We start from the raw sequence: 144,179 nt of genomic DNA on the forward strand, positions 1-144,179 counted from the left end.
GAGTTAAGTATCTGGCTTTGGACTCAGCGGTTGAGAGTTCAGCTCCCAACTTTGCATCCTAGAAGAGCCACCTGTGTGGCCTTGGGCAAGCTGCATAGCCCCAAGGTGCCTACAGAAGAAGGGAATAGTAGACCACTTCTGAGTATTGTCTACCTAGAAATCCTTGAAAGGGACACCACAAGTCAGAATTAACTTGACAGCACACAGTTATTATTATTAACTGATCATAGGAAGCTAGCTCAGTAGTCTCTCTCTGAGACTGGCTCTAGGTGTTTGAGGTAGTGGGCTTTCACATTGCCTATTATTTAGTGCCAAAGCAGATGCAACTGTTTATGGTATATGTTTTTGTCATTTGCATTTAACATGCAGGTTTTTTAATGCAGATTGCATCACCTGGGGGAGAGGAGAAGCCATAATAATTTGCAAGCATGAAAGGGTCTTTTCCTTCATTACTTCTCATCCTTAGGTTCTCTCATCTGAAGTTGGTCTTTGTTTTGTGTGTGTGTATGTCCCCATTAGCTCCAGTACAGAGATTTCCTGCATATGCAAATTGGGTTAAATTTGTCTCAATGCCTGCTGTATTCACAATAAGTATGCCTCATCATCTGACTTTATTTGCTTTTTAAAATTGTTATTGTTTAGTCGTTAAGTCGTATTCGACTCTTCGTGACCCCATGGACCAGAGCACACCAAGCCCTCTTGTTTTGCACTACCTCCCAGAGTTTATGGTCCAGCTCTCACTTCCATACATCGTTGCTGGAAAAACCATAGCTTTGACTATGCGGACCTTTGTCGGCAAGGTGATGTCTCTGCTTTTTAAGATGCTGTCTAGTTTTTCATTGCTTTCCTCCCAAGAAGCAGGCATCTTTTAATTTCGTGGCTGCTGTCACCATCTGCAGTGATCATGGAGCCCAAGAAAATAATATCTGTCACTGTCTCCATATCTTCCCCTTCGATTTGCCAGGAGGTGATGGGACCAGTGGCCATAATGTGTGTGGGTTTTTTATGTTGAGCTTCAGACCATTTTTTGCACTCTCCTCTTTCACCCTCATTAAGATTAATTCCCCCTCACTTTCTGCCATCAGAGTGGTATCATCTGCATATCTGAGGTTGTTGATATTTCTTCTGGCAATCTTAATTCCGTTTTGGGATTCCTCCAGTCCAGGCTTTTGCATGATGTATTCTGCATATAAGTTAAATAAGCAGAGAGACAATATACAGCCTTGTCATACTCCTTTCCCAATTTGGAACCCATCAGTTGGTTGCTTCCTATGCCACGTATAGATTTCTCAGGAGGTAGACAAGGTGGTCAGACACTCCCATTTCTTTAAGAACTTGCCATAGTTAGCTGTAGTCAAAGGCTTTTTTTAAATATAAAGTTCAAACACATATTTAATGGTGCTGTTAATTTGACCTAAAACTCATTTAACAAGGAGGATTACAGCACAGAAATTGAGCTGAATTCCTACATTTGAGTTGTGAGCCATCACAGAAGGCACTGTTTGAAGGGGAAACCCACACTTGTTTGTGTCCCAGAAAGCTGATGGAAACCGCCTCCTGTTCCGAGGTCACAAGAGATGACCACTCTGAACCATCTGCTGGGAACTGAGTCCCACCAGAAGGTTCAGAGTGCAGCTCATGCTGCCTTGGTATCTCAAGGAACTGAAGACCAAACTCCTTAACAGCCTCCATCATGGACATCAATCAACCCATCTAGTTTCCATAGAGAGTACAGGTTGATGTCCTCTGAAGATGCCGGCCACAGACTGGCAAAACGTCAGGAAGAACAACCTTCAGAACACGGCCAAAGAGCCCAAAAAAGCCCACAACAACCATTTCCATAGATTCTTTCCCTTTCTTCTTTTAATAATCTGTGTAACAGTGGGCAACATTTGCACCTCTGGTCCAGGAAATGAGAAACAATTTGTAAAATTTTTCAAATTATAAATTGATCAGCAGGAAATGCCTCTAGCATCTGTCTCTTATCTGTAAAATGGGGATAATATAGACAGGGTTTCTGGTTAGCGAGAACAAGATAAACATTGTAGAGCCTTTTGCAGATGAAATAGCACCGATACTTGTCCTCTCTTCGAGTGTGTCCGTGACACATTCTCCATGTCCTTCCTTTATGAAGCTCATCTTGCAATTACCTGCGGGCATGTACTAATAAATGTAATACAGGCCGCGGTGCATAATATATATAGCCAATTGAAAACAATGGCTAAAGCGAGGCATCTTCATTTATAACTGCAGTTTCAACAAGCAGTGCTGTAATCAAAGTGATCTGAGGGTGACTCATTAATTAATTGTTCTTTTTATTATTATGATGTGCTATCCAAGTTAATGAGTAATTTGTGCTGGGGAACTCTCTGAACACATTGATTAGATGAGATCTTTTCTGGGAGCTTTCATCCCTGTGACATACTGAAGAGACGGGAAGACTGTAAGCATTATTTTTGTAGCCTCCTTAGCTGTAAATCCAGGAGAGCAAGCTCATTTAGAGGGCATTTAGAACACATCTAAGCTATATGGCTCATGGCACAGAGATACACATCGGTTTTCCATTGCTTTCCCTTGGGCAAACACAATCTTTGCCTCATCAAGGTGCAGGACCATTTTCCTCCACCGACCATTCGTGGCTCCAGGCCCTGAGAGAAAAGTGCAACGTCATTGTTATGAAAAACAAAGACTCAGCTAATCTCTGGGACCTTTCTTCCCCCCTAGCTTGCTTGAAGAAACCTCTGTCCAGGAGACAGGGGTTTGTTGATTGATTGACTGACATTTGATTGATTGACTGCATTTATATGCCACCTTTCTCCTGACACAAGGCATCTCACAAACAATTAAAAGGACAAGAATTTGTCTATTAGATTTTATTACTTTCATGCACTGCTTGGAGAAACTGCTGGACAGAGTTCCTGATTCAAAGGGGGTAATGAGGCAAGCATAGTTCACTGTTATTTCCATTGCAGAGTAGGTATGGGCATGAGTGAACTAGCAGGAAATTGGTCTAAGCTTTGCACCACTGTTGTTCCAGTGATCATGCATGCTGTGTCATTGCTTGAAGAGTCTCATCACAGCAAAGGGACACTTGGGTACTAATTAGGAGGAGAAGGTGAGTAGGAACAAAGCTGTGTCTTTAGCCTAGAGGCTGATCTGAACAGTGTTGCCTTCTTAACTCAATTGAAGAGTCTTTGAAGATTGATTGGCAAGTAGCGGGATCAACTGATTGACGAACCGTTGAAGGTTGATCAAGAGCCTCCCAGTCCCTCCAACAATCAGTGGAGATTTCAGACTCTACTAGATAATCATGGAACCAACAGTGAGAGAAAATGCCAGACTCATCCTCACCAAATCTAAACAGAAAACCAAATTGCCACATTTGGGTCTTGAGTGAGAGCTTCCCAGTGTATATGGTCAAAGTTACATTCCTTCAATGTTGTCTTTTGTGTATCCTTAATATTGCTTCTTTTGTCCATCATACAATCCACCACCTGCAATAAACTGTCCATAAAAATAGGTAAATACTGACAGTTAACCAATTGTACAGGCAAAGATCCAATGCAAAATGCAATGTCATGGTCTTACTGGTAGAGTCCTGTTCCAAAGCTCTTACTTCCAGGATGATGAACAATCCAAACCCTGAAGCTGAGCTCCTTTTCTCAGGGAAAGCAGCTTTTGCAACTCAAGGTGGGTGCCCAGCAACTCAGAAACATAAACCTCAGCTTTGGGAGTAGAGGCCTCTACTGAATTCCAGATCGTACACACAATGTCTTTATATCTTGACTGTCCCACCTTTTGTGTGATTTTGGGCTGGTTTGACTTTGCCTCTTGGCATTTACCTGCCTATTTGCTCTACTGACTGAAGTGGCTTGCAAGTGTCTTTGGATCCCTCTTGCCTGGTTTACGGACTCATTGGTAGGATGTTGTTGACCTCTGTCTCTTCTGCTTCTGGACTCCACCTGTTCTTTTTATTTGTTGTACATCTCCTACTTAGTAGTGACCTCAGACTGCTCAGACTTTGCCATTGGGACTGTGGTGCTAGAGAACAGGACCAAAAAGTTAGCTTAGGTGATGCAGAGCAATCTATAATATTGGAAATACCAGCTTTTGATCTGTCTCCTACCATTTGCAAGTACCTCATACTGCCTAAGGGTAGACATTAGGGCAAATGCTCTTCCTTAGGGTTGGAAAAACCGTAACTGTCAATGGATCTCTGACACTGGTCAGTTTGAGTTGCCTAGGTATAAACACTGAAATCCAACAACAACAACAAAAAATCTGGAAGACTTCTATCCACCCGACAGTTGTCAGATTCAGCCATTTTGTATATTTTTTGTATAAAAGGGAATCACTAGTTTAGTTCTTCACAATATGTCATAAACTCTTTACGAAACTGGAAGAGCCAAAAGATTTCATTGCCACATATTTGAGATAAGCTCTGAATTCTTATCAGGCCTTAATGTTTGATGTAGCCAGAGTTAACTCCTTGATTGCCACTGGGAAGAAGGAAATGGATTTCCAGTGGGAATGTTAAGAATCTTCTGTATTAATTATATGTGCATATTTACAAATTGGCCTCTCCCAGTTTGATGAGACCCTTGTGCAGCAGGCTGAGGCAAAGAGGTGGACCCAAAACCAGCAAAATCAGGGAGCTGGACAGGGGACAGATTGTATTTGTCTCCAGTGTGGAAGGGATTGTCACTCTCGAATTGGCCTTCTTAGCAACAGTAGACGCTGTTCCAAGTCCTCCATACAGACCACATTACTATAGTCTCTTGAGACTGAAGGATGCCTAATCTAAATATTTAGTATGTGTGGGTATTTAAATGATGATCCTTGCATATGATTGTGGGCTAGAGAAGCACAGTCTCAGGGATTCTTCTGTGCAAGACTTCATTGAAGTGCACTGTAGCACATTAGTAGATTTTCCTTATGATGTAAACAATTTAGTCAACAAAGGATGAAGTGCTTTTTGATCCCACAGAATCCTCCAGCAAGGATGAGTTGGAATTCCTCAATGCTAAGTTGGTAAAACAAAACAAAACAAAAAAAGCTAATGGAATCTGCAGGTCCTTGACCCTTGAAGGTCCAGGATGCTCAACTCCCAGATGGAACTAGTTGGGTATCGGAGGTGAAAAAGGAGGTTGAATGCCTTCCTTGGTCATGGAAATGCTACAGACTGAAGACACAGCCTTAGTCAGATAATCCCAGGCAAAGCACCTGGCTGTAAGAGAAGACTGCCCTAGAGATTATGCTTTCTCAAGAGTAGAGCCTCCTTAAGGCAAAGCTGCTTTTCTCAGGCTGGTAGGGCATATTGGCCCAACAGAGCACCCTCACAATGTAGGACGCTAGAGCAGATAGGAGGCACTGAAGGAATAACATTTCTGTTCAATTTATGGTCATGATCCTTAGAGGAACAGAATGTGCTTCTATAGTAAAGGGGAGCCTGGCCCATAAGGTGTTAAAGTTATGCTTTATTAAAACCACGTATGCAATCAGGCTAGGGCTTAGGAAGATTTTTAAAAATTGAATCACAATTGGGCAGATAGGCAGGCTTCAACAAAATGTATCAATTTACATCCTGCAATTATACTCTGACCTTTTGCTGTTGATCAGATTTATTCTAGATGCAATACAAATTGCCTGTTGCTGATAAAATTAAGTGCTTTTATATAAGAAGGAACAAAGCAAAACAAGATTAAAAGTATTGTCGCACCTCAAAGACTAACAGGTTTATTCCATGCGTGTATGTGGATTACCACCCACTTTCTCATACACAATAAAATACAATATTTAAACCACAGATGTATATACCTGTTTACATGGTGGTGGAATTAGGTCCATGAGGTGAGATTCAGACTTAGGTAATGCGATGAATTAGTAAATTGGCCATTGCACACGTAGTGGATTTTTAAAGTGTTGGTTACAATTAATAGGCTAATCTCCCGTTACCCAGCAGAGTAAGCTACAACTAGAGAAGACCATTGAATCAATGGAACTTGGAACAACTTGCCCCCTGAGATTCGCGCGGCTCCCTCGCTGGGCATTTTTAAGAAACAACTAAAAACATTGATGTATAGGCAGGCCTTCCCAACAGAAAACCCTTGACGATCTTTCTCTTATTCTGTTCTTTATTTTCATTTACGCTTCTGCTGTAAAGTTTTAAAATTATATTGTTGTTTTTTACTGTAAGCTGCCTAGAGTGGTCTAATATGATCAGATAGGCGGGATAGAAATAAATTAAATAAATAAATAAATAAATAAATAAATAAATAAATAAATAAACTTGTAGAAGAATTGACAATCCAATGGGCATACTCTAGTTGCGACTTGCTATGCTAAGCAACAGAAATCCAACTTAAGTGACAGAATACCTTTTGGACGTAAAAGTAGAAGTGTGATAGCTTCCCTCATAGTTTCTCCTTGAGTAATTTTATTTATTGATATTGGCTTTTTAAGAATTAAGAACATTGAGAAAGGTATCTTCCAGAAGTGATGTGTCCATTGGGGGAGGCCACCTTTAAATATCTGTGCATACTGACTTGCCTTTTTGTTCTTGATAAAGGGACTTAGTTTATTGCTTTGTTTGGTAGAGGCTCCAGTTCAGTACCCCTGATCTCTCTAAATATGGCCGGGAAAGACTCAAGATCAGCTGCCAATCATTACACATCAGAAATTCTCATATTTTTCTTCCTCCCTCTGGACCACTTGAAAAGTGCCCGAGGGTCTCAATGGACTGCTAACAACTTGGGTTTTTTTTTTGTTGTTGTTGTATAGATCAAAGCATATACATAACTCATGCATTCATATGGTTCCTCCCCCTCTCCCTTCACTTCTGGCATCTTAATCAATACTGGCACTTTATTATGAAAATCATGAACCCAAGGCCAGGCTGCTGAGAAAAAACTGAATTGAAAAAAAAAGTTAAAAGAAAAAATTAGTATACTGCGGCAACATTGTGAAAATGCTGTGTCTTCAGCAAATTCTGATGGTCTGGGGGATATTACCATCCTCCCATTGGTGAACCATATTCCCCAAACTGGGGGGGGGGGGGGAAATGACTTAAAATGGAAGGTGGTGGCCTCAGAAACTTTCAGGGACAGAGTTGTTAGCCTGTTTGACAATCTGGGCCTGTTTACAATGGCCTGAGTTTCTACCCATGGAAAGCAATGAAATAAGATGCAAGAACAAAGAGATATTTGAGTTTGCAGCTGGTTTACAACCTTTCAAAATATCACATGAATGGAGTTTGTGGGCCAGCAACAGTCAATGGGTACAGAATGCTGTGATAGACAATCCTGTGAGAGACTCTTGTGGTCAGTGATTTCGGTGAGTTCTAGAGCAGATGATAAATTAGTGTTTCAGCAAAACAAAGAAGAATCTTGAGATTTGCTTAAAAGCTAATGTGCTTTCTTAGGCATAAGCAACAATTGTGCCTGTAGGAGCAGTAGATTTGTTAGGGTGAACTGCTCAAGAAGTCTGGATCCAACTGTTTCCCCAAATCTTTCAGTGGATTTAGATATTGATGTGAACAAACAGATCATAATTGAGATGGTTGATCTTACAACGCGGATTTTTACTTAAGATTCAGTTTCTCTCTGCTTTAGAGTAGGCACTTGCTCTGGTATACTGGTGGGCTGGGAACAAAGAAGCAGGAAGATAAGAGACTGGAATGTAACACTAAATGAATATTACCTATAGCTCACCTGAAGTATTAATTACACTAAAGGCAATGATGGGAGAACCTCTCATTCAACCGCAGTTGTTTGCAGAGGGCCATCAAATGTATCTGGCAGCAAATGGATTACCTTAATGCCTCAATACAGGCCATATAAAAATGAATGCATGTGCAAATTCTTGTGTATATATTTGCAAGGTATTTGATGAATGAAAATAGCCCACCTTCAGCTTGACCATGGATAGCTATTTTTGCCTGTTCTAAGCTGGAGGTGCCACAAGGTCTCTTCCTTTGCTGCTAATAGATTGGGTGAAGTCACACAGTCACAGTTGATTTTTTAAAAAAAAAATCTGTTTTTTTTAAAGAACCAAAAAAATTGTGTACGTGTTGCAGCAAGTGGATTTTGAGGGATCACTAGTATTTCCTTGAAAGAGGCAAGCACATCAAGATAGTCAAAAATGTGGAACATGACTGAGAACTCGTATGAGTCATTCCTTAAGTCTCCGATCATGGCAATTAATGTACTGTTTCCCTGGATCTTCAAGCAGAAACACTGGCCCTGAACATAGTTCCAGGCTAGAGCTGACTCCTTACAGTCAATACTGCTTGGTGTCCAGGTGTCCGACCTCTTTCCTTACTAAAAGCACAGGTGAGTTTGGTGATGAAATGGGAGAGGGCCTTCTCTGTTTCTGCTCCTAGACTTTGGAACACCCTCCTACAGGAGGGCAGACTGGCCCCATCTTTGCTCTCCTTCCATAACCAGGCAAAGACTTTGCTCTTCTGGGAAGCTTTCCCTCAGTGACTGCCTGCCTGAGTGGTACAGTGGTGCCTCGCAAGACGAACACCTCGCGGGATGAAAAACCTGCAAGACGAATGGTTTTTGCAATCGCTGTGGTGCCTCACAAGATGGCTTCTTCTATGGTCGTGCTTCGCAAGACGATTGTTTTTCCCCAAGACTGCTTTTCACAAGACGAAAATTTTGCAAGACAGCACTACGCACTGAACGAATTACTTTCGTCTTGCGAGGCACCACTGTATTTTGTAATGGATTGTTATGCCTCAATGCTTTGAATGTGTTTTTAGTATTGTTTTTGTTTACCATTTCTCAGGGTGGTATTTGATCCTTTTTAGTATCTCTATAATTAGAGCTTTTAGCTTTAAATATTATCTTTTAATGATGTAAACTATCTTGTGTCCTTTTTAAGGAGAAGGTGGAGTAATTTTTTTTTTAAAAAAAGAAGTCAAAAGCAAATGCCTGACTCGTTACCTCAGGCCTTTAAAGAGGGGTGTCTTTTTACTTTGTAATTTTTTTAAAAAATTGGTAGCTGTAAATTAATGGCTTTATGCTATGGTAAAATCTTTTTACTTGCTTGTCTTTCAAATATTTTGTATTTTGTGAGGCACTTGACTGGGGAGCAAGGAAGAATGTAAATAAAATGGAAAAAAGCCAGAAAGAAAACCTGTCAAGAGATGAATGCAGACGATGCATTCATGAATAAAAGGCTCATTTCTTGTACAGACCAGGAGAAACAAAACTCACTGACCGGCCTATAAGAGGCTCTGTTGAGCCACGTACAAGTTACATTTTAGGGTTTATGGCTACCAGCCATCGTCTTTATGTCGCCTAAGACCGTAATTTCTGCTCTGGAGTATACAGTATTTGTTATTGTATGCTCAACTATTACATATAACATTTATCTTCTTGTTTAACTTTCCCTCTGTTTCAGCATTACAGTGGTGCCTCGCTAGACAGTTACCTCGCATGAGTTTTTTTTTGCTAGACATTGACTTTTTGTGATTGCTATAGCGATTCGCAAAACAGTGATTCCTATGGGGGAATTTCACTGACTGGACAATGTTTGGTCCCTGCTTCGCAAACCAATTTTCGCTAGATAACTATTTTGACAGCTCCCTCTGCGCTCGCACAACGGGTGTTTTTGGGACCTAAGCTTCGCAAGACAGCTATTTAAACAGCTGATCGGCGGTTTGCAAAGCGGCTTTCCTATGGCCGATCTTCGCTAGACAACGACGATTCTTCCCCATTGGAACACATTAAACAGGTTTCAATGCATTCCAATAGGGAAATGCTTTTCGCTAGACGATGATTTTGCTAAACAGTGATTTCAGTGGAATGGATTATCATTGTCTAGTGAGGCACCACTGTAATGTATTCTACTTGACCTATCTCCTCACAATGTTCCCAAGAATCATTTTCCTGGTAGGACAAGGTGGACATATATGTGGCAAAAGGATAAACCACTGGAGAGTGTAGATACCCTCACTTTCTGGATAGTAGCTGAGATGCAGAGTATAAAACCTGAGTCAAATATCTGATGCTTCTAGCAACAAGAGGTGAGAGAAGGTGACTCCTCTATGAAGTACTTCAGAGTTACTTGCTAATTAAAAGCAGTTCAAAATGTTTTCCTGAAATAAGACAGCATAGATATAAAGACCACAAATCTGGCTAAAAAGTATGCATCACTTAGCCAGATAGAGATGGAAGCGCAAAATCTGGTCTGCCAGCTCAGCCAAAGCAGAACGGGTGAGGGTGGCTGGCTTTTCTCTTTATGCTGGTGGTTGTGAGCTTACTGGGCTACTTGAAAAAATGACTGGATAGCTCAGTGATTTAGGTATTGGCCGCAGTTCAATTCCCCACTGTGCCTCCTGCAAGAAGAGCCAGCCTGTGTGGCCTTCGGCAAGCTGTGCAGTCCCAGGACGCCCCCAGAAGCAGGGAATGGTAAGCCACCTCTAAGTTATTCTCTAACTAGAAAACCTTGAAAAGGGTCTCCGTAAGTCAGAACTGACTTGACGGGACATGATTCTTTTTCTTAAAAATTGACTGCCTACAGAAAGGTGGTGCAGATCTGAGAAGCAATAGCTTGAGATGTTGCCATCCAATCCTTAAATTTTATTTATTTGAAGACTGCCCCACCCCAACAACTTGGAATGGATAACAATAAATTAAGAAACAAACAAATTACAATAGCCAGTTAAGTTTTGATCCAACACATCTACAAAAGTTAACAGACTCCGAAGCCTCAGCGTTCTGTGGGAGTTAAGTAAATTCCCAATTTCCACAACAGCAGCTGAAATGAAAAGGCCGGGACAATGCTTCTGAAAAATTATGCACTGTGCCGTAAGTCTCCAGCATGAAAGAGTTCCACAGTTGTGGAGAAGCCGTAAGATATGTCTCCCTCAAGGACCAAATTGTCTCAAGATGGTATACAGATGGTCACCTCAAGAGGGCATCCTTGGTCAATGTTAGGGACAGGGATGACCATAAGGAAGGAGCCAATCTCCTATGCAGGCTGGACCCAGAGCAGATCAAGTTTAGGAAAGACACTGATTTCTTTAAAATAACATTTCTGTACAAGAGCAGAAATCACTATGCTACATTAAAATAACTTCAGGAATATATATATACATATAAAAGTTTTTACATGACACCCAAAGGCACTGAGTTGCATTGGGGCTCAGCTCCTCATTCCCAGTCATTATCGGAAACAAGCAAATATATCTTTTCTTTTCCTGTGGGGGAAGTATAACAGAGCACAATAGCCCCCTCAATAATTAAATGTCTGCTCCATGACTGCCCATAAAGTTGAAAACAGCAACACCAAATTTGGTAGCAAGACAGGGAAGTACTTTCCCAACAAAATGTGTGAAATAAAATAGCAGGATCGTTCCTTGAAAAGAAAAGACAAAAAAAGCAGCAGCAGCAGCAGGAAGAGGCTGGAATTCTGCTGAAAAGACTCTGAACCTCAGCAACTTTAGTTCTGAGCTCATGCTAGAATTATAATCCAGTCAAACGTTAAGCACTTCTAAATCCCATCAATTTCAATGGGAGAGTTAAATATATATCCTCCACAAGTCAATGGAACTAAATCCTTAACTTTGGCTAGTTCGTACTCAACATTTTGAATCAAATAGTTCAAGTGTCGACAGCATTTTTCAAGGCTCTTAAAATGGAGAATAATGCATGGGACTGGCTCTTAAAATTCTCTCTCTCTCTTTTTTTTCTCTCTCTCTTTTTTGCTCTTTTTTGTTTTTACTAGAAAGATACAGCTCTTTCAAAATAGCTGATACAAGAAAGCATAAATATACAATAAAGTTTGGACACCGATTGTACTAAATGCAACAATACAAATAAGCAAACGTGAACACAAATGGTAACACAATAAAACTGTATTACATTTGTGCTTCAAATATTACAATACATTATATACATTAGTCCAAAATAAGCATCTCATGCCAAATGACACAAAAAGAAAAGGGGGGAAAAAAACCCAAAACCAACAGCAAGCCAAAATAAAATAAAATAAAATAAAAATCCCCTTTCAGCAGTATATACATTATCTTTTAATAAACATTCAGCTGTGAACTGGTGCAATTTTCATTACATATATCTGCAGTTTGCCTTTTATTCCACATGACCATCCTGTCTCCCTATAACTACACTATTCAGTAGGTTCCACCATCATTTCTTATATACAGGATGAACAAAAAACAGAGGAACAGAAAAGATAAAAATGTAGTGCTTCAATATTCTTAGCAGGGAGGCATCAGATCAGCGAACTTGGGGCGCATAACCTTCTTTCATTAAACCCTCCTCATAGTCCGTCTGGCACAGAATCATGTTGTTCTTTAGGAAAAATTTGTCTCCCACGCAAAATCTGGAAACAGAAAGAGGAAGAATGTAAATGGAAAAAACAGTGGATTCAACTTCTCCCACAGACACCCTTAAATTATGGGCTGGACCATCATTTTCAAAACAGTACATCATTTTTTATATATGAAGTCAACATGTAGCATAGAAGGCTTGTACCAGGATGGGTGGTTGGGTGCTCCACCCTTAATTTTTGGGGTGATGAATCTTCACCAAATTTGATCATAAGCTGATACTGATGTACCTTTCTAAGAGAATACCCCATGTGATGTAATGCAGTGGTTCTTAACGTGGGCAATAATGCCCCCCAGGGGGCGATTTTATTTTTCAGGGGGGCGGTGGAACGAAAAGGGGCGGTGTGGGGGCGCTGGAGCAGAAGGGGGGCGGTAGGAGGGCGCTGGAGCAAGCCAAACCTGTGAAGATGGTTGCAGCCTTTTTACAGTGTGCATGAATATATATTTTCCTCCAATTTTAATTTAGTTTCAGACTTTTTGTCTTGAAATTTTTAGTTCCTGCATTTGTTTTTATGGCCTTTTTATATTTCTTTTTGCGTCCTAAAATTCACTTGCAACTAAATCATTAAATGTTACTTTTTGGGGGGCATTTCATTTTCTTGGAATTAAATTTTGTTTTCAGGGGTCATTGGATTTAAGTGTCTTAAATAAATAAATAAATAAATAAATAAATAAATAAATAAATAAATCAATCAATCAATCAATCAATCAATCAATCAATCATCACTGCGGGGAGGGGGGGCAATGATAACTTCCTCAATGGCTCAAGGGGGCGTTTCTTTCAAAAAGGTTAAGAACCACTGATGTAATGGATAGAGTATCAGACTAGGAATCAGGAAAGCTGGGTTGAAATTCCCACTTGGCCATGGAAATTCACAGGGGGTGGCAATAGCAGACTCCTCCATGAACTTCTCATATGCCTCAAAAGCCTTATTATGGTTGCTCTAAGTTGGACGCAGCTTGATGACACGCAACATATACATCTTTCTAAAAATACTGTTCATGGACTCTTACACATGTGTCACAAAAGAAAAGAAAACCATCACCTTCACCTGGCAAATCACACACAGTTACCCAATGATCCTATACAAAATGAACATATCTTACATTTTGCACATTCTGAAATGCCCAACATGTACGGTCCTGTTGGAACCCACATAACCTCTTTAGACAGATGCACCAAGTAAGTACCAAGGAAAGATCAGGTTAAATGGGTTGCTGTTGATCTTGGCGAAATTCACTGATGTTTCTCTATTGGTTGGTCTTTGTCAATGAAAAGATGGAATGAAGGAATGCATCCTGTTCAACTAAGCTTCCTAAAGGGCTTCATATATCTATGCAGAGTCTTAACATTCCCTCCTCTCTTTCCTGCTTGACCTCTGCAGAGTTCTTTCTCACTGACACTGGCTAATGTAGCTCAGTGAATTAGAGCACCTGGTTGGGAATCTGAATCGCCACTGTGCCTTCTGACAAGAAGGGCCAACCAAAATCAGCTGGAGCATGTGTAGCTTATAGATGGAGCTGCCCTATCATGTGTGTGGCCTTTGGCAAGCTATACAATCCCAAAGCTCCTGCAGAAGAAAGGACTGATAAATCATCTCTGAATACCTACAGACAAAAATACCTACAGATCACCATAAGTTGGAACTGACTTTAGAACCTAAAATTATATTAATTGACAATGACACCAGCACTGGAAGTGTACCTTACCACTGCACTGTGAACCCTTCTCTAATTGAGGGTGTACAGTCGTGCCCCGCTGGACGATTACCCCGCTTTACGACGAATCCGCTTTACGTTGACATTTTTGTAATCGCAAAATGATGTTTTAAATGGGTTTTTTTCGCTGTGCGATCATCGGTTCCCTGCTTCGGGAACCGATTTTCGCTTTACAACGATCAGCAAACAGCTGATCGTCTGGTTTCAAAATGGCCGCTGGCTGAAGAAAGTGCCCCCCCGCTGTTTTCTAGGATGGATTCCTCGCTTTACAGGCACCGAAAATGGCCGCCGTTTGGAGGATCTTCGCTGGACGAGCAGGTATTCAGCCCATTGGAATGCACTGAACGGTTTTCAATGAGTTTCATTTTTAAAAAATTCATTTGACGTTTTTGCTCTACAGCGATTTCGCTGGAACGAATTAACGTAGTTAAGCGAGGCACCACTGTACTTATTTAGTGGCAAAGCAGTGTGCCACATAGTCCCACTGTGATCCCTGAGGTTACTCTGTATGTGTAAGCTATAAAGATTATTTTGGGCACCATGCCTTTAATGTTACCAGGGGAATAATGTGAATTAGTGTGTGGCTCCATCCTTTCGTCTTTCCTACCCATCTATCACCTCTCCAGGGCAGGCGGTGGTGATGCTTTTTTTTTTTTTTTTTGGCTCATGGAGGTGTCCCACCAAGCTTGAAACACTGCTTTTCTGAGATTCAGAATTGCACAGGAAGCCTCAGCTACCAATGGGTTTCAGTTGAAGCAGCTCACCCTCCTAGCCAGTTTGGAAAGCACAACGCATTTCCAGAGAACAGAAGGGGGTAAATGAAGGACATGTATGATATAGGTACCTGATTATAATTAGAGTCTGGCAACAGGGGCTTTGACCCAGGGCATCCAAATTTAGAAAGTGCAAAAATGTTGGCCGTTGGAAGGGCTCAGGTCAATCCTCCCCAAGTGCATATAGTACTTACAGCTGCTCCTCTTTTGGTGTATGCCAATCCTACATGGGATGAGCTCAACCGATGAAGCCTCAAGCACCCAAATTGCTAGTGATGAAGCTGGTGACATATACTGTATGTAATTACTTATCTAAATAGTTCCCTGTGTGAGGTACAGATTGCATCCAATTTGGAAGTCCTCCTAGACATTTTAGCAGGCAGACCAAGAGCAGATGATTTACACCCCAATACCACCACAAAAGCTTTGTTTGACTGCTTTACCACACAAACTCTCAAGCCATGTTCTTGGCCTGAAAGGGGTCGTGTGAATCATCTTTCATACACAGCCAAACTAATTTCACATGAAGTGTGTGGTGTGAATACATATTCTATAATGCCTTTTTTTTTCTTTTAAAAGAAGAGAGTTCTCTATAAATGAAGCCAAGAGAAAGAGGGAAATGCTGCCCCCCCCCATACACACCAAGGGGTCCTTTGGAAAGCGGAAGAGTTTCACTAATGAATGATTTTGCACGGGGGGGGAAGTGTTCAGATTCTGTTTGTGGTGAATGCTCCCTTCTATAAAAACATTTGGGGCGGAGCCGGAGGGAGCATTCCAATTAAACCAAAGAGAGTAACCCAAATGAACTTCTTAGCAATGATGCAGATAGATGAAAACTAGTCCCTCTCTGCTAATTGCCTGCTTTAGCTGAGAAAGTATTGTTTAATTTGGTAATGGAGTACAATGTTCTTTTTTGTCGCATAACGTTCCAAACCGTGACATCTTGGACACAATTAGAAACAGAAATAAATGTGTGTGTTGTTTACGGTAGGTTTAACAACAGAGTAGCTATGGGAATAGGCTGTATATGTACTTAAATTGTAACAATTTAACCTTCAAATAGCAGTGTCTGATGCAGCTGACCCAGTAAAAGTACATATAATTACACACGATGACCTCCCCAACCCTTGATAGCAGCCCCCCCCTTTTATCAGCCAGTCAGTTTCTAATGATGTTTGAAGCCGAAATTGGAGGGAATTGTCACAGAGTAAATTGTGTATTGAAAAGAGGCCTTTAATGTTTTGTGAAGTTGTGAGGTTTTAAATGGAGCAGCAGTTGGACTGATTTACATTTGTAAAGATTGGAATGCTAGACAAACAGCAAACCCATTTATTTTCCAACAGGGTAGCTTTGGAAATTTATCCTTATGCTCACTAAATAGAGTGAGGGAAAAATAGTGTAATAAAAATGTGGATTGAAAAGAATTAGCTTGGCTCCTAAAGGAAAATTGGGCTGTTTATTTGTGGACTGTCCTTCCCTCACCAAACCCGGCTTCCTTTTTCTTTCTCCCTCGCCCATCTTTGGATTAATGCCCACACACTACAATATTTGACTGAAAACGGAGATTATTCAATGTGCCTGAGAATGTTTTTAAGTTATTTATGGTCAAATCCATTTCACAGGAAACACACACACTCCCAAAGGTGGATCCCTCGCAGTCCCCCTTTTTTTTAAAAAAAATTCACTTGTATATTTTTGCTTATTCTATTAAAACATGTTTGCTGAGTACCTCAGTGGTTCAGGAATCTTGTGGTGGAGTCAAAGTTTAGGAGTTTGATTCCCCAATGTGTCTCCCTGTGGGAAGAACTCCTGTGTGGTCTTGGGCAAACTGCACACTCCCAGAAGCTGAACACAGAAGTATGTTTCCCTGAGGTAATACTGCTTTGTCTGGGTGGTCTCTCCAGGTGAGCCCAAAACCTGATTTTATGGGGAACTTTTGGGTTATGTGGAAAGTCTATATAGATATGGCAGCCTCTCCCTTTTCAGACAGGTCCATTTCCATACTCAGTATGACAATGGAGGGGAAGAGCTAGTATGTGCCCATTAATGTGCATAAGCACCACAAATTTCCTTAAAAGCTACACTAGGCTTTGGGTCCTTTTAAGGAGAAAGGTGGGGTATAATTTTTTCAAAAACAAACAAACCAATACATTTATGGGCCTCAGGACTAAACAATTCTGAGCCCAGAGGTTTGTTCTGAGTTCCAGATCTGAACAGAGTTTACAGACTTGTTACATTATTTGAAGGAAAAGGAAAAACTCTTCAGGCTACATGATCTTTTTTCGCTTCTGTGTTAAAATGCAGTGGCAGTGGACTTCACAACAGTCACACATCTTTTTCTTCTCTCCTCTTCATCCTGTTTTCCCTACAAAGCCACTGACATGGTCAACCTGAAGTCAATATTAAAGGCAACATAACCTTTCAGATATGATGGGGAAATTGGGTCAAAACAGAGGAAAATGCAACTTCTTTCCATTCCAATAAGAGCTGTTGAATGGATGGGAAATTTTGGGGGTGGAAAAAGGGGCGTCCAAATGATGAGGTAGATGCTTTGGCTTCAAGCTGTTCCAGATTATCAGGGCTCTTCCCGCAAGGTGCCTAAACCTACTGTATTTGATAAGAGTTATCCAACCTTTCATGTAAGATGGTATGAAGGATGGAAAGGTTCATATGGAAGGGAGGGAGAAAACCATGTTTTCTTATTGTTATCTGAATTTGTACATTGCTTTGAATTTAGAAAAAAAACCATAAGGAAGACATTTTCAAAAACTGGCCTTCAGTGAAAATGTTAAAATGTGCAGAACGAAATGCTGGCCTACATGTGAAGCAAACCCTTTGTTATCCTGTGATCTCTGAGAGTGGCCTATACAGTTTTTAACAGAGATTTCTGAAATTCTGGCAACCATCAACTTAATGTAACATTTAATTTTCCCTCAGAAGCCATATTAACATCATAGACAATTACATTGCTTGCAAATGCTCTAGCATTATGGGCTGGTATATAAGTCACAACAACAACATATTTGTAAATATTTAGATTACCACACTTCTCCTTTCAACAAGATGGGGTGGGGGGTGGGGAGCCAGATTCTCCTGTGGTACAAAATCCATGTGCAATTCTTGTGCCCCCTCAAAAATGCAAAGCACAGTTTATTGAGAGAGAGAGAGAGAGAGATTTCTCTCTATTGAGGTTCTCCTCCATAGTGTTGATGATAGAGATGGGCATGGATTCCTGGTTGAGTGGTTCGTGCCAGTCTTACCAATGGGTGTTTAGTTGTTCTTCAGTGTGGCACCTTGCACCCTCTGGCGGACACCCACTTAGAGGCCGTGCTCAGGCTTCCCTGTCCTGCCTCCTCTGGGTGCTGCCTCTGAGTGGGCATCTGCTGGAGGGGACAGGGTGTCGAACCATGGGATAGCTGTGTGACCATCAGCCGAATCGGCATGGCTGAACTGGCGGTTTGTGCTCATCTCTGGTTGACAAATCGTTCCATATAGCACCATGCGTAATGAGCCTTAAGGTCCTTACAACCTTCTGATCTAGACTGAATTAAAGAAGTTGTGTTTGTCGGTAAGCAGATCACTACAATGCCTTCAATGCTGAACTCATGCTCCTGGCTCTAGTTAGCCAGGGGCACAGTATTTATAGGATATTTATACAGTATTGCCTCGCTTGACGAGGATAAACCGTTCCAGCGAAATCGCTGTAGAGCTAAGTCCTCATCAAGCGAAATTAAAAAGCCCACTGAAACGCATTGAAAACCACTCAATGCACTCCAGTGGGCTAAATACCTCAGTGTCCAGCAAAGATCCTCCATAGGGCAGCCATTTTCTAATGCCCGTGCAGCAAAAAATCCGTCCTAAAGCGCAGCGAGGAGCCATTTTACACAGTGGGCGGCCATTTTGAAACCCGACATCAGCTGTTTTGATTGTCGTAATGTGAAGCATCTGTTCCCAAAGCAGGGAACCAATCGTCGGGAAGCGAATTTTTGCCCATTAAAACATTGTTTTGTGATCGCAAACGCGATCACAAAAACCTCATCGTCAAGCAGATTCATCGTTTAATGAGGTAATTGTTAAGCGAGGCACCACTGTATATATACACATTTATTTATTTATTAAAATATTTATTTATTGAAAAAAATCTGTGTAGAATCAAAACTGTGCTGCTCAGACTCAAGTAATTCAAGGGAGAAGTATATGTCTAATTCCTGTTTTAGAAAGGAAAGGTGGCTCTAAATTTCTGTTTTGTAAAGGGTTTTTAAAAAGGATTTTAAAAATAAATCCTCATCACTCCCACTTCTCACGTGGAGAAAAAGCCCACTGTTTTTTGCAGTATTGATAGCCAAAATTACCTGTCTTGCTTGACTGATAAAGATTAGCTGACTTCTCACATTAAAGAAGTTTGTCTTCTATGGGATGAAGTGACAAGACAATAACTAAGTGTTAATTGTGCATAGCCAACACTAAAGATATGCAGCCCCATTACAGCATGCAATAAATGAAGCGAACAACAAGAACGTATTAGGTACTTTTAATAATGACAGCAGATCAGTGGTTAGAAGCAATGAGGAAAGGCTTTTGAGTTTCAATTCAAAAGAGTGTTCAATTATTCCTTACTTGAATGGGTTCTACTGGTAAAGACTGACCTTATTTTGAATGCAGGCTCTTTAGTTCTGCACCAAAACAAGGCTGATGTATAGCAACTGTAAATGGCCCTGTAACTTCTAATTGCTTAGCATTATTACATAGTTTAAACAGTGGTTATTACTTGTCTGATATTTTAATTTTCTGCACAACGTGATGAAAAAGGTCAATTTGGCTTTGTTTTAGAATGCAATTGTAGAAAGCTATAATTATAGCAGCTGCACAATTCACACTGCACGAGGGACACTCGAGTATACACTGAAAACTAAGAAGTTACTACAAAGCAATGGAACAACACAGAACAGCAAGGCTGTTTCCTGTTGTTTTTTACCCACTCTAGGGAACAGATCTGTTTGCTTCTAGTGTGAATATTTTAATCCATAATTTTTTAAAAATCCCCTCAGAATATCTACCTATATCTACCTATTCCTTCCCTTCCCTTCCTTCAAAACAGGGCTGGACTTGATCCATAGAGTCCTTTTCAGTTCTAAGATTATGATGATGACATTTTCTCTCTAAATAGTGATTTAATGTGTCTTTTGATGTTTAAACTTCTGAGAACTATGCCATTCAGAGGATTGGTAGAAGTGTGAAATTTGGTGAAGAGACTTAATAGATTTATTCCTGTAAGAGGAAGTGTGACATTTGATATTCATATGAGGTCAAACCATACATAATAGATAGAGGCTATTTAGAAAAGACAATGCTTTAACTGTTGAATTTTTGTGGCATGTTTCATTGTCTCCACATGAAACCTTCACATTTGCTGTGGTTTGCAAATTAGCTTGTTTTGTTTAATGAGTGTTTTGATTGGTCTTTGGATGATAAATGTGGGCTTTGTTTGCAAGTTTGATCATTGAGACATAGAGATTCCTCTGAATCGCATGCCTAATTAATGCTAATGTGATTTTATCTTCTAACAAAGTGCTATCCTTAATGTATAATTTGATCCAAAGGGCAAATTACTCAGTATATTTCTAGGCATGCTGCTGGGCACAGATGAAGAGCAGAAAAAAAATTAGTTGGAAAGAAGTCTAGTTGGAAAGGAAAACTGAGACACAACTGACTCAATCTGGTGACCTCTGTATCATAGCCCAGTAGTTCTCAACTTCTGGTATCTTATGTCTCACAGTTACTCTAATGAACTAGCCCAAGTTCTGTCATGATAGAAAGAAAACTTCTGTGTTTCCCAGGGATGTTTATATATTTACAGACATATTGGTATGTCCCATCAATAGTATTGTATCAGTGAGGTACTGCAACCAAGGTCATTGTCAATAAGTGAAAATATATTTTATACCTCTCAAGAGGCACATAGTGAAAAGAGAAACCTTGGCTTTTTAAAAAAAAAAAGAAGTAAAATTTGGGCTTACTGATCACTTTCGTGGAGACACAGGTGTGTGGATTATTATTTAAACTTTGGTTTGTTCTCCGGCATCTTTGATCATAAGTTCATATAACAAGAGGATAGAGAGTCAGTCTGGAGATACTGCTATTTTATTTCCATGAAGGAAAACCTCTGTCTGGGAAGTGGCTTATGACCAGTGAGTAGGTAATCTTGTGTATCAATCCTACTGGCATATGTTTTTATTTTTTTGCTACCTGCTTGCTTGGGCCCAACCAATGTTTACTGCACTCACTGCTGACCACAGCTTGATGGGTTTGCCTCTCAAATAGTAGCAAAAATATTTCACTTGCTGTGGGGATCAGGACTGACTGCTTGCCATGTGTGTGATTCCTGGGGTTCATGTCCATTACCTTTAGCATCATTTCTGAGTAGAAGAGGCATGGGACACAGACAAAGCAGCAGTTTCTCACACACCTTGTGCTCAATACATTTAGCACCCTTGTCAGTCAAAACCTGTTGTGCCCACAGGATGAGAAGAAAGTGCAGTGCCCGCTCTCCTTCTGATCTAGAGCAACACTGAGTTGGTGCCAGCATACAACAGGGAACCAAGAAATCCTCTTACCTCTGATTACAAAGTTGACATGCAAAACAGTCCAGGTGGTAAACATTGTCCTTGGCTCTCATCACCATCTCAAAAGCAGGGATGAGTTTGCTGCACGCAGCACAGTTTCCCGTTACGCCAAATAACCTGGTGTAGGCAGGAGAGAAGACAGAAAAAGCAGGTTGGTTGTGGGAGGAAAAAAAAACCCTATATGGTACTTAACAGGTACACCTGTGGTGCATTCCTTCTATACGTGGGAAATTATATTTCATTCCATAGTGAGAATGGACACTGGTCAAATACTGAGGAACACTTTTGGGTGGGTGAAGGAAAAGAGACACATCTTCTCATCTGTAATTAGCAGATCAACACTCCATCACAGTAAAGTTCTCTAAAGAAGTATATGGGGAACTATTAATGTATGCCTTGTTGACACAGTGGTTAAATTGCAGTACTGCAGTAAAAACTCTGTTCATTATCTGAGTTCGACCCCAAAAGGTTCAGGTTGCCGGCTCAAGAAGGACTTAGCCTTCTATCCTTCCGAGATCAATAAATTAAGTATCCAGCTTATGGAGGGGGCACAATATAGCATATGCAGGTTATGCTATATAACCTGTATAATCAAATTGTACACTGCTTCAAGTGTTATGGGTTGATATATAAGCAGCACGTTTTGCATTGCTTCTTTCTCTAAATTAGAACATACCTAACTAGCATTCAGCACATAATTCCTGAGCACTCTTCTATTGGGCTTAGGTCTCCTTCTTGTAGTGGAAGTAACAGAAAAGAAAGACGTCTTTTAAAAACCCTAGACTTCTGTATGTTAGTCAATGACATAGATGCGGGGTGGGTTTGTTTGCAAGCACCATGCAAAACTCACTCCTTTGATTTCACCGCAAATATGGGAAAATGCTGTAAAACCTTGGCCTCAAAGCTATTTATTTATAACACACATGCTTTAGCATAAGAGGAAATAATACTTTGGCGCTGGTGAGGAGAAGCTACTATTCAACTCATTTTCGACACCTAGTGCTAAAAGCTTTACCATTATTAAAGAACATTTTATGAAGAAGTCATTTAAAGCGTCAGAAAGCATTAGTGGTTCACACACCTTACAACCCTACACCATGCTTATAGCTATGATTATGTTATTCAAGTAGCCTATTAAAGGAAATGAGGCAGTCAACTATATATAGCCACATTAGGCATGCAGGGATATTATACCGTAGGAACAGTTTCAAATCTCTTCTAAAATGTTTTAACTTTGGTGTTAATTTTCCCCGCTCTTGTCTAAAAAACAGGTGTGCCTAAGCCTCAACATGCACATGTCACAACAATCACACATTGTTCAAGGCATTTCCCCCCTCCCTTTTCTCAATTGGTAGGCTACAAATAATTAAACAATGGCACACAAACACAGACATAATTTTATTTCAAAAAATGGAAGGATTTAAAACTTTGTTTTTCGACTGCACACCCCAGCAATCTTTGAAACCAACTTTAATGTAAAGCTTAATACATGCAAATGGATTTTTTTTTTTTTAAAAAAAAGCAGGGCGCTTCTCTGTGCAAAGCAGTTAATGCCATTTTCAAGTATGATAGAAAATAGATGAAAATGCCACATCTGCCGCTTTCCTTTTTGCTCTTCAACATCAGGCTGACAGTAGAAAAATATAATGGCTCTCAAGGGAAACACCAAATTAAAAGCAGTTCTAAACTAATGAATTCAAAGGTACGACAGTGGAAAACTTGGTTTGGCAACACACAAAAATGAATGAAGCCTTCCCATGTCATAGGCCCGAACCAACTCTGCTAGTTAAGCCCACCGTGCTCTGATACCAGCTCAATATGCACATTTTGTATAATACAATACACGTGGCACACTTCTTTTTAAAGGTCTGAACCACTTCCTACTTGACTGTTTGATGTGTTGAATTTTTCTCCAAGTTCAGATATAAACAATAAAACAAACAAACTGCCAAGACTTAATCAGCAGCACCTCTATGTTCATCTGCTCCTGTAAGATATATTATTTAAGCTCACGACAACTTCATTTTACTAATTGTGAAGACTGGCTGTTTATGTCTACATACAGAGAGACAACTGTGTCTCTAATTCTAAATTTTCTTCCTATGTGATTCCATCACAGTGATTCCCTGGCGGTGCCTAGATCTGGGGCTTCTAACCCAACCAGTTAGCAATAGATTCCAGTGCTTCCGTGGCCTTACATGGGACAGCCAACTGACCTGTCCTCCCTGACAGAGGACAGCAGAACTGGAAGGATGGTTTCACACCCGCTCAAATGACAAAGAGTGATAAGAAGTGAAAGAACGCAGCACCCTGAAGTTACTGAACAGAACACATGACACCTAGTTGCAGTCTTCCCCACTATGTTAGACTCATTGAATATATAGCTAAATTGTAGTAATTATTTCTAGATGTACACCTATACCTGTCAGTCTAATCATCATGGTCTATCAAGTCAAATCTGACTTACAGTAATCCTTCTTCTGAGGGTGTCCTGGGATTGTGCAGCTTGCCCAAGGCCACACGGGCTGGCTATTCTTCCAGGAGGCACAGTGGGGAATTGAACCCCCAACTCCTGGCTCCACAGCCAGATATCTAAGCCACTGAGCTCTCCAGCTACCTCCACATACCCGTCTACCATATACTAATTATGGCCACCTCAGCCTTCTTTTGTCCTTTTTTTGATGGTGCACAAATGGCTGTTCTTCCCTTGTTTTCTTATCCCTGACAGAACACAATACAGTTGTGCTGTAACACCCACAGACTGTATATTCTACTTCACATAGTATCTTACCTCTCTGAGTAGGTGCCAACAGTCGAATGCTTAGAAGCAGCTTCCTGCCTCACTGCCAAAGTTGATTAGGTATGGTTACCTGATGAGAAGGAACCTTAATTAACAAAGCCTGATCCAGAAAACAAGCCCCACGGGCTAACAAAGGCTTAGTCCCAAGTAAGTTGTTTGCTGGTGAGTTTACCACACAGGCACTGACTGTTTAAAGAGGGACTGCTTTATGTCACAAAAAAGGCCCACAAGTCACGATGGTGTTGCTCCACCCCCTCTGCCTTGTTCTAAATGACACAATGGGAGCATCTGCATCTACCAAATGGTTCTCTCTCCCCCCAATTTGATATTCCTTGCCCCTTGCTTTTTGGTGGGTCAATGCTGTAGAAGCACACCACACATTTTCGCAATTGGTCCAAGGAAGGGGAATGGGTAGAGATGAGTGGTCTTTATTTATTATTTATTTTTATTTATTTTATTTATTGTATTTATACCCCGCCTATCTAGTCATTTCAACCACTCTAGGTCTGGCTTTAAGGCCACCTCAGACACTCAACCAGCCAGCCAGCCAGCAAATAAACACAATCATTCTCCTCTTCTAGGGTTGCTTGCTCTGAAAACTGCCTCAATCTGGAAACACAAAAGTAGGTCTCATGTTGTAGGAAGAACAGAATGGGAAAACAGCTGCTTCTTTTAGTAAAGGTTGCAGGTGCTGGAGTTAAGCTTCAGTGCAGTTCTTATTACTGACTTAACACACCTCTACATTTCTCCTTTACCTAAGCTGTAAAAACCTGTAGTATGGGTTGCTGTAAGTATAGAGCAGGGCAGCGATGGAACCAATTGCCCCTGGAGGTGCTGAGTGCTCCAACACTGCAGGCATTCAAGAGAAATTTAGACAACCACCTGGCAGGTATACTTTGATTTGTATTCCTGCACTGAGCAGGGAGTTGGACCCAATGGCCTTGTAGGCCCCTTCCAACTTCATGGTTCTATGACAGGTGTAAAACTAAATGAAAACTGTAAAAAGCCAAATATGTAGAGCAGACTGGAATATGTTATGATATTGTGGCATCTAAGCCACTCTGCATAACAATCCAATGATAGGATTCATATTGAGAGTGCAAGCTGAAGCATGTTAATCTGAACAAAACTAATTCCTAGATAACTGCTTATGAAAACCACACTATAATAATTTCGTTGGTTTTTCAATTTGCTAGCCTTGAATTTTGTGAACTTACAGTGACCCTAACAGGGTTTCCAAGGTGAGATATTTAGGGAGTGGTTTTACCAGTTCCACTCACCCAGCAAGTTTCCATGGCCAACTGTGCATTCAAACCTTGTTTTCCGGATTCTAGTCTGTCACTCTATCCACTATACCACACTGGGATTCCCAGTATTAATCACAGAACCCACTAAAACAATGTAGAAAATTGTTACCCATGCCCCCACTTTTTTTGTTGTTGGGAGGAATGAAAAATTACTGACGTAATCTAGAATCCAGACTATGTTGTCTGTTTAGTTTAATCTGAAATCAATGGGACTCAAGCAGAGACTGAAATTTGCAAAAGTAACTTTTCTGGACCACAACTTGCAGAATCCTTCAAAACGACTATTTTCTTACAAGCAGTTAGACAAGGGGACATGGCATCCAGTCTCTTCAAACTGGAATCAGTCCTCTGAAAAGCCGTCTGGGACTGAGACACACTCTGCACAAGGAATTATGTACAAAGCTTTCGTCAAGATGCTCCAGATGTTTTGGGTTACAGATGTCAGCCTTGTTGACTATTGGTCATGCTGAGTGGGGCCAATGGAAACTGAAGCCCCAAGTATCTGGTGTGCACCAGGTTGGGAAAAGCAACCAAGGCCTTTGTTAATGTCCTCACATGGGAGAAAATATATTGAGGACTGAAATGGTCAGAAACCCATCCCCTTGGGAATCAGTTTCTTCTATCAGTTTGTGGCACACCAGCTACTCTTTGCAATGGCTTAAGGGAAGCGAACATGGCGGATTTGATTTAAACCAAACTGATTTTTAGAAACTCCCTGATTATTCTCCACTCTGGAAGCCAACAAAGATTTGAAGATATGCAGTCTGTACAAAACAGCGGCAACAACCGTCTCAAGGGCTAGATCAAACCAAAATGGTTCATGTGCGCAACTGACTTTATCTATTTATGAAATATATATTTTAGGCCATCCTTTGTACTCAAAGAAGCAGTTAAAAAATCATAAGAATAATTACAATAGTGGCAATGTCAGCTTCAGGATAACTTGGAGTAATAGTCCGTAAAAAAAACAACTTTTCCCAAATCCACATTGATGGCTAATAGTCTCTGATAGATCAATCTCTAAGATATGTTTAATCCTTTAAAAAGTAGACAAGCAGGCTGACCGGCAGATCATTGAGCAGGTAGGTGGCCATACTGAAACCCTTCCTTATCCATTGAAATAGGGAAAGACACAATAAATCTGGGCGAATAAGGAAAAATCCCAGCATTGCCCATTTTCAAAAGTCCATGAAATCTTGCTGCTCAGAAACCTTCACTGTTTCAAAGGTATGCAAAGGATTTTTTGCCGTTATGTTTCCTCCCTGCACACACACACACACACCAGAACTGAGTATCAGCTGATGTTAATTCCGAATACAGCTGTTTGTTTATGCAGAAAGCATAGCTCTGCATTCTACTATTATTTATTATTATTACTACCACTACTATTATTTATTAATATAACTCCACAATGCCATGTTGAAATTCTGGAGCTGGCCCTTCTCTTCTCACCGTCCCCAATTTCAATTGCTTTCTTTCCCTGAGCATTTATCAGCTACCTGATTAGAATTTGTTTCCACACAAACCATTGATCATCAGCCTATTACTAGGCAAATGACAGTTAATTACCCACTACATTAACCACTGGGACCCAAGACCTGATTCTCCTGCCATCAGTCAACATGATAAATGTGGCAAGTTCAGTAATGCATGGCCAGCCCCCGAGCTGACTGCTATAGTGCGAACAACCCTCAATCTCACTTCCAGGCCCAGGAAAATCTATGGCAATCTGCATAATTACAAGCTCTAGGTTAATAACAGACAAATGATTTGTTGCATCTAAACAAAGTCCTTGGAACGGGCTTGGTCTCCTGTGGCTTCCCTGGGCCAGTTGGGCTTTGCCATCAGTGCACTTTCCAGCATAATGTGCATTTTTTTAAAAAAAGCGGGGGGGGGGGGGGGAAGAGAAGAACTGTATCTCTTGATACTATACCTTTCCCAGTTTGTTGCTCTCCAAGTTATGGATTCTACATATGTGATTTTTAATCATTAAAGAATTCTTGGAGCAATATTATCTTAATTATTCTCTGCTGTGACCAGGGAATTAGGCTTCAGATAAAATTTTCTTCTTCTGTGCACTTTCCCTGCCTCGCTGGAGGCTCCATCAGTTTTCATCTGCACCTGGACTCTGAAATCCTAATGATGAATTATTGCCCCTTTTCCTAAGAGGGTGAACCTTACAAGGGAACATTTTACTGAACTGTCAAGCTTGCAGACCAAGCGCGGAGATGCAGAAATCTGATCTAATTTACTGCAGAACGATGTACTTGTTAGACTTTCTCTCTCAGTTTTGCCCCAAAGATCAAGAGATCAATCCGGCGGCTGCCAGTGGAGTGAGCATGGCAGGCTTCTCCTACATTCTCCAGGAGGTTCAAGATAATAGAAGCTAAACTAAAATTTTGTTGGGCAGGGTAGAAATTATAGTTCTACTTAAAGGAAACAACAGTTTCCCCCAAAAGTGTCCAGAGGATTTTGATCAAGAGGGTAAACGGTCTGGAAATCAAGCTTTATGAAGAGGGGTTGAACAGCTGAGTATGTGTATCCTGGGGTAGAGAAAATTGACAGGTGATACAATACCCATCTTTAAATTTCTAAACAGCTCTCAGATGCAAAATGGGACAAGTTTGTTTTCTGCTTCTGTGGATGGTAGAATATGAACCAAGAGTTTCAAGATATGCAAAAGGAGATTTCAGCAAAACACTGAGGAGAAACTTCCTGACAGTAAGAGCTGTTCAACAGTGGACCAGATTACTTCTGAAGATGATGGAGTCTCCTTCTTTGAAGGTTTTTCAACAGATGTTGGATGACTACTTGCCAAGGATGCTTTACCTACAATCTCCTGCTTTGACAGGGGAATGGATTCAGGGACTCTCTAAACTCAATGACCCTTCCAACTCAACAGTTTTTCTCACTGCATGGACTTCAAAACCTGCTGCTACAAGAGACATTCCACTTCATACAACTATCTCTCTCTCTATTTTTCCCCCTACGGTGGAAACCTCTCTTTGCTATCTCTCTTCATCCTGCCTAGAGCTGCCAACTTTTGAGCCTGCAAATAAAAAGACCCTGAGGTAAAGCCAGAATAGAATCTAACTGGTTAGAGGAGAAACCTGCCAGATCATGCATAGGCGACATTACTTGGCAGAAGGAAGACAGATAAAGCAGAAAGAGAAGCACTACTTCCTCTTATGAAACAGGATTTTCTCTGTAGTATCACCTCAACTGTAGGACTCCCTCCCGAGGAAAGGAACATCGCCCCCCCGTCTCTTTTCTTTCCAATAGGTGGCCATGATGGTATTGTTTCATATGCCTTCAGGCTTTTAAAATGGGTTTTAAAATTGGCTCTTGCAATTGTTTTTTAAATCTCTTTGAAAGAAATGCTGTTTATATGAGCTGTCAAACAGTACAGTTTTATTGAATTGCTTCAGCATAGTAAATCACAGTTAGAGTAAGCCTACTGGAATCAATAAATTTATGGAGGAGTTGACTCACTAAATCCCCATTGATTCAAGGGGCCTAAATCTAGTGTGATATGCTATGTTAAGCAACAGGATTTTGACCAATGTCTATGGAGCTTTCCTAACTTAATATGAATTTTGCTTCCAAAAGTTATGCTTTTGGTGCAACAGGATTTCAACCAATACCTTAGCTCCAAAACATACTTGGATTTTTTTACACCCCCATCCCCCAGTGTACCCCGACAAAACAATGAGATTGGGAGTACCAGGCAGAGTTATTGTACAGCAAGAAGAACGCAGGACATCTGGCATCATGGATATACAGTAGGACCCCCATATCTGCAGGGGATTGGCTCCAACCCCCTCTGTGGATCCTGAAAACCATGGATAATAGCAAATGCCCCCCCAGTGTCACCGCCGTCACGAGAGGTGGCCTGAGTCAGCCCTACATACCTCCACTTACCTCCCACAGTGGGCAAAGGGACTGAGCCACCAGGACCGTGGAGGAAAGGGAACTGAAAAAGTTTGGGCATCACTTTGGAAAATGGACAAAAAAAAAAAAATCCAGAAGAGAACAAGAATTCATAGTAGAGTTTCTGGCAGACTGCCTCTACTGGCCAATTTTGGTAAATTGGGCCCTGTTGCTTTTGCTGCACTGAAAGACAAAAGAGAGCTGGGCATAAAACAAACCTAAACAAAAAAGATCTGAGGATCTGAAGCTGGAAGACCTTAAGAGCAGAGAAAGGTAAGAAAGATGGAAGGTAGAGGTCAGCTTGGTTACACCCTGCAAAAAGAGGTAGATGCTCACATGTAGGGCTGTGAATGCACCAGATTTGCATTTGGGTGCACAAATTTTCCTTGTACACCATCTCTGGTTACTAATGAAAGAGAGTTGAGCCAGTGCCAGCTTGTCCATGAACGGGAGTGAGGCCATTGCTTTGGGCAACCACTGGTCTTCAGCATGCATGGCAGGGAGGCAAGGAAGGAATGGTTAGCAATGGCAACATTGGGTTCTTTTGAATATTGCTGATTTCCTTGTTATGTAGTCATTGAACAGCTGGCTCTTAATACAGTAGGATCGCTGTATCTGTGGGACTGGTGCCTGCGGTTTCACTTATCCGCTGCCTGAAAATATCAAATTAAAAGCAATGGTTCATGATTGCGTGCCTGAGGGGAAAGATGTATGGCAAATGTTTTATTCTGAGGAAAAAACTGCAGAAAGATTATGCGGGAAGGTTGCTGGGAAACTCCAAAAACTGACAAAAATAAGACTGACATCCCGCCTAACAATCCAGTTAAAACATGCCACATCTGTGTTTTGTGGAGTTTCCTAATAGGGGGTGGTCTAGAATTTCTCTGAGAAAATTCACTAGCCTCAGTGGAAAGAAGAAAGAAGCTCCAGGGATCTTAAAGACTAACCAATTTGTTATGCTTTGAGCTTTCAGCTAATACTTTTTTTATTTCAACGAAGGTAGGAAGTATTTCCTTTTAATAAAAGCGCTCCTTGTATTCACTTCCCTCATAACTCCCCTTACGTTTTGCCTATTCAAGAAGCTGCATTTACCTCAAAATGGAACATCGGGTAATATTCCGCCACAAATGGCAGTGCCAAAGGCGGCATTGTGTGAAGGTGGGAGGGAAGTATTATTAAATTTAAACACAAATGAAGGTTTTTGGTTTTGCTGAAAACATCAAATAACACAAACAAACAGTATGTGGGAACACAATTTTTCTTAAACACAACCACTATGAAACCCAAGTTGCATATCATATATAGATTCTGGAAGCTTTACTTTACTCTAGTATTCACGGACCACAATATCTGTAACACCTCTGTGGGTGAAGTCAATATAGCTGTTGCATCTAATTTCATGTACCCTTCACATAGGCTTTCTTTCTTTTTTAAACATTACAGACATTATGCCAGATCATGCATATCAATCTATCTGTGTAAAAAGAGGAGCTTCAGGAGCTAAAGACAACCAGTGGCTCCATTCAGAAAATCATATTTCATCAAAATATGCCAAGATATGTGTGAGTCATTCATCGGTAGAATTCAACTTCTATGAAATGGCAAGGAAAATCCCTATTCTTATCTTGGCTTTCACAGCTGATAAATGATCATTCAAACTCAGTTCATGAGTTTTTAAATAAAGCCAGAAGTGAGGTGTGAGTTTTGTGGCTCTGAAATGCAACTCCCAGCTGTGTTTAGAGAGAACTGGGGGAGTACCAGTCCGAAAACAAAACGGCACACCTCCAATTAAAAAAAATATAAGACTGGGGAGCTGGTGGCTCCTTATACGCTGATACAAACAATAACTATTTCAAGTCTAGTCATCCAAACCCCTTTCAAGCTTGGCTGACTCATCACTTTCTTCCACTGTGATTTTATCAGCAGCTGATAGACTGCAGACAGGCTTCTAAACCCAGCTCTTGCCTTAAGTATTAACTGATTTGTTGTTACCTGTTTAAAATAGGTAAACTTTGCTTTCCTTAAAAAAGAGAGAGAGAGAGAGAGAGAGAGAGAGAGAGAGAGAGAACAAAACAAAGATGAGGACACACAGTGCATCCTCAATTTGGAGAATTTCCCCTCACTAATATCCAAATTCCAGGCACGCATATGCTCAAAGCAAGCTGCTTATCCAGCCTTAGCATAAAGGTTTGCCTTGCAAGTTCTATTTTACATGCAACAACTTATCCAGAGCATGATAGGCATCAAATCACTTGAATTTAAGTAAGGTGTTGAGGCCAAATGGAGCAACAGCTGATTCCACTACCCTTATAGTTGCAGTCTTTAACAATCTGGGCATTTCTGAGACACAGCTGTTCAAAGAAAAGTGAAAATTACTTGGCCCATAGATTACATTTGAGGCCTTATCTATTTGTGTGGCCTTCAATTGCTCCCCCCAGAAAAAAATATCTACAAATCTCTCTCCTTGGTGGCTAAACCCCAACTGAAATATAATGCTAGTGTAAGTCTACTGGTGTGAATTTCAGTGGCAAATTGCCATAATGCAAGAAGTCAGTGTGGGCATTTCCTGTCATGGCGAATACTTATGCATTTAATCTCATCTACCTCTCAGGCTTTGGGAAACAATATAATGGTGTGAACTGGAAGAAGAGAACCACATATGCTGCCTTGAGCTGCACAGAGAAAGAGAGTGGGGTCTAAGGGCAATCAGTCATTTTCATCCATAAGGTGAAGATCGAGAGCTAGCAAAGGTGCCAGAGAGACACTGCTGCTTACAGTAGAAACATGCTGAATTTTGTGGTTCCAGCCACAGTCTTCATGGCACAAGAGTGAGGTACCAGACAGAGTATGTTCAAAGAAAGTTCCATTCAATTTCCTACTCATCAGTTCACCTTACTGGCATTGAATCAAGTCTTTTTCAAGTGCAGGTAAACCTACGTCACAGGGTTGCTGTCAGGACAGAAGGGCAGCAGCCTAGTATGTATGATCCACAGAGCTCCTTTCATAAAACACAGGGCCTACATGCAATTGACAAGCAATTGAGAAGCCCTCCTATATACTGCATGAACAGCCTGAACAATGAGGCCTTTAAAAAAAAAATTGTTATCATAAATTTAAGATAAATTACTTACATAATCAGTTCACAGACAAATGGAAAAGCAGCAAGACAATTATACTTCATGTGCCCCCCCACAAACCCTTAAAAGGCATAGGGAGGTACAAGTCAGAGGAGAAACATCTAGAATTGTTATGAAATAAACTGCTATTGAAACAGAGGTAGGTTACATTTTATTTCAAGGAGCCTATGCTCAGTTCCAACCACCAACTGCAAACGATGTTGGTGCTAAATTTCTCTCATTGGTATAATAGGCAGAACAGCCACTAGGCTTTGAAATAAATTATTCCATGCTTTATTAAAGGGTAAACAGCTGTTTCAGCCACAATACAGTACATTCTAATTGAAGAACGCCTTAAGCAGTTCTCTGTTAATAAAGAGCTTTTAAGAGATGGAGATGGGGGGGCTAAGGGGGGAAATGTACTACGTATGAAATTACTTTAACAGATACTGTACTTTGAATTCAAACTCAAATGTCATTCCAGTGAGACATCTGTTCTGAAATACAATTTCTACTGTGTGTGTCTTTAAAGAAAACCCTTTTAATAATTGTAAACAACTTTGTTCAAAACTCACCTTGTCATGAGGGAAGTCTAGAAATCATCATTAAAGCCTTTATTCTTGTTCATTTAGTCTGTCTCAGTTTGGCACCTTAAACAGACCTCTATCCCCCCACCCCCCAGATTTCTTGACAAAGAACATTAGGGCTTTAAAAAAACACAACTCATTAAGGTCTCTATAATTTGCACAAGATAGTGCAAAAGCCCTTCTCCTTAAGAAGCAAAGCACACACAAACACTTTCAACAAGCACAGAATGGCTGAATGTTTAAAAAGATACCAACAACTCATCGGATGCTTCTAATTCTTAAACATCCAGGCAATGAAGCAACAGCCTTTTGCATGATTTGTATTCATGCTGTTTGAGTTATTTGCTCAGTGTTGATTAATTTGTGAAAATAAGAATTACCTTTTATTTTTTCATTCTCTTTTTGAAAGTACCACAAAGTATCACTTCTTCTTGCAGAGTGAGGGGATTTATTTATTTATTTATTTATTTATTTATTTATTTATTTATTTATTTATTTATTTATTTATTTATTTATTTATTTATTTATACATACAGTCGTGGCCCACTTAACGATTACCGCGCATTATGACGAATCCGCTTCATGATGATGTTTTTGCGATCGCAATTGCGATCACAAAACGATGGTCAAAATGGTTTTTTTCCGCTTTGCAAAGATTGCTTCCCTAATTCGGGAACCGATTCTTCGCATTATGATGATCAAAACAGCTGATCGTCAGGTTTTCAAAATGGCCACTGGGTGCTTAAAATGGCTCCCTGCTGTGCTTAGGGATGGATTCCTCGCTATACAGGCACCGAAAATGGCCGCCGTATGGAGGATCTTCGCTGGATGGTGAGTTTTTAGCCCATTGGAATGCATTAACCAGGTTTTAATGCGTTTCAATGGGTTTTTAAATTTTGCTTTACGACGTTTTCGCTCTACAGGGATTTCGCTTGAATGAATTAATGTCATTGAGCAAGGCACCACTGTACGTACGTACGTACATACATACATACATACATATAGTTAAGTGCTTTATATGTTAATACCGGCACTCTGAATTTGGCATGGAAGAACACAGAGAGCGAATGCAGACGTGCCAGAATCGAGGAGACGTGATCATTTCCCATTCTTGCATAAGAAAAGTGAGGAACTACGTATCTAGCAAAAGCACACAAGGAAGAATGAAGGGGAACCTTACTTCCCATCTGGTTCCCAAGAATGGTGGGAAAGACCACATCTATAAGGAAGTAAAGTGCAGATGTGAGACAGCCAAGTGTCAGGCGACACGTTTCCAGTATGTTCAAAGGAAGGTGCCTACTTGATATCCTGCCTGACGAGACCAAATTAAAGAACTGCACACGGAGCAGGCATATGAAAGTCAGCAGAAGCAGACCTAGCAATTCTGGCGTCTGGGGCTTTGCTGCTCTGTTGATTAATCCTTGGTCACATGAGATTGGCATATACAGCGAGAGGAAGGAACAGGGAGGGACACCTGGGACTCAGCCTGTGACAGCCATACTGGTTCTGCAATGAGCCCATCTCTTCTGTGTTACATTCTCCCACAGAATTGTGACTGGAGGCATTAAATGCATTTTGGGAGGGTGGGTTTTGGCTCTTCCCTAAGCAAATACCAACAACTAGATCTGCACTCTTCTAGCGGCAATATTTTTAATCTGCATCCTCCAAATTTGGGCTGCCTGAGGCAAAGCCTTAGTTATTGGCCCTGCAAATGTCATAAAATCACGAAGGTGGGGGGCATTTTCTGATAAAGGAGGGATTCAGTGAAACAGGGGTATTTATATGTAATCATTAAAAAAAGCTCAAGGAGGAGCATTTTTTTCCAACCTCAGGAATGTAATCTACACTTCTTGATCTTACTCTGTCCTCACACCATTAGTATCATTGGCAGCACTAGAGAAAACGGCCAGCAAAGAGTTCAGATTGAATCAAGAATGAAAGGCCGGAAGAGGGGAAAGAAAAAATGTGATTAAACAAACAAATGAACAAGCAAACAACCACTCTGTAATGGGAATGTACATCTTGTTTCTCATTGCAATATCCCTGGTTTCATACTTCTGTTTTAATGTCACTGATTCTATACTTCCATACCAATTATTTTAAAAATTGGCAGAATTAATATGGGAATGGGATGAAAATATTTAGGAATGAACACAAGTGGGACTTCATGTGAACTGAAAGTAGACTTGATTTCTAGTAAGGGCAGCATTAGGGTGAAAAACAAGCAGTCTATTTGCATATGGGAAAATGGACCACAGACTAGAAGGGCTGGGGAAGACAGCATATTATCAAAACAATTCTCAGTAAACATCATTAAAATTGCTGTCATCCCAAACATTGTTTCCTGTAGCCCCAATGGGTGAGGAAACATACACCGGCTTGTGTTGCAAAGCAACATTTGCTAATAGTACAAGATTTGATAGATACTCAATTCTGAAGCAGCAAGATTCTATATTTCTAAAGAAGCTCCCAAAACAAATCCACCCTTTGACATTTTTGGCCCCGAATGCTAATATTTGTCAAAAGACATTCTACAATTCTTGTTAGTTCTCTGCACTGGTTACTTTAATACATAATTGAGAAATGGGAAGTACAGATGGTTCTAGCTACTCACTAAAGGTAAAAGTGTGGAAAGAAATGCAGGAAAATAAAACTTATTAGCTGAAGAACTGGAAGGACAGATCCTGAAGCTGAGGCTCCAATACTTTGGCTATCTCATGAGAAGAGAAGACTCCCTGGAAAAGGCCCTGATGTTGGGATAGTATGAAGGCAAGAGGAGAAGGGGATGACAGAGGATGAGATGGTTGGACAGTGTCGTCGAAGACACCAACATGAATTTGGCCCAACTCTGGGAAGCAGTGGAAGACATGAGGGTCTGGCATGCTCTGGTCCATGGGGTCACCAAGAGTCGGACAGGACTTAACAACTAAACAACAACAAGCTGAAGAAGTTGGATGACTGGTTTGGATGCAACGCAGCATCATTTCTGAAGAGCTCCTACATCCAAAGTCAAAATGGCCACAGTGACACCCAACCCCTGTTAAAAAGAGGAAGGACAAAAAGAATAAGATTAAGGGTTATATTGTCCTGTGTCAGGTTCATTCTGCATGATTTCTCAGCTCCCCCCCAAACACTTTCAGTAGTATCCATCATATGAGTGGCTCTGTGAATCACAGAGATTACATATTACCTGCCATCACTGAGTCACATACCTACCAAAAGTTTCCGTTTGTGTCTTGTGTCCAAAAACAGTGAACACAGAATTTTGATGGCTGTCAAATGGAACTATGTTGAAAGTAGATTAAGTGGATTTTGCATTTATGGCACCCAAGAGCATAACTGAAGAATCGGGAAGGACAGAGAGGATTCTCCGCAGGAATCCTAATATTCATTGTTTCTGTGAAACTTTAAAGGACAATTTTTTGAAATGCCTTGGGAGGGCAGTATCACACAGTAGTGATGGCAAGATGTTTTTCCTGATATTCAGCTTAAACCTGGCTTCTTGTAGCTTGAAACAATTATTATGTCTCCTGCACTCTTGGTTCTCAGTCATCCCAGAGTGCAAGATATGTAATAAAGGTTCAAGTTACATGAAGCCAGATTTAGGCTGAATATCAGGAAAAATTTCTTAATTGTTAGAGCAGTATGACAATGGAACCAATTACCTCAAGAGGTGGTGAGTGCTCCAACGCTGGAGGCATTAAAGAGAAAATTGGACAACCATCTATCGGATCTGCTTTGATTTGGATTCCTTCATTGAGCGGGGGGGGGGGGTGGACTTGAGGATCTTAGAGGCTCTTTCCAACTCAATTATTCTGTGCTTCTAAGATGGTCAAGCTTTTATTAAAAAACACAAACATGTCTGCGCATGTGCACACACAGAGATGTATGGTTTCCCCATCCTTTCTTACTATATCAATTTTTAATTTGTTGTGAGTGATTAAAGCTTGGTCTTGAGGATTAATCATACCTGAGGTCTTTTTCAGAAAATGAAGATACAATCACCACTTGGTCTTCCTTAATGGTACTTGTGATGAGATCCAAAATGGCCACCTGCATCTCCCGTTTCATTTCCTCATGTTTCCATTGACTACAGATTGATAGACTATTTCCAATCTATATAACCCTAATAATAAAATATTATTTCACCAGATATTCTCAAGTGTCCCTCAAGCAATATACTGTGTTACCCCGAGCAACAGCTCTGCCTCTCAGTTTACCTCTCTGTAAATGGGAACACAGAACTGGCAGAGAAACCCATTGAAAGATTAAGCTTTCAACTGAGAAGTCCTTTAGGAGCTCACTGCTTCCACAGGCAGTGTCTGCATATGATGTTTTGTGAGATCCACTTTCAGGAATATAATGCCAAGGATTCAAAATATCTACTACATGAATCCTATTTGCAGAGGTAGAAATAGGGCATTGCTTTGTGTGAAAAGATGTGAGAAACCTTGCATAGAATTAAAAATAGATTTGAGACAGAAGAGACATACATTCGTTACGGCATCCTATAATTACATCCAGCGCTATCTGAAACATCGCTGCTTTATTCATCATAATGAAAAGCGAACAAGATTCTAAACATTTTCTCACAACAGAACAAAAACCCTGGAAAATGCACCAAGTCTCTTTTGATTTCTTGGGGGGGGGGATCTTCTAGGGAATCTATTTTGTAATAATACAACGTGTTCCTTGCACAAGACATGGGTGAAGGCTCTTCCATCTTTGGACGGTGAGCTTATTTATAAAGGGAAGCAATATCTCTTTGTTGTGTCACCTTTAGGACTTGGGTTTGTTTGTTTTTTTAAGTCCTGCATTGAAATGGCGATGCTGCACCAGGTGTGCAGAATTCTAAGCTAAACTTTAAACACTTACAAAAAAAAATCAAAGGATCAGGGTGTATGTCTCTCTCTCTGTATGTGTATTTGGAAGACTTGCACCCACTATACACATATCATACGAGAGGCATACAAATAGATCCTTTCACGCTTGATAAGACTATTGCTACTAAATACCTGTATACCAACATTAACCTTGGAGTACAGCAGTTTGAGGACTGAAAAGAGAAAGTAACATCATTAACAACAAGTTCCAAGATAGAATCTCAAGTGTTATTTTGAAACAGCCATTGAAAAAGTAGAACAGATATGGCTGTCAATATAAAGAATTATTTTAGTGAATCTTGGCACAAGCTAGATATGTATACGTTTTATGTAGAATAACCCTCTGCATATTAAATCAGAAATAAGTTTGAATGAGTTAAGGATTGGAGACAGGCTCATCTAACAAATGGATGTTTATTAATAAACAAGCCTGGAGTTCATTTTTGTGATGAATCCAACCTTAGCTATGCCTATACTGTATTTCATGTCTGACTGAGTTATATGAAAGATAGCTTATTTTTTAAAATACTGATGTAGACTTCATCTTACTTAACAGATTTCTGTTTTTATGACTGAAGGTTTGTGCAAAAAAATGATATATGCCAATCACCAGTTCTTTAACTGAGTGTCAAATATAATTACGAGTTAAAAGCTGCCTTCTTTCTTGATCCAGTAAAACAGTACAGCCACAGTGTCTCACATGCACGATACTGCCTTTTCTCCACAATTTTTGAAAGTCCGTAATGAAACAAAAAGTATATTGTGCAAAGTACAATTAAATTTTGGCCTTCCAAAATCTGGCAACTTTAATGAAACAGCTACACTCAATTTTTCAAGTTTTGTATGCTCATGAAATCTCAGCCGCCTCCTTTCCCTGTTCAGGCACATGCATTAGTAAACATCTCAATTATTACATCCATAAAAGCAGAACCTTAAAATAAATAAATAAATAAAGCAGGTGTCATGTTGACATATATTGCTCATTAAAAAAAGGTGCTATTTGTATATGCGTTGCAATCCTTCACATGTATGAATATTAGTAACACATTGCAGGAAAGAAAAAGCCCTCGAGATTTAGCACTGTTTGAATATTTAATGCCGCAATACTTTGGCTTCCTAACAGGGGAGAAAAGGAAATTTGGGACAACAAGATATACACGCTGCACACCTATCTCGGCTTGTTTGCTTTTTATATTTAATGCTGCTGCTTACAGCTCTCAGCAGCTCCGTTTGTTTGCAAACCTTGGGAATAAATACGCAAGATCGAGCACAAGGAGGCAAATTCTATTTTCTGACCTCCCTCCCCAAGAAATAAAGATATGATGTTATTAATGCCGCATATATAGATGGCGCTTTGGAGTAATGTAAGAAACACGACACAAAATGACAGGTCCTCCCCCCCCACCCCACCCCAACCTTCTAGTTATCTCTTCTTCTATTTAGATGGAAAGAAAGCTGACAGGTGCCAAGGTGATAAGATGCGCAATCTAAAAGGAGATACTGATGCCTTAAGCTTCTTAATGAATGAAACCCATAAAAGGGAGCAACTTGAAAGAAAGTAAGGGGTTATTAGGAAATCTCTCATCTCTTTCTCTTCTTCTCGCCCACCCCCATTCTTTAGACTCTCTCTCTCTCTCTCTCTCTCTCTCTCTCTCTCTCTCTCTCTCTCTCTCTCTCTCACACACACACACACACACACACACACACACACACACACACACACACACACACACACACACAGAGGCGATAAGACACACAGCTTCTGGTGTTACCATTTTCTCACCCTAATGACACGCACACAGAGAGCCCCACAGGGACGGTGTGGAACAAGGCCCGTTACACAAGGCAGGTTGCTAATTGAGAAGCTGATCAGGGCCAGAGAGATCCTTGCTTTACTGCGTTAACCATAGAAATCAAGCATGACTGGATTGACGCCACCAAATTGCTGTCTGGAGGCCACTCCAAGCCAAGAGCAGCAGGGCTTTTCACACCTGATAGGGCCTCACTCTATCTACATCAAGTTGCATTAAGAAAGGAATGGATTACAAAACTGGAGCCCCTACCCGTTCAGAGTATTACTTGGACAGGTTTAATTGCTGCTGCTTTAAGTCCGTTAGAAGTATCAGATCCTACTCATGCGGCAGAAGGGTGCCATTATCTATTCTACTCATTCACCCCCCGCAAGGAGAACTTCACAGTTCAAAGAAGAAACTTGATACAACTAATATATCTGTTTGGGTCTATGTGTCTGTATACATAGTGTGTTCATGTATGGCATATATGTGTATGTTTCACACACAGGCATACGCATAGAGACAGGCAAATTGATTAAAACAATCAGCCACACCTGCCTATCTTTTGGTACCCTTGCCATGGCAGGTAGAGATGATGACTTCAAGATGCTCTCTTTTGCACAAGCAAAAATCCATTCTTTTGTCCTTGTAGGGAGGCAAAAAAAAAGCGTCGCCTTGCTCTGCAAAAGTATTTTGGCGCAATCAACTCAACTGGGCAATTTGTACAGAAATTAGGCAAATTGCCTCCTTTGGTAACATGCACAATTTTTTCACAAACGCAATTGCTGCTGTCTTGTCGGGTGGACTTTTGAGACTCAGAAGCATCAAATGGTGTGCTCCTGCCTTTTTAAACAACCCACCCCCTCTTTTTGCTGTGTTTGCTCTTCTTGTGCCACGTGTGTGTGGGGCTTCTGAAATAGCACTAGATTTACACAGACTGTTTCAGAATCACTGTGCGCAAATTGCAGAACTCTTGACAGAGAAAAGAAGGGCTGTTTCTTGAAGTGAGGAATGTCACTGAGCTTGAACCTGTTTTGTTGAAGAGTCCAAGAGCATCATGATTAGAGATACTCCACAGGTGGAGATAATGAGGGTCTAGCCCTCCAGGGCCAGATTGTCCACTCACCGTTCCACTGCTGCTGTGGGATCTGCGCTCCCTTCCTATCGCTCTGGAGCTCGCGGTGGATTAGCTACTCCTGGCAGGAGGCAGGATGACGAGTCTCTCTGCTGGGTCAAAAGGTGGCTAATCCACCATGAGCTCCAGAGCGATAGGAAAGGATCACGGAGCGCACGGCAGAGGCGGTGAATGGTCGGTCTGGCCCCAAGGGGCTGGACCCTCGTTATCTCCACATGTGGGGGTATATATCTAATCATGGTAGCTGGAACTCATGATAGCCAAAATAAGGGACTTAGAAAGCATCTTTACTCCCTCCTTTTCTCTTAGTACCCCCTCAGCCCTCCTACCCCACCACGTCAGTGGGACCTGTAAGAAAACAAGGCAATGTGGAGTGCTACTTTTAAGGATTATAGCCAGCCAGCTGCACTCTTTCCCCTAGAGCAGTGATTCTCAACCTTGGGTCCTCAGATGTTCTTGGACTAAAACTCCCACAAGCCTTCACCACTAGCTATGCTGATGAGGATTTCTGGAAGTTGTAGTCCAAGAACATCTGGAAAGCCAAGCTTGGGAATCACTGCCCTAAAGGCTCTACTCTGCCTCGTTTTCCACCCTTAGTCAGCCAATCATCCTTCCACATCTGGGAGCACAGTGTGAGAGTGAGCATCCTCCATAAAGTATATGTGATAACACAAGACATGGAGCAAGAATAATAATGCTGTATCGGGGCATAACATTTTTGTTATCATTTCACATACGAAGCAGGAAGGAGTTGTGCCCTGCCCCTCATCCTTGCGGCATTCTGCAACAACACTGAGCAGAACTTCCAGCTCACGTACAGGCAAAAATGTACAGCCAGATATTTCCAGAGCTCTAGCGAAATAGTTAATCAGATGTTGTATATCTTGCTTCAGACATCTATCCAAATGGAGATTTCAGCCAAGAAATCATAAGACGTGTGAGACTAGGAAGGGCAGCAATGAAGGAATAGGAAAAGACTAGAGATAGGGACAAACCAGTTCTTCCCAGTTCATCAAGGATGACCTCCTCAGCCAATCAAGCCAGTTACCAGGGCCGGCTTGCTTGATTTTCCCACCTCCTCAGCTAATCTCTCAGTCAGGAGCAAGAGCACAGGATCTCTCTGCCCCATCCTTTTGTCTGAGTGGGAGATTGAGCCAGAGACGAACTGGGACAAACCCAATTTGTGCCCATCTCTAGAAAAGACCATCAAGTGCAAAGATGTGTCACTGGAGACCAAGACCAAGATCATCCACAGCTTTGTATTTCCAATCACCACATATAGGTGTGAAAGATGACAGGGAAGAAAACTGACAGGACTATCTGAAAGATGAACAAGTGGGCCTGGATCAAATCAAGCTTGAACTATCTCTGCAGCAGAAATGTTGAAACTGAGACCGTCCTACTTTGGGAGCATCATGAGGAGGCAGGATTCTCTAGAAAAGACAATAATGCTGTGATAACACATAGATCTAGTCCCAATCCCTAGGAGGAACAGGATATCTGAGGTTGTTGATATTTCTTCAGGTCTTACGTTTTAGCTCTGTCACAGGTTTTGGAGCCCATTCTCTGGTCCCAGGCTGAAATTTCATGAGATGGGACACTGCCAGTTTGGCAATCCAGATTTAGGGATTTATTCTCATGGTTCTGTATGTTCTGTGCCATCGAGTCAGAACCAACTCATGTTGACCTGTGGGCTAAACCGCAGAAGCCTTTGTGTGCTGCAGAAGACCAGCAGTTATAAGATCGAATCCCGTCAACCTAGCGGTCCGAAAGCATGCAAATGCAAGTAGATAAATAGGGACCACCTCGGTGGGAAGGTAACAGCGTTCCGTGTCTAAGTCGCACTGGCCATGTGACCACGGACGATTGTCTTCGGACAAAACGCTGGCTCTATGGCTTGGAAATGGGGATGAGCACCGCTCCCTAGAGTTGGACATGACTGGACAAAAACTGTCAAGGGGAACCTTTACCTTTACCTATCTCATGGTTCTGTATGTTCTGTGCCATCAAGTTAGAACCAACTCATGTTGACCCTAACTGGGCTTTCAAGGTAAGTGAGCTATTTAAGGAGTGGTTTTACCAGGTCCGCTCTCCCAGTGAATATTCATGGCCAAGTGAGGATGCAAACCCTGTTCTCCACAATCCTAGTCCATCACTTTATCCACTACACCACACCGAGAATCATCTAGGATATGCCATTCAGACAAACCCAGAAACATCATCAACCAACCCCTAAGCAAGGGGAGGGCGCGAAAACGCTGATAGGGGCCATTTCGGGTCATCCGGCAGCTGATCGGCGGCTCCAAAATGGCCGCCGGAGCGAAAACATCGCTGGGGGGGGTTAAGTTTAAACACTTATTGGAACGCATTAAATTAAGTTTAATGCGTTCCAATAGGTTTTCCTGCCCCGCACAGCGATCTTTTCGTATAGCGAAGGTTAATCCGGAACGGATTAACCTCGCTATACGGGGCACCACTGTATTTTTTTCGGCAATCTTAATTCCGGTTTGGATTCATCCAGTCCTGCCTTTCACATGATGTATTCTGCATATAAGTTAAATAAGCAGGGAGACAATATACAGCCTTGTTGTACTCCTTTCCCAATTTTGAACCAATCAGTTGTTCCATAGCCAGTTCTAACTGTTGCTTCCTGTCCCACATATAGGTTTCTCAGAGATAGATAAGGTGGTCAGGCACTCCCATTTCTTTAAGGACTTGCCATAGTTGCTGTGGTCCACACAGTCAAAGGCTTTTGCATAGTCAATGAAGCAGAAATAGATTTTTTTTTAATTCTCTGGCTTTCTCCATAATCCAGCACATGTTAGCAATTTGGTCTCCAGTTCCCCTGCCCCTTCGAAATCCAGCTTGCACTTCTGGGAGTTCTCGGTCCACATACTGCTGAAGCCTACCTTGTAGGATTTTGAGCATAACCTTGCTAGCGTGTGAAATGAGTGCAACTGTACGGTAGTTGAAGCATTCTTTGGCACTTCCCTTCTTTGGGATTGGGATGTAGACTGATCTTTTCCAGTCCTCTGGCCACTGTTGAGTTTTCCAAACTTGCTGGCATATTGAGTGTAGCACCTTCACCGTGTCATCTTTTTGATTGTAAATACAGTGGTGCCCCGCATAGCGACGTTAATCCATTCCAGCATTAACGTTGCTATCCAGATTCGTTGCTATGCGGGGGGGGGGACCCCATAGGAACGCATTAAACTCAGTTTAATGCATTCCTATGGGGGGAAAACTCACCGGTAAGTGAAGATTCCCCCATCCGGCTGCCATTTTTGCTGCCTGGTAAGCAAGGGCAGGGCGCGAAAACACTGTGGGTGGCCATTTTGCTGATCCAGCGGCCATTTTGGAACCGCTGATCAGCTGTTTTTAGAACATCACAATGCGAAGAATGGTAAGTGAAATGCTTACCGATCATTGTAATGTGATTTTCGGCCATTGAGAACATCGCAATGCGATTGTATTAGCGATCGCAAAAAATGTGTCGCTATGCAGATTCGTCGTTAAACGGTGCGCTCGTTAAGCGAGGCACCACTGTAGTTCAACTGGAATGCCATCCCCTCCACTGGCCTTGTTGTTAGCCATGCTTTCTAAGGCCCACTTGACTTCACTCTCTAGAATGTCTTGCTCTTGGACTGCAGTTCCCCAAAGCCCTTCCCAGCACAGCCAGTGGTGAAACCTATGGGAATTGCAGTCCAAAAACATCTGGGGATCCAAGGTACACAACCACTGGCATAGACCTTTGCACGCCGGGAGTATTTGGTCAGTGCAGATGGGTAAAAATTTCATATCAGTTTGTTTTTGTAAAAATTATCAAAATTTGTGAATTACACATTCAGGATGGAAATAATGGGATTAAAAAAATTAAATGGAAGGGAAAGCAGAAAATGGCTGTTTTCCCATCACTAGGAGTAGCTATTTTTTAACCAAGACAATGGCTGCTTTGACCTATTTAAAATCAATGAATATCCTTTGAGACAGGGACAGAAATGATTCATAATCAGAGCTCTGATGATGGTGGAGGTGGTGGGAAGACAGGACAATTTTACAAGCTGTCTTCAATACTTGACAGGTTGATGCCAGCAGATAAACAGGAGAGAAGCTTCACATCCTAGCACTTGCTTTCTATTTCACTGTTTTTTGCCAGTCTGCAAATCCTTCCACCATGCATATTTTCTGCAATGCAACAAATTGATGGCAGAAGTGTGTGTGTGAGTGTATGTTGACACATGCATGTGTGTTTATTGTCCACCTGTCCCATATACAACTCAGTCAGAGATACTTTTATGCCTGACAAAAATCCTAGCTTGCTTTTTCCAAGCCTTTCAATGTTTTTCGCGGTGCTAATTTATTTGTGTCAACCAACCTTTCTCCTCTCTCAAAGCAACTATACAAGCACCGTTCAGATAAATGTTCTTGTAAAAATGGAGACAAATCAAGTATCATGGACCTAATTATTTTCAACTCATGAAATATTTGGGGAGGGGGAGTAGGAAAAGGAATCTATTGAATTTTCCATTTCTCTCAGTCCCCCACATCAACAATTTGGATCTTATTAAAAGCAAAAGCAAAGCATGCTGCTTATATACTGCCCCATAGCGCTTCAAGCAGTCTCTGGGTGGTATACAAGTTAATTATGCAGGCTACACATCACCCCTCCTCCCAGCAAGTTGGGTACTCATTTTACTAACCTTGGAAGGCTAAAAGGCTGAGTCAACCTTGAGCCAGCTACCTGGGATTGAACCCTGGGCCGTGAGCACAGTTTTGGCTGCATTTAACCACTCTGCCAAGGGGACGTGGTGGCGCTGCGGGCTAAACCGCAGAAGCCTTTGTGTGCTGCAGGGTCAGAAGACCAGCAGTACTAAGATCGAATCCACGTGACGAAGTGAGCTCTCGTCACTTTGTCCCAGCTCCTTCCCAACCTAGCAGTTCGAAAGCATGTAAATGTGAGTAGATTAATAGGTACAATCTCAGTGGGAAGGTAAACGGCATTCCGTGTCACGGCTGGCCACGTGACAACGGAAACTGTCTTCGGACAAACGCTGGCTCTACGGCTTGGAAATGGGGATGAGCACCGCCCCCTAGAGTCAAACACAACTGACTAAAATGTCAAGGGGAACCTTTACCTTTACCTTAACCACTCTGCCATAAGGCTCCTGCGATGCAACAAAATGATAGCAGAAGTGTGTGTGTGTATGTCGACATGTATCTGGCTGTTCTGGGTGGGTTTTGCAGCGTGATTTTGGGCTGGATGGTGGGATTATGTTTCTATGCTGTGATGAGTCTTGCAGGGTTTGTTTTTTTGGTCCTCCCCCATTTCCAATGGGTCTTGCAGGATTTGGTTGCTTTTTGGTCCCCCCATTTCCGATGGGTCTTGTGGGGTTTATTTGCTTTTTTTGCATTTCCGAAGGGTCTTGCATGGTTTGTTTGCTTTCTGCTTTGCTTTTTTTTTGCATTTCCAATGGGTCTTGCAGGGTTTTGTTTGCTTTCTGCTTTGCTTTCCCCCATTTCCGATGGGTCTTGCATGGTTTGTTTGCTTTCTGCTTTGCTTTTTTTGCATTTCTAACGGGTCTTGCACAGTTTGTTTGCTTTGCTCCCCCTTCAGCCATAACAGATTAATCACAATTCTGATGAGTCTTGCAGGGTTTTTTTGTTATTTTTTTTCTTCAGCCAGAACACATTAATTGCATTTCAATACATTCCTATGGGAAATGGTGCTTCGATTTAACGACATTTCGAGTTACAACCGGAGTTCCGGAACCAATTAAGTTCGTAAGTTGAGGCACCACTGTATCGTCTTTCAATATTGTAAGCCACCTTGGTCCTTTTTCAAGGAGAAAAGTGGGGTAAAATATTTTAAATATAATAAAAAATATTTTTTCTGTCTGTGTTCTGAAATATTTCAGAACTTTCTATTTTACTGCAAAATACCCTGTAAACAAAAGTTTATAAATGATGTGGTTACTGGTCCACCCATTTTATCCATTCCCACTTTTTCATTGCATGATTCAGAGAGAACACCAGAAGCTCTGTTGTACTTAGAAAGACTTTTAACCCATTAATTCATCTAGACCACCATGGTCAACTCTGGTTGGCAGCTGTTCTCCAATATTTCAGGCAGATTTCTTTTCTAGCCCTGCTTGGACAGGTCTCTTCTCTGCAACTCCAAATCTACTTTGCTTCTAGGAAAAAAAAAACTGTCATTGTATCTGAAATATATGTTTGTGCTTCGCTCTTGGTGCTGCTGTGAGTGATCTTTAAGTCAGTGCGGGCTGTTTTACCTCGTCTTGCTCAAATGTATCAAAAAAGCTCTAGAGAATTATTCATGAATCTATGCCACAACTGATGAAGTTATGCAACTTGGATGAGTATTTTTTTCCCGCAAACAAACCACGTATGTGTTGCTGTAAGGTGCAAAAAGAAAAGGTTTAGCTGAACAGTTTCACTCTGCAGGAAGATCATTCACATTTCCAAATACAGTGACTAGTTAAGAACCCGGGGTAAATCAAACTTAAGATGCAAGTTTCTCCCCCCAAAAAATTAGAGAGAGAGGACAAAAGAGATAGCATGTGGACAGGAGCAGTTTTAGGTTATTATGGTGTAATTTTCTTGGTAAACACTTCTGAATCAACAACTACTAGAAGTGTGCTAGATCACCAGAAAACATGCAATATAAATTTCCTAGCCTTTAAAAGTGAAATCATCCCTAATATTTGCATGGGGAGTCCTGAAGTTATTCAGTGATTTGTGCCTGCTTTAGAAATCATTGGTCGTCCTTTGCTGATTAGAGAAAGCTATGAAGGCATTTCCTAAGCCTAACAACATAAAGGTGGATGTGAGTGATAAAATGGTAAGAATGCATAAACTTTACTGGCTTATTTCGGAAGGCTGCCAACAACCCCTTGGTAAAAGCAGGTTACCACCTAACACTGTGAACACTGGGGAGTAGTTCACACAGGCTTGCCTTCGAGTGTGTCAGCAATACAATCCAACCTGGGGTTTCTGACCTGCCTCTTATGCGGGTTGAGGAGTGCAACGTGATTGCAACATTGCACTTCCCTTGACATAAATCATCAGCAGGTCAGAACTGCCGCTTGGATTACATCGCTAATGCACTGGGAGAAAGCTTGAGTGGCTAGCCTTTGCCATGTCAAGAGGCAACCTTTAATATGGATTGTCAGAAGGATAAGGAGCAGCACCTTTCTGATAGGGTCACAAGGACAAAGAGCCCTGTGGCACCTTAAAAACTAAGTGGTTTATTACAGAATGAGCTTCCGGAGCCAACAGTCTGCTTCAGGAGATCAACAAAGTGGACAAAAAATGTGGCAGTGATTTTTTTTTATTTATACCCCTTACCTTGAACATTACAACATTCCTGTACTACTAAATATTAAAGGCAAAAGGTGCAGTATCTAAAAAGTGAACTACTACAACAGTATAAACAGTGCAACAAAAACAGCATTTATCCCTGTTAACTTGGCCATTTGCAAATTCTAAAACTCAAGCAAGAGATACCAGAATGTGTGATACGTATGCAGATGATGCCAACTTTGCAGGTACATCTAAACAAGGGAATAATTTATACAACATATGTACTTCAATTCTTTCAGACAGAAGAGAAAATCTTTAAATCACCTTTAGAAGAACCTGTACTAAACGTCGAAGAATCTTACTGGCTAACAAATTTATTTGCCATAAGTTTTCAGAGTTTGCACCTGAAACATCTAAGGAAGGCCCAAGAAATCTTATGCCAAACAAGACTTATGTATCTTTAAGGTGCAATTTCTTCTTTTTCTTAAAGCTGAAAACTAACACAACTGATGCCCTGTAAATTGCTATGATAAAGCTTTGTGTTGTTATGATCTAGTTGTGTAAACACAGTACCACAATTGGGTCTGAGGTGGTGCTGCGGGTTAAACCGCAGAAGCCTCTTTGCTGCAAGGTCAGAAGACAAGCTGTTGTAAGATCGAATCCACACGAGGGAGTGAGCTCCCGTTGCTTGTCCCAGCTCCTGCCAACCTACCAGTTCAAAAGCATGTAAAAATGTGAGTAGATAAATAGGTACCACCTCGGTGAGAAGGTAATGGTGTTCTGTGTCTAGTCGCGCTGGCCACGTGACCACGGAAACTGTTTCCGGACAAACGCTGGCACTATGGCTTGGAGACAGGGATGAGCACTGCACCCTAGAGTCGGACACGACTGGACTAAATGTCAAGGGGAACCTTTACCTTTACCTAAAAAGGTAAAATCTAAAGATTTTCTACTTCAGGTGGCACGACAGGAGGAAAGCAAGGGGAATGTTTCTCATACTTTGCAGCAGAGGTTTGGGGGCCTGGGATACGATAATACATGCAAAACCGGGCAGTAGCCTCCTCAAGTGAGAAACTGATTATATCCATGGAGAATTACCAGAGAGTGCTTTACTGCATGAGTAGTGCCTTCCCTGGTAGAGCAATTAAAACTTGATTTGAAATCTGGAATGTGTCAACATACAGTATCACAGAAGAGATTTGATGGGCTTGTTCTGGGGTCAAAGGGCAGATGCAACAACAACATATCAGCCTCGGGGCGCAGTGGTTAAAACACTGTACTGCAGCTAAAACTGTGCTCACGACCTGGGGTTCAAATCCCAGGTAGCCGGCTCAAGGTTGACTCAGCCTTCCATCCTTCCGAGGTCGGTAAAATGAATACCCAGCTTGCTGGGGGGGGGGGCAATGTGTAGCCTGTATAATTAAATTGTAAACTGCCCGGAGAGTGCTTGTAGCGCTATGGGGCGGTATATAAGTCCAATGTGTGTGTTTGCTCTGTGCCATCAAGTTGGAACCAACTTACAGTAACCCCAACAGGGCTTTCAAGGAAAGTGAGATATTTAAGGAGTGGTTTTACCAGTTCTACTCCCCCAGGGAGTTTCCCTGACTGAGTGGGGATTCAGATCCTGTTCTCCAAAGCCCTAGTCCATCACTCTGTCCACTAACCACACTCAGTCATTACATTCTGCCTTGTGGTAGAGCAGACTGAGCTGGAACTATAAAAGGAAGATCCTTGTATGTAATCTCTGGACAAAAAACAAAGCAAAGCAAAGCTTATGCATTGTGCTTGTTGAATTGGTGTAATTCCCTTCTCCTCTGCTCCCATTTTGAGGGTGGTATTTTAAACTCTTCCTGCATCTGTGGCATTTAAAACTGGCTAATGAACTGTTGTTCAGTTTACTGCCTTTTAGATGGTGTACGCTAATCTTATTTGGGGTCTGAAAAGGTAGAGTGGAGACACTCAGGATAAATGACCACATGACCAAAAAGAATTTGTACAAACATTTAATCTATCCCCTACAAGAAATATCTTTACTTCATTTTATGAATAAGTTTGGAATAATTTTAGTTCATCAGTATATTGATACTACAGCTGTTATTTGCTATCAAGTTGCATCTGAGTTATGTCAACCAGCTGAATTAGAGACTTCCAAAAGGTATTCTCATTAACAGCCCTGGTTCGGGGTATTACAAACTGAATAGTTAACTAATCTGAATTTCAGCAATGTTAATCTTCTGTATTTTTTAATCTCTACCTGTGTCTATTTTAATCTTGTTAGCCACCTTGAATCCCGGGTCTAGAGAAAACGCAGGATACAAATCAAATGCATAAATAATTTTGTGCCGTTTGTTTATTTTTTAAAGAGCCATGCTGAGATTACTTGTCACTGGGAAAGGATCATTTAAATAATTTCTTTACAGTGCAGGATAGGGGAAATTGGGATGCAAGCCACTGTATCTAGGCAAGGCTTAGCTGTCATGTTTTTGAAATTGAAATGTATTGTGAGGGGAGAAACAGACAATGGTAATTTAGTTGTTGAATGTGTTAAGACAGACGCTAGCCTATTCTCCATGTTGCACTCATACACAATTTCCAAACATCGTAGCATATGGGCCAACTATTCTGGAGGTGCTGTCCAACTTAAGGAAATTCTTGCTAATGACCAAACAAGGAAAAATAATCACTTTGGGAGGCTGTAAAGATACCTGTCATAACACAACCATTCTTTACCAGGGACTGTAATGATGGTTTCGTACACAAGATAACCACTGATGATGATTATTGCTAATTGGGGCTCCTGCCATGATTGGTTGAAAAGACTTGGAAAACACAGAGTGGTGGCAGAGGATGGTGTTAAGAGTTTAGCTGATAATCAGAGACTTAGCAACTTAATGTTTCTTGAGGCCTAGAAATCTCTTTTCCTCCCTCCTTTGGACACTTACACATTTTAGCTTGAGAGTAATGTACAGAGGAACAATGAGTAGCAATCTGAACAGAGAGGTGTGTGTTCTTACTTTAAAACTGGCGAGGGAACTGAAAACCATGTTCTATATAGAACAGCTGATAAAACTAGGGTATGTTTAGCATGGAGAGGAGCAATGTAACAGCCATCCTAAAAGATATAAGGGCTGTCTCAAAGAGAGAATTTGACGCAGGACTAGCAGTTACTCTGCTTGCTTTCAATGTGTTCTGCTTTATTTATAATAAGACAGATACTATCAACACACCCTGGAAGTCTCTTTTTATCTCTTCAGCGCCACCTTTGATGAGTTTAAGGCTCAAGATTTTGTCTCATCATCCTGTGATAGGAGACCTGTGTGGCTGGCTCAGAAATTGAAAATATTTATTTTAGGGACTACAGAACCAAGAATTCCTCATCTATCTTGGGCCACTGACCATATACACTCTGGGGTTCTGGGAACTGTAGTTTGAGCCAAACATTCTCACCCCTGGGGCTAGCAACTCAGTAAACTTGCCCATGCTTCTACTTTACTTACTAACAATTCTCCAGATTTTGAATGAGACAAAGCACAAATCAAAAAAATCCAAGTATACTACCCTAGAATTAATGAAGGATTTTACACAAGCCATGAAAAACAACTTGGAAACGTTAAAATACAGTGGTGCCTCGCTTAGCGATGTTAATCCGTGCAGCAAAAATAGCTGCTATGCGATTTCATCGCTAAGCGATATTAAAAAGCCCATAGAAACGCATTAAAACGCCATTAATGCGTTCCTATGGGCTTAAAACTAACCTTAAGTGAAAATCCTCCATAGGGGTGGCCATTTTCAGTGCCTCTAAAGCGAGGCAACACAGCGGGTGGCCATTTTGTTTACCCGGCGGCCATTTTGGAACCGCTGATCAGCTGTGTGAAAATGGGGGCTTTGCGATGATCGCTTCCCTGCGATCATCGCAAAGCGAATTTTCCCCATAGGGAACATTGCAAAGCGATCGCTTTTGCGATCGCAAAAACATCATCGCAAAGCGATTTCTTCGTTAAACGGAGCGATCGCTATGTGAGGTACCACTGTATATTGCTGTTGTTGATGATATTATTATCACCTCCACTACCTCCACCTTCAGGATTTACCCCATACTCTCTGAAGATGCTTCAATGAGACTATATGCACTTCGCTACCCAGCTACCACACCATTCCAATTCATAAGCAGAAGCCATTTTGGATCAGACCAAAGGCCTATGTAAAACTACCATTCTCTTCCCAAAATGGCCAACCAAATGCCTGATGGGAAGCTCATAACTAGGACATAAATGCAACAATCATCTCCCTGCTTGTGTGGCACTACCAAAAGTTATATGCCGTCCACAGGAATGCTCCATCCATCCCACCCCCCACCCCCCGAGTCAAGGCTTTGTATATCTGTGCTTGGCATTCAGCAGAGATAACTCAAGAATTAAAGAGTGATGTCATCCACCCAACCGTAGCCATTTTTAAAGAACTTCTGAACATTTCAGTGAAAGATTTCTGCAATAAATCTTTCCCTAACTATTTCCTAGAGGTGAAAGTTGGAGTCTCGCCTTATGTTTAAAGTTTTTTTTCCCCCTTACTGCTAGCCGCGAAGGTACACATACTTTCCTTTTCAATAAAAACCTTGGCCTTGAGTTTTTGGCCCCTTAATAGTAGCCTATATGGTTGACTACCCTTGGCGTTAAATTTTCTGAAATTGTATTTTTCTGTCAGTATATCATTTTTTAAAAAAGCAATAGACCCTATCACAGCAAGCCCTGTTCTGTCAGGAGTACATTTTAACAGCACGACACAAGTATTTTTCACTCTAGGAGACAAACAATGATATGTATTACATGCAGTAAACATTGCCTTTGGTACGTAGGGTTCTGCTAGTATTCATCTGTCTAAAAAATCTCATTGCATCCTGGATAGGGGGGTGGTGGGGGCACAGGGAGGGGGAGCCCTGCCTCATTAATGATTGCCGAAGGCTGGAGCTTTGTAAAGTGCCAGCAACGCACTGTCACATTTTTCACAAAACAAGAGCGTGATTGACTATTATGCAAGACTGTAGAAAACTCAAGCAAGGTAGATTAGCGCATATTTTTAAAATGTTGGGGAAAGCAGGGGAGGGAAAAGGACGAGAAATAAATGCAACCCTTATGCTTTCCTCTTCACCAGACAATACAACTTAGAAAAGTGTTTGTACCGGGGGAGGGGGGAATGGGTGGAGGGTGGCAAGAAAACAGGCAAAAAAAGAGAGAAAATAAATAGAAATAATTTATGTATTGTGAAAAAATTTCCCTTTCCTATGCCATGTTCTAGACATGTTTCTGTCTGATTCCAGACTCTGTTTTGCCAAATGGAACAGATAAACTGAGAAAGCAGAGGTGAGGAATGTATGACCCAGCAACAAAACAAAGCAAAAGCAAGAGGCAAAAGCAAATCAGTCCAACTTCACCTGGAATACTGTGTCCAGTTCTGGGCACCATTAGTTTAAATGACATTATAATATGTTGGAAAATGCCTGGAGAACAATAGCAAAGAAGCTGGAAACCAAGCCCTAGGAAGAACAGCTGAAGGGTAGGAGAGCATGTTAAGCTTGAAAAGAAGAATAAGAGGAGAGGCTACAACTATCTTCCAACTTTCAAAGGACTGGCACTTGGAACGAAGAGTGAACTTGTTTTATGCTGCTTCAGAGGATACTGACGGATTTAAAGGAGATTTTGGTTGAATACTGGGAAGAATTTCTGCATAGTAAGAGCTGTTCAGCAACTGACTGGGCTAACTTGGAAGGGGAGGGACTCTCCTGGATTGGAAGCTGCGACAGAGCTGGGCCAACTTTCAGTAACTTTAGCACTGGATTTCCTGGTTGAGTGAAAGCAGAAGTCCTGCAGAAACTTTAAGACTGACTTGCTTTTAATAAGTTTTCATGTGTCCAGGAATTGTTCTCGGACCCACGAAAGCTTATGAAAAATAAACAAAGCGGCTTCAATACTTTTGCTTTCTCTTAAACAACAGTAGACCCCTTATCCATTAGGGAATTGAACTCAGTACCCATTGGGGGGGGTCATACCCAGCTATGCAATTCTTTGACCGTTATGCTTTTTTGCCATGAAATGCACCGTTAACGTGACAATTCCTCTTCAGGCCCTCTTTACGCAGGTCTTTACTGTATACAGAACGGCTGGTGCTGACTTTGCAGTCACTTCCACACTGGTCCTGGATGTCAGAAATTCGGGTTTTGGCTTCTTTTTATTGTGGGCATATTTCACAGTTTAGGGCTGCTTCATAGTTGATAGCTGTTTGAAAATACCCAGCTCCTGTAATGTCTTACTCTATGTCAGTGGTTCTTAACCTTTGTTACTCGGATGTTTTTGAACTGCAACTCCCAGAAACCCCAGCCAGCACAGTTGGTGGTGAAGTCTTCTGGGAGTTGCAGTCCAAAACTCCTGAGTAACCCAAGGTTAAGAACCAGTGCTCTATGTGATACAGAGAGTAGAGATGGAAGAGAAACTGGGATGGCTTGTATTAATAATGGAAACTTACCCAGCGGAATGTTCCAAACCCAGCAACAAACTGAAACAAAGCTGAAGTCAGTATCCACGCTCTCCCTAATGGTGCGATCCAGTTTGTCAATCAAAAAAAATCTCCAGTTAAGAGAATGTGCACACACAAAATGAACTGAATTAGAAATAACACAGGGACATTCATTCTGTTCGCCTAAAAAGATGAAGACATGGGGGCAAACTTTTTGCCTCAGCCAAGTCCCACACTGGGGTTCAAAAACTCTGTAGCTACAGTGGACCCTTGACTTACAGATCACTCTACTTAACAGACTTTTCGAGTTACAGACTTCTCTGGCTGCAAAATTTAGGTTCGACTTGCAGCCAGAGAATCGACCTACAGACCGGAAAAAAAACCCTAAACGGAACAAAAACGGCTGGTTACCGATTAATCAGTTTTCAATGCATTGTAGGTCAATGGAGCCTCGATCTACAGACTTTTCAACCTGCAGCCACCGTTCCAATACAGATTAATTCCATAAATTGAGGGTCCACTATACTAGGAATGCTAAAATAGACATATAGACAAGACATTGCCAGCCATAGGATTTGCCAAAGAAAACCAGAAACAGTGTTGCTAATGGAGTAAAGTCTCTCCTAGCCCATTAATCCCTACTAAAGCTTGGAAAAGTTACTTGTTTGGATTACAATTTCCATAATCCCCCCAACAGCTTCTTTTGATCTAGAAGGCTGGCTCTCAGAAAGTCCTGCCAACCACGTTCCCCAAATGTCGGTGCCCTTGGTTCCATTTCTTCTGCCACCATGACAAACATCCCGCCAGTCTCTCTGCAGGCACCTACATAGTTCAACATTTGAAACAAGTCAAAATGGGCACCCGAACCACAAAGCTACTGTATTTTGAACTTGCTGACTGCAAGGTGGACTCCAGCGACAAAAAGATCAGAAGTTGGAGATATGACAATGCCTGGAAAAATCAGGCTGAGAGCTATTAATTCTGCACTCGCAGTTAGCTTGTGGGCTGAGGACAGCTGTTTTAACTGAGCTATATTGCATGCTATTTCTCTTTGGCTTGATTCCTTGGAACCCCCTGCAACCTCAAATGACTGATGCCCACATTTCTACCTGTTCCCTGTCTGACAAGGTGCACGGATTACTGGATAGACTCCTATCTTGACCTTTAGGATTCTGGATGACAGCTTAACACTTGGGAACAAACTTGCCGTGGCAAGCTAAGTGTCCTATACTTGCTGTTTTAAGGACACACAACACACAGTGCTTTCTAGGATTGGTTAAGTCAGTTTACACCATGCTGTTACAAGCTCCTGCAGGTTAAAATTATTTATGTTCATTTGAATGCAATCTCCTTTCTTTCTTGGCATTTGATGTGCGCAAAATGGGGAGGAGGAATTCTAATTTTGGATTCTTGTCATCCTTTATCTTTTTCTTTCTTTTAAGAAACTGTTGATTTATTCTGGAAAACTTCTATTCTCTTAAGCGATTATAAAAAAACAAGGTTCAGAGTAGGAAGCAGGAATAAACATTATAAAGGGAAGAATATAATAGGACAGAAAAAAATGGAGAAAGATGCAAAAAAAAAACCCCATCCAGAAACAAGGTGTTAAAAAAAATACTGGATGCTTCTGTAATCAATTTTGCGATCCTATCAGATTTTTAAAGGGTGCAGCAAACAGCTCGCTCTGACATAGAGATATCCCCTTGTGGCAGTTTTTATTGTTGTTGCTTCTCTTTTAGTTACTTGAAAATACATCACATTATACTCTGAAATCTGCACGGGTTACTTTAATCTTGGGTTTGGATTCATGACAGCTGTTTCAGCCAAACAATCAGTTGTGAAGGAAATAATATTAGCAACAATGGGCTTGCTTGTTGGGTATGTCTATGAAGTTCGAATGTTTTGTGTGAAGGAAACCATACCTACAGAATTTGACTACTTTATTTTCATTCATTTAAATTTTTTAGTATTCAATTTAAGGGTTGTCAGTACATGATAAAGATAATCCCAAGTCTACTCTGTCAAAAGACTTTTCTTGCTTCTTCTCAAGGAGTCCCTTCCTAAACAGTGATGGTGCATTTTATGAAAAGAAAAAGGTTTCTGCAAGTCGCAAGCTTCTCTTATCAGTGAGAATTTCTTAGGGATAGCACAATCCCGACTGGATTTTCTGTCTTCAAGAGTATGCACTGATAAAGCTAAATTCTGCAATTTCTGATTCCTGATTCCTCCAATCACAAGCTTTAGGTAGTATATGAAATTTAAAACATCTGTCCAATGATGCTCTAAAGCAGTGGTCCCCAACCTTGGGCCTCCAGATGTTCTTGGACTTCAATTCCCAGAAATCCTGACCAGCAGAGGTGGTGGTAAAGGCTTCTGGGAGTTGTAATCCAAGAACATCTGGGGGCCCAAGGCTGGGGACCACTGCTCTAAAGAGTAGGCCATATCAGGCTAGATAAACAGCTTAGCCTGGTATAAGGCAACTTCCTATATTCTGGGGCTGGCCCTACCTCTAGGCAGCATGAACTGGCATCTCAAGAAGCAAATATTGTGGAGCAGCAATGAAATAGTAGATGACAGATTAGGGTCCATTCCCTAGATTGGAATGCTCTGAAACCTCAATGTGCTCTCAGCTAACTTGCAAAACATCTACACACATCTTCATCTCAAAAAATGGGCGTTACAAAGAGAGACAGCAGTTCCTTCCAGAAAAATCTTCAGTTGCTAAGATCTGCTTGGTTTTCAAAAATCTTTCTGAACTATCCCCTCACTGGGTCTTTCGTTGTGGTTGTTTTTGTGAACTGCTTTGGGTTAAAAGAAAATATAGATGTTTTAAATAAAATTCTGACTTGCTTTTGAACAACTACCTATTTCCTGCAACATACTAGGGGGTGAATCAGGGTCTCTGTAGTTTGCGTTAATTTCACGACTAATACTATCACTAATCTATTCTGCTTAATTTCCACTGCTAGGGCAATTAAAGTGCAATTTAGAGACGTGCACAAAATTCTAAGCATTGTGCAGCCAGAATAATTTTGTACATTTCTCCAGAAAATCTGGATGACATTATAGTACGCGATCTCTCTTGTCTCTCTGCTTCTTTTAAAGGTTATGTTTCATGGAGTGGTTGCATGACTGAAAAGTTTTCCACTTCTACAGTTTAGTCACTTCACCGAAGAAAAACACACCTTTAAAGAAAAAGGCAAATTTCATAGCTTCATTTCCCTCCAAGCCACAAAAGTAGCTAATTTGTAGAAGTAAGAAGTTTACCATTTTCTCTGTGCCCTGAAGCCAAGAATTCAATTCACTAACCACTTCTGTTATGTAGCACCTCTCCAGTTCAGTTGAGCTCTTCTGCAACTGATGATTTACCAGAGTGGTTAAACTATAAAAGATTACTGAAATTTTATAATATGGTATCACTTGCTTTAAGGCACAGTATTTCATCTAATGCTCTTTAAGCAAAACAATATCCTTATTACATTTTACACAATGTAAAATCCAAGACTATCATTTTTATTATGCAAGGATGACTTTCTCCAGGTACAAGTCTCCTGCAGATCACTGTGTACGTACAAAACACACTGTCTATGTCCACCGACTTCCTTTGCAACTCCTACTCTGATCTGTTTTCTTAAAATATTTGAAACATTTTCAACCGGGGCCTCGTGTTGCAGTGACTATACTGTACAGTACTGCAGTAGGCAGCCAAAACTCTGCTCACGACCTGACTTAAATGGCTGGATTCACTCAGCCTTCCATTTTTCTGATATCAGTAAACTGAGTATCCAGCTTGCTGGGGGTGAGAGTAATGTGTAGCCTGCATAATTAACTTGTAAAATGCCCAGATAAAGGTTTAAGCACTGTGAGGCAGTATATAAGCAGCACACTTTGCTTTTGCTTTGAAATCTACAAGGACGTTTGTTTCTAAAACCAACAACAGCCTGCAAAATAGACTTTTTTTTGCAAAGTTCAACATGTCTACGATAGTGGAGCACCTACCAAAATATCCAAATTACCCAATGATTTGCTTTTTAGAAAAGGAGAAAATAGGTATAGCCAAGGGTTACATGATTCTTAGACTGCATGCCAAAGTTTACATTTATTTAGGCCTTGGAATATCCTTGCTGAAGATAGTCGAAGGGGGGAAAAAACACTTCCAGTTATTCATACATTACAGACAAGAACATCTGGTCTAGAGTGGTCTTAACCGACCAGATAGGCGGGATATAAATAAAATAAATAAATAAATAAAATAAATCTGAGCATGGAGACCTCATTTAAAGATGTGACAATAACATCTGCCTAGGAATTTGAGTAAGATGTCCAAAATAGAAACAACAGATCATTGAATCCTACAATACTTGGCAAGGATTGGAAAAGGCCATGTTAGGGCTTGGCATTTTAAAAGTCCCCCCCCCCCCCCGTCGAATAGCAAAAATGCAACACTGCCGTATTGCACACTCTTTTGCAAATGGGATGGGACAGCGTCAGATGAATTTGCCGGGCGAAATGTGGGTTTTGCTGTTCAATGAGCCAGGACAGTGCAGAGACTCGTAAGTCCAGTCTCTATTTCACTGTTCATGTGAGCTCTCTGTTGCCTTTTTTTTTTTTTTGCAACAATACTGTGCCAGCTGTGAAGGAGAGGACTAGATAGGCTACACTCTTGTGTTCTCCAGATGTTATGTCCTGTAAGAGTGCTTCAAAATGATGGGGGCTTGCACTGCAACATACCTGGAGTTACTTTCCAAACTCTGAAAATATTATCTTTGTACTGCAGCAGGCACCATCTTAGAAGCCATTCTCTCTCTTTTTATCTCATGGGCGGCACTTAAACAGAAACTTGTCCTCTCTAGTTTTCATAAGCACTCCTTCCTCCACCACCACCACTGAACCGTAGAGCTGTAAGGGCCCCCCATGGATCATCAAGTCCCGCCCCTGAAAAGGAGGCATAGAGGGGATTTGAACTCACAACCTCTGGCTTTGCAACCATAGACCTAAACCACGGAGCTATCCAGCAGTCTTCCTCCTCCTCTCTTTTCTCATTCCTTCCTTTCTTCTGCCATAACCACGGACTGGACCTATCTTAACTTCAAATGTGGCAGCTCCAAATAATGTTGCTGCCTTCCTTTCAAACCAGTCTCTGAGGTTCTTCAGCCGACAAGCTCTTCTCCTGCCTGAAGTTCTTTCCCCCTTCGCTTTAGTTTGAAATACCATCATCATAACCGGTATTGTTTTAAAGCTTATAAGCACAATCGGTATTGCTTTAAAAACTGGTTTCAGGGGGCGGGGCGGGTGTTTTTTTTTGCAGCCAAGTGTTCTAAAACAGTTCCTTCAGCTAAAGCTGGCAGGATACCACAGTTCCAATTTTTATGATTTTAAAAAGCTAGTGACAGAGTAAAGAATGGCAACAGAAGTAGGATTCCAGTGTTTGCACATAACTATTCCGTTATAAATACTTGACTTCTCTGCATGTCCACGAAGAAGGGGGAAATGCTGTAACTCCCTCACTTAGTTTATATTCCGTATTAAATCCTGAAAAGGTTAAACCAAAGGAGCAGTAGTATCCACTCTTAAATCTTTTACCGTACAGAAGATTAAGGCCAGTATTTGCCAGGGATGTTGGCAAGTCTTCGGATTTGAGTCCCAAGTCTGAGTCTTCGGTACCAAGTACCAAGTCCGAGTCCCTATTAAGAACAAGCTGTTCCCCCCCCCCCGAAAAAAAGGGAGTGGTGGTTCAGGTTCCGAATCATGAGTCACATCCAAGTCATTAAAAAACAACGACACGAGTTGGGGTTGAAATGAGTCACTGGTGTGATTTAAGTCTGACTTAATAGCAAATCTCGCATCCCCAGTATTTGCAAATAATAGCCAAGTAAACATTTCAAAATATTTGCTAAACAGGCTTCAAAACTAAGAAAGGAGATGGCAGCTGCAGGTCTGCAACCAATTCCTTTATGGTTCAACCTTAAATTAAATCGGTTGTTACGTGGATATGCAAGAGAAATCACATTTATGCTTTAACGTATAAAGGCAGCCCATGTGTTAGCTGCAAGAAGTTGTCTTCAGCTCACAGATGTTACGGTCAATCTGTTTCTGTGTAATATGAACACCCGCACTGCTAGGCTTCATTCCATATAGACACATCATAAACCTTTTCAAGAAAAGGACATTCCACTGTTTTTTATTGCCATGATGAAGATTAAAAACAAACTGAGAACTAACAATTTGCTGGCCTAAAATAGTAAAACAAAATCTACCACAATCTGGGCCACATCCTAGTTCCCATCAGAAAGACTGCGCTCAATTTCATAAACGCAATAATTTTGCTCATAAGAAAAGAGCTTAATCTATCTGAAAATAGTTTTCTCATTCTCCTTAAAACCTAGCCATGTTCTCACCAGAGGTGCTTTGCCATCCCTGATTCCTTAGAACCCACTGGCAATTCTAGGAGTTGAAATTAAGCCTTACTACAGATTCAGTAGGGACGCGGTGGCACTGCGGGTTAAACCACAGAAACCTCTGTGCTGCAAGGTCAGAAGACCAGTTGTCGTAAGATCGAATCCACGCGACAGAGTGAGCTCCCATCGCTTGTCCCAGCTCCTGCCAAACTAGCCATTAGAGAGCGTGTAAAAATGCGATAAATAGGTACCACCTCGGTGGGAAGGTCACGGCGTTCCGTGTCTCCTTACGCTGGCCACGTGACCAAATGCTGGCTCTATGGCTTGGAGACGGGAATGAGCCCTAGAGTCAGACACGACTGGACTAAATGTCAAGGGGAACTTTTACCTTTAAATGGCTGAAATCTTGTTGCTTAGGGTAGTAAGTTGCAATTACGCTAGGGACATTTGAATCAATGTGACTTACAGAAGTGTTGACTCACCAAATTTTTTTTACTACTATGCTAAGCAACAGGATTTCAGCCAATGTCTCCTTCAGCCCTGACTAGCAGACAGTATCATTTTATCCACTCTCTGCTTTTCAGCTACTCGTAGAATTAATTTCATAACTTCATCAGTCTGAGCACTTAAGCCTTACCATCCAGAGAAATGGAATACTATCTCTACAAACCTCTGCAGCACTTCTCCGTTCTTCATGGACATGGATAGAAGTTTTATCTGAAGTAGTAATGAGGTTCTCATCGTTCTCCCATCAGGAACTTCAGAAGTTGCCTCAATACCTCACTTAAGGCAACAGGGCTAGAGGCTCAGAAGAGTTGCTTGAAGCAGCATCATTTCATGCCACCTCTCACCCCAAAAACACAAGACAAGCCTGCCTTAGTACCCAATCAAAGCTTTGCAATGCAAGCTGACACGATTTAAAGCCCACAAAGTACAACAATCTTTTCAATGTCACTGGCCTCTCAATCTTGCAGTTCTTGGCTTAGCAACATAGCAGAATGTTTCGAAAAGGTGTGTTTTAACGAAAAATACATTTGGAATTGTATATATTTACCTATTAAATATATAGGTATAACACCTATTAAATATATAGGTTATATATAAATATATAAAATAACACCCATTAAATATATAGGTGTTATAGTTAAATATACATATTTACCTATAACAAATGCTGAATAATAATTTTAGAACTGCAGAGCTGGAAGGGACTCTATGGATCAAGTCCAAGGAGGCACAGTGGGGAATTGAACCTCAAACCTGTGGCTTTGCTGCCAGATACCTAAACCACTGAGCTATTGATAGCGCATGTGTTGTGAACAGATTCATTAAAACGATGCACTTAAATGCAGATTTATATAGAAATTGACCCTCTGTTAAGAAAAACATGAGTGCAGACACGGGAAAGGGCAAACTTATGAGCAAAGACACAGAAAATCTGATAGAGACGGGACTATACAGCAGGCCATCTAATCCCTCTGTTTCGAGATGCTTATGCCTTCGCCCATTCAGCTGCTCAAGCAGCACTGAGGACCACCATCCCTAACATTCCTAAAGGCCACCATTTCCCCTTCCAATCTTGGTCACTGATTCTGTTTAGGGCAGTGGATGGAATGTTGCCTAGAAGGGCTTTGTGTGTAACCCTCCCAACACATATAGAAAAAGAAAGACAATTGTGCCTCGTAGAAGCCTCCATCACCACCGCCACCACCATAGGACTTTCCAAAAGTCTGATGCTGTTTTTTTTTTAAAAAACAACAACTAATGGGGAAGTTGCAGTTTGTTGGGTGTAGCTCCCTACCCTCTGATGTTGTGCACCCTCATTTGTTACATTAAAAAAAAGCAATTCACAAGCAGCTGACTGCTCTTTATATGTGAAAAAGGAAACAAAAACTCTATCACTCAGTCATGTTAGAAAAAAAAGACCCACAGATAAAAGGAAGAACAGTAAGTCTATTCTGCCAAGATGCTTCCCAGGCATACAGAGCATCCCTGCAAGATGCTGTACAGTTTAGCCACGACAACCACATGCAACCGTGATCAGGTTTTAAGAACTTCAGAACATGGTTTAAAGCAGTGGTTCTTAACCTTTGTTACTCGGATGCTTTTGAACTGCAACTCCCAGAAACCCCAGTCAGGACAGCTGGTGGTGAAGGCTTCTGGGAGTTGCAGTCCAAAACTCCTGAGTAACCCAAGGTTAAGAACCATTGGTTTAAAGTCCAATAGGAAAGCAATTGACTTTAGAAGTAACAAATGTTAAAAGAGACACCACGCAACCATCACCAACAAACAGGCTTCAGTTTGACTCAAACCATCCTAAGGCAAGTGGAGTTCGCTTATTCAGGTGATACTTTTTCCTGACCACAATGCCATCCCTGAATATGCTATCACTCTAGGTATCAGAAAGATAAGCCTTAGCCTGTTGTGACAAATGTGGCACACCATCTCTTACCTGAGTCCCATACGATAGAAGACATCCTGACAAGTACACTGGACCAATGCAGGGATTTAAATCTCTGTGAAAGTCTTACATCTGGATTAGAATTGAATCAAAACCCACCCAGAGGTTTTCAAAAATTTGTTCAGTTTATTTAAAAACTCCTCTTTTTAGCAGCCACAATGGAAAATACACACCAATTACAGTGGTGCCTCGGTTAACGACAATAATCCGTTCCAGGAAAATTGCTGTTAGCGAAATTTAAAAGCCCATTGAAACGCATTGAAAACCCTTCAATGTGTTCCAATGGGCTGAAAACTCACCGTCCAGCGAAGATCCTCCACACGGCAGCCATTTTTGGTGCCTGTATAGTGAGGAATCCATCCCTAAGCACAACGGGGAGCCATTTTAAGCACCCGGTGGCCATTTTGAAAACCCGATGACCAGCTGTTTTCGATCGCCGTAAAGCGAAAATCGGTTCCCGAAGCAGGGAACCGATCATCGCTAAGCTTAATTCCCCCATTTAAAACATCGTTTTGCAATCGCAAAAACATCATCGTAAAGCAGATCTGTCATAATGCGAGGCAATCGTTCAGCGCGGCATGGACATGATCACAGAGCTGTGGCTCTTGCCCTCTATATTTTCATGGAGCCAAACCCGGCTGCCTTATGTTGCTGTGAACTGTACAATCCCTAGTCAGATGATATAACCACTCTGGTCACAGAGCTAGTGAGAAAAATAATAAAGACACAATGATGAATCACACTTTTCAGAAGTATGTGCTCTTCCTAATTTTTTCCAGGAAACATCTCCCTGTAGTTCCCTATATTTCTGCCCCATCATTTCTAAGCCCCCTCGAAAAAAGAGGAAAGAATATATATCAAAATAAAAACAATTTTTACAGTAACACTTGTTCTTAGAAATAAAAGTGCAATAGCGAGATCAGATGAAGACCTTGAAGGGTTCACACTCAAGACTGCAAGAAGTAGTCAGCAATACTAGATCTGCCCTGGGCTACATTTACACACTGCAGAATTTTCGATTCCAGGAATTAGCAGCCTGCACACCCATTTGGGGCCTATCAAAGATTAGCGTTTGAGAGAACAGGCAAACTACCAACAAGAACAATTTGTAGCAATGCATTTAATTTGTCTTAATCAAGAATTTGCTGTTAATCATTAAATACACAGAATGCTGTGATTTAAGAGAACATGCTTTTCAAAAAAACTAACCATACGGCATTAGATAAATCACTCTTAGCAGAAGCTTTCATATATGTTTTTCGTATATATTGCTTTTGGACACACATTCAGGGATAGGTGATCCTTATATACCCTGAACAGGGAAAGATTCACTGTTGGCCTACTGCAACAGAACAAACTGCATACACTGCTCAGACAATCCAGAACACTTGTTTCGATAAAACGATAAAGGATTTCCAGAGTCGAAAAAATATGGTGAGATATCATGGAATTCATTATTGATTTTAATATGCAGCAACAACATACATAAATATGGCATTAGATCAGTCTTGTAAGACATGAAGCCTACATAAAATCACAGTATCAATATGGGTGTAGTACTACCAAATGTTAACATATTTCTTTTTTATTAATTCCATTTAGAGATGGGCACGAACAGGCAAACCGGCAGTTCGGGCCGGTTCGTCCTTTGGCCGAACAGGTGTTGGGTACTCCCCAGCCCCGTTCCCTCTGGCAGGCATCCATTCAGAGCAGCACCTAGAGGAGGTGGGGCAGGGAAGCTGGAGTGGTGCCAAAGAGGCGGGACTGGGAAGTGCCAAACACCTGATTCACCAATGGGGCAAACTTTTGCGAACCACTATTTCAGCAGTGTGTGCCCATCTCTAGTTCCATTCATATCCAGCCTTTCTTTCAATGAGCTCAAGGTACCATACATAGCTGTCCTTCAGCCATGCAATCCCCACAACAATTCTGTGGGGTAGGTTAGACTTGAGAGAATGTGATGGACTCAAGATTATCCAATAAATCTGTGAAGACATACTCAGTCATCGAGGTGAGGTTATCTGGAAGTTGATTCATGGCAACTGGACTTCTTTCTTATTTGGTTAAAATGTTTTGCTACTCATCCAAATAGCTTCTTTAGTCTGAGAAGAACTGGTGGGAGACTCCTGATATATCCTCCACATTGATTTAACTTCACCCAGATCTGAATAGGCTTAATAGAGGGACAATAGATGGGGATGAGTGAAAATACCACCTCTGCAGTCCTTCTCCCCACCAGAAAGATCACTGTTAACAACTGTTAACAACCCATTACAATGGGTGGAGAAGGACTGCTGCGGTGGGATTTTCACCCCACGCTCCCATCAACTGTCCATCTAACGAGCCTAATTCAGCCTACGGGGAAGTGAAACCAATGTGGAGGATATATCGGGGGTCTCCTACCAACTCTCCTCAGACTGAAGAAGCTACAGTGGTGCCTCGCTTAACGGGTGCCCCGTTTAATGACGAAATCGCATAGCGATGAAGATTTTTCGATCGCTTTGCGATGGTCTGAAGGGGTTTTTTCACTTTGCGATGATCGGTTCCCTGTTTCGCTTACCGATTATCGCAAAGCGATGATTTCCCCCCAACTGATCGGTGGTTCCAAAATGGACACTGGGTAAAAAATGGCCACCCGCTGTGTTTAGGGACGGATTACTCGCTTACCAGACAGCGAAAATGGCCACCGTATGAAGGATCTTCGCTTAAAGATCAGTTTTAAGCCCATAGGAACTCATTGAAGGGGTTTAAATGCATTCCTATGGACTTTTTAAAATCGCATAGCGACGAAATCGCTTAGCAGTGATTTTTGCTGCACCGATTAACATCGCTATGCGAGGCACCACTGTACTTGGATAAGTAGCAAAACGTTTCAACCAAATAAGAAAGTCCAGTTGCCATGACCCAACTTCCAGATCATCCAATAATGTTCCTTGGCCCAAGGATAACCAATGGGCAGGGCTTGAAAAATCCACTCGTCTGTGATGAGTCAAAAAACACTGCTTGACGAGCCACAGCCCCCTTCTCGTGAGAAGAGAGTTCGAACGGCACATAGATATAGAGCTCTGCAGGAGAATGTAGAGTAGTGGCATGCTAGAGAATATGGAGATTCCCTGCTCCCAATTTCAACTGAACGACCTGGCTCCTTAAGAGGCCTGGCACTTTTGCTTTCAGTTTTATTTTTGTGGAGACATTTAAAAGAAAGGCATTCAAGATACAAGCTTCATGACCCCACAGGCACGCAGGTAATAAAACAACCCAAGTCTTGAGGGTATATTTATTTTGGGTTTGTATGCACTGTTATGTAGAAAGCGCCTAGTTTAAATTTATATTGCAAGTCATGCTGACCGTCTAAAAATTTTTCAAGCACTGCCAATGGGCTTCACGTCTGAGTGGGGATTTGAATCCTGAGTACAAACTCTAAACTCTATCCCACACTGGCTGTAATTAATTTAAAGAGTTCTGAATCCAAGAAAAAAATGTCCATGACAGAATGTGAATTTAATTAGTCCTCTCCTTGCTGGACAAGCTATCTGCAAGGGATGCTCTCTAGCAGTGGTTCCCAAACTTGGCTCCCCATATGTTCTTGGAGAAAAACTGCAAGAATCCATCACCACTAGCCTTGCTGACCAAGATTTGTTGGATTTTTTAAACCTTCTGTAACAATAGACTGGTTCAGATGAGCAGCCATTCATTATCTCTATGAAGAATCTGGTAGATTATTCTTCCACGTTTGACTAACCATGGTTTCCTGTTTTGTCCAGACCAAGATAAACTGTAGTTAACCTTAACTACGGTTAGTGAAAATAAACTAGATTCACATTACAGCTCATGAAATTGGTTTTTCCCCCGTAAGTAACCAGTTAGAAGTGGAGTCTAGGATTTGGACAATATGCTATATATCCAGATCATAAGATTCCGTTCTACTCCACATGGCTCTGTTGAAAAAAAAAAAAAAAAAGGCAATATGAGGGGGATATGTGAGAGTCCACAGACTGTAGGCTCACTCCTGTAATCAATGGCTCAGCTCTACAACTGAATCGTAACCTGAAAAATACAATCATTAACGTAACATCCAAACACAGCAAGCCTCTGCCAATCCAGATACCTAAATAAATTGAATCTTTTGAGTTTCAAAACTTCTGACACTTGAGATGAAGTGTGTGTGTGTGTGTGGGGGGGTGCTACTCTTATAAGTCCCTTGAAAAAAGCCATAGGATGGTTATTAAAATATATAATGGTATCTACCATACTGCCTCTCAATAAACATACTGTCATGTCCTGAATCTATTATGTGATATGGAGGAGAATTTAGGCTTAATCTTAAGCAATTATACATTCACTGTCAGTTAGGAGAGAATCTTTTCTTACCTTGCTTTCCTACAAGGAAACTAGAATACTGTCTTCTTCATCCCATTACCACCTTTCACTCCCTGCTAAATTATTCCCAAAGTCAGCTTTTGATGTGTTTATTACTTGCCGCAAGCTTTCAAAATTAGTTATGTTTCCAATAAATAAATTGTGAAACACCACGTAAGCAATTTTCATAGACCCCGGGAACCAGTGGCGTTTTGCTGTGCTCTTTCAGGATTTGAATTACTGCACAAACTCAAGAAAGAAAAGTTACCTCCATTCTTTCTTGCAGTCTGCCATCCAAAATACTGCACTGTTCACATTCCTGTGCAACTGATGACTGCACTTCATTTGTGTGGCAAAAAAATGATTAAGTGGGGACACTCCTGAAAGAAATTTATCTCATTCTTACTGGCAAGAGGTTTGTTCTTTTATGTGATATATTGCATGGCATACAGGAGTGATGTTCAAACTTAGGGTACCAGATGTTCTTGGGGTACTAAATATTTGTCCCTGCCATCTGATCCATTCTGAATTGTCCAGTTTATTTTGAATGTATGCCCTCCCTTCCTTAATTTTACATATTTGGAGTTTTTTTAAAAAAAACACACCCTAAAAAGAGTCCCATAGATTAGTATGTCCACTGCTCACGAGCAAGCTGTTCAATAGCACTGTTCTGCCTAGGAAACTCCAGAGCAATAATACAGGTGTAAGCCAGCTTTATGTCCAACAGCAAACAGCACATCTGGGCAGAAAGCTAATTTATCCCCCACTCCTTCCTTTAGGTAAAGGTTCCCCTTGACATTTAGTCCAGTCGTGTCCGACTCTAGGGCTCGGTGCTCATCCCCGTCTCCAAGCCGTACAGCCAGTGTTTGAAGACAATCTTCCGTGGTCACGTAGCCAGCACAACTAGAGACAGAACGCCATTACCTTCCCACCGTGGTGGTACCTATTTATCTACTTGCATTTTTTACATGCTTTCGAACTGCTAAGTTGGCAGGAGCTGGGATAAGCGACAGGCGCTCACTCTCTCACGTGGATTCGATCTTACAACTGCTGGTCTTCTGACAGTACAGCACAGAGGCCTCTGCGGTTTAACCCACAGCGCCACCATGTCCCTATAAAGTGGTGCCTCGCATTACGAGCACTCCGTTTTACGACGAAATCGCTTTACGCTGAAAGTTTTGCGATCACAAAATGATGTTTCTTATGGGGGAATTTCGCTTTGCGATGATCGGTTCCCTGCTTCGGGAACCAATTCTCTCAAAGCGATGATTTTTCAGCCAGCTGATCGGCGGTTTCAAAATGGCCACCGGGTAAAAAACATGGCTCCCCGCTCTTTTCTGGGACGGATTCCTCGCTGCACAGGCAGCGAAAATGGCCGCGCTATGGAGGATCTTCGCTGGACGGTGAATTTCAAGCCCATAGGAATGTATTCATACGTTTCTATGGGCTTTTTAATTTCGCATTACGTTTTCGTTCTACAGCGATTTCGCTGGAATGAATTGACATCATAATGCGAGGCACCACTGTACTCCTTCCTTTGGTATCTTCCAATTTCCATTCATCTGCAAGATTCTCCCTCTTTCCACAGATTCCATGGTTCACAATGACAAGAACTGTGCTTGTTTTCAAATATTGTTGTAACTGTTGTCGGTCTACAACAGCCTTCCTTAATCAGCCATTCATCAACTTCTACTATCTGCAGCCACTTCAGTCAACTGGGGTGATAGGAATTGTTACTCAACATAGCAGGAGGGCACCAGATTGCAGAAGGCTGGCCGAGTTCAAGAGATCAAAGACAGCTACTGAGAATTTCTGCAACAAAGCATATCTTCCTGAGCTATCATATTTTATTTTAATTTTAACCTTTATTTCCTAAGCAAGAAACAGGAATGCCCTACCTGCCTGTCTCTGAAAATAGCGGTTCTAGAACTAACAAGGGTCTATACCATGGTTTCCCCAATGGGGTTTGAGTGCGTATTGGTGAGGTAATTCCAAGGGGAAAGTAAGACAGTTTTCCTTAAAAGAATAGTATCCACTTATATTTGTGTAACTTGTAATGAGAAAAACTAGCTGTGTTTTTTTTAAATTCAAAATACATTTTGCTTAGTTTTTGCATTTATTTTAAATGATTATTTTTTTAAAAAAATTAAAGCAGTTTAGAAGGGGGTAAAAGAAATATGTGAGGGTTTTCTCAAAATAAATAAATAAACAAACAAACAGTATGTGATGCCAGGAAGTCAGGTAACTGTTGGTCTACACATTGCAGAACAGTTCTGGTTAACTGCGGATTTCTGTGACCGTTCTACGAGAAACAGGCTCTGCACACTGGTCACCTCTGCCATCTAGACTGAGTTAGAGTTAAGCAGGCTCAGTATGCTGACAGAGTCCAGAAGTAAATCTTTTAGCATCCGCCTTCCGCCCAACATGCTACCTAAGAAGCAAAAAGCAGAATCCTCTTCAAGGGGTTGGTTGTGGGTTGGGGTTAAGTACAGGAGACTGGGGCACAATACAGGTCTGCCAGGGGAAAGGTGACTCTCCTGATAAATTTCCAACTGAATCATAGTAGCTCTCATTCATGTCCATAAGGCTTAAACATGAGTTGTGGAGATTACTGGGAGAACAAGTGTTTTTCCATGTTTCCTGCCTTAGATCCCTGCAATGGAAGCCTTCATTGGATTATGCTCAGCAGAACAACCAGCACATAAACAAATGAACTGGAGGGACTCCAAAGTGACGCAGTTTCTTCTCCAAACATTTCACATAATTATAGGAGAACCATCTCCCTCTTCTTGGAGATGACTTTTTCCCGTGGGAGCTTTCTATATACCTGCAGACACCTTGCACGATTAAGGATACAGTACAAGTTTTTCAAGACTGTTCACGACACAGGAGATTGCCATGGATGCAAAGTATAGTACTCCCTACTGCAAAGCTTTAGGGACTGGACAAAATTCATTGCTTTGTCTGGATATCCTGAACAGGTATGTGAACCGTAACCGAGCTATATTCCAATAGCTCCACTTTTTCTGGATTCTTCACAGTTCTTTCGCACACATAAAAAGCACGAAAAACATACATCAGAGTAAACAAAAATGAGTACATCGAGTTAAATCTGCATGAAAATTCATACACATTTTCATGTGTATACATTAAATCTCCATGAAAATTCACATCATTCTTTTTAAGAAAATGAAATGATGTGAATTTCGTTGTATGGTATACTGTGTATATACTTACAATGACAATAAATTATATTATTATGATGCAGAAATAGAATGCAATGAATAAACAGGTGGAAAAATGAGAAACTCAGTGTCACCTGAACTGACAAATACATCCATCTCTCAAGATATCTATCGCAATTCATTCAACCACTTGATTTCAGGGACAGAGCTAAATGTGTGGTCCCAAACCTGACTATATCCATTTCAGTTTTTCTGGGGATTATGGTTTGTGCCTGGCCTATCTTTCTCCCGGCTTCCAGTACAGCACTGCATCAGCTACGAGAAAAGCTTATTTCTCAGCAAACTATTAAGACATGCAACAAAAAATTTACAAGTCTAATTATCAGGCCTGTAAAAGAAAAAAAAACTTGAAGGAAAAGTTAAAAAAAAAGAAAAAAGAAAAAAGAGAAGAAATTGCTAAGCTTCTGGATGTATTCAAAGGACTCAAAAACATCCTCCATACTGAGCTTCATAATCCTCTCTACACAAGCCATTTGCCTGGCTAGAATATTTATTATGACAGTTGCATAAAATCTACTAATTCAATTTCTTTGGAGAAAGGAATTTTAAATATATAGAGATATATATTTACAAAGGCACAGTAATCTTTGCGTTTACTAAAATACACATTCCCCCCCCCCCCCGACATTTAGCATCACAGAGTTGGAGGAGTTCAAGTTTCAAACAGCAAAGATAATTTAGCTCTGGGTGTGAACAGCGGCTCTTCTGTAAAATGCAACCAAAATTAAATCTGAAACGAAACAGCACTTTGTAGTCATTGGCCTCTCAGCAGGGTAGGCCTAGTTAAAAACCCAAAGTGAAAAGGGCTATTGACCTACATTGCTACCAGCTTGGTTCGAGCAGCTGCACTTTCAAAGTTTCATCACATTTGAGGAAACTCATTAGTTAATACAACTACACTTGCTGGGTGCTCAGTTAATTTTCATATCACTCTGCCAGATACTAGAAAGAAGTATTTGTGCCAGATACTAATTTCAGCAGCAGAAATAGTACCACCCGGGCACACAGCTGCCTGTGAAAAAAGGTTACAGTGGTGCCTCGCTTTACGTTTGCCCCGCATTACAACGAGACCGCTTAACGACGATCTTTTTGCGATTGCAATTGTGATCACAAAACGATGGTCTGAATGGGGGAATTTCACTTTGCGATGATCAGTTCCCTGCTTCGGGAACCAATTCTTTGCAAAACAACATTTTTTGAACAGCTGATCAGCGGTTTCAAAACAGCCGCCGGGTGATTAAAATGGCTCCCCGCTGTGTTTAGGGACAGATTCCTCGCTATACAGATAGTGAAAATGGAGGATCTTCGCTGGACGGTGAGTTTTTATCCCATTGGAACGCACTGAACGGGTTTCAATGCGTTTCAATGGGGTTTTATTTTCGCTTTACAATGTTTTCGCTTAACGGTGATTTTCCTCAAATGGTTTATCGTCGTTAAGCGAGGCACCACTGTATTTGATCACATACCATGTATCTGCCACAAAGAGAATGTACCAGGAATCAGTCTGGAGCTGTACACTGACGAAAAAAAGTCACGTTTATCACGACAAATAACATGTTATATTTTGAAGGTAATAAATGGGGTTCTAAATCCTTGTTTCTCTCCTCCTTGTAAGCAAGAACAAGGAAAGACTAATGGGCTCAAGCTACAAGAATCCAGATTTAGGCTGAATATCAGGAAAAACTTCTTAATTGTTAGAGCAGTGCAACGATGATGCCAGTTACCTCAGGAGGTGGTTGAGTGCTACAACGGTGGAGGCATGCAAGAAAAAACTGAACAACCAAGATATCTTTTGGTGCCATCAAACAGGAATTTCTGCCCAAATTGCGCGTTCTCCTCAAAACTACAATTGCTGCTGCCGTGCTATGTAGCCTTTTAAAAATTAGAAGCATCAAATGGGTAGTTTCTTTTTAAAATTATTACCCAAGTCCTTCTGTACTCACACTATGTTTGTGCCTTGCTATCTACTGTGAAAGGACACTAGAATTACGCAAGCTACCACAGAAACACCACACACGCATTGTAGAAGTCTTGATGAAGAAAAGAATCACGGTCTCCTTCCAGAAATGAAGAATTTCACAGGGTTTGGAGATTACTTGCCAAGATGCCCCATAGTTGTCAACGGAGCCTAAATCAATGAGAATGAGGAATATAGCAAACGTTCTTCACAGTTATGAAGGGGACATATATTGTGAAATCAAGATTTTCTCCTTTTTCATCATTATTTTTCTGAGAGGGAGTTTTGAAGGGCAAGATGTATGAATCCAGGTCTGTAGTTCTTATATCTACCCACAAACAATCTGTTCTTTATAGAACATTCTGGGACCTGCAGTTCTGCAAGAAGCAATCATGGATTTCACCAAACTTCACTTCCTGTAAATCTTGGAGGGAAAGCATGGCAGCTGCTGATGGTACAAAACGGAGGAAGTTGCTTGCACTGAGATATGATTTAGTTATTTGAAGTATTTAACAACTATTCTGCTGCTCAGAGCAGCTGGCAGCGGAGCTGAAGTGAGGTCTCGAGGCACCTCCGTGCCCGGGATTCCCCCTTCTTCTACAACTTCTAGTTCCACCTCTGCCGCAGAATGGCACCCACTGGTTTTGTGGGTTTCCCCCCCCCCCCCAGTTTGGGCACGCGAGCCCAAAAAGGTTCGCTGCCACTGCTTTCGGGAGAGTGTTCCACAGCTGAGGTGCTGCCATGGGGGGGGGGGAATTCTATCTTATTTGTTCAGTCACCTAACTTCTCAGGGTGGTGGAAAGTGAAACAGGACCTCCACTGAGGATGTCAGGTTCCAGGGAGATGGGTATTCGAGGAGCTGATGCCCAGACAGCCTGGCCTGATACCTTCTAGGGCTCTGGAGATCAAAATCAGCACCTTAAAACTGAGATTGGAAACAATTCAGAAGCCCATGCCGTCCGTTCAAGGTCAGTGAGACCTGGTCTCTGCCACCACATTAGGCATGGCCCATGACTTCGAACAAGGTGGTGCAACTCACACTTTGTCCGTGTGATCAATGGATGAATGTTCCATGGAAGTTCACACTGAAATCTGTTGGTCTTTTAGGCGCCGCAGTATTTTTGGCCTTTCACCATAATTTTCTTCCCCTCTTTAATTTTGGTTCTGTGAAGTGGACCTAAAAGGATATACAGTGGTGCCTCTCTAGACGATTGCCTCGCAGGATGATAAACCCGCAAAACGATTGATTTTTGCGATCACTATGGTGCCTCGCAAGACTTTTTTTTCCTATGACTGTGCTTCGCAAGACATGTGGTTTTTTTTAGACCAATGCTTCACAAGACCTTTTTTTGAGACCGATGCATAGGGAACCTCGCAAGACGATTTTTTTCACAAGACAATGATTTTCGCGGAATGAATTAAAATAGTCTTGCGAGGCACCACTGTACTTTTGTCCATTTTCCCTGTTCACAGCATTCACAGATTTACTTCTTTCTAGTTCTAGATTAAAAGATAAGTGTACATCTAAAAAAGTGTAATGGATCGAGATGTTCTTGGAGGCCATAGAACGCAGCAACAAGAACACCTCTTGCAAACCCCAGTACTTGTTTTTAAACGAAACATGATGCAGCTGATGGTTTCCACCCTGGAAGAAGTCTGCGTTAGTCAGGCAGAGAGCGGATTGCACAAAGAGAGCCACTCTTCTAGGAGAACATGCAGCAATCAGAATGACTGCAAGGGATCACCACACTATTTCTAGTCTCTAAGGAAAAGATCTACCAGCACTAATTAGATGTTCTGTAAATTCAATATTATGATGTCCAGAAATTCAAGGGAATTAAGTGTGGTTTTCTATTGAGTGGTAGCAAGACACGATGCTTTTTAATATTTTCAATCCATATCATTTTTTACAAGAGCATTTAAAACTAATAATAGCTACTCTTGTAGTTTTTTTTAAAAAATAAATCTGTTATTTTTTTAAACGGGTATGTTATTATTTAACATGACACTGTTGGTTGAGGAAAGGCAAATTATAAAATGCTTTTAAAATAAAGAAAAATGAAACAAGAAAGATAAACAAGCAGCTATTTATCCACAATCTACATAACCCGCTGTCTGTGTCCTTTAAGTATGCTATGGGCCATAGTCAATATATTTTAGGCACAATGAGAATTCTTCTGGATAAGTTTGTATGTAGAATTTTTGGCACATATTTTTATGTTAAGAAGACTGCACTGGTAGTCCTATACTTTCAATATACAGTGGTGCCTCGCTGTACGATTGCCCTGCATTACGACGAAACCGCATTACGATGATCTTTTGCGATCGCAATTGTGATCGCAAAACGATGGTTTGACTGGGGTTTTTTCGCTTTGCAATGAAGCAGGGAACAGATTCTTTGCAAAATGACGCTTTCCTCCAGCTGATCGGCGGTTTCAAAATGACCACCGGGTAAATAAAATGGCTCCCCGCTGTTTTCTGGGACGGATTCCTCACTGCACAGGCACTGAAAATAGCCACCCAATAGAGGATCTTCGCTGGATGGTGAATTTCCAGCCCACTGGAACGCATTGAAGGGGTTTCAATGCGTTGCAATGGGCTTTTTATTTTCGCATTATGATGTTTTCGTTCTACAGCAATTTCGCTGGAACGAATTAACGTCGTAATGCGAGGCACCACTGTAGTTATTTGAATGTTCTTAAGAAAGCTTAATTCCCCATCAAATTCTGATTCAGGGACACATTTTTAAACTATGTTTTGATGAATGCTGGGAAGACTTAGAAACTAGTCAAGGGTTACGCAGAGAGAAGATTATAATGGTGGAAAAGGTTTCCCATCACTGTTGTCTCTGACAATATACACCCACACACAGGGTGGTGGCAGATATATTTATGGGTGCAAAAGACACTTGTATTAACTTTATTTGTATACTTTGTGGCCTGCAGGAAATATGCACATACTCTTTGGTTTCCTATTACAAGAAATAAATCCCCCCTTTTTTCTTTTTGCATTATAGGCAAGTAAACTCAACATAACTCAAAATGAATAGTTTTCAAAAATTCACACAACCATACTTTTGTAAATGGTGAAAAACTATATATTAGGAAAAGAGCATACCAATAATAAGATTTTCATTTAAAAAAATATGAAGAAGCTGATGACAGGGGGGGGGGGAAGAAAGGTTTTATATTTCCCTGTCAAATCCTTACATATTCAGGTTGTGAACAGCCTCTCCATGTAGTACAGGCGTACCTCAGTTTACGAATTTAATGCATTCTCCGGGATGTTACGTAATGTAAAAAAATTAATAAACCAAAATGTGGTTTGCCATAGGAACGGGGGCGGCGCTATAAACCTCAAGGCACAATGCATTCTGGGGAAATTTGTTTCGTACTGCGAAAAAGAATCGTAAACCGAGGCATTATTTTAAATAGATTTCCGTAACTCTTGTAGGAGGCGCCTGTCCAGCCATGGTAATAAACAGGATATTGGACTACATTGACCACTCTTCTGAATCAGCAATTTTTCACCCAACTCCTTAATTCAGCACTTCTGCATTCCTGCAGAATCTCGACCCACCCATAAGGCCTATTTACACCTCTTGTGAAATAAAGCCACTCGCTATCAAGAGCTGATAGAGAAAAGAAAAAGCTACTGCCATTTTCACAGGAGATGCATAATCCTTGGTTACGTTGCTAAAAAAAGAGAAAAGGAGGACAAGAGAAGACACAGGTTGGCATAAGATATGCACATGCTAATTGATACGCACAGATGCACGGGTAGAAATAATTGCTATAATTTAAATAGAATTACAATACTTGTCACCATAGTAGGAAGGCTGTGGCCAGGTGGTCTGTGTGTTTGCTCAGCCTAGTATCCAGGTGCTAACTGTCGCTGAATAATTTAAAGACCCTTATGCCTGATCACCATTCTTATGGCTTCTTGTCTTTAAAAAAAGGCTTAGAACAAGACCAGGACAATTCCAAAACCAAGAGCTGCCTTTCCAATAGATGATTGTCTACTGGGACACTTGGCCAGTCTGTCTAGGAGGCATTAAAAACCGAAAGCACCTAGATACAACCAGCTTTTCCAAGGTGCTTAAGAGAAAGCATCCGAATCTTCAAAGGCCCATATAAGCTTGAAGCAACAACTTAACCCAAATCGGATCATTAGCCCATGCAGTTTATTCTTTGTATGCTGATCGAGTCAGTAACTAAATATGAAAGCTTATTTGCCTACAGAAGGGGAACAGGTTTAACTACCTCCAGTATTAGAGAGAGGGGAAAAAAATCAAGATTTCTCTTTTTGTACAGGTTCATTGCATTGCTAAGTACACCCTGATGCAATGAGGCAAATGACTGTCTGCAATTATGTTAAGTGCATCAACTTCATTTAACATAAATAGCACATTTAAGTGTAAGCAAGAGCTTGAGATGGAGAAGATCCACAGCTAGATTGTTTAAAAGGGAGAAACGGAAACCATGAATGGCGAGACCAATTCTGTAATCAAAAGCTAGCCGCTCTACTCTGCGTTACATAGATATCATCTGGAGTACAGTGGGGCTTGTCAGCTAGGGATATAAATCTCAGGTTCTTCTTTCTTGCATGCATGGACAAGGAACTATATTTTTTTCTCTTCACAAGGTAGTGAAGTATTTTGCTTCACTCTCAACAAGGACACCATTTTTTTGCGCACAGATCAAGCAAAACTGCACAAATAAACACTTTCACACAGGCAACAAAATTATACAAAATGATGACGGCTGTTGCTATGTGACATGGACTTTTAAGGATCTAACGTCATCAGCGGGGTCCTTTCTCTGTGTTTTGACAGAATGTCCTTCTGTGGTTGCCAACCACACGCCTTGATTATCAGAAGGAAAAGACACCCTTTGTCTCGCACTTTCTTGAAGATAAGGAATTCTCTGAGTCTTACATTCCTTATCGAGGTTTTATTTGGAGTTGAGACAGCCTAAACGAGTGAAGAATTTAACAATCATTTTTTATGTCCCTAGTGGTTTAGGTATCTGGCTGCAGAGCCAGAGGTTGGAAGTTCAATTCCCCACAGGAGAACAAGCCTGTGTGGCCTTGGGCAAGCTGAACAGTCCCAGGGCACTCCCAGGAGAAAAGGTAAAGGTAAAGGTTCCCCTTGACAATTTTTGTCCAGTCGTGTTCGACTCTAGGGGGCGGTGCTCATCCCCATTTCCAAGCCATAGAGCCAGCGTTTGTCCGAAGACAATCTTCCGTGGTCACATGGCCAGTGCGACTTAGACACGGAACGCTGTTACCTTCCCACCGAGGTGGTCCCTATTTATCTACTTGCATTTGCATGCTTTCGAACCGCTAGGTTGGCGGGAGCTGGGACAAGCAACGGGCGCTCACTCCGTCACGTGGATTCGATCTTACAACTGCTTGGTCTCCTGACCCTGCAGCACAGGCTTCTGCGGTTTAGCCCACAGCACCACCATGTCCCTAGAAATGAAATGAAATGGTAAACCACTTCTGAGTATCCTCTGTCTGGGTTGCCATAAATCAGAAATCACTTAATGGCACATTATTGTGATTATTACTGTACACCAATTGGAACAGATTCAAGAGACAGCAATGAAACCAGCCAGGGGTATGAAAAACAAGTTCAGTGAGGAAAGCTTAAGGAACTGAGTACATTTAGTCTGGAGCAGATACATTTAGAAGGAAATATGCATAGCCATGAGTGAGTGGACCTAATTTCAGTGTGATCAAGCAGTGCTACATTCTACCTCTCCAGGGAAAAAGCAAAGCAAAATGCAGGTTAAAGTACCATTGCTTAACAAAATAAATTGCACTAAGGTACTCCCATTGCATCAGGGGAGATTTGGTCAGTCCATATGTTCTGTTGATTCAAATGGTCCTACTCTAAATGTGACATACTTCAGCACTGGAATGATTCATTGGGCTTGCTTTAGTGCAACTGACTGATAGGCAGGGAACAAATGGCTGAATGAGTTGTTCGTACTGGTTTTTCAGCTGAAAGTATTTGGCACTTTCCAGGCCTGCCTCCTCTGTTGGACACCCACTGGGTCAGGACACGGAGGAGGCGGGGCAGAAGAACCAGGGCGCTGCCTCCGAGTGGGTGCCCACCGAAGGAAGTGGGATTGGGAAGCACTGAACCCGATTGGCCGAAAAATGAACCAGCACAAACCACTGGTTTGGAGGGTTGTGCCAATCACTAATGATAAGCAAGCGGTTTTTGGCCACAGCAATCAACCCACTGAGCAGTACAGTCTGAGCAAGCCACAAAGTTGCCTATGGTATCTTGTGTGCTTGGTACAATGTAAAAGTGCTACACAAAGCATGTGCAGCTGAAAGTTGTAGGAAATACTGAGAGCTAGTGACAGCGCTGCTCAATGCTGTCACTAGCTCTCAAGAAACTCTGCCTGAAAGGAAAAGTAGGCACCCTTCAGTCTCAAGAGACTATGGTAACATGCGCTGAATAGAGGTCTTGGAACAGCGTCTAATACTGAAAGAGTACCTACTGTATTGCTACCGTGGAGGAGAGAACTAGGATGATGCAAACATGAAGGCCGTCAGTTTTGGAACTGGTCTAGCTATCATACCAGAAAGCACAAAACTCATACCTCTTGCTTCTAAGGATCACAGCACCTTAGGTGTCTTGGTATTGGAAAATATCCTTCCAACAACCCATTCTTCAGGACACAGCTGCTTAATACTAACCTGACTTACTTGCTTTTAGCCCACTGTTGTCTATTCTGATTGTCAATGGCTCTCCAAGGTCTCAAACACAAGTCTTTCCTACCACCTGATCCTTTTAACTGGGGAATACTAAGTTGAACCTGGGCCCTTCTGCAGTATAAATTGCGTGCTTTGTCTCCATGTGGTCACCAAGAGTCGGACACGACTTGACGACTAAACCACAAAACTGATCATCCAATTCACCAGGGTGGGTGGGCGGGCGGGCAATGTGTAGCCTGCATAATTAATCTGTAAACTGCCCAGAGAGTGCTTCAAGAGCTATAGGGTGATATGTAAGGAGAAGTGTAGTAATATTTCCATGTAGGAGTGGAAAGCCGTATGTCTTCTCAAAAGCAAAAATGAACAACTGCAACTGTTTTGGACAGAGTTTTGCCCTGTTACAGTGCTTTAAATTCTGATCTGAACTTTGACAGCAAGTATGCAAGTTATTTTGTTAATAGATGCAAAACATCTTTGCTGTTAATATTCAGAATTCAACAGCACCATCACTAGTGTCTGACAATAGGATTGTGACATCAGTTTGTAGGCTTTATACATTATTTGTCTGCTACAATTTCGTCCTCATCTAAGAGGCACAATACAGCATACAGAGTTCTCTCTGTCTCCACCTTATACTATAGTATGGAGTTGTACAGGCTGAGACAGTATGACCAGCCCAGAGTCACACCATTATTTTCATGGCTAATGATGACTCAAACAAAGCTCCTGTGCCTCTTCCTGCTCCTGCCGATCACTCAACTGGCTCGAATTCTCACTTATTTGTTCTGTTCACTCCTATTCATCTAACCAGATACCATGCACAGATTTAAAGACTCCCCCCGCCACTAGCAATATAGAATAATTCTCAGGTCATATTTCCACTTTTGTACTACGATTGTCAAGACTTTAAATTCAAAACCACAAGGTCAGAAATTGTCAGTTTTGGGTAGGACTTGGAAACTGGGCAACCAGTACAAAATCAGCTATGGCTGAGGTTGAGACCCATTTTCTTTGTCTTGGCACTCACTCCTCCATCATCAGGCAATCACATCATCTGCAACTGGTCATAACGCTGTGAACACAAGCACTAAATCCCGTGCTTGCAAATGAGGTAACACTTCTGATGCTATTGGCTCAGAGACTTTGCCATCCTCTGCAGGCGGAGGGCACAGGAATTCAACCAGCTACTTCTCGACCCACCAAAATTCTTCTGCAAGAGAGTGCTGTGTTCAAGAAAGGGGATGGGTTTCTATCCCATCACACACACAAACCCATTTTGCTTATAGTCCTCTCCTCCATGCTGTGATGGGAGGGCACTAAAATATATAATCCCTGTATAACAGGCTCTTACATAACACACACCTCAAATTCAAAGAACAGATTACATATAGTTTTGGTGTGTGGTCGTTGCTTGCAGGCATTTATTTTTTTCAAGGGCAAACCTAAGAATACTCTGATGGCTGGGTTATTTTGGGAGCTGTACTCCAAAAAAAAAAAAAAGTGATGTGTTCAAGCAGTGACCTCAGTTCACCCCTATTCCCATCCAGAAGAGGGATACTAATTTATTCTCCTAGATTTACTGGTTTTCTGTTCGTCAGAGATACACACACCTTCCAACTCAGCAGCCATAGCTGCTAAAGTTATAGTAAGGAGCCTTGTGACACTGTGCTTAAACTCCTGTATTGCAGTCAAAACACTGCTTACAACCCAGGTTCAATCCCAGGTATCTAGCTTGGGGTTCACTCAGCCTTCCATTTTTCTGAGGTGGGTAAACTGAGTACCCAGTTTGCTGGGGTGGGTGGGTGTTTAATGTGTAGCTTGCATAATTAAATTGTAAACTGCCCATAAAGTGCTTTAAGCACTATGGGACAATATATAAGCAGCACACTTTGCTTTAAAGTTAGATAGTTTTACCATGGAATAAGCTGCTACTCTAGAGACAGCAGGCCACAGAAGCACCTTGATTTTAAATAAAACGTGCAGTCCAACCATAATCACTATTGTATACAAAGGTCTTAACAAGACACCTTCCTTTGGAACGAGACGTGTGTGGAAAAAAAACCCATCCCACTCTTAAAAAATTTATTTATACAAGCACCAGGACTGAAAGGCAGTTCATAGATGATATAAAACTGTGCTCACGACCTGGGGTTCAAATCCCAGGTAGCCAGCTCAAGGTTGACTCAGCCTTCCATCCTTCCGAGGTCGGTAAAATGAGTACCCAGCTTGCTGGGGGGGCAATGTTTAGCCTGTATAATTAAAAAATTGTAAACCGCCCGGAGAGTGCTTGTAGTGCTATGGGGCGATATATAAGTCCAATAAATAAATAAATAATAAATAAATATACTGTTCCCCACAAAATCTGCATGCGTGTCATTGTGCATTCAAGGGGCAAGGTCTCTGTAGCAACAGCCACCAGAAAAGGCCTGCCCTGTTTAGGTTACGCTGTGCGCCACACATGGGAAGAATGGGGGTGAAGTGCAGGGTGCGGCCGGCAGGGAAGGAAAAAGTGAGCTCCTACCTCAGGTAGTCTCTGCGGCACAGGATAAGGTTGGCTTTGGTGTACAAGGTAGAGCCTACCTCTCCCAAACGGCAGTCACAGCATGCGCACTTCAGGCAGTCTTCATGCCAGTATTTGTCCAGGGCTTTTAGGAGGTACCTGTCTTTAATTTTACGGTTGCAGCCAGCACAACCTTTCGGTTTGGTGTCTGGCTGGACAGAGAGCATTTGTATACCTGAAATGAGAAGAGAGAGGAAAGTGGAATTAAGTTACGGCCTAGAGATGGGCAGAGCTGTTTTCTCCTCCACCGCCCTCCCAGCAACAAACAAGAATTTTGATAGTAGAGTTCAAACTTCCCCTTTTCTTCAGAATTTCTCAGTTTTTTCTTCTCTAGACTTGCCTCCTCCCATATGGTGTGTTCCATTAGGAACCATTCTCACGAACCCAACCAGAATGACTATTTTTGGGTTACAACTCCAGAAATCCTACAGCTGGGATGAGAGCTCACGTCTGACCCACCATGGATGGCTCCCAGTTGGGGGCAGATGATAAGACATCGAAGCTCGAAATTCTCAGGGAAGGCTGCTACATAACTTCTACCTCCAAATAAAATAATAATAATAATCCAGTGACAGTTTGCGTCCTAGATCTCCAACACAATAGTGGCTTCCTACTAAATGTGATTTAAGTTACACTCAATCTAGCACCTTGTCCTTACCCGGATGCCCCCAAAAGTTCCACAAGCATCATAATAAAGCAACAGAGGTAGTTTCCCCAACTCTCAGCTGACATATCATCTTTAAAACTGGAGGGTTCCATCCATCCATTAGGACCAAAATCACTTACTGGCATTAGTTGGTCCAATCCCTTTTTAAATCCACCAATGCCAGTAGCTCTCACAACTCCTTATCACAATAAATTCCACACAATGTAATTAATGTGCTTTCTATTAAGAAATGCTTCCTTGCACTCTTCTTAAATTTACCACTGATATATTTTTATTGGGTGATGCAGTAATCTAGCATTATGAGACTTCCTCCACCCTTTCTCCATACTGCAGATGCAAAAATCTCTCAATCCTAAAATTAATTCCTATTTCCCGATTCCCACCTGCATTCTTGCCCTACGCTCAGTTGAAAGCTGGTTATGAAATGAAGGAGTGTTTTCTTTTCTTTGCAAGAGAATTTAAATATACTTTTTCCATTTGAAAAGGTGCATATTTTTTGCATAAATGTTAATGTGCACATTTCCCCCCACTGTTTATAGTGTGCATAATGTATGCATTTTAAGATGTTCCTGTTTCTTTCCTATGCAAAGTTTTATCTGTTTTAATGTGAAATAAAAGAAACCATTATCCCAAATAACCCACACCTGTCTTACATAATCCTCCCTGCACTCTGAGCAATTACTGTGTGGGGAGTTTTAAAAAAACAGGACTGGAACAACAGATGATTTAGTTGCAGATCATCATCATTTGCCACCAAGTCAATTCTGACTTATGGTGACCTTTCTTTACAGGGTTTTCCAGACAGAGAGTACTTTGAAATGGTTTATCATTCCCTTCTTCTGGGGATGCCCTGGGACTGTGCAGCTTGCCCAAGGTCGCACAGCCTGGCTCTACTCACAGGAGGCCCAGTGGGGAATCAAACCTTCAACCTTTGACTCTGCAGCCAGATACTTAAGCCACTGAACTATCCAGCTAGCTTCAGCTACATTGCCAGACATTTAAAAAGCAAACAAAGGTGACATACAACCGGCAAAATATGGAGATCAGGGGATGAGAAGAGGAAGGAATGGAATAGAGAAGGTGACTTCCAGATAATAGCTTTCACGTTTTCTCACAAATCCTACTACCAATCTATTCCAAGAACACAGTGAGATATTTTCTACTTGCTTTTTGCTCGAGTGCAAGCTATTTTCTGTTTTACTGCCAGGTACAACAGATCCTCTGCGTATTATTCTTTCTGTGCCATACCTGGCCGCTATGTCTGTTCACATAATTTCCTGCATCTTTCATTTCTCCTAAAGGTACCCTGAGCCTCTTTGGCATGCAGATTTGGGAGGCACTGTGTGCTTAATTGCACAGCACATCTCAGTAGTTACAGAACATATTCTGTACCCAACAGAACTAATTTTTTTTTGTTCATACTTAATTTTATGCACTTCAATCACATCCCTGCTAGGCCCTTTCTTTTGTAAACTAACAAGGCACAAACAGATCCATTTCTCTTCAACATTAACCTTTTCTGGTGTACTGTTCCTGCTCCCTCAAATGGGGAACCCCAGAAAGATGACAGTTACAGCCCAACTTGGCTATCAAACTTACACATGTCTTGGCCTCCAGTTCGGCATGTGAGTAACCAACCCTCTCTCCAAAAACACATAAATGCCAGCCTTATCGTTTTCCCCTCAGAATCTCTCCTGATTCAAATTGGATGGCAATTCCAAAAGATCTTACTGCATCTCTTATTTCCTCCCAAGATGCAAGCCTTGAGTTATGCATATACAGTGGTGTCCCGCTAGACGATTACCTCGCAAAACAGTGAATTCGCTAGACAATGAGTTTTTGCGATCGCTATAGCGCTTCGTAAAATGGTGTTTCCTATGGGCAATTTTCGCTGGACGATGTTTTGGACCGTGCTTTGCAGGACATTTTTTTTTCCGGGACCAATTTTCGCAAGATGACGATTTTGACAGCTGAGTCTGCGGCTTGCAAAACTGGTGTTTTCAGGACTGTTTTTAGCAAGACAGCGATTTTTACAGCTGATCCGTGCTTTGCAAAACCGTTTCTCTATGCACAATTTTCGCAAAACGACAACAATTTTTCCCCAATGGAACGCATTAAACGGATTTCAATGAATTCCAATGGGGAACCGCATTTCGCAAGATGATGTTTTCACAAGACAGCGATTTTCGCTGAACGAATTAACATCGTCTTGCGGGGCACCACTGTATTATAGTTATCAGGATGCATTTTCAATATAGAATTCATCCTCAGTATCGTCTTGATTTAAATAGTTATTTTTAGATCGCTTACTATCTTTGCCTGAAATGTAATAGCCTGCAGACAAAGGTTCCCGCCCTGAACCAGGGAAGGTTTCTTCCAATCCAATCCAACTGCAACAAGACATATCACATCACTACCAAGTTAGGAGCAATGTTCCAAGACTATCACTACATTTAAGAAGGATTGCTTTTATTTCACTTAAGCATGCACAGCAAGGATCTCCAAAACACTGAGTGTAATAGGTGGGATATGCATTATTTAAATTCTAAAGAATGTGATGAGTATGCATGTCTCAACTAGGTCCCTAATATGACAGTTTTCTCCGGTCTGGAAAGAACGGCCTTCAGAGTTGAAATGTTCCAAGCGCCAAGAATGGGTCCCTAAAGTGGTAACTCTAGATATTGAATTAAACTTATAATCTGCTGCAGGCAACCGAAATGGGACAGGAAAGAAAGGAAAATGAAAGAGGAATGCTGTTCCCTCCTTTAGGGAAAGACACCGAGGAATAATGAAACAAATCATTTCAACTTTAAATAGAAACCCTAATGGATAGAATATAAGCCTAGCAGAGACATAAATACACCAAATCTGCACAAGCCCTGGAGCCCAATTCTTAGCAACTCCAGGTGGCAGCTTAGAAAGTTCAGATAGCAAGAGAAGGATTCTGCCTGAGCCTCTGCAATAAACAACGCAATAGCCAGCTTTCTGCACCCTGTAATTTAGGATTTACATATACGTACAGAAATTAACCATGTTTTCCTTGCAGCTCAGAAACTTAAAATTTTGGTTATGAGCTTTGTTCCATAGTTGAGTCAGAAAATTTGCACGCAGGGTAAAGCTAAATAATAGTACTGCTAAACTTCGGTATACGTCCAACAGAAAAGCAGAGCTATCCATCACCAAGTGCTGCAGAGCAATGTTAGAACTCCCCACCCCCTTAGCAAGCACTGGTGTGTGAATGGAACAAGTACACAAGTGTGTTGTGGGGGGGTATCAGAGGGCTTGGACCATAAGGTCTGGTGTCTTAAGTCTCTGACAGCAGGGCACTTCATGGGCAGAGAAAAGTTGCAGATGTCATTCTTGCCGCTCCATAGTTCTACCTGGATAACAACTGGAAGATGTAACATAATTTATCAGTCCAGCCACATTAGGTGACCCAGGGAACCAACCGGTACCCTGATGGTCCTCTATTAATATGCATTTACATTTTGCCTTTCAGTCCCAAACAGAATCCTCAAGGAAACTCACAGCTCCCCACTGTGCCTCTCAGGAGAAAATGCCAGCCTGCGTAGCCTTGGGCAAGCTACACAGTCCCAGAGCACCCCCACAAGAGGGACTGGTAAACCACCTCTATATATTATATACCTAGAAAACTCTTAAAAAGTTTGCCATTAGTCAACATTTGACTTAACTGCACAGAACCTATTTGTGGTCTCATTCAGAAAATGTTAGGTCATGGTAAAATACTAAGCAAGAACTGTGCTGAGGATCTAAACATATGGGGAAAACTATAAGTGAGGTCGCATCCTTTATAAAAACCCAGATCATCAGTGCTTCTTTATCCCTTGGTAATCTCAGGAACCAGATGGACTTCCAGGTCATGAATAAATCTTGAAGTAGTTGTATATGGGTGAGAAGTTCCATTTATTTTGTTATGAACTTTCTTTTTTAAAAAAGAAAATATTGGGAGGGGGAGGAGGGGAAGACTAGTTTTGTCCATCCAGTTAAAATGGTTTGCAAAACTCCTGTAAGTCTAACCAATTCCTTGTGCCTTTCATTCTGTCTACAGTGATACATTCAATTTGCCATCTCTCTCTCTTTTCATCCTGAGAAGGTCTTCAGCGTTTAACAATTAAATAGCAGGCAGATACAACATGGATCATAGGGACGTGGTGGCGCTGCGGGCTAAACTGCAGAAGCCTGTGCTGCAGGGTCAGAAGACCAAGCAGTCATAAGATCGAATCCATGCGACGGAGTGAGCTCCCGTTGCTTGTCCCAGCTCCCGCCAACCTAGCGGTTCGAAAGCATGCAAATGCAAGTAGATAAATAGGGACCACCTCGGTGGGAAGGTAATAGCGTTCCGTGTCTAAGTTGCACTGGCCATGTGACCACGGAAGATTGTCTTTGGACAAAAACGCTGGCTCTGTGGCTTGGAAACGGGGATGAGCACTGCCCCCTAGAGTCGAACACGACTGGACAAAAATTGTCAAGGGGAACCTTTACTTTTATGTAGATAGCAGCACTCCAATGAATAGTGTTGGGATTTGTGCTACCTCTTACATTGGTTGCAGAGCTCAGGGTGGCTATGAAGGACCTGCCACTCAGAGGAGCACCAGAAAAGGGAAACCCGGGCATCGCTTGTTGAGGGGGGGCATTGCCCGGGCCATCACATGGGTTGAGCAAAGTGTAGGTCTCAAGAGGTTGAACTATAGCTCTTAGCATCCTCTGCCATTGGTTATGCTGGCCAAGGCCAATGGGAATTCCAGCTTAACATATCAAAGGTGCATTTTGTCCACCATTTGTTGAGAATGTTCCATTATAGTGTGTGTGTGTGTGTGTGTGTGTGAGAGAGAGAGAGAGAGAGAGAGAGAAAGAGAGAGAATGTCCCATTATATTGTGTGGGGCTTTCCTGTCTCTTATGACAGCTCCTCTTTCCAGAAGAGTGGTGATTCCGTTGGAAAGAACCTTCACGACTAGCCCTTCCATTGCAGTTGTTTTCCACACCACCCCTAAAAATGTGCAGCGCCATATTTGGGGGAAACAGTGCCCATGAGACAGGATGGTATCTTTCTGCTACTGTCCATGTGCATTTTGGGTAAAACCTACTGTTACTTGTCACATGCCCATTTAGACAAGACTGCTATTGAAGTATATATTGCAGTTTATTTTTTCAGAAGGAAAAAAAAGTTCAATAGGAAGCAAAAAGTTATGCCTGAATCCAAAAAGTAATTACGTAATAAGGACTACACTGCAAAAACCTCTGTTTCGTTTCTGCTCTTCCTCACCACTGGTGCAATGTAATGTCCATCTGTAATGTAATGTCCGTCTGTAATGTAATGTCCATCTAACTCTCTGTATATATCAATATAAAGAGAGTTAGATGGACATTACATTACATCAGGAATGGATCAGTGCGCTCACATTGGGCTTAATGCTTTTGCAAATTACCCCTTTTAAAATAAACTGTGTGAACCAGTAGATATTAATGTACAAGGGAGAAAAGGCTGTGAGCAATGTGAGGTAAGAGAAATATTTTTAAAAAACACAATATAAATAAACAAAGCGAACAAACAAAAACAGTGAAAAACTTTGGACGCGGAGCATATATAATCACAGAGCATTTCTCTTAAAGAGACAGTGCATTCTACAAGGTGTTATTCACAAATCTGTTCTGCGTTTCTGAAGTTGTTCTTGTGTGCTGCTCAAAGCTTTTCCCAGGAAACAAAATTCCAGGCTCAGATATGTAGGATCAAAGACTAGTCTCACCTAGGGAGGGGACAAGTTTTCACCTCATAATTGCCTCTCTAAATTGTGCATTAGGGTAAAAAGCTCAAATACACAATAAAAGCTGTGGCAGGTATGAGAGATAGGTCAGTAAAAAACAGTAAGTAAAAGGTTGTCGAAAATGGGGGGGAATACAGTCCTTATCATTAGTTTTTATTTGGGAAATACTATCAAGGTATCTCATAAACCGTAACTATATAGTAGCTAGCAACTCCACCCTTATTCATATCAGAGGGTTGCACAATTTAAAATTATGGCCACATATGAAATACAGGTAAAATTACAAAACAAATTAAAATGTTAAAATAATTATGACTGTTTTTGGCCAGAAGCAGGCTACTTCCATAGTGTTATCTCGGCTTCTGAATGGGCAGTGCCAGCAAAATAATGGATATTTTCAATGGGGTTAGGTTTTAGGCTGCCAGTAATAATCCTGCATGATTCATTAAGAGCTAGGGCCACTTGTTTGGCATAGATTTGTACCACTGTTGTGGGGTATTACAGGGGTAAAGGTTTTTGTGGTTGTTTTTGTGGTTTTGTTGCAGTGTGACCCAGCCAGTTTCCTGGATGCCATTTCTGGTGGCAGCTTTCTGTTTGGTGTTTAGATAGTGTTGTTTGTAGGCCAAGGTTTAATCCAGAATGACACCCAAATAACTCCCAGAAACCCCAACCAGTGGCGAAGGTTTCTGGGAATTGTAGTCCAAGAACACCTGGGTTGCCTAAGGTTGGTAACCACTGGCATAGATGAAACTCCAGGAGTATGGGAGTGTTGGTTGATCATTTGTGTAAATGTTAAAAGGTAATGATGCCAGGAACTACCATGTAGGAGACAATTCTTTTGATTTCTCCAGTGACTAGGCCTGCCTCAAAATTCAGCAAAGAATCTTTAGTTTTGAAGTAGAATGGTGACCATTTCTGTTAGTCTATGATCTTTAGTCAGAGGGTAGAGTTTTCTGAAGAGAAGACTCCTTGGAAAAGACCCACATGTTGGGAAAGTGTGAGGGCAAGAGGAGAAGGGAATGACATAGGACGAGATGGATGGACAGTGTCATCAAAGCTATTAACATGAATTTGACCCAACTCCGGGAGGCAGTGGAAGACAGGAGGACCTGCCGTGCTCTGGTCCAGGGGGTCACGAAGAGTCGAACATGACTTAACGACTAAAAACAATAAAGAGTTTTCTGAGCAGCAATTAATGGTGAACAGTATCATATGTTAATGAGAGGTCAACAAATGTTGCTCCATTTATTTTATATTTCAAAACCATCTTCTTCTGTGTGCTGGGTTAGATTTAAGATTGAGCTGCAGCACTCTTGCAAGATCTAAAGCATGCCTGTTTTGGGATAAGAAAATATTCGATTTTATGGGCTAAACTGTTTAATACTATTTGTTCAAACACTTTGTATAAGTGGTGTAGTAGGGAAATTGGCCTGTACTGTACATTTTGGGTTCTGATAGTTCTTTGCCTGGTTTCATTATAGCAATTATCTCTGCCTTTGACCATCTTTCATTGACGAGTGACTCCAGATAAATCAGATATATGAAGATGCATGAATTTTGGGGAGTTCTTATCAGAAACAAACCCCATAAACTTAACCATCATCTGCCCTGGCCAAAATCAATTGCTGCAGTTATTCCCAGCATGAGGAGGTCCGTGATGTAAAGGTAAAGGTTCCCCTTGACACGGAATGCTGTTACCTTCCCACCGAGGTGGTCCCTATTTATCTACTTGCATTTGCATGCTTTCGAACCGCTAGGTTGGCGGGAGCTGGGACAAGCAATGGGTGCTCACTCCGTCGCGTGGATTCGATCTTACGACTGCTTGGTCTTCTGACCCTGCAGTATAGGCTTCTGTAATTTAGCCCACAGCGCCACCACGTATCTACATACCACCAGCTAAACTCAACAGGGGTTGCCTACTGGGAAGGGCATTGAGGTAGGTTCACAAGGGGATACGATGCCAAGTGAAGGAAGGAGTCTCCATGTGAATGCCTACTTAATATAAGCCTGGCTTACGCTCTTTCTTTACAAAAATCAACAGCACTAGACAAACAAACAGCACCAGCCATCCCACCCTCATAAATCATATCAGTATCAGCTGGTGCCAGCAGACTCATATTTTCAGTGCATTCAGGTAGCATCACAATCAAATGCACTTTAAGTAATACAGGTGCCTTAAGATGTGTAACTAAGATAAGTTTCTAGAACCTGAGATGGAAGACCATTGTTTTCTTGAGGAACACAATGATTTAAAGATCAGATGGGATTTTTGTCTTGTCTTTCCTGGCAACCTCAAAAAGCTCTTCTATGTGTAGCCTTGGGATCTTGGAGTGTAAAGGAAAGAGGAGGCTGAAAGGAGTAATTATTCTACCCCCGAACAACAACTGGCTACCATCACAAGCATCTTCTAATAAGAGATACAGAGCTTGAAAAGACCTGCTTACAAATAAGTAGTTACCTGTAATTAGATTATTTTCTCAATAAATAAGCCGTAACCATATGTGATGACTGTGTTTAACAAGAAAAAACTTCACTCATTATGAAGAGTAACTATAAACTTTTACAAATGCAGGAACAGGTGATTATCTTTATTAGACCGCTAAAAACATATATATAACAGAGCAAACAAACAACGAGCTTTTGATGATAGTTCATCTTCTTCAGGCTGAGCACCAAGTTCTTGTGGGTAGCTCCAAAATTATATGTTTTGATTAAAGTTCCAAAGTCTAATGGCCACTGTTGGGGGCCAGGTGTAGCTTCTTTTAAAAAATCTGTTTTTTTTTTGTTCTTTTTTATTTTAGTGGTACAATAAAGGTATCACCTGTTCCTGCATTTGTATTGTTTTGGGGATCACACAGCAGTTTCCTGATTTTTTAAAAAATAAACTACGTTTCTTTTATACTTATGGTGTGTGCCTTCACCAAACAGTAAAAGAAGAAATATCACAGAGTCTGAAGGCTGTCTTGTGCTACACCTTGTGCTGTTGTGGTTGTTGAGGCAGTTAAAAGGAATATAGGAAGAGACTACATTTTGTACCCCTGGACATCATTTTATAACATCCAGATGTTTGTGTTTCCCCCCCCCCATAAAATAAGCAAAAGAAACAGGATTATGAAATGGGCAAGTAAACTGCTTTGTAAAAATGGTGAAACTCTGATGTTAAATACATACTGTCTGCTGCGCTGGCATTATAATCATAGTTAATTCCCTTTTTTAAAGTCATTGACTAATATTCACATTTGATATATACACCAGTGTCTCCCAGGAAAACATAAAACATTTTATAGCGCATTTCAATCATGCAGAGAAATTTCGACAGTATATTATTACATTTTACAACAGCCCTAAGAAGTATTGCCAGGATTAGACCCATAACAGGTGTGATTTGGGAACTAAGTGAGGGGACGGCTTCTTTATTGGCTGCATTGCAAATTCATAAGTGAGGTTGAATTCAGAAACTCTGACTTGCACATTTACCTACTCAGTTACACTAGGTCAGTAGATGTTCCCTTGTTCTAAGCATAGAAATGTAGTTAACTGTTTAAAGCAGCTGTATTTCCCATACATAATAAATCAGGACAAAAACAAAACAAAACATGAAGTATTCTCTTAGTGGTAAAAAATCACAGTAAGAATCACTTCAGTCGCAACTCAACAGTTTGACAGGTGTTCAAATAAGAAATATACACCTTTCAGACCTGCTTGACTTAAGGTGGAGATTTTGCAGTGTAATGTAATTTTGAGTCCCAACACAGATTTTTATGAACACTGTAATCTTAATTTCCGTTTTGTGATTCTGGAAGCTTCAAACTTCTGCTGACATTTAGGACTCACGACTTACTGCATCAACTAGGAGGCGTTAGAAAAGATGGGAACTAAGCTGTAGCTATTCTCATCACCATGAAGCTTGCATAGAATTCCTGGTGGATAATACAGCAATGCGAACCATGTCCTTAAAAGTTCACCTTTTCCGTTTAAACAGCTGGACACTGAAAAATGAGAAACTGCAATGAACTGTGAATAACTTCCACCACCGCACAGCTTCTGCTAAATGCCTAGGCACGTGGCACAAGGCTGCGTGTGTTTATCAAGAAGCAAGTAAAACTGATTTCAATGGGGCTATAAGACTGAAACTTTAAGAATTTAAGACTTTCTTTAAAGATAAGATGCTGCAATTTAAAGGTATTCAGACTTCAAACACACCCAGAGGCAATGTCAAAATGTTGTGGTGGTGGGGACAGTTTTATTCCAATGCACAAAAAGTATCCCTCAGATCTCTCTTCACAACACATGCACCATGATGCAGGGAAAGACAGCAATGTCTTATTTCGAAGAAATTCATTTCAATAAACAGACAGGCTCTTAAATTCCTCTCAGCACCTCAGGATAGCCACTGCGGATTGGCAAGCTGTTTGTGGAGAATGTCCTATTGCCTTCAGGGTCCCTGTTACTTTCGAGTTGTCTGACAGTTTAAGGAGGGGAAATCATAATTTATTTATTTATTTGATTTATTTGATTTATACCCCCGCCTATCTGGACCAGTGGGCCACTCTAGGCGGAAAAAGAGATCCAAAAGGAGCCTATGCAGCATGGCAAGCAAGAGTAAGTGGGGGGCCACTTCATTTCTAAAAACTGGCGAGCTTTTAATTGCCTGGATTGCATTGTAAGGCACCCCAACGCTTGATTGCCTCCATTATATTCTCTTGTTCTGTGCCATTCATGCCCCCCCTTTCCCAACACAGATCCTGCAGTTAACACAACAAAGTAACCGTAACTCTGTAACACCCTGGAGTTGTCTCTCCCCCCCCCCAAAAAAATCCCCACCTTCATTGCTCAGTATATGGGACTTTCGTCTCCTTTGGCACTAATTGCTCCCTTCCTCCAAAACAATGAACAACAATAACAACCACTTTCTCTCCTCCCCCCCCCACCGCCTGCAAACACACTACACTTTCCTTCAACCACATGCCAGAAACTTGGGTGCGAAAGAACCACCAGAAAAGAGAGAGAGAGAGGAAGGAATGCAAAGTCACAAAAGAGGGTGTGCAAGGGGGGGGGAGAGGCGAAGCCACCACATCCTCACAGCTGGGAGCACCAGTTCAGGAGAAAGAAATCTGGCCACTGCCAAAAGATGACAAAAGGGCTGCCCCCCACCCCACCCCCAGCCCTCTCTCTGCTTCCCTTGGCTGACAACTGCTCCGTTCCTCAAAGCTTATATTTGGTCTGGGGCCTAAAATCTTGTTTCTCTGTTCACTGGCCCACATCTTCTCTGCATCCTACAGCTCTCTGAGGGGGTAACAAGTGCAAACATTTCTCCCTCTCACACACACACACACACAGTACGTATAACCTATTTTATAACCCACACCACTAACTCAAGGGTGGTTGTTTCCTTTTTGACGTCTACAACCCACAAATTATTTCTCCGGCTACCCCCCCCCCCCGGCTCAACTGCTCCCCATTCTCCTCTAACCACCCAACACTCTCCCGCCCACCCCCACCCTAAATTAAATGTAAGGCTGCTGGGAGCCAATTTCCCCCCCCTCTTACGCCGCCCCCCCTCCTTTTCTTCCATTGCAGCTGTAAGACTCCAAGAGATACTGACATTTTTTTCCCCACTCTTATCAGTTTAATTACAGTTACCATGGCAGCAAAGTGCTAGCGGTTGGCAAAGGCCAACAAGAGATTTGCAGGAGTGAGCTCAATTTTGATGCAGTTCACATGCAAAAAAAAAAAAAAAAAAAGGAAAGAAGGGGGAGATTTTTTGGGGGGGGGCACAAACCACCACAGAGGATACTTACTCTTTAACAACAAAGGGCCCCTTCCTCTTTTGTCCTTAATGCATGCCAGGCACTGCTAATTTCTGCCCAAACAGCACCAGGACGGATTTGTGTGTGTGTGTGTGTATGGGAGGTCCCTTTGTTATTATTATTGCTATTATTATCAGAGAAAGAGGGTAGGCTATGTTCATTTGGGTAGTCTTAATAAAAACAATTCCCTCCAAAAAGAATCAAGGATTTATTTATTTTTTTAAAGGAAATTGGTCCGGAATAGCGAGACTCTTCACCGCCACTATCACCCTCACCCCAGGTCCAGCTAGCCTGACCAACCTGCTCCGGGGAAGGGGGGGCAGGATCCATGCCTTCCCACTCCCCACCCCCAATAAATCCCCTTCTAAAATCCCCCACGCAGAGATGCTGAAGGCCCAGCAAGCGGCGGCTATGGGGGGGGGGGAGAAGAGGAAGAGAGAGAAGGAGGAGGAGGAGAGGGGGCGAGAGGAGAAACCCAAATCTCAGCAGCACCGAGGACGTCGCGAGGGCAAAACCTTACCAAAACTTTTCTCCTTTTTCTGCATGAGTTGCTTGAAAAGCCGCCGGGCAGGTCCTTCTCATGGAGCAAAGCCTGAGGTGGCCGAGAGGGAAGGCAGGGCGCGAGAAACAGGGGATGAGAGAGAGAATGAGAGAGAAAGAAAGAAAGAGAGGAAGGCTATTGTGCCGAAGCACTTTGGAAAGAGGGTGGGCGGCGGCGATGGTGGAATTGCCCGCCCGCACGTCCGGGGGGGGCACTTTGGCAAAGGGTGCCCCGGTCCTTCTGCAATCGGCGACCAGCACCCACCCGCTCGCCTTCCACTCTGCCCCGGTCTCAGTCCTCTCCAAACCGCGGAGGGAACAAATGGCTTTAATTTAACCCGGCAATCGTTCGCGGGCGATCGGAGGCTTGCCGGGAGCGGGGAGGGAGGAGAGAAAGAAAGAAAGAGGAGAGCAAGCAAGCTGTTGAAAAGAGACCTGGCTACATCACAAAACCCGGTCGGCTCGGGTTTTTTTTTTTTTAATCCCGCCACGCGCACGCACACACACGCACACCCAGGAGGAGTCGTTTTGCTAGCGCTGCTGAACCGCCTGGAGATCGTCCTCGGCTCAGATGCGTTTCTTTTCGTGTAGGGGATGAAGGGTTAAAAAGATCTCTCTTCCCCCCCCCCAAGCAGGCAGAAGCACACAAAAACACACACACACACACACACACACAGAGACCCGCCGCCAGCCGCTTTGTAAATTAAAATGGGGAAGGGGGGGAAACCCCGACTGGATGGCTAGGGAAACGGGACGGGGGGGGGGAGAAGGAGGGAGGCGTCCTGATGACACCCGCGTCTCGCCGGTGCGTTTCAGGCGCGCGCGCCGCTTGGCAAGCCGGCGGGCCCCCGTTGGCGACGCGGCGCCGGGAAAGGGCGAGCGGGCCGGCGCTCACGTTTCATTGTTTAACTTTGCCGGCTGAGGTTTCCTCCTCGAACCCCTTCCAGGCGCGCCGCTCTGCAGTCTGACCTTGCACACACACACAGACACACACACACACACACACACACAGAGAGAGAGAGAGAGAGAGAGAGAGAGAGAGAGAGAGAGAGAGAGAGAGAGCTCTTAGTCTGTCCTCCCTCTTCCTCATCACTCATCATAAAATAACCATAAGAACAAGAATACTAAGAATGGAGCGGGACACGATGTTTACACACACACACACACACACACACACACACACACAAAGAGTTCCGAGTTTTTGGAGCCCAAAGTTGAGATGCCGGCGACTCGGAACCAGAGTTTAGCACTCATGAGCGGGACCAGGGGAAGGGAAAAAGAGAGCGAACCCAAATAAAAAATCTGAGCCAGAACCGAGCCGCTGCAGAGCCGCTTTGCATCAACTTACCTCCTCAATTAAAATCCAAGGTAAAGGTGAGCTGCCCGCACCCGGGACACGGTTTTTCTAGCTTTTCTCCTTGGAGGAAGATGAGAACGCAGCATTGTTGACAGAAGGAAGAAAAGGCGGCGAGACGGAGGGATCGGATGCCAGAGAAAGACCGGGGGGGGGGAGAGGAGAGCCTCCCTGAATGCGCCTCTTTTTGAGTTCTTACGTGGCTTTTTTCCACTTACGAGGTCTTGGAGGATCCGAGGAAGGATTGGGGGGGATCGCCCAGCCTCAGAGCTACAGGTGTCCCTCTAGATGGGGAAGATCTACCTAGTTTACCTGTACGCACCTACATACACACGCACGCGCGCGCATAACCCGTGTGGATCTGGCTGGTCCGGGACTGATCCCCACCCTCCCCACGATCCTGCCTAGAGAAAGAGCGAGAACTTACCTAAAGCAGCGTGCTTGGAGCCGAGCTGTAGAAAGTCAGAGGCGGTCTCGACTGCAGCACGCAATCCCTTAACCAGCCAGACATAATACAGCAAAGGGAAAAAGGTCACTCTTGTTATGGGGAGCGGGCGGGGTGTGGGGGGGGGGAGGGAGACAGAGAGACACCGAGAGAGCGAGCGACCCGCAGCGAAGAGTCGGCGGCGCGCTCGCCAAAGCAGAAGGCGAGAAGCTGCGGCTCGTGGCCGATCTCAGGCTATTTACCGCCACTCACGCTCTCGCAGCTCCCCCCACACACATTCACACACACGCCTCCTTTCCCTCCTCCTCCTCCTCCCCCCCCTCGATCCTCCATTCTCCCCCCCCCCCTTCCTCCCCGCGATCTACAGCTCGCTCGGAAAAGTGCAAAGCAGCCGGGAGACAGATTGGGCTTTGTCGCTAATTTCCCAGGGTGAAAATTTACAAGCCGGCGAGTTGAAGTCAGCAAAAAAAAAAGAAGAAAAAAAAGCATATGCATGTACGAGACGCCAGCCAGCCTGCCAGCGACCCGCCGCCTTACTTTGGGAAGTGACCTTTGCAAAGGAAAGGGTTGGGAGGGTTTTTTTTGGGGGGGGGAAGGAGAGAGAGAGCGCCAGCTAGCAACTTTAGGGCTCTCATCCGAGGGACGGTTTCCCTGGGAGTAAAGCGACGTGTCGGCTTGCAGAAGTCTGCGAAGATCGCAGCTGCCGAAGCGGCCACGATCTTTCGCCATAAATCTTGGGGAGGGGGTGTCTGTGGGTGGGGGGATTGTAGCAGCTCTGCCTTTCTTGTGTTTTCAGACCTGTGCTTTCATCGCGTGCAGGTCCGTGCGCACGTGCCCGAGGACTCGGGGGAAAGCCCTAGAGGAGTCTTAAGTGTGCAACAAGAACAACTCGGGGTAGGGGGTGGGAAGGCGCCCCAGGCCCTTTTAGGGTCGCCAGGAACCAACTTTTTGGGACTGACTTTGGAAACGAGTCGATTACCGGATTCTGAAGAACTGGGGCTAGAAGCATGCGTGGCTTTTTCCTTGCGCCTATCCATTACCCACCACGAATTTCAAATTTTCTCCTCTGTTTTCGACTTCTGCAACTCCCCCTTCCTCTACACACATCCCAGGACACGTGGCTCCGTCTTTTGGACAGGCCCCATGGAGATAGAGAAGGGTGAGCTGTAGCCATGAGTTCCGTCGGCCCCTCTCCGGCAAGACCGAACTCCAGCTGAACTAAAAGGGCCCAGGAGAAAGCAAAGCCACACTTAACCTGGGAGGGCATAATCCAGATGGGGCGTAATGCGGAATAGGCAGTCATATGGCACAAGGCAGACACAGATTGGTGCCATGAGCCTGATTTTCCGCCCTTTTGCACGACAGATTTCAGTCTGATCTTCATCCCTCAGTCCTACTTCTTCCTCCAAATTAGGGCATTAAAGATTTGCTAGGATTGGTACTGTCACTTAATATGTTGCCTTTTCTTCCCCCACGAACGTCGAGCCTACTTATTGTGTCAATAACCGCCACCCTTTTCCATTCCGCTCCCCCCAGGGCATTTTCCTACTTTTAAGAGTCAATCCACAACTGGGAGCGAAAAGGAGAAAGGGGGGAAAACCCGATTAAGAATTTGTGAATGCAGTTGGCAGACTTCAAAGTGCTCTCTGTTGTCTGTCATTAGGAGCTTCTCACACTAAGATTGCCACAAAGCCTTTTTTTTAAGATGTCAGAATCCCCCCCCTCCGTCTTTAAAAAAAATTGAATGACACCCATTATTAAGAGAGGGGGGGCTTTTCAAAAAGCTTTTGAAGCCTCAGAATGATTTGACATCCCAGGCTCACCCTCTCCTGGCCTCTCCCCCTCTCCGGATAATCCAGCAAATGCGGTATTGGCAGCAGTAATGCTAATAATAATAATAATAACAGAAACCGCAGTGAAACGCGACTTGCTTGTTTTGGTGACTGAATTTGGCTCCCTCCCCTACGGGACCCCTTTATTTTACTTCGCAAAACCATAAAGACCAAGGGGCTCCCGAAGCAGGACTGTGCGCGTAAAGGCGCACCCAGAAAGGCGCACGGTGCGCGCTACGCTTCGCGGCGATCCCATTTGCACTCGCAAAAGAGGTATTAACAGAGGCTTAACGACCGGCTCCCTTCTCACCCAAGGGCGGAACGACATCATGTCCAGCTTGGAACTGTCTCGAGTCGCGTCTGTTTACACGCTCTGTCTACAAACACCACTTCGCCTCCCTCCCCCCCCCACCTCTCAAAGTGACCCCGCTCAGGATGGATGTGCGTTGCAACCCATGCTTTCGGTTGGAGGGGTGAAGGAGGGAGAGAAAGAGAGACAGGTTATGTGTGAAGAAAGGGGGAAATAAAATCAGAACAAATGGTACAGCTAATGAGGACAATTAAATTAATTATGTTAAAGGAGATGAAATTCTCTCGCGCGCTCTTTCTCTCTCTCGCCCCCCTCCAGCCTCCCTCCTTCCTTCCTTCTCTCTCCTTCTCCCCCCCCCCCCATCTCTGATCTGTTACCCCTCGCTGGCAACGGCTCCTCCGTAATTCATAGCAACTGATTAGTGCATCTATGCAAATCTTTGTTTAAATCATTCAACTAATTAAATGATGGGATTATTCCTCTGCCTACGGTGACATCATGCGCAGTAATTAGTACTCTATTTGGACTGTGGCAATAAAGATACCCGGTGTCAACACCAACGTGCAAGAGACATTAAGCACTTTGTCACTTTTCGTGTGTGTGTGTTTGTGTGGGTGGAAGAAAGAGAGAGAGAGAGAGAAAAGAACCTGAATAAAACCGCTCCGCATCTAATTGCAGTCGGTCCCCCCCAGCTCTACCAATCAAGGGCTTTTTTTTTAAAAAAAAAGAAAAGCGGGGTGGGGTGGGGAGAGACTGGGTGAGTAATATGCCAAACCACATGTGTAAAGGAATAAAATAGAATAGTTAACATTCAGCTCCATGCCATTCATTTCCCCCTAAAATGTAATGATAATTAGATGGGTCATAAAATGCTCTTCTTTTCATTATGACTGATGAAATGCATTAAAGCTGACAGGGTATTACCTGACAGTAATTAGGTTTTGTCATGAATTAAATTATTTGAAAGCAGGCTCGTTCCCTAACCATGCAATTTACAGCAAGATCACACTTACGCACGCGCGCGCATATATATATAAAATCTGTGAAATAAAATAGCAAAAATAAAAACGGGGCAATAGTAGGAGAGAGGAAAAAAAAAAACCACAAGCCATCACTTTCGTGCTCCTTCCTGAGAATCGTGTGAATTATTGAGGCGCAAACAAAGCGGTCCGAGGTTTTTTGTTTTTTGTTTTAAAGGCGGGGGAGAGGAAAGTGAAGATAAAGCGGTTTACTAGTTTAAAATGCACTTTACACCGATGCGATCGTCAGCCAGGGGGCTGGCAAAGATCAAGGTGCAACCGGACCCAGGAGGAAAGAAGGAAGGCATTCAAGGTGGGGATGGGCGATCGCAAACCGAGCTGCAAAAGTGGGATTTAATTTATTATTTTTTAAAAAACTCCTGACACATTTAACCCTCAGATGCTTCCGCGGTGTCTCCGCAACCAGCGCAAATACCGCCCCCCCCGCCCCGCGCGTGTTCCAACTCCGCCTTTTCAAGCCCCTCGAACGAGGATCGCCAGCCAAAGCCGACCAGAATCTGGTCGGTGCACTTTTATGGAAGCAAGTGACATAGGCTAAACCCTGGCAAAAATCATTCCTGGGCTGATTCTGGTTTCCATTGGCGGGCGAGGGAAATGATGGGAGACGCGAGCGAGAGAGCAACATCGCACTTTTATCTCTATATTTGCTAACTGCTGCTTCCCCCCCCCCGCCATCCTCCCTCCCGTTCAAACCATCAGCTAGAACCTCTTCTCTTTTTGAGAATGACTCTTCAGGAAATCTCTCCTTCACCTCTTCCCTCTCCACTGGACCATCGGATCTCCACCCTCACCTCGAAATTCCCTTTTAAAATGGCAAGAGCTTTATTTAAAGCAGGAAGCGATTAAGGAAGAAGGTAATAAAAAAGAGAGGCAGACCTACCTTTGCGCAAGAGACGCTTCCTGCAGGGAAAAAAAAAATAAGGTAAAAGAAGTCTTCCAGTCTCAGATCTGGGACACTTTTGTCCTTCAAAAAAAGAGAGGAGGCACTTGCCAGTTTTTGAAGTTTTGCCGTATTATGTGCTCTTTTTTTAAAGTTCCCTCCCTTCTGATCAGAGTGATATTTCTGTAGAGTCCCAGACGACCGGCTGTTGAGACGGATGCCTCTTAGGATGGAGGAAAAGACAATGAATAGGAAAAAGGGGAGAAAAAATAATATATATATATATATATATTTAATAATATATATATATATTTAAAATCCTATTTTCCCCTTTAAGGAAAGTGGGGAAAATACAATGCGTGCAAACAGACCCTCAGTTCAAGAGGAAAAACTGTACTTAATCATCTTGCCAGCTTCCTTTCTGCCCCCCCTCCAGCTTGAGTTTCAGTATCATCAAATAGGAGCAAGTCCCAGGTTTTTTTTTTGCTTTCCTGCTCGCTGCCTGGTTGTCTCTGAGCCCCCCCCCCCCCTCTCTCCTTCCCTCCTCACTTTCTTCCCCAGCTGAACGCAAAACCTGAGTGGGCCCGGCTCTCTTGCTTCAGTATTTAAACACCTCCACCAGGTCCCTAGTTAGCAGCTCTCTCCGGCTCATCCAAGAAGCTGACAAGTACGGTTAGAGGAGGCTGTACATGTTGCTCTAATGGACCTCATTAAGTTCTACTTACAGATGTTCTCTTAACATAATTGATCTGCGGTGAGTTGAGAGGACTGCAACTTATTCCCTAGCCCCCAATTATGGTTGGGTAATTAGATCCCCAACCTCCAATTTTTCACATTCACCCTTCTAACATCCCAAAATATCAAAGTATCTCTTTCTCACCAAAGCTCCCCCCCCCTCCCTCCCTCCCTTTACCGGACTCCACTCCACTCACTGTATTGACAGTTAGATCTAGGCTAACCTTTGTAGGGACGCCAGTTTTAATGGCGCATTCAGTCCATTGACAGAACTCTCATGGTTCCCCCACCTTTTCGCCTCCCTCCCTCCCTCTTCTCTTTCCTTCTTCTTTCTCCTTCTCCTGCTTTTTTTTTTTAACCCTCAGAAACAAAAGGGTAAAAAGGAAAAGAAAAAGAAAAAGACTTCTCTCCAGCTTGTATAGTTTGTACTTTTGATAAAAGGTTTCACTGATAGGCTTTGGCAGTCGAGGTTCCTTTCTAATGTCTTTTTATCTGAATTAATTCCTCAGATGAAAACTTTAAGGAACAATGAAGAAGAGAAACGGTGAGGCTCTGAAACGGTGAGAAGAGGGGAGGGGGGGAAAAATTACACAGCACACCTGGGACAGATGAAGCCAAACTAGTGCTTTTATAATGCCAATCAGCAAGGCTGTTATCATCCCTCTAATTAGGAAAGCAGCCTAAAACAGAGAGCACTTGGGGAAATGGTAATGTTATGGTTTTGCACTTAAAAGGGGAGACATTGCGTACACTGTAAGAATCCGGGATTGGGGCTGACAAGTCCTTTAATTAATGGGCAGGATTCCCTGCCTGCGCACATTGGGAGTGCATGTTTCAATTCATAAAAGTGGACAAAGGGGGCTACTTGGGGAGGGAAAGAGGGGAGGGTGGTGTTTGTGTGTGTGTGTGTCTGCAGACATGCGCAGGCCAGGGAGGCACAGAAAGAAAGAGGATGAATGGGGTGGGGTGTCATCCATAAGATTTAAAGGAGAACAGAGTTCACAAACTACCTTTTTTAAGCCCCCAAGGGTTGAACGTGGAGCTGCAGAAAGCTGTTTGCCAATGGGTTTGAAAGCAGCGGCAGGGAAAAAAAAAAACAAACCAAGGGCACCAGACAAACAAAAAGTTTGGAAAAGAGTACATTTGGAATGCAGAATGCTTCTCCCCTCCCCCTTCTGTTCTCTAACTTTCATTTCAGAAGGATTTTCGCCACTGGATGGGAAATGGACCAAAGCTGGCCTGGAAGAAAGGGCTCTTGGGACCACATTTGTGTATGTTTTCTCCACCTGGTGATGGGTAGAACGCCCTACTCCTCTGGTTCGTCTCCTGATGAAAGGCCAAGCTGAGTCACGCGGCACAAGTGTGTGTCTGCTTGCACTTGCACCAACCACAATGCGGGAGAGGGTGTCTGTCAAGTGATTGCCTTGAGCAGAGGGACGTGAGCTGGTTTGCCACCCGTGCTAGCTTTTTGAATTTGGGGCGAGCCAAGCCCAAACCATGGAGGACACTTGAGCCTTAATGCAACCCCTTTGAGACCTTCACTTGAAAGCCAACCTCTTCTTCCCCCTGCCCAGAGCACTCTTTGAACCAGTTAGTCGAGTATGCGTGCTACGAGCCGGCAACCCCGTCCAAAGCACGTTCAGAATATGAGGCCACAAACTGCAGGTTGCAAATTTTTGCTCTGCTCTGAAAGGACTTGCCAGTTGACAATCATATTTCATCCTCATCGTTATTAGAATCCTTTTTTGCATCACCATGGGAACATTCTGGAAAGTCTGTTTCAAGCTCCCACATCGCCTGGGCTTCATCTGAACATACTTACTCATACTTACTCCTTGAGTTCAATGAAAATCTCATCCTATGATTTCTTGACCTCTCTGTTTCACGTGATCCCATTCACTTCATTTGCTACAGTGTCTTCTGCCAAATATGGCCTTACTATATATGTGTACAGTGGTGCCCCGCATAGTGACGTTAATCCATTCCAGGAAAAATGTTGCTATCCGGAAACATCGCTAAACGGAATGGAAAACCCCATAGAAATGCATTAAACTCCGTTTAATGCATTTCTATGGGGGGCAACTCACCGGTAAGCGAAGATTCCCCATCAGGCTGCCATTTTCACTGCCTCAGTAAGTGAGGGCAGGGTGCGAAAACGGAGCGGGTGGCCATTTTTTCTTCCGGCGGCCATTTTGGAACCACTGATCAGCTGTTTTTAGAACATCGCATTGCGAAGATCGGTAAGTGAAATGCTTACTGATCATCACAATGCGATGTTTAGCCTATCTAAACATCGCAATGCGATCGTAAAAATGATCACAAAATCCACATTGCTATGCGGATTCGCCATTAAATGGTGTGCTCGTTAAGCGAGGCACCACTGTATAGGCTTTTCAAAGCAATACTATTTATTATATTTACACAGCCACCTATAATCCAAGTTCTCTGGTTGCACACAAAGAAAACATTTAAACCAAAGCTTGAAAGTAATATTTATCAGTAAGTGCATTACCTGTGTGGCATATTACTTTTGGAGGGTGACAGCAGAATGACATTATAATAAAGAATAACATAATGATGTTATTCCTCTTTAAGTGTATTTTAATGTTCATTTTACATTGAATTATAGATGTTGCTTTCAGAAAGTAATTTTGGGGTCCTTTAGGCAATTGAAGGATATAAATTGATCAAAAAGAACAGAAAAAAAAAATAAAAAGAGAGTTGGAGTCATGGAATATGTGAAAAATACATATCCTTGCACAGAAATACAGAAGGATGAGATTGGTTGTCCCATTGAGAGTTTTCTGGATTGATATAAATGTGTTGAGAAACAAAAGGCATGCGATAGTTGGGGTCTACTGCTGACCACCTAATCAAGAGGAAGGTGCAGATGAAACATTTAGAAAAACAAATTTCAAGAATTTCAAAGAGACATGATGGGAGATTTCAATTATCCTGCTGGGAGGCAAATTCTGCCAAATATGGCCCTTCCAATTAATTCCTGGCTTATGTTGCTGATAATTTTCTCCTACAAAAAGTGGAGGAAGAAACTAGAGGATTAGGTATTCTGGATTTGATCCTAACCAATAGAGATGGGGTTAAGATGGTGGAAGAGGTAGCAGTAAGCGGAACTCTGGGGGGAAATTGGCCATGTTCTAGTTGAGCTTCTGATTCAAAGCAAGCAAAAGCAAAATGTATGCTGAATTTTAGGACAGGCACTTTTAATAAACTTAGAACAATGTCCCATTGCAAGAGATTCTAATGGGAAAAAGGAGTCCCATATGTGTGAGAGCTTCCTAAAAAAGGAAATTCTAAAGGAACAACTACAAACAATCTGAACAAGAAAAAAAGGAGGTGGGGGTGGAGGGAAGAAAGCAAAAGAAAAATGTGGCGTCACAAAAAGCTGAGGACCTGAAAGTTAAAAAAGCACATGGGTAGGAAGTGAAAGGAAGACCAAGCCACAAAGGAAGAGTACAGACAAGCAGCAAAGAATTGCAAGGGTAGCATTAGGAAGGCAGAATTAGCTGAGGTTGCCAAGAGAAAGCAACAACAATAACAACAAATAATTTTTCAGGAAGGTGCATAGCAAATGACAGAGAAAAGAAATAGTGGCCCAGCTACTCCATGGAGATGGAAAAATGAGGACAAAGAAAAGGCAGAAGCGCTCAGTTCTTACTTTAGCTCAGCCTTTTCCAAAAAGACAGTCTATGACCCTCCAGGAAAATGTGAAATACCAGTGGGGGACAAGATTATGGTTGGAGATCGATAAACAAATATTCAAGGAATAGTTTTTGAGGGTTTTTCGGGCTCTTTGGCCGTGTTCTGAACCTTCAGAACACGGCCAAAGAGCCCGAAAAACCTTCAACAACCATCAGATCCCGTCCGTGAAAGCCTTTGAGAATACATTCAAGGAATACCTTATTACTTTGAAGGAGATGAAATCTCTAGGGTCAGATGAAGTGCAGCCAAGAGTATTGAAGGAACTAGATAAAGAACTCTCAGAACTGGTGTCTATAATTTTCTTGAGATGGATGAAGTACTGGATGATTGGAGGAGGGCTAATGTTGCACCTGTCTTCAAAAAGGGCAAAAAGGAGGAATCTGGGAACTACAGACCAGTCAGCTTGACATCAGTACCAGGAAAAATTCTGGAGCAGATCATAAAGCAGTCACCCTGCAAGCATCTTGAAAACTGCAGGTAGCAAGGGGGTATCACAAGGCTCAGTCCTGGGGCTGGTGGTTCTTCAACATTTTTATTGATGACTTGGATAAGGGGGTGCAGAGAATGCTTATCAAATTTGCAGATAATGCAACATTGGAAGACAGAAACAAAATTCGGAAAGATCTTGATAGGCTTGAGGATAACAGAATGAAATTTAACAGGTAAAAGTGCGAAGTTCTACACCTAGAAGAGAAAACCCAAATGCACAGTTACAAGATGGGAACTTGGCTCACTCGTACTGCATGTAAGAAGGATCTTGGAATAGTTGTGACTCAAAAGCTAAATATGAGCCTGCAGTGTGATGTGGATTCAAAAAAGGGCAAATGCTATTTTAGGATGCATTAACAGAAGTATAGTCTCCAAATCATGCAACGCATTAGTTCTCAACACTGGTTAAGCCTCATCTTGAATACTATGTCCAGTTATTTTCTTTCTTTCTTTCTTTCTTTCTTTCTTTCTTTCTTTCTTTCTTTCTTTCTTTCTTTCTTTCTTTCTTTCTTTCTTTCTTTCTTTCTTTCTTTCTTTCTTTCTTTCTTTCTTTCTTTTTCTTTCTTTCTTTCTTTCTTTCTTTCTTTCTTTCTTTTTCTTTCTTTCTTTCTTTCTTTCTGTCTGTCTGTCTGTCTGTCTGTTTGCTTGTATGCAAGCATGCATGCAAGCATGCATGCATGCATGTATGTATGTATGTATGTATGTATGTATGTATGTATGTATGTATGTATGTATGTATGTATGTATGTATGTATGTATGTATGTATGTATGTATGTATGTATGTATGTATGTATGTATGTATGTATTTTTACAGCTATTTATATACTGCCTCATTTAGTGAGTACACTTCTGTACTGCAGTGAGTCCTTGACCCTTTGTGCATGGCAGGAGAGAAAGTTGAACATGTTCCATATGCATTGTCTCTGATGCATTTTTGGTATCACCTGACAGGACAAAGTTCCAAAGAGAGCAGTCTTAGAATGAGCTGGAATTTTTAGCATGTATACATTACTGAAACAGCGACGTTTACATTAGCTTGGACATGTCATGAGAATGGCTGATGGTCAGATTCCAAAAGATCTCCTATATGGAAAATTAGTGCAGGGAAAGCGCCTCAGAGGGAAACCATATCTGCAAGCGGGATCTGAAGGCCTTAGGAATGGACCTCAATAGTGTGACAAACCCAGACCTACTGGGATCTGCCACACGTTACACTAAGCTGCCACCAACCATTCCCTTTAAGAAGTCACACAGACCAGGGATGGATTTTCAACAAATAAAAGAATAAGGTTTATTTAAAACACACACAGGGAAAATAAATGATCAGGTGAATAAGATATAGTAACGTGGCTTAGTCTCATTCATACATGCATACAGTTTGGTTCACACAGAACACTCAACTTGAAGCACAGACCCTGAACCAATCAGTTCTGGCTAACCAACAGACACCTGAACCTATCAGGTTGGTACTCTGACACACAGTAGTACCCTGTCTGACACACAGACTCCCACACCAGCTTCTTCTTCCCAGCTGCTGCTTCTTCACATCCCAGCGTCTACTAAACTTCTCCACACACGCTTCACATATATATACAGTACAGCCCCTCCTCCTGATGTCCCGCCTTCCACTCCCCATAGGATGGAACTTTCCCTCCAAACCCATGACAGACAGGTAACATCAGTGCTGTATGTAACACCTCCCCTCTTTATAAGTTGTTTTGTAGGGGGAAAGCTAAGGTGCTTTTTCCCAAAAAACAACCTGGATCCAAAACACACAACAACAGTTATACATACCATATCATACTTACTTATACTTACATTCTAAGTTAACCATAGCAATTAGGCATTTAACCATTTACCATATACATTACATCAATTTACCTTTATTCATACAAACCAAATTCAAAAAATAGGTACATTTAACTTTTTGTCATCAATATATATACATAGTCCATGTTTCTTTCGCCGTCTTCAATCTTCAGGTCTTCTTGACAAGGCGTCAGCAACACAGTTCACTGACCCTTTGACCACCTTTACTTCAAAGTCATAGTCTTGTAGGTTTAAAGCCCACCTCATAAGTTTACTATTGTGGGTTTTCATTGTCTTTAACCATTGCAGTGGTGAATGGTCAGTGCACAGAACAAAATGTCTTCCCCAGATGTAAGGCTTGGCCTTCTGGATCGCGTAGACTATGGCCAAACACTCCTTCTCCACGGTTGCCAAATGTCTCTCACCTTTTTGAAGTTTCCTACTCAGGTAGGACACTGGATGCTGGTCACCATTCTCATCCTCCTGGCACAGAACTGCTCCTACTCCGCTGTTAGACGCATCGGTGTAGATGATGAACTCCCGGTCGAAGTCTGGAGCCCGCAGCACTGGATAGTTGATGAGCGCCTGCTTCAACCTCTGGAACGCCTCCTCACAGTCGCTGGCCCACGGGATGCGGTCATCAGCCTTCTTCCTCGTCAGATCGGTCAGCGGAGCCGCAATCTCGCTAAACCTCGGGATGAACTTTCTGTAGTAGCCCACCAACCCAAGAAATGATTTGACTTTTCTCTTGGTGTTGGGTCTAGGCCAATCACGAACTGCTTCTATTTTGGCCTCTAGGGGTTTTATCACTCTTCCCCCTACCATGTGACCCAAGTCTTTTATTTCTGGGCTACCCAGCTGCAGTTTGTTCTCTTTGCAGGGCCTAGGCCAAAGCACTTCCTCCCCTGGGTCAAAGTGCCTCTCCCTGCCTTCCTGGTCATCCCAATCTTTCTTTCTGACCTTTTGAGCTTGCAGGGTCTCTGCTGCTAGCTCTAGGTTTCTCTTTAGGTCTTTCCTTAAAGAGTCTATGTACGTCACAACGTCTTGTGGGTCATCCTGGGTGATCTGCTCCCAATTTTGTTTGATCAAATCAAGGGGCCCTTTCAACCTTCTCCCAAATAAAAGTTCAAACGGACTGAACCCGGTACTGGCTTGTGGCACTGATCGATAAGCAAACAAAAGGGATTGCAGCTTCTGGTCCCAATTGTTTGGATTCTCTGCCAAGTAAGCCCTAATCATGCGCCTTAGAGTCCCATTGAACTTCTCAGTTAACCCATTACTTTCAGGATGATAGGCAGTGGTTTCCTTGTGCTTAATTCCACAGATTTGCCATAAGCGTTTCATGAGCTTCGATGTGAACGATGCTCCCAAATCTGTGATTATTTCTGAGGCAAATCCCATCCTGGACATATACCCCACCAAGGCATCTGCCACTGTGTTAGTTTCAATGTTAGTCAAGGGTATGGCTTCAGGGTACCTCGTGGCATGGTCCACAATGGTGAGAATGAACCTATTCCCCCTCTTTGTGGCCTTGGGCAAAGGTCCCACAATATCCACCCCTATGCATTTGAACGGCGTGTCAATCACAGGCAAAGGGCACAACTTTGCTTTGGTTCTGTCACGGCTATTCCCCTGCCTTTGACACACATCACATTGTTTACAGAACTCCCTGATCTGCCTCCCTATGTCAGGCCAGTAAAAATTCTGTGTGATTCTCTGCTGTGTTTTGTTCACCCCTAAGTGCGCAGCAAACATGTCAGAGTGCCCCCTTTGTAAGATCATGGGGCGATACTTTTCAGGTACCACTAGCTGACTTCTGATCCCATCTCCCCCTTTTGAGGTATTCCTCAGGGTCTCTCTATACAGAATCCCCTTTTCCTCTAGAAATCTCACTGGGGTTTCAGGTGTTAGCTGGGCGTCAGTCACCTGTTCAAAACACTTTTGGAGAGTGGCGTCTGCCTTTTGCTCTTGTCCAAATCTGCTGTCTGTGGTTAAGGTTTCCACCACAGCTTCTGAACTCCCCTCTGCTTCCGTCTCTGGCTCATCATTACCCCCCTGAACTGTCCCCGTGGTGGCTTGTGAACGTGTAATCACTAGCACCCGTTTCACATGTTCAGCCAGGTCATTTCCCACGAGCACGGCTGCTGGCAGAGTCGATGAAATCGCTAGCCGCCAAACTCCCCTCCAGCCTTGAAAGTTGACAGGTACCTCCGCGACTGGCAGTGAGATTACCTGCCCCTCAATCCCTGCCACCTTCATGCTCTCATTTGGGATTACATATTCCCTAGGAATAATATCTGGGTGGCACAGGGTCACCTGAGAACAAGTGTCCCGCAGCCCCCGATACTGACGGTCAAGTATTCCTACGTCCACCCCTGCTGTCTCAAACAACTGAGAATCTGTTCTCACGAGCAAGCATCGCTTGACCTCTACAAGAGGACCATTTTCCTCAGCCTGATCAGCAGATGTAGCTGTTCCAGATTGAGTAGCCATGGCAACAGGCTCCCTCAGTGACAATGAGCCTTGCTCTTTCTGGACACAGAACACAGCTTTTGGCTTGGTTCCACTCGAATCCTGAGGCACAATTCCTTTTAGCTGCTTTAATTTCTCACACTCTGAGATTAGATGGCCCTTTCCCTGACAGAAGTAACATTTTCTGGTGTATTTTGAGTCTTTCTCATCTTGTTTTGGTTTTCCCTCCAAAATCTGAGGTCTTGGTTTCATGTCTGAGGGCTTCCCTTCACCATGGGCCCCTCCCCCTTGCTGGCTTTTCCCTGGTCCCTGAGAGTACTTGCTGTAGGTTTCTCTGGGTTTATCTACAGATTTCCACTCAGCACCTAAGGGTTTTCTTATCTGGTAAATAAAATCTGCGATCTCGGCTGCTTCTGCCACAGATTTTGGTTTCCTTTCCCTCACCTGGAATTTCAGTTCCCCATGCAGGACTGAATAGAACTGTTCCAGCGCTATCAAGTCTTTGAGCTGCTGAAAGGTCTCTGTCCCCTCCTGAGATAGCCATTTCTCTAGCAGCCTCACCAATTGAGCCCCCACTTGGGTAAAAGTCTGCTCTGGTTTCTTTGTGAGGGACCTGAATCTTTGCCTCAGCTGTTCCGCATTTATCCCATGTCTTGCAAACACCAGTTTTTTAAACTCTGCAAAATCTCTCATCAGTTCCTCAGGCATCTCGGCATAGACTTCAGCCAGGCTACCACTGATTAAAGATCGCATGATGGTCATCTTCTCAGTTTCCCTCACTGAGAAGTCCACAAACGCTCTTTCCACTAAGGAAAAGAACACCTCAGGACAATCTCCCTTGTGGTACACAGGGAATTTCTTCAGGTCAGCCTTAGACAATTGGCCTCCCTCAGAATCCCTATTGTTATTATTGTTCTGGTTCATCAGTTCCAATTTTCTTAATTCAAACGCCATTCTCTCTCTCTCCAATCTTTCCTCTCTCTCCATTCTGTCTCTCTCTCTCTCTAATTCAAACGCCATTTTCTCTCTCTCCAATCTTTCTTCCATTTCCCTCACCCTCAGTTCATGCTGTTGGGCTAGGAGTATTTTTCTGAGCTCTGGGTTCTGTTCTCCCGTGCTGTCACCTTGCACTGAGCCAAATTCATCCTCAGAACCTTGGTCTACCTGGGGGTCTTTCACTTCACCCATTTCTGCCATCTGGCTTCGAGTCAAGGGCATAATCCCCCCTCAGAACAGGCTGCTTTCAAAAGTCAAGCCTCAAAATAAAACGACCACTTTTTTTTTCTTTTGCCTCAGAACCAGCTTTCCCTATAGATTGCTGCTGTCCTTCAGCACTACTTGCAACAGTTGCGAGCTAGAGTCTACCCCCCTCTGCTGGGCATCTCAGCAGACAAGCTAGCTCACTGCTATTTCACAGTTTTGCCTCAGTTTTTTCCCGCCAAAACAGGCTGCCTCAGAGCTCCCTAATCTAGCCCCCAATCTGAGGTTACACGTTCTTCTACTAGTGCACCCCCCCGTGAGGTACACCTAGAAGATTACCTACGCGCTCTCAGATTGTCCCTGACTAGACCCCCCTCGCTCTGGGCACTCTTGCCAAGGCTTTGCTGGACCACTGGACAACTGGACCAGTCGTATCCCACACGCTGGACACCAATCAATGTGACAAACCCAGACCTACTGGGATCTGCCACACGTTACACTAAGCTGCCACCAACCATTCCCTTTAAGAAGTCACACAGACCAGGGATGGATTTTCAACAAATAAAAGAATAAGGTTTATTTAAAACACACACAGGGAAAATAAATGATCAGGTGAATAAGATATAGTAACGTGGCTTAGTCTCATTCATACATGCATACAGTTTGGTTCACACAGAACACTCAACTTGAAGCACAGACCCTGAACCAATCAGTTCTGGCTAACCAACAGACACCTGAACCTATCAGGTTGGTACTCTGACACACAGTAGTACCCTGTCTGACACACAGACTCCCACACCAGCTTCTTCTTCCCAGCTGCTGCTTCTTCACATCCCAGCGTCTACTAAACTTCTCCACACACGCTTCACATATATATACAGTACAGCCCCTCCTCCTGATGTCCCGCCTTCCACTCCCCATAGGATGGAACTTTCCCTCCAAACCCATGACAGACAGGTAACATCAGTGCTGTATGTAACAAATAGATGAGAAACTTTGACATCTGAACGTTCAGCCTGGAGGCAGGCGGTGCAGCATGGCCTCTCCCAAAGAGGCAGTTCTGAAACTGCAAAGAGGCAGTCCCGAAACCAGCAAAATCGGGGAGCTGGACAGGGGACAGATTGTATTTGTCTTCAGTGTGGAAGGGATTGTCACTCTCGAATTGGCCTTCTCGGTCACACTAGACGCTGTTCCAAGATCTCTATTCAGAGCATATTCCCATAGTCTCTCGAGACTGAAGGATGCCTACGGGATTTAATGTAGAGTACGATTCAAGGTGGTTAACAATCACATATAACCCTCTCCAGTCATACTCTTTCCCCACAACCCCTCCTTACCCAATCCACCCCAACAACCCCAAATCAACTAATCCCCATCCCGAAACAATGGATGACATAAAAGCCATGCTCCAAATTATAGCAGGGGGAGAATTTATTCAAAAACTTCCTTAAAGAGACTGATCTTAAGCAATTTCTTGATAACTGGAAGGATAGAGGCCTGATGGATCTCTATGGGCAGGTTGCTTCATCAATATGGGACCATAGAACTTGGTTCCTTGTGGACACCTTCTTTACCTTCCTCAAAGTAGCCACCCTTAAAAGACTGGCCTGGGTGGATAGGATAGCACATGTATCACATGTATATAATCTTTGGGGAAGATGCTCCAAGAGATAATAGGGTCTCAAACCATTAAGAGCTTTATATGTTATTACCAACACCTTGAATCTGGCCTGGGAAGATATGGGGAGTCAATGCAGCTGAGCCAGCAGTGGGAAGTACAATCAAACTCTGTACTCCCAGTTCTGAACACTGCACTTTAAGAAGAATGCTGACAGACTGGAACAAGTTTAGAAGAGGGTACCAAGGATGATCAGGGGACTGGAAACCAAGCCCTATGAGGAAAGACTGAAAGAACTGGGCAGGTTTAGCCTTGAGAAAAGAAAACTTATGATAGCATTCTTAAAATTCTTGAAAGATTGTCATACATCAGTTCTCAATCATCCCAGAGCGGAAGAAATGTAATAACTGACTCAAATTACAGGAATTCAGATTTCAGTTGAATACCAGGAATAATTTCCCAACTGATAGAGCAGTACAGCATAGGAACCAATTAAAGTGGTGCCTCGCAAGACGAGCGGTTCGTTTAACGAAGAAATCGCATAATGAAGAAGTTTTTGCGATCACAAAAGCAATCGCAAAACGATGTTTCCTATAGGGTTTTTTCGCTTTGCGATGATCAGTTCCCTGCATCGCTAACCGATTATCGCAAAACGATGATTTTTGCACAGCTGATTGGCGGTTTCAAAATGGCCACCGGGTAAAAAAAATTGGCCGCCCGCTGTTTTCTGGGATGGATTCCTCCTGCACGGGCAACGAAAATGGCTGCGCTATGGAGGATCTTCACTGGACGGTGAGTTTCAAGCCCATAGGAACGCATTAATCGGGTTTTAATGCGTTTCTATGGGCTTTTAAAAATTGCGTTACAATGTTTTCGTTCTACAGCGATTTCGCTGGAACGAAGTAATGCGAGGCACCACTGTACCTCAGAAGGTGGTGAGCTATCTGGAAAACTCAAGAGTAAATTAGACAGCCATCTATAAGATATACAGCATTTTGATTTGGATACCTGCATGGAACAGGATTGTTCTGATACACTTGCTGAGATGAGGGCAGGAAGCCACATATTGTATATATGTAATATATATGTGGACATGTTTTGAGACAAAACATGTTTGAAAGTATGTTACATATTTAATAGCAACTTTTTGTGCTCATTTTTTAAAAAGTTGCTTTAACACAAAAGTTGGATGGATCTGGCGTGTGAATGAAAACATGCAAACATGACTGAGATTGTTCATCCATCCCTAGTTAGTTAAAACAAGCTAGAATGAAGCCATGGTTTGTTAATAAATTTTGGGATCTAACCAGGTCCCTGAGTTTGGATGGAAGCTGGAATGCTGGCTGGTTGTTGATGCAAATGTGTAAGCTTTCACTCTCCTTGACATATTAAGAGAGGATGGAAACATGTACACATGAGGTTCATCATGTCTTGTTCACAGTTTCAGAAAGTAGCAAACCTTGTGATGGTCTAAACTAGACCCTCTTTTGTAGACTTTTCCGAGGGCCAGTGGGTTCTTACCGCTTTGGGATTTTTACAAGTTGTTTTTTTTTAAAAATTGGCTAATGCTCTTTCCTCCCTGGGATGCTTGGAAGGTCACTAAGCTACCACTGGCGTGGTTTAAATCATGTGTCTGCCAGGATGTGTGAGCGCAAGAGCTTAAGCTAGGCAGGCAGACCAACTCAGCCCATCTGGGCTGAAAAACCACACGCAACAAGTTTCAACACTCATTTTGAAACTGCCAAGTTGCAACAGGCCGCTGAAGAAAGAAGTGCCTGGGTTTATTATGGCAACAGCGAGTGACCTCTTGTTACAGGGAAACCCAGACAATCACTGTCCACAGAACAGCTGAAAGCTATTCCTAATGAATCAAACAAACTTATCCTGAAGGGGGCGAGTTAAGAGAGTTCACGAAAAGCACAGTTCCACGTCTGAGATGATTGCGCACAACAAGGGAGGGGAGGGGCGGACTTTTAAAATACTGCCAATTTTCTAGACGGTCTTTGCACATACATTTGCAATTGTTACCTTTCTTGCCTGCTTATGGGTACCAAAGCTTGCTTGTTCGGGGAAATCACGTATGAGAAACTGTAATTTTAAATTGCAAGAAAACAAAGCAATCGGTATAATGACACCACACACCTCATCACGCCTACCTGCTCTTGAAATCTGAAAGGTAACAGGGGTTGTAGCCTGATCCAATCCATATTTTCTTGGAATTAGATCCGGTCTCCATAAAAGCGCAGCTTCAATCTCTCTTATTATTCCACTCCCCAAATAACTGAGGGGGTGGTTTAAGAGAAATGATGGCTAGATTGGCTGTTTCTTCCTAAAAATCCCACCCCCTCTCTTTTTGTGTGTGTGTCTAGAAAAGGCCAACACTACTTACTTATTTAGATATTTATACTCCTCCTTTCCTTATACAGTCCAAAGCGGCTAACAATATAAACCACACAATCCCAAAAGAAACAGTGAACATGGTCAGAAAACTTCAAAGAGGACAGCAGTTCTGGTTGCCGCACCTCAAAAAAGACATTGTGGAACTGGAAAAGGTGCGGAAGAGAGCGACTCAAATGATGACTGGGCTGGGGCACCTCCCTTATGAGGAAAGGCTACAGTGTTTGGGGGGGGGGATATGATGGAGGCGTATAAAATTACACGGGATGGATAAAGTGGATAGAGGAAAGCTCTTTTCCCTCTCACACAATACTAGAACCAGGGACTCAATGTCCACTCAAATTGAGTGCTGGGAGAATGAAAACAGACAAAAGAAAAGATTTCTTTACCCAGTGTGTTGTTAATCTGTGGAACTCCTCACCACAGGATGTGGTGATCTAGTCTAGATGCCTTTAAAAGGGTATTGGACAGATTTCTGGAGGAAAAGTCCATTGCAGGTTACAAGCCATGATGGGGCTTGTAATAATTCCCAGTCTTAAAAGGAAGGTAATTCAAATGCCAGATGCAGGGGAAGGGTATCGGGAGATAGGTCTCTCGTGGTCTCGTGTGCTCCCAGAGGCATCTGGTGGGGCCACTGTGAGATACAGGAAGCTGGACGAGATGGGCCCTTGGCCTGATCCAGCAGGGCTCTTCTTGTGTTCTTATGTTAAGCTAGAAAACAGGAATAGCATCAATCTAAATTGGACGGTCAGGGTGTCCCTTATGGCAAGGACATGCACCTACCTTTTAAAAGTTGAAAGCCTTCCTAAATAGGTCAACAAATAGATGGTTAGCTCGAGTATTAGATAATCTCTAGCAGCATGCTCAATTTTTTAAAAAATTGATGGTGTAAAGGGTTAAGGGGTACAAAACTGGTCCAGGGGGAAACTATGAGGCCCGTAGGCTGCCTACTGCCTACTGGTGACCTGTTGGTGGAACAGCAGATTTCTGCAGGAGAAGTTCAGAGTATTGCTGGGGATCTGGAATTGTTCCTATCCTTTACTTTTAGGTCTTTTTTTGGAGGAGGATCATGGTCCAAGAGGATTGGTGGTGTATCACTCAAAATTTTGGGTAGGGTCTCTTCCTTCCACCTCAGACCATGGGCTGCTTGAATTTTAGATAGATATTTCCTACTGTGCCTTTGGTAATCATGATTCATGTGTTGGTGATCTCTGGGATTGACTATGACAATGTACCTTATGTGGGTCGTCTTGAGGTTGACCTGGAGACTGCAATGGGTCCAGAATGTAGCAGCCAGGCTGGTGTCAGGTGTGAGCAGATCTGATTGTATTTCCCCAGTCCTGGCTTGCTTGCACTGACTCTTGGTTGTGTTCCAGGTCAAGTTCAAGGTGTTGATGCTAACCTATAAAGCCTTTCACAGTGTGGGACCACATTACCTGTTGGAGCGTCTTTCCCCAAGGTCATTTTCCTGTGCCACCAGATCCTCCCAGGCTATGCTCCTCTGGGTGGCTACACCGAAGGAGGCCAAGAAATCCTCTACAAGAAATCAGGCCTTCTCGGCAGTGGCCCCATCCACCTCCGGGTGGAGCTATGCCTAGCTCCCTCCCTCCTTCCCTAGATTTAAGAGGCTGCTGAAGATGCTTCACTTTGGGGAGGCTTTTGAAGGCAGCCTCTTCTCATCTCTTCCACCCTTGTTCTGCCATCCAAATTTGTAGCACCATCTGAGCTCGTAGTGGGATTCTGGCATTGATTTAAGCCATGTTTGTGGTTTCATTTATCTTACTGGTTTAAAACTGGCCAGAATAGTGCTGTGCACTAATGGGCAGTATATAAGTACAAACAAACAAACAAACAAGCAAGCAAGCAAGCAAACAAACAAACAAACAAACAAACTAGAGAATAGCTTGGCTTTTATGATTACAAGAGAGCTTAGTTTTACATGTGCTTTGCCTTTTCTGGCGTAACCAAGAGAATTTGTTGACTTTTATTGGCCCATGATCTGGTGTGCCAAAGAAGGATTTTCCAGACTCTCTTACCTGTACTAAAAGGGCTATGAAGCATGTGGTTCTGGCTGAAATTGTTCTGCTCAGCCTTTCCAACTGCTAGGCTTGTTCTTTGGCAAGAGGACCTAGTAGTTCCCTGGGACCTATTCTGTCAGCAAATGGTGCCAGGTAGTTTTCAAGGCCCTTTTGTGCTTGCCTTGTGTTTGAACATTGGTGAAGATGGATCTGGCAGTTTTGTCCAGTTCCACGCTACTGTGAAATTTTCGACTTGGAGATCTCAGCTAAGTCATTACCATTTTGTTTTGTTTGTGTTGATTTTAGATCTGCCAAGAGCTACAGCATGGTCAAGGAGAAAATGCTCCTTTCAACAGTCCCTGTGGTAACAGAAAGCTAAAAATAAATCAAAAAGGGCCTTCTCACCAATCAACCTGGGATGGCAGTCTTAATGTTGAAGACAGGGGTGGGTATGGTTAGTGTTTACAAAATAAGCAGACCACCTAACTCACTGTTTCCACCCATCAGTGTCTATAGTTCAATCTGAAGTTCTACAGTGAGCAAGAATGGATAAATCTACCCAAGAGTTAAGGGTGGAACTTGGTGTCACATTCCCCCATATTCAGTTTTTCTAAGAAATCATATTCTTTCCATCAATTCTATTTTTTTTTAAAAAGAGTTTAAATAAGAGCTCTACAAACTCTGAAAACTTTTTTGCTCAACACATTCAACAGGAACAGCTCTTTTCAGTAAGCTGTGACCCTAATTGGGCACTAATGTACTATATGCTGTTATTTGCACAGGGCTAATAGGTGTAGAAGGGGATGACAGAAGATGAGATGGCTGGACAGGGTCATTGAAGCGACCAACATGACTTTGACCCAACTCCAGGAGGCAGTGGAAGACAGGAGGGCCTGGCGTGCTCTGGTCCATGGGGTCACGAAGAGTTGGACATGACTCAATGACTAAACAACAACAACAATATGTGTATGGCTAATGTTGGGGTAGGGATTAGGGCACAGGTGCGACCTATATCTTCTTTGTCATGCCTCTGGGACACCTCCCCTTTGCAATCTGATACATGAGGGCAGAGCCTTGAGGAGAAGAAAGCTGTTAAAAGCAGCACTATATGGCCAGGCTAACAACACAGCAGAAGTACCTCTTCCTGGGTTAACGATCCCATGTCCCATGACACCACAGGTGATGATGCTTCTTTGTTATTGTTATATAGAGCACTGCTGCCTTTGCTATTCCTGTTTGACTACAGCAATGGTAGGTGGTACATCCTTCGCCTATATTACAGTACTTGGGACACCAGAAACAGTTTTGGACAAAACTGGTCCTGCCATGATGGGGGGAGGGAGCAGCTCAAGCATCGAATGCTGGGAGTGGGAAGAACAGTCCCCTTATGCAACCTCCGGTCCCCAACCTCCGGTCTACAGCCCGGTGCTGTTCCGTGGGCTTCCTTGAACTGGGCTGCAGACACGGATCTTTGCCCCCCTACATACATGCATGATGGGCTTGTCATGCTTGCAGGTGGGCATGTCACGCTTTGTGGAGGGGCGTGTCACACTCACAGGGTGGGCATGTCACGCTCACAGGTGGGCGTGTTGCACTCTCAGGTGGGTGTATCGCACTTGCGGGTAGGCATGTTGTGCTTGCGAGCATGCGCATGAGTGCGACACCCTCCCACCGCAAGTGCAACATCCCCCTCTGCAAGCATGACACGCCCCTTCACAAGCATGACATGCTCACCCACAAGTGTGGGGTGCCCCTGCCCCCCCACGCACAGAGTCCACACACCCCAACTGGTCCGTGGTCCAAAAAAAGATTGGGGACCGCTGCCCTAATGGCTTTCACCCTTGAGAAACTAGGAACCAGGCGACTTGGGTTCAAATCCTTGTTCAGGCAGAAAAGCTCACTTGAAGGGGTAGACTGGCCACTTACGTATCACCAAAAAGGTGAACAGCTCTTCAAATGGACGATCATCTTCACTAGACATGTGGCCGCCCTAGAAGTAGCTAGGATTGTTGAGAGTCGTCCTACAGGACCACCTGAAAGCAACACGTTTCCCAGGACCACCCCAAACTATGTTAGGAGTCCCCATAACATTAGTATGTGTATTATTCTAACAGTTATATGAAACTTACAATTTAGTAAGTTTTTGAATTTACAGATCTTATAGCTTACTTAGCTTGTGTGTAAAACTGGCATTGGCTTAAGTTTGCAAACCCAAAAGAGTATAAACACCTCATGTGGACCCAAGGGGGGGGGGGCTTCAACAAGGATGTTTTGATTCTGGAGGTAGGTCTGCACAGCATGTAGGGGGTGAAAAGCCAAATTCCCCTTAAACACGCCCCTCATTTCATTTGGTCTATTTTGTACTGTATTTCTCTTTTCACCTCATAAAAGTAACATTTCCAACGACCACATTTTTTTAACATTCCATAATGTGAAACTATCTTCTCGACAGAAGTTGGCCCTCTTTTTGGGTTCTACATATTCCTATTCTGATTTCACAACTTCTTATGCAAATTATTTCCCTTATGTAGTGTTCAAGGTATTTGGTTGCCTCTTTATATTATTAATATACATGTAACTGCAGGGGATGAGGGGGGAGGAAAGCTTGCACTGATTCACAAAGGAGATACTCTGCTAGAAACCTCATACCACCATATGCATTTTCATAATTTTAAATAGAGTGTTTATTTATTGAAATTTGTAACCCACTGAGGGCGCATTAATCTCTGGAGGAAAGATGCAAAGGGGAAAATGAATCTGGGTTGGGAAAAGGACAACATGCAGTGGTCTAAAGATAAGACATTACTGATTAAAAACACACTCAACAGAACCAGTTGGGTGATAAAACTGAATGCCCCATGGAAACACCTCCACCGAAGAGCATAATTCTCTGCAGATTTATGCTCCACCTCCACTGAAGAGCATAATTGTCTGCAGAACACCAATTTAGGTGTTCATCCTGTCTTAGGGCTCTGTCAGACATGCCATTTCCTCTACATGGCTGAAGAGTGAAAAATTATGTTGGTGGCCACAATTCTGTGTGAAATAACCATACATTGTGCCAACACAAGATCTAAAAATGTTGCACACAACATCAAAGGCACCTTCACATCAGCTAATGTGATCTATGCTATCTTTTGCCAACAATGCCCCTCTGCACTCTACACAGGACAAACAAGACAATTTCTATGAAAATGAGTCAACGGTCACAAATCTGACATGAGAAACCACAATACACAGAAATCTGTCTCCAGCCAATTCAATCTAACAGGACACTCTTGGTAGGATATGAAAGTTGCTATTCTCAAAAAGAAAGCCTACAGAACAAGAATACAGAGGGAAACAGCAATGATAAAATGTATACATATGATGGACACCTATGTAAAAGGACTGAATATAAGTCAGTTTTTCTAAAATTCATTAATATAAGATATAAAACTTATACTGTTGTCCACTGTTATTTTCCTTCACAACTTCCAGACCCATTTTTTACTACAAAGGTCAAAGGTAAAAACTGTTATTTTCTATACTAACACACATTGTTTCTCTGCTGCCCTCTTTAATTATTTTACTGTGCACGCTTGGTCTTTACAGCACCACAAACCCCCTCCCCCGTTCCCCCCTTTCTTTTTTGCTTTTGCCTTGTGTTCTGCTTTCTGACTCTTGTGGGAATATTTACAAAACCAGACTATAAATTACTGCACGTGTGAGATGCAGCCATACACCACTGACTCTCAAAGCCACCCTGAATGTTGGGAATTTTTTATTTTACTGTATTTCATATCTGAAGAAAACTCATGTTGAGATATAACAGTTAGTCCTTAAGATGTCATGGTTTTTTTTTTGTCTTTTTTATTTTTATTTTTTTTAAATAAATGACTTTGGGTTTTGCCTGATATGCTTGAGCAGACTAATATGGCTACCTCTTCTAAATCTACACATATCTCCAGTTTAGTCCCTGAATCAGTTGGGGTCTTTAACAACCATTACAACATCATCACCAGCCCCACAACCATAACTAAAAACAGTTATAGATATCAGTTGTGGAAATATTTACTCACCCCACCTTTCTTTGTTTGGAGATTATGTTTTGTCTGCCTGCTATTTCTTCAACGCCGTTCCTACCTGCTTTTCCTTTCTGAATTAGTTGGATGGGTGACCTCCCCTCCATTCAGTCAGGGATTATTATAATTGGGATAATGTCACAATTTGGGACTGTAGGGTTGAAGGGACCCTATGGATCAGTGGTTTTCAAACTATGGCCCGTGGGTCACATCCAGCCTGCCTTGTCTTTTTATCCGGCCCAGGCATAAGAAGAGGAGGGAAGGAGGACCCATAGGGATAGGAAGAGGAGCGAAGCCTAATCTAAGTGATCCCCCACCCCTGCTATGTTTGCAAAGACAGTGGGGGTGGGGGATTGCTTGGGTCCCCCTTCCCTCCTTCGGCCCTTGAAAATGTATAAAATATATGCTGTGGTCCTCACACTGAAAAGTTTGAAGACTCCTGCTATGAATCATCAAGTCCACCACCTGGCAAGGAGGCACCGTGGGGAATCAAACTCCCAACCACCTGGCTCCACAGCCAGAGACTTAAACCACCTAGTTATCCAGTATACTATTTTTTGTATTATGATGTCACCAGGTGTCAGTAAATAAAATAATAATAATATAATTTATTGTCATTGTAAGTATATACACAGTATACCCATACAACGAAATTCACAATGAGGAATGAGATTTGTGTTCATCATCTTCCCGTATGAGCCTGCCTGGTCTTGAGATCTTTTGTTGCTATGTTTGATGAGGACATGACATAAGACCTTCTCTGAATTTTAGAAAAAGCTCGGACTATCAGAAAGACAAGTAAATGGGTTCTAGAGCAGATCAAATTTGATCTCTTACTAGAACTTAAAAGCATTATACCGAGGTTATTATACTTTGGAACTTATGAGAATGCAAGACTCACTGGTTGCAGTCTTATTGAGTTTGTGCGCAGTAAACCCAAGGGTGCACAGATATCCAGGCATCAACATATGGCCAGAAAATTGGAAGTACACAATTTCTCTTACAGACATGGTATTTCACAACAGGATTCTGGCCAGCAGAAAAGACAATAGTGCTAGAAAATGTGAAAGCAGTAGAAAAAGAGAAATACCTCAAGTGAAATGGGTTGACTTAATAAAGGAAGCTGTGGCCTTCAGTTCGTAAGAGGTGAGCAGGGCTTGTTCACATTAGGATCTTTTCCAGATTATTAATTCATATGGCCACCATGTCAGAAACAACTCCACAGCAAATAATCACAAAAGCTTTCTTACCTCTAATATTTCTGACACGGAAACAAAAATAAATTCACTCAGCAGTTTAACTGCATCAAAGTTTCTGTGCTCAGCACTAGGCCTCCATAGCAAACATAATGCTTCTAACTTTTCATAATGCCCCTGTCAATTCAACGTCAAACAGCAGAGCCTAACATATGGACCAGTCTCAGGAGGTAACTTTGGCACGCGTAATTAGCATGATTTGTCACCATGTAAGTTTCATACTGTACAGTTTAATTAAAACAGGTACCAGCAACGGGGCTATATATTATAATCAGTGAAATATGTCTGCTTTAAAAAGCACACAGATTGTATTCTGAATTTGGATGATGTAGTTATATTAAAGACATGCTCACAGCAAGAGCTTTTCATGTTTTCAGTTCAGCTACTTAGTAAACTCACGAGACATGTGAAGGTGCAATGCTGAGTGGAGAGGGCAAAGTTGTTGTCATGCTGCCTTTGACTCATGGCGACCCCATCAATGAGTGACCTCCAAAGTGTTCTAACATCAGCAATGCTTTTCGGCTCCTGCAAACTCAAGACCACGGCTTCAGTTCATCTCATACGTGGCCTTCTTTTCCTGTCGCCTTCAACTTTTCCTAACACGATTGTCTTTTCTAGTGAACATGTGTTGGGCTCACCTGTGCCCAAGGTACAACAGCCTCCACGTCACCATTTTTGCTTTCAGAAAGAATTCAGGTTTGATTTTTATCTAGGCCTCCCTTGTTTGTCCTTCTGGTGGTTCTGAGTAACCATAAAGCGCTCCTCCAGCACCGTCCTTCAAATGAATCATTGTTTCCCCCTGTGTAGGCTTTCTTCACTGCCCAGATTTCGTATCCTTACATACTGTATTTTTCTGTGTATAAAATGACTCTTTAAACTTAAATAATTAGACAAAAAAACAAGGGTCATTTTATACACTTTCCCTGCCTTTTGCAAAGCCACGGGGCTTAGAAAAAAGGAAGGGAAGGCTCCTTCTGGGTTAAGCAGCCATGAAAGGGCTTCAGGATCAAAGGGGTGCAATTGTGCAAATTTTCAAATTTGGAGGTTAAAAAGGGGGGGGTCATCTTCTACCTTGGGTCGTCTTATAAATGGAAAAATACGGTAATAATCAAGAAGATAGATACTATGAAATTTCCAGAGAGTACAGTAGTTGTATTGGTCTGCTGCAGCAAAAACTACAGCCTTGTAGCGCCTTAACCACAAACAAGTTTGATTTGCAATGAGGATTAGGGGAGTTCTTGTCTGAAAAAGTAACTTTTTCAAGCTCTGATCGAGACCTGCTACTAAGTTTCGGCTTGAGTAGCAAGAGCAGCACTATTGAGGTTGGAATATATGGTTAAAAAGTAAAAAAAAAAAAAAGGGGGGGTGTCTGTAAATGTATGTTTGGGCTGAGAATATGCAAGTACAGTGTGAAAGATTATTAGTAGTCAGTGTGGTGAAGTGGATAGAATGATCCACGAGGACTCATGAGACCTGGGTTTGAATCCCTGCTTGGAAATTCTGTGTAGAGAGGTGGAATTGGTGAAACCTCCCCTTAAACATCTAACTTACCTTGAAAGCCCTAACAGAGTCACTATATCTCTGACATGATTTGATGGCCATTAGCATCTGACCGTTAGCATCTCTTAAAGGCTATTGCCAGGTATAGTGTCTTATGGGATATGGCGTCTAAGAGATCTGAAGATCCAATTTGTGCATCAGGAAGGAAAGGATTTTGCCTATAAAGGTATGACACAGGGATCATTTGTGTTTGAATGCTCCCAAAGATCTGTGATAACGTTCCTTTTTTCTTAAAATAAAACCTAGTATAACATAAGAATGAGGCCGTTATGCTAGGATGTTACTAAATATTGACATTCATAAGTCTCAGTGCAAGGCTACAATTCTAAGCAGGCTTTAGAGGTTGCAATTAATTCCATGATTTATGCCTGAGTAAACATTTTTAAGATTGGGAAGTAATTTTCCTTTGAGTGAACTGCTGCCAGCATTCCCCTTAACAGTCCTATTCATTCAGTCTCAATAGAGATACTGTTAGATTTGGGTGGAAATTCTACAATAATGATCTTGGATCATCAACATTGCTATTTCTGGATAGGATGTCCATTTAGTGAGATTCATCCCCTCCCCCCTATTAGGACCCCAAGGGCTAAAATCCAATTCTTAGCCCTAACTAGAGTAGACCTATCATGGAAGTGGGCTATGTTAAGTCAACACTTGCAGAAATTCTGTTGGTACAGAGGTCAATAATTCTGTAAATTCCAGTGATATAGTCCATTTGGGACTATGAAAGATCAGTGAATTGGCACCATATAAAAAGATATCACACAAAACATTAAAGACTGCTGAGTTTGCAACCTGAGGCTGAGAATCAAATGCAACCAACAGTGCTACACAATAATCCACTCCTGGTTACTGCAGTTTTATTTACAATCTAACATGCTCTCTGTAATTTGTGTGACTGGGAGGACTTTTCTTGACTGGGATGATTATCTACTTATCCAGCACTAAACAGTTGTTCATTCTAGCCTTTGAATTCAAAGAGAGCTCTGCCTCTCTTCTAAGTGTTCCTTTCTCTCTCTTTAGTCTGTTGGAGGCAGCTGTTTGTTTGTTGCTGTTGATCTGTTTGGTTGGTTGCTAGTATGTGTGCAGAAAAGAAAGCAGTCTGTAATTTCAAGCAACAGTACTGTTAGTAGACAATGTTTTAAATTATTTCTCCTAAAAGTGTCTCAGAGTGAGTTATTGAGTGTCAGTTAATGAGAAAGGGGTGGGCTCTGGGAACTTGTAGGTATTCTCCTCTGTGAATCTCTGTACTTATTTGTTGTTGTTTAGTTGTTAAGTCATGTCCGACTCTTCGTGACCCCATGGACTAGAGCACGCCAGGCCCTCCTGTCTTCCACTGCCTCCCAGAGTTGGGTCAAATTCATGTTGGTTGCTTCGGTGACACTGTCCAACCACCTCGTCCTCTGTCATCCCCTTCTCCTCTTGCCTTCACATTTTCCCAACATCAGGGTCTTTTCCAGGGAGTCTTCTCTTCTCTTCTCTGTACTTATACTATGTAGCAAAAAATTTTTTTACCAGAAATTCAAACTTGGCAACAATTCGGAGTTTCACCATTTGAACAGACAATTTAGGGCGAGGAGGAGCTATTTTATTACTGTTATTGCTAATCAATTAGGATCCAGCAGTTCTCAGGATTCAGCTTCAGGTCATCAAAAGAACTGCCAGCAGATCCTAATTTACTTTCTGTCCATTCATGAATTACAGTGTTTCTCCCTGTGAGGTAGTAATCTAAAATTCAGATGGTACTGATATTAGGGATGGTGAAAGCCACTAGCATCACATCCTGCATTCAAAAATCTGAATCTTCAGTTTCCTGCCATCCTATACTGTATATGAAGAAATTTATGAGTTTCAAGGAGGATCTTGTTCAAAATCTGCATCAACCAAATTCAAAGCATACAGCTGTTTGAAGCATGATGAGAGCCTGCAATATTGACAGGAGCCTCTTACTGAAAAAGTGGGCATATATATATAGAATGAGCTAAAACTGTATTCTTACCCATCCCTAGTTGAGACAATAGTTTTCACCGAATGCACTCACATTTTATCCTTGCTTCCTAAAGTATTTTCAAAATGGAGAAGCAGAATGTATTGCTTTTCTTGTTCCTAGCTATCCTATAGGCAACCCTGGCTGAAGCCTACCACCACCATCGATTGATAAATCCTATTTGAGAGTCTGCAACTACTTCATCTCCATGGCCTCTCAGTACAACATGCAGATAAGTTTTCCTGCTCCCCTTCCCCCCCAAGCCTATTCTCTTGACAACACCATCATTGCTGAAGACTAGAGATGTTCACGAACTTCAGTTTGGATGTTCGCACCAACTCATAAGCCCCATGTGTTCCCTTCCACTACCTCCCTGGTCAATGCCCTGCTTGCCAGCCGGCATGCACTCTTCTCCTTCTCTTCGGCTGTTCAGTCAGTCCCCGGCAGGAGCATGGGCTTGCCTGTCCCACCTTCTTATCTAAGCAGGTAATCAACCAAGCCCTTGCTCCTGCCAGGAACCGGTTGAATAGCTGAACAGGAGAAGGACAATGGACCTGCTGGTCCATTGTCCTTCTTCTGTTCAGCTGTTCAGCCAGTTCCTGGCAGGAGCAAGAGATCCAGCTGGGGAGGTGGGGGAAGGGAATGTGTGGCATCTGAAATGCCATGCTTACAAACTGGCACAAACCTCCAAAACCAAGATTCATGCCCATCTCTACAGAAGACACCTGAAGACCTCAAAAGAGTGCACACATTTCATTTCTTCGTGGTTGCTTTAATAATGGTACTGACCCACTGTGGATTTAGCTTTCATGAATTGTCTTCAGAAAGCAGCAGGCGTTTAGAGCAGTGGTTCCCAGCCTTGGGTCCCCAGATATTCTTGGACTACAACTCCCAGAAATCCTGGCTAAGCATAGCTAGTGGTGAAGGCTTCTGGGAGTTTTGGTCCAAGAACATCCTGGGACCCAAAGTTGAGAATGATTCGTTTAGAACTCGGTCTCTTCTGAAACAGAGCTGAGTACAAGATGGAGGCAAAACACGACACCCATGTTGGATATCGCATGGGTCAGTCTTATGTACTCATGTACATCTATGTGTACATACAAACACACACACACACACACACACTTCTTTTTCAGCCCCCCCCACCCAGCTGATTCTTCTCCATATGTCTTTGCTCTCTTTCCACCAAGCAATAAATTCCAGGCCCTAGGCATTTTCCTTTAGCTCCAGAAGTCACAACTGCTCTGATAGCTACCCGTGATGTGTGAAGTATAAATGCTTAGATAGTTACTGCAGATAGGAGTTCTATTACGGGAGTTCAGTCTATCTATCTGCAGACTAAATTGTGCTTTGGCAGGGGGAGGGTGGAGCAGCAGGGCTAACATTGTCGATCTTTTCTTCCACTCTGTAATGCCTCGGATGTGATATTTACTGTTGTTCAGATTCTTCTATTTCAGCAAATAAAGCCTAGGGAATGGAATACTCTGTTGGCACCTTGTGTTATTGTCTGCTTCCTGTATAGCAGGGGTGGCCAAAGGTTTTAATCTTTGGAGTAACCTAATAAAATCTATCATCAGCATTAAAATTGCGTGCAAAGTTAGCTAGTTATTCCATTTATTTTTGTTATTAAAACCTCCTTCATGTTATTTTTCTTTTCTGAATCCCAGCCGTCTTCATTATTTCATCTGTTTTGATTGTTACCATTACTCCAACTTTGCTTTCAGAATGGGAGACCTACCTGCTTGTTTGCTGTCTGAAATTTCCGCTTTTTTTTTCATTCAACTGCTGTGCCATTTGTAGACCATCTACTATTTTTGCCTAGTTTCGGACAGATAGGAGAAAGGGATTCCCGGTGTTGAAAAGTACCCAGGCAGAGCCATAGAGATCTGATTAATAAACAAAACCTCCCTCTAAACTCCAGAGTCCACAGAGTGGCTTGGACACAGTGGAATGTGGAAGTGTGGAATGGAGGGAAAATACTTCAAAAAACTGTAAGAGAGGGATGAGGTGCAAACTGGCTTCTTGGCACAAAACCAAGCAACATTCCCACAAGGGAATCAACCAGAATTCATATTCCCACACTAATGCAGAAGCAGGTGGAGTTTTTCAGTCAGGGCCCTTAGCTAGCAGGTTAGTTAGGCATCCTTCAGTCTCGAAAGACTGTGGTGACGTGCTCTGTATGGAGGACTTGGAACAGCGTCTAGTGTGGCTGAGGAGGCCAATTCGAGAGTGACAATCTCTTCCACACTGAAGACAAATCCAATCTGTCCCCTGTCCAGCTCCCTGGTTTTGCTGCTTTTGTGACTTCCTCTTTGCCTCGGCCTGCTGGACAAGGGTCTCTTCAAATTGGGAGAGGCTGTAATGCACTGCCTGCCGCCAGGTGGAACGGTCAAATGTCAGGGTTTCCCATCTGTTGAGGTCTATTCCTAAAGCCTTCAGATCCCGCTTGCAGATATCCTTGTATCGCAGCTGTGGTCTCCCTCTGGGGCGATTTCCCTGCACTAATTCTCCATACAGGAGATCCTTTGGAATCCGACCATCAGCCATTCTCACGACGTGCCCAAGCCAACGTAGACGTCGCTGTTTCAGTAATGTATACATGCTGAATATTCCAGCTCGTTCTAGGACTACTCTGTTTGGAACTTTGTCCTGCCAGGTGATACCAAAAATCCGTCGGAGGCTAGCAGGTAAACATGAATAAAACCCACAGTCTAGCAGAATTACTTTTTGGGAGACTATGACTATCATATCTACTCACCCCTGGCTACAGGGGTCTGAGAGTTGTAGTCTGAACAAGCAAATTTCCTCAGCTCTAGTTATCTTCCCTTGGGCTATTTACGGGACCTGCATAAAACAACAAAGTAATGATCTTAGGAACAACTGTAGCTCAGTTGTAGACGGCACGCTTTCTGAACAAAAGTGGCAAGGTCGTCCCCAGGCATGTCCAGTTCTAAGGTAGAAGGCAGCTGATTAGGGACAAGGTCTTTGTCTGCCACAGGCTTCTGCCAGCCAAGGCAGACAGTCCTGGCCTCGGTGGAGTAATCGTCTGAATGGATATAAGGAACTTTCTGGAATCACTGAAACCACTGCTGATATTTTGTTTGGGTTTTGTTTCAACCATTGTACACAAGTAGTTCCCCTGTTGTTGACTCCCAAACGTATCTGATTGTACTTTCAAAGACTTTCTTAACTACCTGAGTAAAAAAAATGTCAACCCACCAAACCAACCTAATTACACAGACTGTTGTGTCATTAGATGAAAGGTGCACTAGAAATTCTTGGAACGGCACATTCAAATTTATCTCTGCAAGCGGAAGGGCCAATTTCTTTTGAAAACTGAAATTCATGGACTTCTAGCCAGAAAACCACGGGGTGCAATGAAAAGCTTGTTGGGGCTCATTGCCATGACCTACATGTGGTCATACCTGAAATCTAGGCCTGGAGGTTGGAGAGAAGGTGGTAGGAAGATCCAGCTTAATGTTCACTGTGTAACAGCTGCTGCTCTGTTAACTGAGTAATGGTATAACTTCAGGCTCTTCCTCCTCCTATTTATTTGGGGATCTGATAAATTCAGAGGTTCCTATTGCATAATAGTCTCAAACACTCATCACATCTCAAATCTCCTATGGATCCTGCAGCAGACTTGGAGAATCCCACGAGGTTCGTCTGCAACATTTGGTTGCTGAGGCAAAGGACAAGACATGGTTTGAACTGGCTCCCGAATCTTACTTCAACACTCACTATGGAACATGGTCATCTACCACAGTCTGAAACACGGTGTATGTTGTTGTTGGGGGCAGGGGAGGGAGCCTTTCAGTTATGTATTGCAAATTTTTATGGCTGCCATGTTCTCCTTCCACAATTCCTTGGATCAAAGCCAACATCCAAAGCATTGTAAGGAAAGCAAAATGGCAGAACACTTCTGGATCTCCTTATTTTCCACGGATTCAAAGAACTGTAGAGTTAGAAGGGATCTCATAGGATGTCTGGTCCAATTCCCTTCCACTGCAGGAAATCTGCAGCTGAGATAGAATCTTAAAATCTTAGAACTGGGAGGGACCCAAACGGAATGCTGATTCTCACCAACACTGTTCTGTCTAGGGAGGACACATGCCTCTTTTACATAGGACTGTCTTCTTTTTGAGAGCACTCAGAGGACAGTCCTCTTCCTGGAGATGGCCTTTACTTGATGGGCTATCTAGTTTAAGGTTTTGATCAAGGGGAAGAACTATAAGAAGGGAGATCAGGGACTGTGAAGTTTCCCATTCACAGATAACATCTGAAGAATTTATTTAAAATATTTTTTATTCTGCCTTTCTCCTTAAAACGAACCCAAGGTGGCTTATAACATTAAAAGGACGATATGTAGAAGCTAAAAACAGTAGGTATACAAATATTTTTTTTTAAAAAATTAAACAACAGATTCATCAGGTAAGATGCAACATGATACAGTACTGTTTAAATTACGAAAAAAGAATTGCATCTGTACATATAAATCACCACATCCAATTTTGTGCAAATGGATGTTGGATTTTAAAGGATGCATTCTCTCTCTCTCTCTCTCTCTGTGTGTGTGTGTGTGTGTGTGTGTGTGTGTGTGTGTGTGTGTGTGTGTGTGTGTGTGTGTGTGTTGTTTTCCTTGGGTAACAAGGATGTGGGCACGTTAACAGAGGAGCACAACATTTTCTGAATTCCCCTCCTGTAGCAGGAAGGTGTACAACCCAGTCACAGGTTCACAACCTCAATGAGAATGGGGCCTTGTGCAAGCTCTAAATGCAACACTCACCAAGCTGGGATTCCATGATTAGTCCTGGTTCCACCTCCCTCACATCTTACTAATCTAGCAATTGAAACATTAGGTCCCATTTTTTTGCCTCAGGACTACATGATGGGCCATGCCCACCCTGTTGAGAAGGTCACTTTTAATTTAGTTTCTGAAGAGTTGACTTTCAAAGCCTAACAACGTGTCACAGTTAATGGCGTGTTCATGTCTTAACATCCTTTCTTGCTGTAATATGCAGGAAAAAAAAGGGAGACTGAGGGAGAGAGAGAGAGAGATTTGCTGAGATCAGATGGGACCTGCAATAATAGCAAATAAAAATCCAAATTAAGGGAAAAGAGCGAGTAAATAAATTTTTAATCATATAAAATTTAATACTTATGTTAGGGAAAAGAATATTAAAAGTCATTTTATATAGAGTGGATTTATATTGGAGCTGATTTTTTAAAAGTTGTGCTGCTTTGAGTGATATGATAATCATGCACTCCCCCCCCCCCGCATTCATCCAGTAGTACATGGGGATTGAAATTTATATACGCAATAACCAGCAAAGAATCATAAAGGATCAGACTAGAGGAATCTGTCTCAGTCCATTTTTTTCCTGTCACTCCCACAGCGATTTTAATCTTTTTCCCAAAGTCTCCCTGCATTTTGCTGATACTACCCCTGTTTTCAAATACAGTTGGCTCAAAAATAAAAGCTAAATGGGCTATACCTCCCTTTAAACCACAGTGGCATTTAGCTACTAGGTTGAAGACTGTCAGTACTGAAGCAAGTTAAAGACTGAAAGGACTGGGCATTAAGATTCTTGAGAAAAGAAGACTATAAAGAGATAGCACTTTTCAACAGTACTTGAAAGATTGTCATACAGAGGAGGGACAGGATCTGTTCTTGATCATTCCAGAATGCAGGCATGATGCAGGAAACCAGATTTCGGCTGAATATCAAGAAAAACTTCCTAACTGTTAGAGCAGTACGACAATGGAACCAATTACCCTGGAAGGGGGGGTGAGCGCTCCAATGCTGGAGGCATTCAGGAGAAAACTAGACAATCGTCTGTCAGATCTGGTTTGATGTGGATTCCTACACACAGCAGGGGGTTGGTAAAACACGTTACCATAGTCTCTCGAGACTGAAGGATGCCTATGTAAATGATAAATAACGTAAGACACCTCCTTATTCATTGTTCATAGCTTTAAAATAACATCTTTTAATGATGTCAGCCACCGTTGTACGCTCCATTGTTTTCAACTTTAAATATTCATTGTGGAATATTTCATTGTTGTAAGCTGCCTTGGGTCCTTTTCAAGGAGAACAGCGAGGTAAACCTATTTATGGCCAGGATCCTAGAGTCTTCAGAGATCTTTGGTATCTACCACTTTGGACACTACCTAGACTGCCTTGGTGTGAGGCACCATATCAGGTGCTCACAGATTTCGCCTAACCTTTCCTATGTGTTGAATTGTGTGCAGCATCATGCCCATTCTGCACATAGTTCCTCTTTTCCTGCAGTTGGGCAATGGGGGCATTCAAGGATCTCTTGCACAAGTAGACAGACCTTATAACGAGTGTATAGGTTTGGCTTAAGAATGTTGAACTGCACTGGATTCTGACCTGTTCCGTCCTATACAGCAGTGGTTCTTAACCTTTTTGAAAGAAACGCCCCCTTGAGCCATTGAGGAAGTTATCATCGCCCCCCCTCCCCGCGGTGACAATATCTTATTTATTTATTTATTTATTTATTTATTTATTTATTTATTTATTTATTTATTTATTTATTTATTTATTTATTTATTTATTTATTTAAGACACTTAAATCCAATGACCCCTGAAAACAAAATTAAATTCCAAGAAAATGAAATGCCCCCCCCCAAAAGTAACATTTAATGATTTAGTTGCAAGTGAATTTTAAGACGCAAAAAGAAATATAAAAAAGGCATAAAAACAAATGCAGGAACTAAAAATTTCAAGACAAAAAGTCTGAAACTAAATTAAAATTGGAGGAAAATATATATTCATACACACTGTAAAAAGGCTGCAGCCATCTTCACAGGTTTGGCTTGCTCCAGCACCCCCCTACCGCCCCCTTTTGCTCCAGCGCTCCCACGCCGCCCCTTTTCTTTTTACCGCCCCCCTGAAAAATGAAATCGCCCCCTGGGGGGCATTATCGCCCACGTTAAGAACCACTGCTATACAGTTATTAGCCCTTCCCATCTCCGTCATTGCTTTATCCATGTGCATAGTGGAAAAGTGAGAAACACCTGCAAAATGTCTCCTTCAGAACAATTTCCCCGAGATTTCCCATGCAAAGGCTGGCTTACCACAGTGACACGGTGGTCATGTTTCCCTCTTTTGTTGCCCCACCCATGGTTTTGTACAGGAAAAATGCATGGTCCTAGAGAACCACTGGAAGATGGGATTGAAACCACTTCTGAGTACTTTATACCCAGAAAACCTTGTGAGGGATACCATATGTTGGCTTTAACTTGATGGTGGACAATTATTATTACATCCTTCTCAGGAAGCTGCCAAATTCTGCACAGCTGAATGACCTTTCCAGTGAATCCTGTACAGGATGGATGTCCTTCTGCTTAGGATTGGTAACAAGCCTGTGCATTCGAGTGTTTTTTTTCTCTGTACTTTTTACATTCTGTGCAAGGAAGATGCCATTCTATATGGGTGTTGGAACAATTTTGTACAGCTTAGTGTTTCTCCTGCCCTTTCCACGTGAATCCTGTGCAGGAAAAATACCATTCTATGCAGGAGTTGTATCACTCCTTTGTACCTTGGCATTTTCTCCACGAAAAAATGACTGTGACACTTCAGAGAAACCCTGTAAGGATTCCTCTGAGATTTCTCAAAATAAATAGACAGACCGATAGAAATAAAATAAATACAGTGGACCCTCGACTTACAGACAGCTCGACTTACAGACTTTTCGAGTTACAGACTCCTCTGGCTGCAAAATTTAGATTCGACTTGCAGCCGGAGAATCGACTTACAGACCAGAAAAAAACCAAAATGGAACAAAAATAGAATAAAAACCGCTGGTTATGGGATTAATCGGTTTTCAATGCATTGTAGGTCAATGGAGATTCGACCTACAGACTTTTCTACTTGCAGCCACCATTCCAATACAGATTAATTCCTTAAGTAGAGGGTCCACTGTACAACAATCTTGGTGTAAGAAGAAAAGAATGAATTTTTCCGGGGTTCGGTCTGAGAGCAAGAGGATTGATAGCCACATCTGTGGTACACAATGACATGTCTGAAGAAGAGAAACTGTTGCTTATGTGTGGGTACCGTATCCGAACAAAACCCTGGAAAAACCATCGGATTTTTTTTGTTGTTGTTCATTGGAGGAGCCGACATGCAGACACTTTGCACCCCACATAGCGAAAGTGATGATGATGTAGAAGGAAAGGGCAAGTCATTCTACTCTTGGTTGATAACGACCATGCAGGTAAATAAATGAAAGGGCTCTTCTTTACCTTTATTTTTAGCATATGAAATATCAACGAAAACGAGGAAGTAGATATTTTGCAAAGCTGGCAAAGCACCTTTGTTAAAACAGAAAGATTCATTGTTACAAAATGCTTTTTTTGCTGTGAAAAAGCCCACCAAGGTTCATTAAAAGAATAACATTGGTGTTTCTTCAGCAGATAGGGAAACTAGATACTCTCCCTTCATTTCCAAATGTACTTGTTGATTAAAGAAACTGGACCACATTTCATTTTAATGACAGAAGCTTTCTTTGACTAACACAAAGCCTGCATTTATGTACAGACCTTGCCAGTTTCAGAGGTGGCTTCCATTGACCTAGTTCTGTGATTGTAATGTTACTTGATGATCAATTTTACTTCTGTTTTGTCTCTGTTTACAGTGAAGGGAAAAGTAGCATTTCCTATAGGTCTTTGCTAAGAAGTATTATTTTATTGGTTCATTATTTAGTTACTCCACCTTTCCAGAGTTTATGAAAGTTACTGTTTTGGGTTACAACTTCCAGAAGCCACACCAGCCATGCTGACTGGGAATTCTACGTACTCCACACCTTTCCCTCACAAGCTCAAAGTGGCACACATCACTCTCCCCCTCTTCCCTCCTTATCCTTTCTCTGTTTCTGTCTCTCAGGGGTGTGCCTTTCAAAGTTTCGGGGAACTACAAATCCCAGAATTTTCTATTTTGGAGGTTGCACCTAAGAGACCCACACACCTAAATGGGGCTCACCTGAAAAAAGGGCCTAGCAGGGAAGACTTTGTGGCTTAGTGAAAGCTACCCCAATACTAGGACAAAACCTAAAATTCTGTCCTAAAAGAAACGGGCGAGGCAGGGTGGTGTGGTGGCGGCGGAAGAATATTCATCACATCCAGAGCAAAACTATTGTAGGACGCCTTGCCCCATTAAGTTCTCTCTGGCTGTCTTGTTAATCACATTTTTACAGTATTCCTATAAATTCTTGCTCAGTGAATGTCTGCAGGTTTATGTTATTTTACCTTTAATTCCAGGGACATGGTGGCTAAACCGCAGAAGCCTGTGCTGCAGGGTCAGAAGACCCAGCAGTCGTAAGATCGAATCTACGTGACAGAGTGAGCGCCCGTCGCTTGTCCCAGCTCCCACCAACCTAGCGGTTCGAAAGCATGCAAATGCAAGTAGATAAATAGGGACCACCTCGGTGGGAAGGTAACAGCATTCTGTGTCTAAGTCGCACTGGCCACGTGACCACGGAAGATTGTCTTCGTACAAAACGCTGGCTCTATGGCTTGGAAACGGGGATGAGCACCGCCCCCTAGAGTCGACCACAACTGGACAAAAATTGTCAAGGGGAACCTTTACCTTTACCTTTGTTTAAAGCACGGCTTTGCAATTTTCAGAAGTCCGGAGACTTCCCATTGCCATCTCTCGAACCTTCTCATGCCCCACATAGGTTTCTTAAAAGATGTCCTTTTTAAAAAACTCAAAAATCACATACACGCAAACACACACACACACAGAGGGGAGGAGAATGAAGAGCACAGGAGTAGCAAGGGGTCTGGAAATGACAATTGTCCCCCACATCTGCAAAGGACACAAAATACTTTTAAGTCAGAGGTAAGACTCCCCCCCAATATTAAATATGGAGGGGGCAGGGGTAGATGATCTGCGTGCTGCCCCCCCCTAGATGTAATGCTTCTATTTTATCTGTGATCTCCGCTTTCTCTGGTTGAAATCTCAGTTCATGGGTCTGTCTGCAAAATGGTGAGACTGTAGCAGTAACAACAGCAGCAAATCACAATGGGCTGACAAGCTTTCTTCAGTGATTTTGGGGTGTACAAGTGTACAAGTTGCATGCACTTCAAAACCACCTTCAATCAACAGCGATTTGCTGTTGTTGATGATGATGTCATCCCTGTTGCACAGGCTATGCTGCACAACAGGGTTTCGGTCATTATATTTTCATTACATTGCTAGTTGCACTGTGTTGCACTTGATGCTTTCATTATACCATATGATACTGTGATTTATAATGCTATGAATTATCCAAAGATGCTAGAATGTTATCTGTGTACCTGGGGAGGGATTCTTGGCTTCTATATGAAAGTCAGGCAAGCTGCTACATAGCAGTGGCTACACTATGCAACAGAATACAACTTATCTGTATAGTTGTAATTCATTTATTTCCATGTTCAGAGGTTGGCTAGAATTATAGTTGAACCTATTTCGCTGCATCTAATGGTGGCAAGCTAGCCACAGCTTGAAAACTAAGGTTTTCTGAGGAATTTACTGAAAAAAGTAACTTTTCCAAACTCTCAAGCTAACTTAGGGGCAAAGGAAAGGCAATGTGGCATATATAATTTTGAAAACTGATATTCCACCTCTGCTCTCCATCACCTGGTATCAGCCACATGAGGCAGCCGCCTCAATATGTCTCAGTTAGGCATCCTTCAGTCTCGAAAGACTATGGTGACGTGCTCTGTATGGAGGGCTTGGAACAGCATCTAGTGTGGCGGAAGAGGCCAATTCGAGAGTGACAATCCCTTCCACACAGAAGACAAATACAATCTGTCCCCTGTCCAGCTCCCTGATTTTGCTGCTTTTGTGACTTCCTCTTTGCCTCGGTCTGCTGGACAAGGATCTCTTCAAATTGGGAGAGGCCGTGATGCACCGCCTCCTCCAGGAACATCTGGGGACACAAGGTTGGGAACCACTGTTATAGCTGGACCATCTGAAGTAGAAAGATAATAGAATAATCCTGTAAAATGGGGTTACTTGGATACAGGACACTTTTTCTAAAATTTTGAATCAATGCAACATTTACGTGCTTGCAATTTATGCCTAACATATGTATGAAAGAAGACCTAGCAAATGGCCACCATAATGCTATTGAAAGAAGTAATCTGATTATCTTAACGTTTTAATTAGTTTTTAATTTTACCTATGCATATACGCCCATTTTTAATTGTACAATGATCTGATACGAATCAATAAATAAATTCTTGAAGTAACTGTAGGAATGCTGGAACGACATCTCTGTTTTCCCCTGTGAACTGTTGTAAATATGGGAACAGCTCCCTACTTCCCCTAAGAAATGGATTTGTGTCTTTGACTTGCGTAGTTAGATAGACGAGTGCCTCAGTGTGTTGAAAATGTGAGCTGACCGGTGATAAAGGTGCACCTGAGGAAGGATCAGACATGCTCTGAAGCATCGGGAGATTTATGTGACTACATAAGGACTTCTTCAGCAGACCTTTGAGCTCTATATTTTCTAAAGGATAAAAAAAGGTACCAACTCTAGAAGGCAAGCCTTCTTCAAGATCCCAATATGCTTTATGACTTCTAAGTAATACGTTCCACAGTACGTTTTGTCAGATTCTCCTGCCGTTTTGCTAAGAGGAAATAATTTCTTGAAGGTCACATAGTGAGACAAGAACAGAAACGTATTTTTCGCTGTCCCTTGGTCGAGCTGCTAGAATCTCGTGGCTAAACCATGCCTGAAAATGCTGTATGCTGACATCTCCTTGCAAGTGGTCTACACAATAAAACATGATGAATATAAACATAGATGCCAATTGCCAAAACATACTATAGATCCAAAGTAAACAACATTGCTGGCTCTTGGTTCATTTTTAAAAATCTTCTTGGCCACTGTGGAATTTCTGTTTCTCACACATTTTGTTTCTCACACATTTCTCCATAAATCTTCATTATTGCTTTCTCCCTCTTCCTATTTTCTCTCTCTTTTATTGAAAAAAAAAAGCTACTTCACGAGCCAATGACAAATTTCCCTTCTATGTTCCCACAGCTATACATTCCTTTGACACTGAGACCCGGTGGCATTATCTGGAGAGCAGAAACAAGCCAATGGGATGATTCAACCAATCAAAGATGATGATATTGTATTACCAGTTTCATAATGTAAATAAAAAAACAGAGGACCTTCTTTTTCAAGGGAAGCTGTAAAGTAGCTATTGTGCTTGTTGGCATTACGAGGCCTTAATGTTATATTTATGCAATTTTCCTTTTGGGTTGGAAAACATGATCTCTCTCTCTCTCTCTCTCTCTCTCTGTGCCTCTCTCTCTTACATGTGTGTGCGCACAGACACACACAGATTGAGAGTGAGAGAGAGAAGAGATAATGTAAAAATCCTGAAAGAGATTATTTTATTTTATAGTTTTATCCAAGCTCTTGTCTCAGGGATGTGAATGTGCCCACATCTTGCCACCTTTGACGAAATAAGGCAAATTATAAAGCATTGTGTTTTTAGAAAATAAAAACAAATGGGATGTATGAGGATTTCATTTTGTTGAGAAACCTGCTTTTTGAAAAGAAGTAATAGAGGTGGAGAGAAAAAAGACCCAAGGACTTTTATGATATTGTTACCTGTACATGTTGAACCAACTGAGGGCTTAACCAAAATGCATTCCTCCTGTTGTTTTTCTCAAGGCCTTCAGTGGCTTGAAAGGGATCTTCTCAGCTGCTAAATAGAGAATGAGAGGGTCTCACAGCACAGCATTTCCGTTGGGATGAGGGCAAGTGTTTGAATGACAGAAGGCTTCAGAGTGAAGCTGCTACCCAGAACAGAAAAGGGCAACTCCAGGGGTCATAGCGCCAGAGTGGAGGGTCTCTCTGGTTCCATTTACGGCTTGGCATGTCTGGGAATGAACCTTGCCTAAGGTCTTCAGCAGCTGCTGGCAGAATGGACAATGCTAAATGGTGAAATGATGGGGATGATGTAAGGACTCACTTGTGTTGTGCAACTTTCATGTGTCTTTAACAGTGGTCCTCAATCTTGGGCCTCCAGATGTCCTTGGACTTCAACTCCCAGAAATCCTGGCCAGCAGAGGTGGTGGTGAAGGCTTGTGGGAGTTATAGTCCAAGAACATCTGGAGGCCCAAGGTTGGGGACGACTGTCTTAAACCAACTGGGAACAAGAGCCAGTAAAACACAGATGCCTCAGTCCTCTTTGACACTTTGGCTGTGGTCACACTAGCAATTTGAATTGATTTATGCTCCGATGTTTTAAAAATCAGGTTCAAGTCATGTGGTATTTAAGCCGGTGGCTACGTTCACACGCGCTGAATGGCAATTTATTTATTTATGATGATTTAAACTGGTTTGGACATCTACATTGCTCAAATCGACTCATTTCTATAAAAGCACATGGAACTGAATCGGTTTTCGAAGTGAAGTGTTTTAAAAAGCCTCTGTCGGCCAGTTGAAAACACTCGCTCTGCAGCCCATATACAGTAAATCGATTCACCCTTGTGTTGTGTGAATGAGAAAATCTAAATCAATTTAACTGGCAATTAAATGTGGTTCTTGTTGCTGATGTGACCACAGACTTCGCTAGGATGATTCAGATGTCCAAGCTACTCCGGGGGATACAAGGACAGTTGGTCATCTGTATGTATTCCAAATTAGAAAAGCTTATTTATTATTTATTTATTTAAAGTATTTTTACCCCGCCTTTCTCCTTCCAAAGGACCCAAAACAGCTTACATCATTAAAAGACTATGCAGTGGTGCCTCGACTTACAAATGTCCCGACTTGTGACCAATTCGAGTTAACGACCAGCTCCGACCGCAAAATTTTGCTTCAACCTGTGGCTGGAGCTTCGAGTTACAATTAGAAAAAAGGCAGGGAAAAAGGTGGGGGATTCAAACTGCTAACCATTGGTGGCGAAGAGGCTGCTTCTTTGTAGCTCTTTCTCCCCAACAGTTAGAGAGTGTGCGTTCGGAGGAGGCTTTGGACTGCTTGGTAAGGTGCTGCTTTTTGCTTTTTAAAAACTGCCTGTTCCGGGTGGGTTTTGCAGCATGGTTTTGGGTTGTGGGGTTATATTTCTGTGCTGTGATGGGTCTTGCAGTCTTGTGTTTTTTTTGGGGGGGCCCTGCATTTCCAATGGGTCTTGCAGGGTTTGTTTGCATTTCCGATGGGTCTTGCAGGGTTTGTTTGCTTTTTGGTTTTCGTTTTTTGCATTTCTGATTGGACTTGCAGGGTTTTTGTTTTGTTTTGTTTTTTGCTTTTTGGGTTTTTTCCCCTTTGGCTGGAACGGATTAATTGCATTTCCGATATGTCTTGCAGTGTGTGGGGGTTTTTTGGGGGGGCAATTTTTTTTGGCCGGAATGGATTAGTCATGTTTCAATGCACTCCTATGGGTGCTTTGACTTATTACCATTTCGAGTTACAACCATCTTTTCCAATGGATTAAGTTCGTAAGTCAAGGCACCACTGTATTTAAAACTAAAAGCAAAAAGTACATAAATATTGAAAAGGATCAAACAAATGCCACACTAAAATACAAAAGCAAAGAAAGCAATACCAAAATCCCATTAAATGCAGTAAGGCACAACTAACCATTTAAAGCTTCAGGGAAAGCTTGCAGAAGGACAGTAGAGATGGGGCCAGTCTGGCCTCCTGTAGGGAGGAGTTCCAGAGACTGGGAGCAACAACAGAGAAGGCCCTCTCTCATGTCCCTACCAAATACACCTGTGAAAGTGGCAGAACTGAGAGAAAGGCCTCTCCTGATGGTCTTAACACCTGAGCAGGCTCATAATGGGAGACATAGTTCTTTCTTTATAGGTTAGAACCAATACCTTGAATTCAGCCAGGAAATGGATCGGCACCCAATGGAGCTGCTGTAACAGAGGGGTTTCCCTAGCCATGTGGCTGCCATGCTTTGGATCCACTAAAGTTTCTGAATGCTTTTGAGAAGCACTCTCATGTCAAGCTTGTTACAGTAATATGTGGTAGGTAGCTAAATAGTACAATATTTTAGAAATGCTCCATGGAAGTTGCCCCCATCTCATGCTAACCCAGAAGAACACATGTGGCACCCTGAGAGTAGCTGTTGTTATGTATCATCAACCTGTTTCCAACTTATGGCAACTTATATAAATTCATGGCCTGCAAATGGTACTACCATTAATAACAGCCCTGCTCTAGTTGTGCAAACACAAGGCTGAAGCTTCCTTTACTGAGTTAATCCACATCATATCCAAAATGATGTTTAAATTGGGAAAATTCACTTTACGATGATCGGTTCCCTGCTTTGGAAACCAATTCTTTGCTAAACGACGATTTTAAAACAGCTGATCGGCGGCTCTCAAAATGGCTGCCCGCTGTGCAAAATGGCTCTCCGCTGTGTTTAGGACAGATTCCTCGCTTAACAGGCACTGGAAAATGGCCACCCTATGGAGGATCTTCACTGCACAATGAGGTATTTCACCCATTGGAACGCATTGAACAGGCTTTCAATGCATTTCAGTGGGTTATTTAACTTTCGCTTGGTGACGATTTTGTTCTACTGCGATTTTGCTGGAACGGATTATCATCGGCAAGCGAGGCAACACTGTATTTCTGTGTAACTGTAACCTCTTCATCCCTAGATATAGCATTGAGCATATAAATATGGAACTGAGCATCTATCAGGTCTTCTGAGTAGAGGAAATTGTAAGGAGTCAGTGTTAAATCAATGCTACATGGTATGTAACACGAGTATCAACCTTTTGTAAAAATTGCTATTCTTTGGAATATTTTAGTCTGTGGAACACTGAAAACAACAAGACAGGTGTATGCACCCCCAAAGTGGGTGGTTATTGCAGCTCTGTGCAGATGCTTCATGAAGTAAATCATCAGACTGTGGGGGCTTAAGCCTCGGCCTCAAGATGTCCCCTCTAGCATCACCTAGAAAAAGGGCAAAAGGGTGCATGGATAGGGATCAAATTTTCACCTATAGCTGAGCTATAGGTCCAAATTTGTAAATACTGTTATAATTTAAACAGAAAAATAATCCCTCTCAGCATAGGGATCAAGACAGCATAGGGATCAAGACCTGTTTTATCTGTTGCATTCTGTTAACGGGCAAATTCAAGGAACATCTTCTTTCTTATGGTACTTTATAGTAGGTGTCCAGTATCCATGGGGGATTGGTTTCAAGCATTTCAGCGAATGCTGAAAACTGCAGATAATAGCAAACACTATAAAAAGCATGGTAAAATAAAATAAAATCAAGAAATACGTACACATTTTATTACCAGAACTGGCCAGCAGTGGAAGCTATGTATTCTTCAATACCAATACCACAATTGAACCACAAATGATACTGATTCCACAGATACAGGGCTCCTACTGTACTTTGAATCTAAATTTGTACTAGACTGGGCTGCTCTATAAACACATGATAACTTCAGACATAAAGTGAAGCAGGGCTCTTAGGCCCCTCATTCCTTTATACATCTTGGAGAGTTACATTTTAAAAGGAACTTGTGGCTTTACTCATTTCTTGTCAGCAACTAGGATGGGCTTATCATTGCCATTGCTCTACTTGTGCAAGTGATTTATTACACTCTCTGTGTTGTTAACAGGTGGGGTGACATGACTATCAGAAGGCCAAAAAATACTGTCTGCTTCCCTCTAGTGGCCAATTCTGCTATTGAACCTTGACAATATTTATGAAAATGCCAAAGATAGAATGAAATAATACTTTCCTCACTATACAGGATTTATAAATTAATGTTATAAAACCTGAAAAATCCACATCAAAAATATCTCCAACATGACTTAAAATGTAATTTTTTGAAACTACAGTTAAGTGCAGTGAATTAACTTGGGTTACTTTCTCTACCTGTTACACCTAAAAGTAACTTTGTAACTATTAGTTGCACCACTCATAACTCAAAAAGTGGCAAATGAAAGCAAATCAAGTTACATGTAACAAGTTACTTTTGATCTGCTTTCTTCTGCCATAAAGTGTTTTTGTGACCTCCATTCCCTCAGGCTGGCCACTTGCTAATCTTCCACAGGAAGGTCTGAATAAACTTCCGGTTTAGAGTGAAACATTATACAGTACCTGGTCTTGTTCTCGGAGCTGGTATAATGTCTCCAGATCCCAAAATTCTCCCTTTTGAGTGTTCCGCCTGCTAGACCCGCACCTAAATTGGACTCATCTAGAGAAAGGCTGGACTGGAAGGCTTCATGGTTTAAGACAGGTCAAGCTTCGACTTAGAGGCTTTTTAGAAGAAGAAGTCACCTCAATTTGAAGGGGACATTCTTGTCTACTGCCTGTAGACTCTGACTTGGCACCTGCTTATTTTCTGATGCTAAAACAAAAATAACCAGCAAAATGATTTAAAAATTCTTCACATAATTGGTGAAAAAACAGTTTTTTTTTAAAAAGTGAAAGTAAAAGAAAATATTTAAAAATTCTAAAATTTCACCTTATGCTTCCCTCAGAATTTCTGTGAGGGGCTCAGAACATGGTGGCCCGCAAAGCAGGAAGATCAATACTTTCAAACATGTAGTGCCTTCATGAAATAGTGAATGTGGTATAGTCTTCAGGTGTGGGCTATGCCACATCATTTTTCTTGTA

The 144,179-nt window shown here is 42.3% G+C and overlaps 1 protein-coding gene and 1 long non-coding RNA gene across 8 annotated transcripts; one reads left to right on the top strand and one right to left on the bottom strand.

The window, feature by feature from the left end:
• Nucleotides 1–10,568: 10,568 nt before the first annotated feature.
• Nucleotides 10,569–102,282, bottom strand: LMO3 (LIM domain only 3). 7 transcript variants are annotated; one of them, XM_078376400.1, is made up of 5 exons: nt 102,188–102,282; nt 101,229–101,451; nt 82,528–82,741; nt 21,468–21,593; nt 10,569–12,354 (listed from the first exon to the last, which is right to left on the bottom strand). In XM_078376400.1, the coding sequence occupies exons 3-5, from the start codon at nt 82,731–82,733 to the stop codon at nt 12,249–12,251; spliced, it is 438 nt and encodes a 145-aa protein (XP_078232526.1). In that variant the 5' UTR covers nt 82,734–82,741; nt 101,229–101,451; nt 102,188–102,282; the 3' UTR covers nt 10,569–12,248. The 7 variants fall into 7 exon arrangements, with proteins under 7 accessions (XP_078232526.1, XP_078232527.1, XP_020664223.1 ...); XM_078376401.1 differs by lacking the exon at nt 102,188–102,282 and adding an exon at nt 101,954–102,158; XM_020808564.3 differs by lacking the exon at nt 102,188–102,282 and having other exon boundaries at nt 101,229–101,899.
• On the top strand, nt 101,897–103,754 carry LOC144583156 (uncharacterized). Its single transcript, XR_013536797.1, has 3 exons — nt 101,897–101,982; nt 102,473–102,507; nt 103,162–103,754. It is a non-coding gene; the product is annotated as an uncharacterized LOC144583156 (long non-coding RNA).
• The last annotated feature ends 40,425 nt before the right edge of the window (nt 103,755–144,179 follow it).

Source organism: Pogona vitticeps, chromosome 5 (genome assembly GCF_051106095.1).
Source record: "Pogona vitticeps strain Pit_001003342236 chromosome 5, PviZW2.1, whole genome shotgun sequence".
NCBI classification, from domain to species: Eukaryota; Metazoa; Chordata; class Lepidosauria; order Squamata; family Agamidae; genus Pogona; species Pogona vitticeps.

Coding starts and splice junctions, on each gene's coding strand:
- LMO3 (XM_020808562.3), bottom strand. CDS start 95,372: ATGCAGAAAAAGGAGAAAAGTTTTG. Junction 82,742..95,347: donor GAAAAAGGAGAAAAGTTTTG/GTAAGGTTTTGC, acceptor TTCTCATTTCAG/GTATACAAATGCTCTCTGTC. Junction 21,594..82,527: donor TGCCGCAGAGACTACCTGAG/GTAGGAGCTCAC, acceptor TGCCTACACCAG/GTTATTTGGCGTAACGGGAA.